This window comes from Gymnodraco acuticeps, unplaced genomic scaffold, assembly GCF_902827175.1.
Source record: "Gymnodraco acuticeps unplaced genomic scaffold, fGymAcu1.1, whole genome shotgun sequence".
Taxonomy (NCBI): Eukaryota; Metazoa; Chordata; class Actinopteri; order Perciformes; family Bathydraconidae; genus Gymnodraco; species Gymnodraco acuticeps.
The window spans coordinates 1,790,875-1,917,805 of record NW_022990966.1 but is presented as its reverse complement, the minus strand read 5'-3'; the positions used below and the strand labels follow the sequence as shown (position 1 = coordinate 1,917,805).

Sequence of the window (126,931 nt, the reverse complement as noted above, 5' to 3'; positions counted from 1 at the left end):
AAGAAGACATACAAACATAAACAGAACAACAAAAGGACATCATACAGCAAAATGTACAGGGATTACAATTTACATATTTAACCACATGTACAGGTACCAACAGCATCTGATTTTGTAGCATCCAACCGAGCTTTAAAAACATGTAGTGGTACTAGCTTGGTAATTTCCCATTATTTTTGCAGACTGTTCCATGTTAGTGGAGCTGCACATCTAAAAGCTTTCTTCCCTAAAACAGTCCTAGCACTTGGCACATTTAATAAAACCACAGCATGCGATCTCAGGCAATAAGTACTTTCAATTCGCAGAGAGATCAGGGAGCAGATATAAGATGGTAGTTCATCCAACATGGCTTTGTAAATGAAAAAGTACCAGTGACTGAGCCTCCGTACAGTAAGTGATGGCATAACCGCCTTGGTATACAGGGTACAGTGATGCGTAAGTTCTTTACAATTTGTCAAAAATCTCAGTGCACTGTGATACGCAGCATCTAACTTGCTCAGGTAATTGGCAGGTGCATTCATATATAACAAATCACCATAATCCAGCACAGGTAAAAAGATCACAGTGACCAGCCTTTTCCTGGCCTCAAGCGAGAAACAGGATTTATTTCTGTAAAAGAAACCTAGCCTAACCCTCAGCTTTTTAAGCAGGTTATTGACATGAAGTTTAAAAGTGAGACAGTCATCAAGCCAGATACCCAAGTATTTGTAACAGGTAACCACTTCAAGTTGTATTCCTTGCGTATTTACAATATCCAAAGCAGTCTCTGGTGTATTTTTAGCTTTAGCTTTCGAAAAGTGCATTACCTTGGTTTTATCCACATTTAAAAGAAGCTTAAGCTCAGAGAGCTGAGCCTGAATAATGTTAAAAACAGCCTGTAATTTAACAACAGCCTCGTTAATCGAGGGACCTGCACAGTACATAACGGTATCGTCCGCATAAAAATGTAAGGTTGCTCCTTCGACATTTTCACCTAAACTATTAATATAGATAGAGAATAATAGCGGACCTCAAACTGAACCTTGTGGTACACCATTAGTGATGTTTAACCACTCAGAAGACAGCCCATCAAACTGAACACATTGGGACCTTTCAGAGAGGTAGTTTACAAACCACCCTACTGCATGGTTGGACATGCCTATACTGACCAGCCTTTGCTTCAAAATGCGATGATCGACAGTATCAAAAGCTTTGGATAGGTCAACAAATAGAACTGCACAACTCTGCTTATGATCTAAAACACTACTTTTTACTGATAAAAAAAGTAAAGTTTACTTACCTGAATAACCTGGATACAGCGTGGGAGGCGGGGCCTCATTCATTCCTATGAGAGTTGCTCATTGGCGCATGATGATAAAATGGCCCAATTTTTGAGAGAGCGAAACGTCACAGATTACCCGGCATGCCTGAGAAGTACCCGTATGTGCGCTCATAGCGCATGCGCAACTTTAACCAAAATGCTCGTTCACATCAAGTACGTCAATTTGCGTACACGTAAGTTACAGAACCGCGCGTTCATGACAGCATGGTAATGATTTGTTATTATGATGGATTTGATATTAACGAGGCGGCAGTTAGCAGCTAGCTAGTAATTATGCTAATGTACATCAATCGTTATGTACTTATATTACGCTGTAACAGGATCTAGTGATATCCAAGCAACAGCTAGAGCTTCATTTAGCATGAAAGAATTATTGCACTGTATATATATATATATATATATATATATATATATATATATATATATATATATATATATTAGGGCTGTCAAACGATTAAAATGTTTAATCAGATTAATCACAGTTTAAAAATTAATTAATCATGATTAATCACCATTCGAACTATTTTCCAAAATATGCCATTTATTTATGTATATTGTTGTGGGAATGGAAAGAAGGCGGATATATCCATTTAACATACAGTATCTATGTTTATTATAACATTTTCTGCGTGTCAAAATGAAAGACAACCCACACACCTATCAATCATCAAACCGTGGGGTCTTAATTCATTACGTGTTGATTTCTATCAACGGGGGAGTACTTCAGGAAAGTCGGGGGAGTCTCCCTCCGCAGCCGGTTGGCGTAGTTTTGGCACAATTCCGTTGTACAGACCGACGTTAACAGCAGCCCTGTCTGTGCACACGGAGACCGACTCTGTCGTCCGGTGATCTAACCGCCTTCTGGAAAAGCTTCACAAGTATGTCGGTACGCAAATGCGCTTTGTGACACAAGTGACGGTACGCATTTCAGCAGTGGCGAGCCGTCAGGGCCCTCTAGGCCCTCTGTGAGGGCCTAAGATATTCTAAAAACTAATATTTGAAAAAAAAAAATCTTAAAAACGTTTTTTTTAAATATTTTTTGGAATATTTTTTTGTTGTTACATTTTTTATTAGTTTTACCAAAATAACTTGATTTAATTGTATTTTAAATAATATTTCTAAAGAAATAAATCCTTCGAATCTGCCTGTTCAGTTTCTGTTGGAATGTGAATGGTTAAATGCCGTCTCTGCGAGTTATGTGAAGACGGGAGAGCTTGTTGGTCCCTCTCTACATTCACAGAGGGCCCGCTATAGTAACTCAACGAGAGAGTAATGTCAAATGACAGTACAATTGACCAATCATATCTTCCCTCTAAATGGGCGGGCTTTATTTTCGCGGACTTTATGACAAGTTCCGCCCGCTGTGAGGTCTATGCAAGTGGTGCAGTGACGCGTCCTAAAACCCGGAAGTAAGCTTCGCTCGGATTCCCTCGACAGAAAGCAACGGGATTTCTCCAGAGGATTTTGGAAAATAGCTCGAAATAAGGTCTGTGGAAAACGAACCTGTTAGATAAATTCACGTTTTGTTCAGCCGGATAATATCCACTTGTCTACCCTACTTTTATTATTTTCGATAGATCGATAGATTTATGATCGATAGATTTATAATTAGCATAAGTTCGTTCATGATGGCTCACTTCAGTGATAGTGAGGACATCGTTGCGAAATTATTAACCGAGTCATTTTCAAGATTGAATTACAATGATAAACTGGAGTGGCAAAGGATCAGCTCAGCTGAATGACCCGCAAGTGCTTCATCCGAAAGGACAGGAGGATGGACTTTGTGTTTAAGTGATTTGATCATCAAAGGTAGGCCTAAGTCATTTTCAATGTGGGCCGCCGTGCCGACTTAATTCATTTGTAATTGTTACTTGTCTGTGGGTGCCCTGTCATGATAGGTGTTTATATAAATGGTGTTGTTTTGTGTGGTAGAGGCTCGCTGTCATTGATGCGTTTTGCACCCCGGGCCGCTGTTTTGATATTCCGCTGAAGTATACGCTGTGACGTAATATCTCTTCTTTTTTTTCTCGAGGGAGGGGGGGTCAGAGGGCCTAGGTATAAAAGTCACGGCTCGCCACTGCATTTCAGATTACGCACATAACCTGCGTACCAGTTATGTGCACCCCTGTACTACAGCAAAAGTATTCTCAGTCGGGACTTCCTGCAACAACACCACGCCGTTATCAAAGATGTTCTATTGAGAAGACGATCACTACGTGACAAAAGTTTTCAAAACCGTGGCTACTGAAATCAATCTTACTAAAGCTGTCTGTACAATTTACTCCGCGCGAGTTGGCAGACTTTATTTTGCTTACTTTAACATCATTTTTCATGGTGGGGCTAAGCCATTTCTTGGTATGGGTGTAGCCTACCCCAGCCATACCCTGGCGCTGCCACTGGTGGCACGTATGGGGCGGGCGATTCTGCACATGCGTTAAATGCGTTAAATATTTTAACGCAATTAATTCAAAAAATTAATTACCGCCGTTAACGCGATAATTTTGACAGCACTAATATATATATATATATTTATATACAGTGCAATAAGCTTCTTAGTGCAATAATAAGCTACAGGGACGTTAATAACGTCGGTAATATTAACTTGATTTAATACAACATTTACGGTACAAGATTTAATCATACAGCCCATGTAGTATAATAATGAATTACAGCAAACATGTGCAATATATCCATGATTACAGCTCCGTGGGATGGCAGTAAGACGATATGGGTCCGTTCTTATTGTGCATCCATGGGTAAAGATAAACGCAACTCACATTGGTTTCTCAAACAGCATCTCTGTAAACTACGTGTATTCACTGAATTTCACTCTCTGCCTTTAACGGCTCCTTGTAGCTCCAATAGCTCCAGCCCCCACCCTCCCTGTGAGCACAGTGTGCTCTGATTGGTCGGGACCTGCTGAACACGTAACATGAACGTGCCGGGCGGGGCGTTCCCGTGGGTTAGATGCGCGTTCATAATGCAGAGGGAAATAACTGTCAGAATAACGTTATAAGCACATTTTTACAACTTGAGGAACGAATGTTTTTAATAAGGTGTACAAGTGTTCATACAAGTGTTCATACTGGGTAGTTTATTTAGTTTACAAAAAATTATCCAACAATTTACAGACCACTCTTTCCCCATGTAAGTCAATGGGGAAAAGTGTTTCCGGGCCTGGCAACCAAACGGAAAGGTAGTACCGCCGTTTGGCCACCACGAATATTTTCATCTGAGTCCGGCGCACTTCCTGGGGGCTTGGAATAACCTTATTCGCTTGCTAGCATGTTGAATAGTTAGCATCAGTGACTTTAGACGCCAACACAAATGTCATTGTCTAGCAATACTTTACAACTTAAACGGCAACGCCCAACATGTTAAAAACATCCCATGTCGTAACGACAAGCTCACAAGTTACATTTAAGAAATCAGACATTATGCTGTATAACTGTTAGCATTGTAACTGTTAGCAGGCTAGGAGCTGATATTAGCATTAGCTAAAAGCACTGCATATTGCCTCTTTGTATTGTTGTCTTTGCAATGCAGAAAGTGCTTCACAAATAGAGTGTGATAGTATATAAATATATATTGTATAATGATTAGGGACTCTGCAGGGGGTCGAAGGGAAATCAGCAAATTCTCTTTTCCACTGTGTTAGAGGTAGGGTGGGTATGGTAAGAATGGAGAAACCAGCTCGAGCGCACTAGAATTTGAAAGTACGCAGCCGAACAAAATCTGCCCCTTCCTTCAGACTTCCTTACAGAGCCCCTCCTCCAACACACACGAACGCGCACATGACCAATAAGGGCACGAGATAAATTTGTGCACAGATGGAAGGCTAACAGGCAGGTAGGCCATCCAGTTATTTTAGCCGGCTGGTGAAAATAATTGGTCTAGCTTTTTACAGCGCCACCGCTTCCACAGATTAATTGCTATCGGGATGTTAAGAGCATTCCATGGAATATAACAAAAAGTGTTTCTGAAGTGAATTACATACCCCACCTTTAAGTTTACCACATCTCAGATATATATTTGGCACATCCTGTTAGTGTTTCCACATGATCATTTCGTTATGTTAAATGATGGGAACAGACATTGTGACAGCAGATTTTTGCATATTGTAAATCCCCTAAACAGATGCTACAATTACACTGTATATTAAGTTTTTTTTTTTTATTCATCCGAAAAACAAAAAAAGTTTAATTCATACACACAAAGATGAACCAAATTAGTAGAAGCGGGAGGGCTGAAGCTAATACAGCGGCATTATTGCGTAAAACATTTATAGAAATGAAGGAGTACACAAAAATAAAGAAAACAGGAGAAAAAATTAAATAAAAGTTAGGGCAGGAAAAAACAATAAAAGCATATATGAAAACTAGATATAGGCAGGGTCATTTTCTGCACATGTCAATAGCAGTTTCAACTATCTTTTTTTGGAAATTAAAATACTATATATAGGCTACATAGGTACACATTCACTTGGCAAATGAATAATAATAATAATAATAATAATATATACATAATTGTATATAAACATTGTGAACACTTATTTCCAAGTGAGTTTTTTTACATTCATATGTTCACGCTGTGGTTTGGAACTGCTTTTGAATGTTATTAGGCATTTTGTTATGGAAAATGTTGTGCATAATCAGTACTGTTTTAAGCTGTACTATCTCAACACATTTTAATAGATTGAGTTTTTTTTAAATATGGGAGTTGTGTGTTCATATTTACCAACACCACAGACTATTCGTCATACTTTTTTTTGGGATGTTATTATTTTTTGTAGATTTGTTGGGTACGTGTTTCCCCATATTTTGGAACAGTATTAAAGGTAAGGGAGAAATAAACTGTTATAAGGAGTATATTTTCTTCAAGAATGTTCTTAGTATGATACAAAATACCTTTTGTTTTTGACAGTTTTCTGTACATAATTTATATAGTGCTTACAATTGAGTTTTTCGTCAACAAGCAGTCAATGTACATGCACCAACTTTTTCTATCTCTGTATTGTAAATCCGTATAATGCAGTCATTTCTACTCTCAGACTTTGTATTGAATAACATGTAATTTGTTTTGGCCACATTAAGGGATAATTTATTAACTGCAAACCAGTTATATAGTATTTTTAATTCTGCATTCACAATTTTAACAAGATCGCCAAGATTATGATGGGAGCAGAGAATTCAAAGTTCAGGTTCAGCCTCAATATATTTGGGGAGAATTAAAATGAGCCGTCTTTATTTGCAGACAGCCAAGCCCCCTCCTGTGAGTGTTCGGTGAAGCATTATATGCTTACAAATCCAATGTAGGATATAAACACGACTAAACTGCAATGATAGCAAAGCTGTGGCTTGGGTTTTTGTGGTAATAAAGTCCAAATCATCGTTGGGCTGACAGCTGAGAAAATGCTGCATCTCTATTGACATAGAGGAACCTTATTGTTTACCTTTTTAATATCATTTTTTGTCATTTTCAATTGCTTGGTTTTCGTGAAATTAGCCTGTTTTCCTATTAAAGTGTAACAGATTGATGCATCTCCACAGATCATCTTAAAGGCTTCGGAATCCCCCCCATTGTAGTTAAAAAAATGTCAAAACTAGGGCCCCCAAACAGCATCTTGCATAGGGCCCCCAAAAAGCTAGAAACGGCCCTGAGCGTGAGAGTCACGCAATTAACCCAAATCTCACGCACTCACGCCACACTTGCCTTTCCTCACGCTAAGTTTTCGTCCAAAATAAATGTAGGCCTATATAAATATAAAAATAAAGTGAAGGAACAGCAAACCGAGCGGTCTACGAAATGAGACGGTCTTCTGGCTTAGTTCAGTAAAGTTGGAACGATATTGGGAGATTCTGATTTCACGGATCAATAACTCATGAACAAAACGTATTCAGACACAAATTACGTCTCCTAAGGACCGTGGTAAGGTTGACAACGAACTACAATCACATTTTGATTTAAAAAAAAAAAAGCCAATACGCGCCGTCCTCCGAGCTGGACACATTACATTGGTCTCTATCCGCAGCCGGAGAAGAAACGAGTGCTCAGGGACCGTCTGCAAAGTGCAACTCCGAAAAAAGAGAATACAATCATGTTCAATCACTATTATACAGCTTATTACTACCAAACTCACTACACACATCAATAGTCTCCTGTGTGTCATACTACAGCAAGGAGTTTGGAAGAATATGCTTTTGAATAATTTTGGGGAATATTTATAATGTAAAATCTTCAATAAATATGGCATCATCTTAAATAACTTTACTAAATAGTAGGCTATATTTCTACCAAACTCACTATTTGCATTGTTGTTGTTAGCATCTGGTTAGCTTAACGGATATTAGAAGCTGTTTCTAAAACAATGAGAGGGAGAGCTCTGTCCTGTCAGACTGAGAGAGAACTACAGCTCAGTGAGGTAAGGGACTCTGTTAGTTAACTTTAGTCTAGTTATCTCAGTGGGTCTCAAACGTTTTGGTCACCATTTATGAGAATAAATGAAAAACAGTTATGAAATAGGCCTACTATATGACAGTAAAACAAGAATACAGTTTAAAAGGTGAGTGATTTGTAAAATATCCATAAAGAAAAAGAAAATCTGTTTACCATAAATTCATTTTGCTCTCAGGTTGATGCATTTAACTTCAATATTTAAAAAAAAATCTTCCCGGGGGAGTTAAAGTATCATTGTGGTTGCTAGTGTTCATTCATTAAGCTGTTTTACTCACAATCAGAATCAGTTTCAAAAATATGAAAAAATACAAGTTTGTCACAAGTTATTATGACATAATATGTCACACAATATTTGAGTTAAAAGTAAAAAGAGCTGTGCAATTTGTTTTTGAAAAGGCTTGAAACATGAGCAAAATAGTCATGGTAAAAGCATACATTAATAAATATAAATTGTGCATGTCTGCAGGGGGGGGGAGGGGGGGTCTGCCTGCAAGTTACTGATGGCAGGACTTGGTAATGTTGCTGCTGATGTTGGTGTTGTAGTGCAAGAAAATCAATAAATGAAGTGAAGAATTTGTCGCTGAATGTGGACAACCTTCCCTCTTGGTCATATCTAGACACACTAGTGTAAGGGATCATTACTTCAGGTTAGAAGTACTTAATTGGTTAATTTACTCATAGTAATGGCATTCCAGTCTGCCTGTAGCTGTCAACACCTCAGCGGTGTTGTGAGGCACTAAATATATGTTAGATTTCTACACACATTTTGGATATCTAGTCTCTTAAAGCTCATATCAAGCTAAGCATCAATAAATTATGATATGGACAATTACTGGATTGATAAGTCTGTTGACTTGAATACATTTTGGTAGAAATACTGTCATGATCTGGGTTTATGTTTTTTTGTGTTTCCTTTTTTATTTTGTAGAAAACAATCTCCCTGTGTAATGTCTGGTTTCACTTCCTGTCTTTGGGTTTTCATGCTTCCTGTGATTGTTTGGCACCATTTTGAATTTATCCACCTGTGTCTAATCACAATGCATCCCCTTGTGTTTTACTCGGATTATGTCAGTTGGACCCAAACGTAGAACATGTATAAAAAACAAAAGGCAATTTTGAAGAAATCGGAAGCTGGTTACAAGTAAACTCCAAACTGAGGGAGGAGGCTATAATGCAAAAACAGAGGAAAAGCAACTTGAGACTAAATAAGGAATATACCGGGATGGCATGAGGAACAAACACGACAAATCTTGAGGAAAGACGAAAAATTATCCAGGTACGAACACAGACAGACTGACATGTATACTCTGAACTAATCACATAAACACAAGGCAGCAGGGTTATGTTGTTAGTGGGGAACTAATTAGTCCTGAATCCCAGAAATAACCTTTCTGACAGGGAACTGAAGGCTTTACCTGTGCTTTATCTGATCTATTGTGTGTATTGGGTGTTTTAAAGCTATGGTTCGGATTCACTAAAGTCACACAATAAACAAACCAATCGAGGCAGAAGCAGAATAATAACTTTGGTTTTCTGTGAGGTACAATCAGTCTTTTTGTCATTAGAGTCATGGTGGCTTTAAAGGTCCCATGTCATGGCCATTTCTACTGATCATATTTCCATTGTTGAGGTCTACTAGAATAGATTTATATCGTGCAATTTTCCAAAATCACATTGGTTTCTCATACAGCATCTCTGTATAGTATGTGTATTCACCAGGTATTCACTCTCTGTCCTAAATGGCTTGTTGGAGCTCCTGCCCCCCCCTCCCTCCTCCCTGTGTGCTCTGATTGGTCGGGACGTTGTGAGGCTCTTTGCTGCTCGCCGCTGCTGCGAGGAGCGGACAGGTTTCCGGGTCGGCGATACAGCGAGAACAAGCGAAACTCATCCTGAGCACATACAAACACTCACATCCGAAGTAAAAACAATAAGTGTGGCTTGATATTGAGCAAGAAAAAGGTTTATTATAATGCTGTGAGAATGGGTCTGCGGAGAGCATTTCTCCGCGATCCCATCTCGTCTATTACCAGCGTTCAGGGAGCTCTATGCAAGTCAATGGGGACTCCCTGTTAGTTAGCCAAGGGATCCTGGTGTGTGAGGTGCTCCGCGGATTGGTCCATTTAGGCAAATCCGGTCATTTGTTGTTGATGTGGGTGTTCACACGTCACAGAACTCAGGAAGCAAACAATGGAAAATGAAAAATCTCCAATGAGGCGTTCTGGGGCAGCATAGATAGACAGGTCTTTTCTGTGTTAGAGTTGTACTCGCTACAGGGTGTACTTTGAGGGTTTGTGACTCTGCAGACCGTTTACATGCATAAAAACCTTCATAACACACAAGGGGACGGGTAATAACTGGAAAAGCATGACATGGGACCTTTAATACATTTAGGTAGAAATACTGTCATGATCTTAGTTAATGGTTTTTCCTGTTTCCTGTTTTATTTTTGTAAAAAACAACCCCTTTGTGTAATGTCTGGTTTCACTTCCTGTCTTTGGGTTTTCCTGCATGTGTTTTTGTGATTGCTGGCTCCATTTTGATTTGTTATCCACCTGTGTCTAATCACAATGCTTCCCTTGTGTTTTACTCTCAGGCATTATGCTGGCAGTTGGACCCAAACACAGAACAAACCAGCAGGTATAAAAAACAAAAGAAAAAAGTTTTAAGAAATGGAAAGCTGGTTACAAGTAAACTCAAAACAGAGGAAAAGGAATCTACCAGGATGGCACGAGGAACACATGCAACACATCTAAGAGGAAACACGAGGAATGATCCAGGTAAGAACACACAGACTGACAGGTACACACTCTTCATACAAACAAATAGGAAGGCAAAAACACAAGGCCAGTCTTATGTTGTGAGTGGGGCAGGGATGAGGCCTAAATCCCAGATATTACCTTTCTGACACGGAACTGAAGCCGTTGCTCTTCTTTATGATGTATTGTGTGTTTTGAAACTATGGTTCATATTCACTAAAGTCACACAATAAACAAACCAATCGAGGCAGCAGGATCAGTCTTTTTGTTAATGGAGTCTGTTTGGTTTGAAAAAGGGATCGACGAATTGTTTTAGGTTGAAAAAAAAAAATATTTATATATAACTAAAAAGGAAAGAAAGAAAGTCCTAAACATGAAAAATGTGTAACCTAACTTTACTCGTCTAAAACAGTAGCTACTTGATGCCACAATATAACAAAACAAAACAATATAAAATAATTATATATTAATATATTATATTAGCCATTTTTCTTTAGAATGATTATTTTAACTTTTAATTCATCGAGTACACTTAGATGACAATGCTTCTGTACTTAATTTAAGGAAAATGTGTAAAGTAGAACTTTTACTTGTATTGCAGTACTTTAACAAAAAAGTATTGGTACTTGTACTTAAGTAAAGGATCTGTTCATACCCCAATCTTCTTGAGACTTGCATGCACAGAAACACACATTTTACTGCCGCCCACATGAGAAATATTACTTTATGGAGCAGTTTGTGCACACAGTACGGGGATTTTCTTTCTTTTTAAGGGTATTTTGACAGCAGCACTTGAGATTTTCCACTCAGGTAAAGACAGAGTAAACACTTCTCTGAAGTGACGTCCAAGAAGAGGGAGGCACTTTACAAATGTGAGTGTCCATGAAGTGTTAAGTGCAGGGAGTTTTTTTTTTTTTTACTGAAATGTGGGGGACAAAGCAGCCACAGTTGAAAATTGCTGCCTCTCACTCCTTTCTCTTCTTTTCATTGACAAACCTCAACTAATATGTATCCTGTTGTGTCCTCTCGTTGGCTTATTTGACCTCCGAGAAGTATTTAATATAGGCTCCTCATATAGAGAGAGATTGCAAATAAGAACACATTTTTAACCAAATTATGTCAACAAGAAAACATCATAAACAAAAAAATGTTTAGTTTCACAAAGCATTTATTGGCAGGCACGAAAGAAGACAGTATTTATAACTTGGAAATAGCAATAACGTTCGGTATGAGTAAAAGTTCTGCATTCAAAAAAAGCACTGTAATTATTAACAGTTATATTTTTCTATGAGAGAGAACTTTATGGAGTACAATATAAATGATGTTTAAGTCACACACATCCAATATATAATTTAAATTCTCCAATGTATTCACAGTAATCAGATATTGGGAATCTGTCCATGATGTTAAAGGTCCCATGTCATGCTTTTCCGGTTATTACCCGTCCCCTTGTGTGTTATGAAGGTTTTTATGCATGTAAACGGTCTGCAGAGTCACAAACCCTTAAAGTACACCCTGTAGCGAGTAAAACTCTAACACAGAAAATACCTGTCTATGCTGCCCCAGAACGCCTCGTTGGAGATTTTTCCATTGTGTTCTTTATGGTGACGTGACCATACCCAAATGGATCCATTGGTCATTGGCTCAAATCTGTGGAGCTCCTCACACACACACACACACACACACACACACACACACACACACACACACACACACTCTCTCAGTGGCGAAACTGTGACACACGCTGGGGGGGCGGGGGTGCTAGTGGAGCCTCGCAGCGGCAAAAACTGTGGCGCGCTACACTGTAGGTGCGCCGCATTTGGGGGTGCGGGGTGTGGTGGACTCATCAGAACAGAGTGGGCGAGCTGACCAATCAGAGCACAGTGGGCTCACAGGGAGGAGGGGGGGCAGGAGCTCCAACAAGCCGTGTAGGACAGAGAGTGAGACATTCAGAGATACTAGAAACCAATGTGAGTTTGGGAAATTGCACAATGTAAATATATTCTAGTAGACCTCAACAATGGAATTATGATCAGTAGAAATGGCCATGTCATGGGAACTTTAATTTCAGTGGAAGCAGTAATGAGCTTTGAGAGTAAATTAGTTTTGTGTGTGTGCAGGTGTCAAAGGTTGTGATTTCCCTGGACTGAAAAAGAAAAAACCCTTTTCACTTCTTATAAATCATAATGTTTAAGGAGCTTTTCTCTGATAAATGTTCCTGTCTGAGTTCTGGAGAATTCATACGAGTTGGAAGATAGACAGGAATATTTAAGCGCTGCCAAGATGAAGTTTTGGATGCGAAAACATGTTACTTTGGCAGAACGATGAAGAAGGTGTTGTTGGTGGAAGTCCAGATCTCATGGTTGTCTCAAGTCCAAACTTGCATCAAAGAGCATAAGTAAATACATCTTAATGTTGTGCTTGGTGGTGAGGAACATTGGTACATTTTAAAGAGACCTTTTTAAGGGAATTGTGTTTGTGTGTACACTTTGAAAAGAAACACTGACCTCGGTGTGATCTCTGTGCTTTATCCATGCAAATCAAAACACAGTGATTGTGCAGGAATGGCTGACACGCCTTGCATGAATTATGACGGCCGCTCAGGTTTTACCTGCAGGTAAGATAATTGATGGTTACTTGGAAGAGAACAAAAGTGTTTCTGTTTTTTTCTCTTCATCATTTTCTCCAGAGGCATTCTCAGGTTTACATGTATGATACATTGCAGCTACAAGACCATTTGAGCTTCACATAAGGCATACAAAGCATTGTAGTGTATATTGTTTTTTATTATATTTAACTACACTGCACATGTGAAAGCCTTAATATGGATAAGAGTTGTAAGTAGCTATAAACCAGTATCAGTGTTATGCTCTGTGTGAAGTAGATTAAATTATCTATCAAGTAAGACATTCATTTAAATCAAGAGATGGTGCAAAAGAGCGGTTATTAAACAAAAGATATTCAAATATAATATACAGACAGAATGAAATATACAGTGCCGGTTAGGAAATTCATAATATTTTGATTTAATAGTATGTGAGAAGAGGCAAACTGAAAATTCTCCAGCCTTGATTTAAAAGAAGGGACTACAGACTCTTCCAGGTATTTGGAGCATAACAACTAGAAGCTCAGTATTTTGGTCTTGGTGTCTCATAATGCAGCAATACTCAGGAATGTTTTTCTTTCCACTAAACCATTGAGGCCTTTACGGACCAGCAGCAGTTTCTGTAAACACAGCTCACCAGTCAGATATGTTCACAGACTCCAGCTGAGGCCTACAGCGCCCTCTGTTGGGCAGAACAGACAGCAACAGCTTGACTCAAAACACACACATTGTACACATGGTTTTAGACTATAAAGCACTTAAGCTGAAAAAATAGGTTGACTTCAACAGGATTTTAATCGTATATAAAGAAAAATAGTTTGTATGCAATCTATTTTTACACGGTCACATTTTTTTTGTAATATATATATCCTATATTTATATTTTAATAAAGATACACATTAAGTGCTATTAATTAATCATGTTTTTCTTGTGTAAATTGTTATCATGAATGAAACCACTGCCACGTATGCCTTTCTCTTACTCTTGTATGGTTTCAATTACAATTTATATTCCTATTTGTGTTTTATATATTACCTCTGATTATTTGTTTCAGCATTTGTTCAATTCTTATTTTTTCTTGTTTTAACGTCTACAAATGTAGAGCCATATTTCCTATTATTTTCTAATGCACGGCAGACCAACATGAGGTCACTTAACATCCCTCGACGTCCTCTAATCACACAAGAGACAAAACCGATTTGAGAGCCATAAAAGCATCTAACAGGCTCTAAATGAGGGCCTGAAATGTTTTTTTTACAAACTAATCTGTCTAATTAAGATAGTATCCCCGCCAATCATGCAGACGAGAGGCAGATTTCTATAGAAAGCTCGGGGCCTCTTCAAAGAGAGATTCCTCATCTATTTCCAGAGCCGAGCTGCCAATCATCCCCTCATCAGGCTCTCAGATTCATATCAGAACAGCTGTTACATAACCACATAATCCTCATGTAAGATGAATATACACACACACTTATAAACACACACTCTGCTAGACAATGAAGGGCCAGCAGCTGCCACACACACACACTTTCTGTGGAGCCAAGAGAAACAGAGAGACGAGGCTCTGAGATGCACCACAGTGCAAATGGCCTACTTAGAGTTTAAACTGGGCAATTAGAAACCTAATCAGGGCTCACTTTCTCACCCTGATGAACTTAATGAAATGCTCCTGTACTCGTATTCGTGGCACTCACACCGACTCTGATTCACGGGGCCCAACAAACAGCTGTGGCTGCCTGTAAACACCGCACATCACAATATGTCAACAGATGTGTTTAAAACTTAATTCAGCGAGAAGCCATTCAAACTCAAAAGACTAAAGTATTTATTATTTGCATCAGTTTACATTGGCTTTTTGGTGGAATAAGTTCTGGTAAAGGTGCTTTTCTTCACCACTGTGGACCTGAAGGGAGAGGGTGAACAATTATTAAGGACACCAGCTGCACTCCATGGTGCACATCAAAAAGAGTTTTCCAGCATGTAGGGTTGCATTAATGGCACTACATCATGTCTTTCAACTTTAAGGCAATTCCCAGAAAAGATGTTAAAACACTTTAACAGGTTCTCTCCACTGGACACGGACCCTACATTAAAAGCAATTAAGTGCCTGCAGGATATTAGTTTCAGAAAGGTAGAATAATAAAAATGTTCCCTTGTTGAATGTTAAAATCAGTGTTTTTTGCTGCATCTTGGCTGTCGCATACATTAGCTTGTTTCTCTGATCACTTAAAAATCCTTCATTCAATTCAAAATGTAGGTTAAATGTTTGACAGCTTCTGGCAGACGACACACTCTGAAAAATGTGAGATTGATGAAGTACACAACTCTACAAAATATGTAGATTAGTTTTATTCTTTTTAGACTTCTAGAAATGTTACAGATGGGTTAAAACGAAAAGTGTGTATATTACATGACAGTATTTCAAGTTCCCCTCCCTGAAACTAATTAAAATCCTCCCTTTATGAAGGTCATAATCACTTTCCCCCTCATGGGGTGGTCAGTATAACGCAGTGTGAACACAGACCCTCCTGTCCGTCACACCACTGCACCAGCAGCTGTTCCTGAAGGGAGTACTGGTGATACTGGTGTCACTGGGCTTTATGTAAATCCAAATATTTAGACTGTGTGGAGAAGATCCGATGTCTGAAGGACCTTAATGAGTTTTTATCTGGACAGGCAACTCATAAAGAACAGCTGTAAATTATACAAAAGTTTTGCAAAAGCTTCTTAATAAGACGTCTCAATGAAACATGCAGTAATAGCTCAGAGTGCTTTATTTCAGGTGTTTAAAATTGTTTTCCTAGCACTTTCACTTAAGAGAAGAGAAGATCAGATTAGTGTTTCACTGAATGTATGTAAGAGTTATTCTTCTTTAACAGCACAGGAGAAGATGCATTCAGTGCCCAAAGCAAATGCAGCTCCTCAGAGCAGCAGTCTGCCTTGCATGCTGCATTCAGGTGCAGTTAGACCATTTTTAAAAGCTTCAACTTCCAAGATGAGGTTGGATGCAGTCAGGGAAATTAGTTTTAAGTTGATCTCAAAAGCAGTTTAAGCAACAGAGTACAACCAGAATAAACGTAACCAAGTTGCAGGATAGTTTAATTTTGTATTTTTCAAATATCGCCTTACATTCAATGTAAGCTTTAAAAGAATACTGGTCAGTGCACATTGTTGGATATACATTAACAGGCAAACTTCACTCTCAAAGAAGAAACTCTGCATTACACAGCTGCCTGTATTGCATTACAACTATTTTGTCAGCATTTTGTCAAAAATATCTAATTAAATGTATGTCAAAAATGACAATACTTGCAATTAAATAGAAAAGAGACCTTGTTCGGCCTTTGAAGTGTGTGATGATGAATATGTGCAAGTTGCGAGGGAACTGATTTCTGTAGTATTATTGTCAATTATCTATTTAGGCCTAATCTTATTTTGGATCTTATTTTACAGAAATGTCTATCTTCCTGTAAATTCTTCTGTGTGTAAATACACCACAAACTCGAGTGAAACTGCTTGTAAGTATCCACTTGACCAATAAATCTCATGTGCAGTAAACTGCAGGATTCCCTTACCTCCCACGGCCCCTGAACGCAGCGTGTCTCCCGCGGTCTGTAGCGCGTCTCGCGGCCCCTGCACGCACCAACACTTGCGAGTAACAGCTGGCAGGAGACCGCGGCGTGTTTTTCTTCTGCGGTTCAATAATACGGTGTAGGTTTACCAGCTCTGGGGATGTGGGCTCTCCCTTTGTAACCCTTAAGCAGCGTCTTAGTGGTCTTTGTCTGATTTATATTTTAATTATCTGCTAAACTGCGGCTGAGGGCCATGTGGGAAAGAGCCGCGCGCTGACCCTGGCAGCTGTCAATCATCCAGCAACGAGCTGCACTTCATATTCATACACACAAAAAATATATCTAATATAGAGACCATTCAGAAATACTGCACAGCTTTTTTTTTATTGTAGTTGATTTGTTGTATTTTTATAGTTCTTGTAAACATTTTGTGTACAATTTTATTAGGCTATATATTATCTCCTATTTAACATTTGAGTGTATCTTACTGTTTTCATATGCACCCTACACCAATGCAAAATGTGTAAATACAATACTTGCAAGTTAAGTTACCTGATTGTGTTTCTCAAAAATACAATGTTAAAACAAGGATTTTATTTCATTTCAAAACCAGGTGATGCAGCAGTTGTTCTACATTAATTCCAAGAAGCAAAAAAAAGTCCTGCATTTAATGCAATCTTACTCGCACAACACTTTAACGTCGCAGCTGAGGTGGTTTTGATTTTGATGACTATATAAACTGCCAGCTTAATCTACAACAATAAATTCTACGAATCATCTGAATATGCAAAGTGACTAAAGCTGGCATAAGCGTAAAAAGTTCCCTTTCAAATAAAGTGCAATAAGGGTATAAAGTAGCAATTAGTTCAAACTTGTACAAATTACTTTAGTAAATATTCTTATTTACTGTCTTTTACTGAATAATACTGAGATTACATCAAAATGAGTGTTTAAAGTTGTGATATAACATGAATATAAAGTAGAGAAACGCTCAGTTCAATCTAAAAAAAGATTGTATTTGACGCCATCTGTTGGTCAGAAATCCACCTCTGAGGAAAGGAGACTCATGACGAGTGTCTGCATGTAATCACATTTCATCACAAATTCATTCATATTTTAGGGAATTCCAAAAGATATATGTTAATTTGTTCAATTAATTTATTTCATACAAGATTGACAAAATGTTTAGTCCAGTTCTAGATCAAAATTCCTTACAAAGAAATACATAAATAAATGGATCCTCAATATCCTTTGGGTAATCTTTCAGTGATAAATTGTTTAAGAATACATTTTCTCCATCATCATCATCATCATGAAGTAATTCAACAAAAATATCCCAAAACAATTAACTGCAGCTACTCCATAAATAATCTATAAGTGCAAAATGGTGGAAACATTAACCGCTAGGGTCAAATCCAAACATGTAAAAATGTGCCTTTTCTGTTATTTTGGTCAGTGTGATTACAGCCTCCAGACATATTGTGAGGCATTTGGAAAATAATTAAAGCTCAAGATCTGAAAGATTGGGTAAATGATGTAAACAGCTCCTTTTTTACATATGAAGTGGCCGGTTTAGATAAATGATTTTATTTTTCTATTTTTGTATCTTTTTGTTGGCTGATTCTCTCACTTCTATGTGTGCTTCCTAATTTTACTTTCATATTTATAATAATATACCAATGGCATTACATGTGTGTGTTTGGCTTATTCTTTGCAGCCTCTAATTAAAACCGATATCTTTTATTTTACTGTGAATCCATATGCATGATTCTTGACTTGTGTGGTCCCCTTTTATATTTTACTTTTTTATTCTATACCAAAAGTCCAATACCTTGTGCTGTACGTGAAAACCTTCTTGACAATATAAACATATATTTTCATTTTCCAACAATGTGTATTATAAGATTTTTCTGCCATATAAAATCATAAAACCTTAAATGAAAAACTTATGAATAAACAATTAGATTATTGTGCACCAAAAGTCAATTTCCTTATTCACACATTTTGTATTTTTGAATTTCTTTCAACAAATTCTACTCTCCTCAGATTTAGTTGAAATAAATAAAACCTAAAAAGAAAATACTGCTGAATATGAAATGCGACCACATCTCTATTTCCTTCCCTCCTTTGCTGTTACTTAAAACATTCCTTTCTCCACAGACGACCAACAGTCATCTCAGTAGCAGCTAATAGAGATCAAAATGTGGGGAAACAAAGAGTAGCAGAAACGTAGCTCAGAGGAAGCCCTCTCCTGCTGTCTGCTTGTCTGTGCTGAATATTAAGTGACGGCCGGATGATTTGTCCTTGTGTTTGTCCTCCTCTGATACTTCCTCTCTGGGCGTCACATCCCCCATGAAGAGGCTAATCTTCTCCCAGCGGGGATCCTCCCGATGAAGAGCTGAGAAAAAACACTCAGACATACGAGCCATTGTCCCGAGTCAATACAGACCTGCAGTCTGCAGCCTCAGACCTCCATTTAACATTTAGGCGGTTTTCTTTTTAATTCTGCCTTTTAAAGTCAGATTGTTATTTATAATATGCTGCAGCTTTTTCAGCATTCATATTGTTTACACTACAACAATATTCTAGGCTTCCACTTATGGAAGTATAACTTAAAAAACAAAACATATTTGCTTCTCATTTAGTGTATACATTATTTCTGAAACATGTTTTCCATTTTAAAATTGTTATATAGGAACAATGGACTTGTTTTTTGTATATATTATACATATGTTTTTTGTATTTGAAACAAATAACAGGTCAAATGTACTAAAGTAGGCAGGACAAATAACCAGTCATAGCAAGATGAGTAAAGGAAGTCATGCAACACATGGGAATATGTTTCAATGCTCAAATAAACTAAAGTTCATACATATTCTTAAAAGTTGAGAAAGGTCAAAGTTCAACTACAGATTTTTATACTTTATATGTTGTACCAGCTTTTTTGAAGAAACTAACTAACTAACTAAATAACTATCTAAAACCAGCGTCAATTGACCCCAAAATTGTCTGGACTTAAAAATTGTCAGCATCACCACAAATACCCAAAACTAAATGCAAGATGTTTATATTTGAAATGTAATAAATTATGAAATAGTGCATTACAGAAGATGAGGTAGAAAGGGCACACTTCATCACGAAATAGCATAAAGAATCTCCCAATTTGGGATTAATAAAGCATCCATCTATCCATCTATCCATCTATCCATCTATCCATCCATCTATCCATCTATCCATCTATCCGTCTATCCGTCTATCCATCTATCCGTCTATCCGTCTATCCGTCTATTTGTCTATCCATCTATCCATCTATCCATCTATCCATCTATCCATCTATCCATCTATCTATCTATCCGTCTATCCGTCTATCCGTCTATCCGTCTATTTGTCTATCCATCTATCCATCTATCCATCTATCTAATAGCGTATATAACACGTTCTGAACCTAATAGGATCTGCAGGTATTCTGGATTGTCTTTTCCCCTAAAATGTTAGTTTTTTTTAGCCACATTAACAACAACAAAATACTTTGTTCCCTTGATACCTAAATGTGTGTAACACTTGATCCACCAACAAGCTTAAGTAGATGTCATTTTTAACACATCTCCGTGCACACAGAGAGAGAGACAGCGTGCAGAGAGTGATCAGCTCCCTGCAGCCTGGAAGGGATTGAACTAATACAGTGGAACAAAAGAGAGGAGCAGATCTAAAGTGGAGCGAGCAGGGCGAGTTTAACGGAGTCCCTCTGACTGTTTGATGTCCCCGGGGAACGCAGGAATCATGTAAGCCCCCTGTAATTTACTGTTTGGGGTTGCCTGGGTAGGGGTAATTCCCATGAGGACCTTCACCCAGTGTTTTTATAGAGTCTGGATTTGTAAAGCTGCTCTCGTTGAACCCCTGCAGGTCATGAGGTTAGAGGATCAGCGTGACCCTCCTCAGGACTGGGTGTGTGTGTGTCCTAAAGAAGGGAAAAAAATACATTTTCATGTAAGAAAATGTATTTTTTTTTATTAAAAAAAAGAACATGGATCACGTTGCTGTGTAAAGGACATGATCTAGTGGCATCTATTGGTTAGGTTATAGATTGCAGCCAACTGTATTCCCGTCCAATGGGGCAATTAGGTAGCATAAAGAACATGAAAGGTTCCTTAAAGAGCCGGAGTTATGTTCGTCCGTTGATGGCCTCTGTAGAAAGATGGCACTGCATAGCCTGCTCTTAGTACACGAGAAGAAGTTTTCTTCTCGTGTACTAAACCCCATTGTCAGTTATGTGTCAAGAAAATTAATACCACGTCACTGGAACTTTCATTTATTCGTAATCACCACCGTGGCTAGAGATTACCAGCTTCTTGTAGTTTTATTAGCGAGCAACCTTTCTGAATAGATAACAGCCTTCTAAACCATACCGTACCCCTTTTCCACTCAAATGAGTCAGTTTCTCTTCTTCAATAACGTTTTACTATTTAATGACCACTTTCTACTCTTCTACAAGAACTTTCTACTTTATAACGACAACTTTCTACTCTTTTGCTGCCCTTGGCTCTTGGTGCCTGCCAGGCAAATAGTCGGTGTCTGACTTTAACCAGATTTCAGGTCAAGGAGCATTAACAGCAGAAACATGAAAAACATGTTTGTAATCGGGCCCTGCTCCGAGTCCGAACCCCACCCCCCAGAACTTCCTTGGTGGAAAAGCAATATTTTAGCTTTAGCATGCCCCTTCCAACCCATATCTGTGATGGTGATAACTGCTGATAACAGCCATTTAATGGGCTGATATTATTTCAGGAGGATCAATATTTAGACATGATCTGTCACGCTCAGTAACCCTGAATAATACACCGCTGCATTCGCTTCTACCAGTGCCTCCATCCCTTTATATATTACAATTCTGCTAAACTAATCAGCATTGTACATGATGTGTTAAGAGGAATGCTAACTACGTCAACGAACTAACTAAATTGTCTTCCATAGCAAAGACCGAGGTCACAAAATAGCTGCTTTCTTTTATTTCTATTGGTAAGCAACCGTGTCAATAGAGGTAAACAGCTTTCTGAACCCACTATAGGTTTAGCAGGCCCCTTTTAATCCATATCTTTGAGACTGATACAAGCCACTTAATGGACCGATGCCAATGCATGGGCTGAATGCATTTACAGCTGCATTCAATGTTCTTTGAGCTGTACATCAGCTACACATATCTGCACGTTAGTTCCTTCCTGTTGATTACCCCTGACTATAAGCACAGTCCTGTTGCCCTGCACATTTCCCATGATGCTTCAGGGCAGGCCCGTCTGTCTCTGTCCCGTCCTCTCGACTTTGAGCGGCGTCCAGACGTGCCCGAAGAGTCCCGGCGGTTCTTAGCCGTCACGGTCAACTCGCGGCTGCAGAAGGAGAAGGTCAGGATTACCAGGGTCTGTTTGCTCTCTGAGGCCCGGCGTGACCTTCAACCTGCCCTCCAAACTGACACTCTGACCACTGCCACTCGGGTCAAACCCCCTGTATGTCCTCCGTGAGAGTGTTGTGATCTCACTCTATTTATCGCTTCAGGAGTAGATGGGTTTATTTGAAACATTAGCATCAGCAAACAGCAGCATTTGGTCGAATTAATCCTCATCTGTTGCATTTTTTCACAACAAAAACGTGGAGGTTTGTGGTGTATTTGCAGATTCCTGTGATGTTGATAATCATGAATACAATGAAGCAGCGTGCATTATTTGATCCACATTGCCTTAACATGCTGCTCTTTGAAACCTTTTTAGGATTAAGAATTCACTGACAAGTTTATGCAATTATGTGACAAAGTATTTGTAGCGTTTTCACGTCTAGTCGGTGTGATGTTTTGCTGTGAAACATACAGTAGCAGAAATGTTGTGAAATGGATACGAATGCAAATTAAGATGTCCAGTATATTTTTATAAATTTTTCACTTTGTGTCAACGATACCACGACAAGCAGGAGAGAATATATCATATTGTATAAAATAAAATAAACATATTTCATTATCAATAGCTACCATGTTAATTCTTAATCCTTGTATATTTTATAGCTTCTCCTCTTAAAACTCAGCAGATTTAATATTATGGTTGGTTGAATTGAGGACATTTCTTATCACCTGATTAAACAATAACATTTGACAGAGTAACATGTATTTTCAGGTCTTTTGAAAGCTTTTAGATTCCATAAAACATGTAAGAATGTGCCTTTGTACCTGCGTATTAGATTTATTTAAGGCTAATTATTTACTTCTTCCACCATCTGCATTAATTACAGCAGCCAAGAATAATCCTTCATTAATTAAGTCATTCACCGATTGTTTTAATTGATTGCAGACAATTTATAATTCCTGCCGCACAGTGTATTGTCTTAGTATAACTGCAGCTCATTATTTGTGTTTCTAGTCCATGAAAACACACATGTTCTCAACAATGAATCTATGTTTTCTGAGTCAAATTGTTTTCTTTATGCCGATGCAATTACAACATTATTAGAAATGTGCAAAGTGGTTCTGTGTGAGAGTATATTTCCAAAAGCAATGTGATTTGTTGACAAAGAGAAAGTAACCTTTAAGCTAACAAGGACATAATTGTCCGTGCCGGAGCTTAATGCGGCTGAAATGAGGACAGAAACGACGCAGCAGACATAAACAGCACTAATCTTCTGAGGAGATGGACTCTAATCTGAATTTCAGCAGTGGCCAGTGTCAAAGCCAAAGGCGTTTGTCCGTGTGCATTCATTGACAGGATCTGTGAGGTTATTTGTCAACACGCCTCGTATAGCTGTGGTAATCTCGCCTATACACTGATTGATAATTGATCCTTGTACAAACACTCTTTTGAGACACAGTTGCCTTTGAATGCCAAACAAGTCATTCTGTCTTTTTCCTCTCACAGCGGCTTAATCCGATAAACGAATGGGAATGAGTGTCGTCCTCTGCGGATTTCAACCTTTCACTCTGCCATTTGTCTCATATTGTTTACTGATGAGGCCTGAAGAATAGACGGGGTCACTTTAAGAGACGCCTGCTGCTTCGTTCACAAACCAAAAGTCGTACTTAGATAAAGACAAAGACTACTACGGATAGTATGGAAGCAGTTCTTATATCCTGAGCCTCAGTAAAAGTACTATTTCCAAAATGTTAAACACAAAGCCCCAATAATGTTAAAAGTTAAAGTCCTGACATTCAAATAATACTTATGTTAAAACGGCAAAGCTTCAGGAAACTGTACATCAAGTACCAAAAGTTAAAGTATTTGACTTTCAGTGGAGGAAGCAATACTCAGATGCTTTATCCAAGTAAAACTAAAACTACCAGGGACTCAAAATACTATAATAATAATAATAATAATAAAAGTTAAAAGCCTGAATTCAATGTGACTTTGAGGAAAAGTACAAAATATTTTCAGCAAAATGTAGGTAAAGTACTCCATGAGTGGTAAATAAGGATTTACTCTTTCCTTTAGTGTTTTATTAGTGTAGTTCTATGGAATTTAATTTGTATTTTCCAAACCTTTCCAGTTATTTTTGTGTTTTTTTCTTTTGTTTAGCAGGATGTCTAAAACTCAGCTTGACTTGGAACCTGCTGACGTGTTGTTATATTATCCTTACACTGAATACCCAAAGATAAAAAGGTGGCACACAAACTCAGATCTCCAGTTGACTGATCTCACTTTTACCATGTTGTCAGAGCATGCTCTGATGAAGGCCAACAGGGCTTAGTGTAAGCATGCTTCTTTTAACATGGCAAGCATTTCATTGATGTAAGTCAACTTAGTCTTGAAGATCTCTCTGTGTGCCAATGAAGCATTTTACCTGTTGTTATTCAACATAAAACATTCAATGTGTAGCACTACAAATAAACACTAGGTCCATTAAGTAGCTGCTGTGGAGCTCTCAATAATCTTGCCTTTTTCTTTGAGGATTTGTAACCCTAACCAACTTTTAATTGTCATACGTACACAGTGAAATGTAGACTCTGCATTCAATTAGTATATTATATATCTTCTATATATACATGACCCAGAGCAGCGTGAGGGTCCAGTTAATTGCTCAAGGGCACCTCGGCAGTGCTCAAAAGGTGAACTGGCACCTCTCAAAGTGCCAGTCCTTAATCAAAATGTGCTCATTTCAAGGACTTGAACCAAGGACCCTTTGTTTCCCAGAGCCAAGTTCCTTCAAATACGTGCCCTAAAATCAACATATAAGGTTACATGTAGAAAGGAATTGGAGGCAAACAATGCCTTAGAAATGATAAAACTCCCCACACAGTGAGTGTAGCAGAAGAGGAAGAATAAAACGTGTTATAGCTCATATTACATGTATATTTACGCGCTGCAGAGGCCTTAATGTTTCACCCTGCTGAGGTACATTTCTCTTCCACCTCCGCAGTGAAGAGGACGGGTCAGCCGGTGATCAGCCCTGAGCAACACCATTCATTTTTGTTTTTATTGTAATGTGCGACACAGGGAATGACATTTAACTTGTTATTATTTCCCAGAGAAGATTAATGATAAATTGTCCATTATTTTTCCTTAAAAGTGAAAGATAAGACCGCAGTCATTTGCCCTAAAGCCAGAGTGCCACCACTATGCAAAATGACAGCCAATTATCGGAGCCTAGTTTGGGATAATGACTTTACAATGAATCTTTTGATTGAAATGTAACTCGCTTGGCCTTGGGCAAAGTGCAGAAAAGTTACAGAAACAATGAGCACTATATAACTGTGTTGCTCTCTTTCTCTAGGTCTCCCTCCCTCTCTCTCCACTCCTCTTTAGAAATAGCTATAGGTGAAAGCCAGAGATATGCAGGGGGAAATTATTAAGTCGCACAGGGCTTGCAGCAAACATAAATTAGCATATTCAGGGTAAATATGCAGACTATTTACGATAATAGGACCGGATTATTCAATTCAATGAATGTTAAATAGATGAGAAAATGGTATGTGTCTTATCTAGTCAAAGCTTCTATTCATTTTAATCGCTTCCCAATTGAACTCTTCATTTTTATTCTCTCTCAGTTATTGTTCCCATTCCAGGCAGCGATGGCACCTATGGGTCCTGGGAGATTTCCCGCCGGTCACATGGTTTAAGTGGCGTTCACCTTATTTTCAGCGGAAATGGAGAAAGTCGACGTCACCCCGAGGCCAGCATCATGATAAGCTCCTTTTCATTATGCACAGGGGCCGATGCAGAACAAGATTAGCGGGGCCCTGTGTGCATATAAAGGTGGGAACATACAAGTCATCTAGATTAAATAAAAGAGCAGCACAGGCCCATAAACAAAACACATTTGCTTTCTTATTGTGCGCATTAAAACTTTAACTTGAATCAGTTTGACCGTGCATGTGTGTCTTTGAGTGTGTGAGTGTGTGTGCACCTATAATACAGCATTTCTGAGACTGCTGTAGGCTTTTCGTGTCCTTCACACATGTCATAAAAGCATCATTAAAGACAGAGTAATTATGAATCCTTATGTGGAACAGATTGAATATAATCCCTTTTAGGTATCAGAGGTTTTAAGGGGGTTATTTTGTCCCATAATGAATTGAATCAATGTCATTTGGTTGTCATTTCGCACTCACTGCACACAAAAGTGATTTCAGTAATGCATAGATGGATAAATTAACATGCATTGTCCTTAAAGCACATAAAAAGCCGTGTATCTTTCAACACTTTCTACCCGTCATTTGTTCCTGCTGAAGGCATTAACCTTTCAAGAAAACATCCTGAAATGTTATATCAAAAAGGCTCAATAATTAGCTAAAACAGCAGGTTACTGTATTTAAGTGCGTACGTAACTCAAAAAGATAGCAATAGTACATTTGTTTGGGAATATTTTAAGCATTGGATTAACCCACACTATGTATAGACACTAGCGTGCCATTGGGAAACAATTTCATTAATCCACAAAAGCTATTTGATTTTGGTCATAATTAAAACAGAGAGGAAAACACACATACGAAAGAGAAGCAGAAGACCTGTTTGGGACGTTTAGCTGAATGTGCAGTTGTAGTTCATGGAAACATCAACTGTATATATAATAGTTAGGGAAATAGTGCACAAGATGCTGATTCATTGAATGCAATAACGCAACTTTAAAATGAATTTAAAAGTAGAAACAATGCAGTCTCAATGTGAGGATTTTTTACAACGTATAGAAACAGCTCCAACATCAATACCCATTCTTTAGACATTTATTTTCAAAAAGTGAAACTGAGCGTTATTACTTAATTTAATGTGTTACATTTTGTGTTCTTATATTCAATTAAAATAATAAATCTAAGTGTCAATTGTCAATTCATTTTTGTCCATTTTTGTGTGTAACTTAAAAAGAAAGTAACTAGAATGATAGACTGATTCAGATTTTCTCCATCATCGACTCACATGTCAAAGTCTCCATCTAGTGGCTCGAAGGACGTCGTTTTCATTCAAACAAACTATCATCTGCTGCCACCTGCTGTTGGTGTCATGAGGAAAACAAATGTTGTTTTCATGTTAATGTTTTACAAAGATAAATGTAAACAAACTAAAGTGGTGAATGGGAAATACCTTATTTTTTTTAAATGCCTTATATCAGGGGTGTCAAACTCAAATACACAGTGAGCCAAAATAAAAAAAATGGGTTCTAGTCGAGGGCCGGACTAGTTCAATGATTATTGCAAAACGTATTGAAATGAACTTATTGCACATATTAAACCTGGAACTAACAAAACTTAAATTATTGCCTATAAAAACAACATTAAACATGAAATAATCAGTTGCATTAATTTCTTATGGCTCTATCTGCAGTCATTTCTTAGGATTACATTTTTCCACAGGCCAGCAACAGCTTCAAAAAAACAATTTCCCTCAAAGAAAAAACCAAACATGCCCTGTTGTCGCAAGAAAGAAAGTGCAGAAGGAAACATCCATTGAAACTCAGTGTGCTGCTCTGTGATGCACACTAAGCCAGATACTTGGCATCTCATCTTGGGTGCAAGGTCATCAATGTTTGGGGTCAGGCTCTGAGCTGAGGAAACCTTCAGGATGGAGTGAATGTGTGTGCAATATACCGGCGGGCCAGATCTAATAGTAATTAGAAATTATCCTGCGGGCCGAAATTAAATCCACCAAGGGCCTGATTTGGGCCCCGGGCCTTGAGTTTGACACATGTGCCTTATAAGGTGAATTACTATTATTAGATTGTGAATGGAAATCATTTCATTTCCTGGAATCTCTTCACATTCATTGCTTTGGTGAATAATATAAACTCAGTAGGAAAACTAACAAATATATTTTTGCATTTCTGTTCTGCTGTACAAATGTATATTCTTAGTGTTTCCTGCCTGTGTCACATGGTGGCACTCTGGCATCAGTTATTCTGCAGCTCACACAAATCACATTATTGTTGACAGGACTCCGACCTTAAACATCTTGTTGATAGGCAGTGTGACTGACAGTTGTTTTATCCTGTGTCGAAGATGCTTTATTGTATCAACGAATCGCCCCCGTTATGATTTCAATATAATGACCCAAGTCTTTATTCACATAAATCTAACCTTTGTTATGTTTGTTATAGTCTGAATCCTAATGTAATGTGCCCCTGCTGTCTTCGCCTGACACCTATGTGTAGAGGAAACTTCTGTGTAGCTATGCACCCGGGAGTCACCGACTCAGGAAGGAGACACGGTAGGAGCAGTAGCTTTGATGTCAAACACTGATGGTTTATTACGAGTTACGGCCGGAGGATTCACATCACAAGTCCAAGAGCCAGAGGTTCTGACTTCACGGTAGAGTTGCCACGTCAATTCTGGAGAGCCTCTCTCTTGCCAGCCCATTTAACTGGTTCCACAGAGAGTCATCAACATGTTTTGATAAGATAGCTTTAGATAGTTTGGGCACACTAAGTTACCAGTTTCCGCCACTTATGGCCTTGGATATGTCATGCCCTGGAGTCCTCAGACAACAGAGAAGGAAGTGTCCCAGTGTACCCACAATACAGACCATCTGTGACCCAGTATTGACCGGTCACAGAATGGGAACAATAACATTATTGGCTGAAACAGCCTGTGTCCTTAAAGGAGGTAAACAGACGTCAAGGTTTGTCCTGTATGTCACATCTTGGCGTCTATGATAATTATTTCCATAACACTATGGAGTGTTTCCATTTACTCTATCTGCATAAGGCTTCTCCAGGTTGATTACATTTAGAACTAATTAAAATGTTTAAGTAAAACACATAAATTCCTTGTCAAATCCTCAGTATTTCAATGCTGCAGCTGGTTGTGAAGAATATAACTATAGGTTGCTTAAAGTATGACCAGCCTAATAGTTTATAAAGTAATTATAGGTTTTATATATAAGTACAATATTATACTGCAAAGTGACTCCATGAATGTAGTGAAGTACAAATACCTTTAACATTAAACACTCACACTGTACAAGTCATAAATATAGCAGAGTAGCCTTCCCTTCCCTGTTAAAACACTAAATACTGTTATTTTGACAGGTCGTTTTGATCATGCCATGATCTGGGATGACATGAGGCAGCAGGAAGTCTCAGCAGGTAGCAGCTTTCATCTGCATACAAACAGAGGATAATTAAATAATGACTCAATTAAAAGCCTGCAATGGAAGCAGTTAACAGTAAACAACCAGCATATACAGTATCTGCGGATTATTCTTTTAATTTGCATTTGTTATGGGTTTTTATGTATTCATGATTAAGGGGGAACACAGCAGGATCCGCTCCCCCTCCCACACGCACTATTAAAAAAAAAAGCCCTGACATTAATTATTTGCTATTTTGCAGGCGGGGAGTCTGCCCTTTGAGCTAAAGGGAGTCATTTATCTCTTTGCATGATGCCTGAAATAAACCCACAGCACAATAATGAAGATGTGTGCTGCAGCTCATCTCAAACACACATTAATATCACAGGAGTAGTTTAAAAGAGCACCACATTTATTATAAGGGCTCAATAGCAGCTCTGCAAGTCGAGTGGTTTCCATCCACAGGTTGTCTTGGTAACTGTCAATCTTTAGCACCTATAGGAGCAACTTGATGTTAGCAGCCATCCTTCTCTTCTGCTGCGTTAAAAAGCAGCAGGAAAAGTCTAAATGCCGTATCGTGGGCCTATATAAATGTTTTCTTCCTTTTTTTCATGCAGAAATGTTGGAAAATGCTGTTTCCAGCATCTCAACAATGGAGATTTCCTTCCTTTCTTTATTCTATATCATATGTAGAGTGAATGACTTGGGGTTTTGTAGTGACACAACTATATGTTTTTTTTTTTATCAACTTGGGAGACAGACATTTCTCACTATTTTCTGACATTGTATTTACAAAAAGAGAATTCATTATTCCAGAAAAATAAATAGCATAGCAATCAGTAATTAACATCATCATTGGATGCAGCCATTTTTAGAGTAGAGTCACATTTTTACACATTCATTTAAACCCTGCACTTACTAAAGGAAGAAGTGCTTGTAATTACTTTCAGTGCATTCTTGTGATTGGACAACCGCCCAGAGATGTCCCGCTCTTTTTACAATGTGTTGGAGCGCTAGCCAACAGGAATGCAAGTGTTAGTGATGTCACTATGTCACAGAAGTAAACAAAGGAGTCCAATGGAGGCGTTTCAGGAAGGGGGGGAGTGCATGGGAGAGAAACTCCCTCTTGCAGACCATTTACATCAGGGGTGTCCACACTTTTTTCACCGAGGGCCACATACAGAAGAATATACGAAGGGCTGGGCCGCTCACTAGGTGAGGTATATTGCCTCATACAGTAAGTTAAATTAGAAGTTGGCAAAATCAATCAAATATAGGTAAGTTATTCTTGATACTTGAATATGCTTTAAGAAACACAACAGCCTACATCACAGCTCTCCATAGGGTTTCATTTATTTTGTTGGCAGCTCCTTAAAACAGAAGCTTTAGATTGTTTATAATAAGAGGAAATATGAAGGGTAGATTTCAATAATTAATATAATTAAGTTAGTGGGCTTTTGTTTATCAACTAAGATTTGTTTGAAAATGTTTCCAATTGTAATTGACTGAACTTGTTTAAAAAGTGGGCTTACATAAAAAGTGCAATACGACAAGCTCAAGTTTAATTTGCCGTATTACATTATACTTTTTGAATTTGCCGAGGGCCGTTTCAAAATGGCCGCATTTGGCCCCCGGGCCGTAGTTTGGACACCCCTGATTTACATGAACAAAACCTACACACAGGAAAGGGAAAACACCAAAAAGCATTGAGATACCAGGCTGCGGTCTTCTAAACATGTCATTTTACTCTCAACTGCATGTTGTTTGTTCCATTACTGTCCCTTGTCATATGTTTATTTCATCGTACATATTTCAAACCATATTTAGACTAATGAAATAAACGGGTTTTTTTGGGACCATTTAGTAGGATTAGTGAGTTGTAGGGTATTTGGTTATTGTAAGGTGTTTTGTAGCTTCTACACTTTTCTATATATTAAATCTACTCTTTCCAATGTGAGTAAGAGTTGGTGAGATATTTTAAATACTTTCTGTTTTAGTATTCCTATTCTCAAACTTTGGAGATCTTATCCGGTTTTCCTAATTTCACATATCTCCATTCTGTGTTGTGATCTTGTGTTTTCCAACTGTCTGCGAATACATTGAATTCAACTTGAAAGCAGTCATGTAAAAGAGGGTCGCAACATCAACACCAAATTGCTAATTCCCCATGTCAATAACAATGTGGTTCATGTCTGCGGTTACCTGGGGAGACCTTTTACCTTTGATCTCCCATCTGAATGACGCTGCATTTATTTTCTTTGATATTTTGTAAAGCTTTTCTGCATCAAGGGATTTGGGATAGAAATGTATGACAGCAAGGTTTTTCTAACCCTTTTTAGGACAGACCCCTGTGGTCCTAAAAGTACTTCATCTTTGTTTCTACAAAGGGAACATTACTGCAGTTCATGCTCTCAGCGCTGGATTTTTGTTCACTTCCTCCCTCTGCTTTTTATCATTTTATTTTTTTGTTTGTTATTTTGTCCTTCTCCGGCTCTGTGAAAGCCTTAGGGGGAAGTGACGAATCCAACTCTCACACAATACTGATTCAGTCTAGGCTGGAGTGGTCGAGGCTAAAATAAAGTCATGGGCAATTTCTCCTGTTTTTCAGTTAGTTTCTCACAAAAGAAAAGCCACACAATTAAAGTCTAAGTACCAGACAGTAAATGCAGTCGCATGCACGATTCAAAATTACTTTCATCTTTTCAGGTCGCTGCCCAGAAAGTATTTTTGTTCCATGACTATACTGCCGCCATTTACAGACTAACTTACTTTTTTTAAATAGACAAATGGTAGAAACATTATTGCACCTTATGATGGAAAATCGAAATCATGATTGACAGAATCTCCTCGGCTTCTTCAAGCTATTTATTCCCTCTCAAGTCAACACACTCTCACTCCATAATCGTCCAGGAGCGACGTTTGGTCAGGGTCCCGTGGCGTGTAGTTGTGACCAGTGGCGGCGCTAGGGGGTGGCTACTTGGGCTCAAGCCCCGGATGTTTTCTGAAAAGCCCCGGATGTTTCACTTAAAAAATTAAAAAATAATAATTTTTTTTTAAAAAAACGTCTCGGGAGTAATGTGCAGTACCGGAGTCCACCAGAGAGGCAGCCACTGTGGGACATTAGCCTGCGTACTGCGTAGCCTGCCCTGAAGAAGAAGTGATCCTTCCTAGTGCCTGACGAGTTTTAAGCTAATAGCATATACAGTTATGGATATTAGAAAGTTATTGTCATCGAAGCAGGCGCCACAAGCTGCAGCAGCAGCAGTATCAGCAGCTGACAACAATGTCATCACCAGCAGTGAAGAAATGGATGATGTTTCAGGTTTGTGAATCTAATGGTGATATCTGCACTCTGGCTGACTGAGTAAGAAGTGAAAAAGAGTGATGTAACGTTAATGTTATAGCTAGTAAACATGGAGTAACCACACTAAGTATACCCTTATTAGTATGTATACAGAACATGACTAAAAATTATTCTAAGATGTAACGTTAACCCTTCATACCTCAGTCTACTTTTAAGACACTAAAATAACGTATTCCAATTTTTATTTTGTTTTCACGCGTGGAATTATACCGGCTCTCGTTTCAGTACACATAACAACAGAACTGACAGGCAACCCTCTGAATCAGACTCCGATTGGCTGTGACTGCATCCACTCTGAGTGCCCGATTCAGAAACGTGACTCTCAAGGAGCCTACACACGGCGGCGTGCGTTGCCGCTTCAACGATTCTGCCCATTCACTTTGAATGGGGTGACGTCACGATTCGCCGAACTGCATTGTGGGAGCAAAGCGTAGCTTCTCTCGCGGTGCTCGCTGCAAAAGTAGAGCAATGTTCTACTTTTGCCGCCTCGACGGAGGCGTCAGCCAATCAAATCCCGCATATGCAAATCTGACATTACAAGCGCTAGCCAATCAAACCGCGTGTATGTTGGGAGAGCCAGACCGCAGTTATTTCCCATATGTCAAAAAATGGAAGAGAAAATGATCGTGGCGGTACTATATGACCAGTCCCTCTTTACATACAGGGATACAAACCGGAGGAGCCAGGCATGGGGGGAGGTGGCAGAGACAGTGGGTGAAACTGGTAGGTGTTCGCCTGTTTGGGGAGTTTATATCCAGTGTACTTCGTTTGAATGGACAGCTAGCAAGCATAGACAGTATATTTAGCCAGCATGGATGTAGCATGAATGCTTTGCTTTGTATGTCCGGGGCGGGACATTCATGTGATTGGTTGTTGGTCGCGTTGTTCGTAAAAAATCCCCAAGCTTCAGACACGCCCACCGCCAAGCGGTAACGCATGCCGCCGTGTGTAGGGGCCGTTACGGCCCGTCCACACAGCTGCGTGCGTTGAAGCTTCCAACGCTTCTGCCCATTCACTTTGAATGGGGTGACGTCACTTTTAGCCGAACTGTATCGTGGGAAGCGACGCGGAGCGTCGCTGGCGTTGCTCGCTGCAAAAGTTGAGCAATGCTCAACTTTTGACGCCTCGGCAGAAGCGTCAGCCAATCGAATCATATGCCAGTACAAGCTCTAGCCAATCAAACCGCTGCTTGTGTGTCAGGGGCGGGAGATTCATGTGATTGGTTGTTGGTCGAGTGTCAGACACGCCCGCCGGCAAGCGTCAACGCACGCCGCTGTGTGGACGGGCCGTTACACTCTTTACGTCACAAACAAAGATGGTGGATGAGAATAGATCTATAAAACGATAAGCAATGCGCCAGAATCAAGGTGAGACTATCCGCATCCTTTAAAACTCATGCCCCCGGACCCCCCGAGAGGAGGCGACGACCCCCCTAAAGGATGTTCGGTCCACCCCCCACTTATAAAAAATAGCACTGTTTTTATTAACTAGACCGCTGGGTCATGTTAAGACCATCTTCTCTGTGTTGCTGTGGGTTTTTTACACCCCTTTTCCGTTACAAATATCAAAACAATAACTAAATATATCCGTCGTAAACTAAACCAGAAACAGCAGTATATTTTATTTTGTTAACACTGTAAACTTGACAGCTTTTTAACCCAAACCACCTACTGGTTAAAGCACGTTATTACACGTTTAGAGTAATGCAATGCAGGTAGATTGTGTTGCTTTTTAATGACTGTTTAAAATGCCTTTTTCTTAATGTATTTTATTATTATTAACTACTTGTTGCTAGGGACGCTGTTATCGATATTATTTCTGTTGTGTAAATGTTTAATGGTGTTATCTTTATTGCTACCCCCTTCCCCGTCAATGTATAGTGTTGGTCCACAGCGCAAACATATTAGTTTAACAAAATCCGCATCTAAAATTGTGGCATAGATCTACGTTATTTTCCCCTGTGCAATTCTCCATTTACTCAACAATAACACATAATTATCCTTGTGTTTATTTATTTGTTTGATTAATAAACACAAGTTGGAGTCCGTCAGGACCGAGGGTCGGAGCAGCTAATTTGCTTTAGAGAATATTACACCGGGAAGTAAGTATTCTCTCCGCTTCGCTTGACAAACCCCGTGATAGTCCTCAAGCTCTGTGATTGGAGAGTGTGATCAGAGGGTTACGCCGAGCGTCGAACAGCACTTGAAATGGGATGGAACCACGGCAGACTGTCCAAAACTGGATTTGAACGGGTCCACCGCGTCCCCCCCTCCCCCACCCCGGTTAGGGTTAGGGTTATATATATTTATATTTTGTATAGATGTTGCAACTATACAGAGCTTTGGCAATACTATATGTAACTGAGGTCATGCTAATAAAGCTATTGAATTGAGTATACCTTTAAGTGAGCGCTTCTGTCAGGAGGAAACAAAGGTTCACCAACACATTACTCTACTGCTGAGAAAGGCTGTGAAACGATGTGCTGCAATGTCTGGGTGTTTTTGAAGAAAATAATAACTCGCACTGAGTCTTAATACTTTACTTTATTTCAGTATTTTTCCCCTTCATTTGAGAAACACTATCCAATGATTTATTATGTTTGTGTTACACACACACCATTACTGAATTAATTCTAAAAACAAGAATAACCTACATACAACAATAGGGAGCCCTGGCTCAAGGACGGACAAAACAAGGACACCACACATGATTCTTTTCCATCCATCCATCCATCTTCTCCCGCTTATCCGTGGTCGGGTCGTGGGGGTAGTAGTTCCAGCAGAGAGCCCCAAACTTTCTTTTCCCTGGCGACATCAACCAGCTCTGACTGGGGGATCCCAAGGCGCTCCCAGGCCAGCGAAGAGATATAATCCCTCCACCTGGTCCTAGGTCTACCCCTTGGTCTCTTCCCAGCTGGACGTGCCTGGAACACCTCCCTAGGGAGGCGCCCAGGTGGCATCCAGGTGGCATCCTAACTAGGTGCCCGAACCACCTCAACTGGCTCCTTTCGACGCGAAGGAGGAGCGGCTCAACTCCGAGTCCCTCCCTGATGACCGAACTTCTCACCTTATCCCTAAGGGAGACACCAGCCACCCTGCGGAGAAAACCCATCTCGGCCGCTTGTATCCGCGATCTCGTTCTTTCGGTCATGACCCATCTTTCATGACCATAGGTGAGGGTAGGAACGAAAATGGCCCGGTAGACAGAGAGCTTTGCCTTCTGGCTCAGCTCCCTTTTCGTCACAACGGTGCGGTAAAGCGACTGCAGTACCGCTCCCGCTGCTCCGATTCTCCGGCCCATCTCACGCTCCATTGTTCCCTCACTCGAGAACAAGACCCCGAGATACTTGAACTCCTTCACTTGGGGTAAGGACTCATTCCCTACTTGAAGTGGACAGTCCATCGGTTTCCTGCTGAGAACCATGGCCTCAGATTTGGAGGTGCTGATCCTCATCCCAGCCGCTTCACACTCGGTTGCGAACCGATCCAGTGAGTGCTGAAGGTCGCAGACCGATGAAGCCATCATCTGCAAAAAGCAGTGGTGCAATCCTTAGTCCACCGAACTGCAGACCCCCTCCCCCATGACTACGCCTCGAAATCCGATCCATTTATATTACAAACAGGATTGGTGACAAAGCGCAGCCCTGGCGGAGGCCAACCCTCACCAGAAATGGGTCCGACTTACTGCCGAGGACCCGGACACAGCTCTCGCTTTGGGAGTACAGAGATTGGATGGCCCTGAGTAGAGACCCCCTCACCCCATACTCCCGCAGCACCTCCCACAGTAACTCCCTGGGAACTCGGTCATACGCCTTCTCCAAGTCTACAAAACACATGTAGACCGGATAAGCGTACTCCCAGGCCCCCTCCAGGATCCTTGCGAGAGTAAAATGCTGATCCGTCGTTCCACGACCAGGACGGAATCCGCATTGTTCCTCCTCAATCTGAGGTTCGACAATCGGCCTGACCCTCCTTTCGAGTACCTTAGAGTAAACTTTCCCGGGGAGGCTGAGTAGTGTGATGCCTCTGTAATTGGCACACACCCTCTGATCCCCCTTTTTAAAAAGGGGAACCACCACCCCGGTCTGCCACTCCTTCGGTACTGTTTCCGACTTCCACGCAACGTTGATGAGACGTGTCAACCATGACAGTCCCTCAACACCCAGAGCCTTCAGCATTTCCGGGCGGATCTCATCCACCCCCGGGGCTTTGCCACTGTGGAGTTGTTTGACGACCTCAGTGACCTCCCCCCGGGAGATTGGTGTTGATCCCCCGTCATACTCCAGCTCTGCCTCTAACATAGAGGGCGGAGTTGTCGGGTTCAGGAGTTCCTCAAAGTGTTCCTTCCAACGCCCTAACACTCCATCAGTTGAGTTCAACAACGTCCCATCCTTACTGTACACAGCTTGAATGGTTCCCTGCTTCCCCCTCCTGAGGTGTCGGACAGTTTTCCAGAACAACTTTGGTGCCGCCCGAAAGTCCTTCTCCATGTCTTCTCCGAACTTCTCCCACACCCGCTGCTTTGCCTCGGCCACGGATGAGGCTGCTGCCCTTCGGGTCTGTCGGTACCTTGCAACTGCCTCGGGAGTCCCCCGGGATAACAAATCCCTGAAGGCCTCCTTCTTCAGTCGGACGGCTTCCCTGACCACCGGTGTCCACCAGGGGGTTCGAGGGTTACCGCCCCTTGAGGCACCTAGGACCTTGAGACCACAGCTCCCCGCCGCGGCTTCGGCAATAGAGGCTTTGAACACCGACCACTCTGGTTCAATGTCCCCAACCTCCATAGGAATGCCCGAAAAGCTCCGCCGGAGGTGTGAGTTGAAGGCCTCCTGAACTTGGGCCTCCTCCAGACGTTCCCAGTTCACCCGAACTACACGTTTGGGCTTACCAGGTCTATCCAGAGGCTTCCCCCGCCACTCGACCCAACTCACCACCAGATGGTGATCAGTTGACAACTCCGCCCCTCTCTTTACCCGAGTGTCCAAAACATACGGCCTCAGGTCCGATGATACGATAACGAAATCGATCATGGACCTTCTGCCTAGGGTGCTCTGGTACCACGTACACTTATGAGCATCCTTATGTTCGAACATGGTGTTTGTTATGGCCAATCCATGACTAGCACAGAAGTCCAGTAACAAACCACCACTCCGGTTCAGATCAGGGGGGGGTGATTCTCACGAAACCACCTTTGGTCATGTCTGTGAGGAATTGACGGACAAAATTACAAAAATAATCAAAATAATCAATTCTATATCAAACTGCATTGTGTATTGTATGTGGTACTATTGCTATTTTTGTAGTTGAGGTAGTAATTCATATTTTTTTCATCATTTTTCCATGTAGAAATTCATTACTGTAATGCGTCCAGAGTTTATTTTTTTACATTTAACCCCAAAATATCACAATAAATCTGCACAATTTAACACATACATAAATACAAAAAATTGTTGAAATGGTACATTCTTACTGGTAATATAATTATTTTGGGTCTAAGATTTATGAATTAAAATATTTTTGGATTAATATGTGTGTCCGGAGCATGTGAAGTTCATTACCGATGCACTGCCTATTTGGCCCCATTACAATTTCTGTTTGTTTAAATTAGTTTTTTTTTTACCCATGATGCATTGCATGGAAGAGAAGATGCAAGATGGCTACAAGGTAAGATGTCCTTTCAAGGTCAAGCTATAGATATGTTAAAGATTCCATTTACTGACACCCCAGTGTACACTACTAACTGTCATTACCGTAATGGGGTATTATATAATGGTTTTTTAAAAGTTATTGATTCCAAAATCAATAGAAAAGTAGCTTTTATAGAGCCAGAATGATAGTGCAAATATTTCTTTTGTAGCATCATGGCTATGCTAACTATTATGCTAGCTAGTGTTATGGTCATTCATTACCGTAATGCTCTGCATTCATTACCATGTCATATAGGAGGCTGTTACGGTAATGAATAAAATTGTTGCGGTAATGAAAGAAATGTGTGCAGCTATGTATGGTGAGCTTTAACTATAAATAAATAATTTATATATATTATTTGAATCTAATTTATTTAATGAATACTGAATCCCTCTTGAAATTAAGTTCAGAAAAGGTGGAAAGGAAAAGGGCAGCTTCCAAGGTGAGGGTGGTGAAGCACAGAGAGAAAGTGTACAGCAACCCAGAGCTGCTGGAAGAGTACAGAAGGAAGGAAAGAGAGAGGTTAGAACAGGATATCTTCACATTGTGTGTGAGAGAGAGAGTGAGTGAGAAAGAGGGAGAAACAGAGAAAGAGAGAGACTGAGAAAGAGAGAGACAGAGAGAGAGAGACTGAGCCAGTGTTTCCGCCAGGGGGCCGTCTTGCCGTCATTGGATGCCCTTTTTCAGCTCGGAGCGCCCTCAACTCGAGCCGAGGCGGCCCAAAAAAAAGATTTATCCGAGAGAAGCTCGACAATTTTTATCGTTTAAATCAGGGGTTCCCAAAGTGTGAGGCGCGCCTCCCCTGGGGGGCGCCAGAGAGCTTCAAGGGAGGCGCAGCCGCCAGAAAAAAATAAAGAGAAACAGTGAAATCTAGCTAGTTAACTTCAGCTAACTTTATGCAAGCTGCAAAATATGGATAGATTTTTAGTGAAGTTACCTAAAGTGAGAGAGGAGACAGCGTCTGTCAGAAAACGAAGGAAGTATGACAATGATTATTTGAAGCTAGGATGTTCATGGACCGGTCCTGATGACACTCCACTGCCACAGTGTGTTATCTGCAACGAGGTGCTAGCTAATGACAGTATGAGACCATGTAAACTCCGGCGTCATATTGAGACGAAACACCCATGTTTGGTGACCAAGCCACAGGAGTTTTTTGACCGGAAGCTCAAGGAATTGCAGTCACAGAAACATTTCATTGACACATTTAGCACTGTGAATACAAAGGCAACCGAAGCATCATACCGAGTGGTGTTACGGATAGCTAAGGCAGGTAAACCTCACAACATTGGTGAAACGTTACTCCTCCTCCCTGCTGCTAAAGACATCTCCGTCTCAACTATTTCTCTCCGAGTGCAACGTATGAGGAAGCTGCCATCCTTAACCTCAACATGTTTAAAACATAAAGATAAAGAGGTTTTAAAAAGCTATTGTTTAATGTTTTAAGGAGGTGACGCTCAGCCAATCAAAAAATAGGAAGGTAGCGAAAACAGCATTTTATGACATTTTCTCACCTTACAATTTCTCTTTGAAATGCAATTGAATACCCCTGCATTATAGCAACAACAACAATAATAATAGCAATAATAATTGGGAGGGGGGGCGCGGCTGTGATTATGTTCTCTGAGGGGAGGCTCACCTTCCCACACTTTGGGAACCCCTGGTTTAAATGACAAAAAGGAAAATGACATCCCTCTGTTGGAGGGGCAAAGGAGGCTGGTGGGATTTTTTTCGCCGCCAGCAAAGCCGGTTCCTGTGACGGAAAAAAAGTGTACTGCCAGCGAGCCTTGCCGTTGGCTCTCAGCCCGAGCCTGAGTTGCCGCCATCCTAGTCTCCGCCAGCATCCCCCGCCCGTGCAGGTGCCCCGGGGCCGGAGTTGTCGTCATCTAGCCTCCCACCCCATCCAGAGCCTACGCCATCTGACAATGTCACTTCTACACCCGTAAGCCACGAAGAGAAACCGGTCAGCCACAACAAAAGGAAGTTTGTCGGAACCTGGAAAATGAAGTTCCCGTGGTTGTGCTATAACAAACAAAGTCATAAAATGTATTGCACACTATGTGTAAGGGAAAAAAAGCACAACGTGTTCACCGCGGGGACGTCCAACTTCAGGATGATAACAAGATGCCCTCACGATGGCCTTAGGGAAAAAAAGCACAATGTGTTCACCGTGGGGACGTCCAACTTCAGGGTGAAGACTATAGAGATGCACATAAAGGGGGTGGATCACAAAGCAGTGCTAGATGCACAGCATTTACGAAGAAACAACGTTCAAGTTGCCGTTAATCGAATGGTCTATGCCAGATCAAAGGCGGTAATTGCGGCCAAGAGGAACGTGTATTACCTGGCAAAAGAACTGTTGCTGACACACAAAAACAAAAGCTTGAATGAACTGTGCATTCTGCAGGGATGTGAAACCTTGGCAGAACTGCGAGTTTCAGAGAACGCCCTCACAACGACATAGTGCAGGACATGCAGTGCGCCGTAATGTGCTGAAGGAGGATTTCATTGCAAAGTTAAATAACTCAACATTCAAGGGGCTCATGACTGACGAGTCCACGGACATTTCGGTGGAAAAGCTTCTTTGCACATATGTTAACCTAATAAATGACGGTGACTTAGAAACCCACTACTTGTGCAACACAAAGATACTGCATGCGACGCTGCTACCGTAACGCAAACCATTCAGGAGCAGTTGCAAAATTACAACATCGACCTGAACGACATAACTGGCATCCGTACAGATGGGGCAGCGGTTATGACTGGAAGAGAAAATGGGTTCGTGGCGCGTTTTAAAAAGGGAAAACCCAGCCATCGGTGGCACACACTGCGCTGCACATAAGCTAAACTTGTGTGCCCAGCAGGCTGCTGTGGCGATACCATCCCTCCAGCGCTACCAGAGGACGGTGGGCAGCATCTATGGATACTTCTCCAACAGCAGCTCTCGGCAAGCACGGCTTAAAGAAATGCATATCATCCTGGACACTGATGGCGTTCAGCCTGCTGTAACCTCAACGATCAATGCGCTGTGAGCCATGCAGATTGGAGATGAAGGCGGCCTAAAATTCCAAGAATTCTTGGCCAACATTGCGGAGAAAAACGGCGAGATGTATTTTAAGGGAGAAAAGATAAAGGCCACCAGGGCGATGCGGCAGGCCGTGGATGGTGTAAGGCAGCGCTTCCTCGACACCCTCATCCAGAATATTGAAGATCGTTTCCCCGACATCGGCCTCTTTTCCGCTTTTCGCATATTTGACCCATGGTGTCTGCCACGGGACAACACTGAACGTGCGCGATTTGGACGCGATGAGCTGCAGACCATCCTGGATCACTTGTGCCCAGCGGGACGGGAACCTATCGTTGACACGGACACCTGCAGCGCAGAGTGGTCACCTTTTAAGGAGCTGGTCCATGCAAACTACAGCAAAAATTCCTTCCAGGAGTTGGTGAAGATCATGGCTACACAACATGCTGGCTTCCTACCTGAAACCACAAAGCTCCTGGCTGCAATCACGGTCATTCCAATGAGCACGGTGCAGTGCGGACGTGGATTCAGCATTCAAAATCGCATAAAGACCAAGGGCAGGGCAAGAATAAAAGCAGAAAATCTCGACTGAATCTGCATTGAAGGACCACCCATTGAACAGTTTGACTTCTACAGAGCCCTGGAAAAGTTTAGAGTGTAAAAACACTGCCGCATTTTCCAAGGACCATGCAAGGAACGGTGTCCCTGCCGGCAGCGGTGATTTTATACAGGTACATTATGTATCATGTAACAAACGTTACGTTACTATTGTCTATTGTGTGTGTAAAGAGACAGTATATAAAAGTAACAGTGCAATTCAAAATGGTGTGTGAATATATACGTAAAGCAAAAGTATTTATAAAGCAATAGTATATCTCTTCTCCATGTATGGTCATTACCATAACAAAAGCTTTTCATTACCGACATGCTCTGTTCATTACCATAACACTTCCTTAATAAGTTAATATTTTGATAGGAATATCGAAAACCTTCAAATTTTCATTTTGTACAGGAAATGTGTGGTATGTCTGTTCATATTTTAAAATTGTCTTTTTTCAATCAATTGTACAATTTACACCACAGTAAAAGTCAATGTGTGGAACATAAAATTGTGTTACGGTAATGAAGTTAATAACTAAAATTATTATATTATTATATATTTACCTGAATTATTACACTATGTGACTACTTGTGACTATTGACAGCAGCATACGTTAAAAAATAAAATGCCAAACATTTACTAAAATATTTAGTTATCATCAATTGAAAATGTGTTACGGTAATTAATTAATTTGGTCAATGACTCGTTAAAACTCTCCAAAAATGTGTTTTAAAACATATACAGAACTTTTATTTTACTAGGGCTAGTTCATTTAGAACCTGGTTGATACTAATGAGAACAATTATTTTCAAAATCTGCATCGAACTGTTTTGGCTCATGTTACACCAAGGTAAAGGTCTGAGTCCGACCCTTGTCAATTAACTACGGGGGTCCCTCAGGGCTCTGTTCTTGGTCCCCTCCTCTTCTCCTTGTACACAAACTCGCTCGGATCAGTCATTAGCCCGCATGGTTTTTCTTACCACTGCTACGCTGACGACACCCAATTAATTCTGTCCTTTCCCCGCTCAGAGACCCAGGTCGTCGCACGCATCTCTGCTTGTCTAGCTGACATCTCTCAGTGTATGTCTGCTCACCACCTCAAGCTCAACCTTGACAAGACTGAGCTGCTCTTCCTCCCGGGAAAAGATTGTCCAACTCTTGACCTGACAATCAACATCGGCACCTCAGTTGTTTCCCCGACTCAGACTGCAAGGAATCTGGGTGTGACTCTAGATAACAACCTGTCCTTCACTGCAAACATCGCTGCTACAACCCGTTGCTGCAGATACACGCTTTACAACATCAGGAAGATACGTCCCCAGCTGACTCAGAAAGCGACTCAGGTTCTGGTCCAGGCTCTCGTCATCTCACGCCTAGACTACTGCAACTCCCTCCTGGCTGGTCTACCTGCATGTGCCATCCGACCTCTGCAGCTCATCCAGAATGCAGCGGCTCGTCTGGTTTTCAATCTTCCTAAATTCTCCCACACCACTCCGCTCCTCCGCTCCCTTCACTGGCTTCCGGTAACTGCTAGAATCCACTTCAAGACACTGGTACTTGCTTACCGTGCTGCGAATGGATCTGGCCCTTCCTACATCCAGGACATGGTTAAACCGTACACCCCAGCGCGTGCACTACGCTCTGCATCAGCCAAACGACTCGTTGCGCCCTCGCTGCGAGGGGGACCCAAGTTCCCATCGGCGAAAACACGTGGGTTTGCTGTCCTGGCTCCAAGATGGTGGAATGAGCTCCCCATTGACATCAGGACGGCAGATAGCTTGCACATCTTCCGGCGCAAACTGAAAACTCATCTCTTTCGACTCCACTTCGAGCGTTAGAACGATTAACGAAGCACTTTTATACTAATAAAGGACTGGATTACCTAAAGCCAGTTGAGTAGCACTTGAAATGTTTGGCTCTATGAAACCTGATATACTTATATGATTCTGTTTTCTTCAAGGTTGTGTCTTCCTGGTCGAATGTACTTATTGTAAGTCGCTTTGGATAAAAGCGTCAGCTAAATGCAATGTAATGTAATGTAATGTAATGTAAACTCCAACAACGAAGCACCTAAATGGGGACTTGTGAGTATCCCCATACCCGCCCGGCGCCTCACACCTTGAGCAACTCCGGAGAAGAATAGAGTCCAACCGCTATCCAGAAGTAAGGTTCCAGAGCCGACGCTGTGCGTAGAGGTGAGCCCAACCAGATCCAACTGGTAACGCTCCACCTCCCGCACAAGCTCCGGCTCCTTCCCCCCCAGAGAGGTGACGTTCCACGTCCCCAAAGCCAGCTTCCGTCGCCCGGGTCTGGTCCGTCGAGACCCTCCGCTTTCACTGCCACCCTTCTGGCAGCGCACCCGACCCCATCGATGTTTCCCGTAGGTGGTGGGCCCGTGGGACGGAGAAGCGGAGGTGTTGCCCACGTTGCCTTTTCGGGCTGGGCCCGGCCGGGCTCCGTGGCAAGCCCGGCCACCAGACGCTCGCCGACGAGTCCTCCTTCTGGGCCTGGCTCCAGAAGGGGACCCCGGGCTTCCTCCGGGCCGGGTATCCTCATTTCTTGTGTCGTCTTTCACGAGGTCTTTTGAACCAATCTTAGTCTGGCCCCCTGCCTGAGACCAATTTGCCATGGGAGACCCTACCAGGAACACAAGGTTCCAGACAACACAGCCCCCAGGTTCATCAGGGCACACAAACCTCTCTACCACGGTAAGGTGCTGGTTCTTCTTTTCCAATTACAGTATATTTATTTAAAGAGAGTAACTCAATTGTGATATCAGTTAATCAGTAATGTGTGTGTAGTGTATGGGTGTGTGATGTGTCAGCAGGGCCGGACTGGGACCATAGGTCAGGTCGTGAATTATACACCCAGCCAGGCCATACCAGTTTGTTTTGGGGGCGTTTTGCTGGATGTATCGTCAATATTTACATCGTTGCTGCCCTACTCAGTTGCAATTTCCCTTGTGCTGGACCCTGAATCTTGACTTGTCTTGTCAACCTCCTCAGCATCTGCTGGTACTGAATAAGAACCAGCATTGGGATGGATTAAACTCTGATCAATAACTAATGTATTGAGAGAACATGAACATAGCTTGCTTATACTGTTGTCATTACATTTCCTTTGGTTTTGTTCAGTGTCAGTCATAGCCTATTGAAACAGTTTCCTCTCTCCCTGCCAGTTCTGTCCACTGAGCTCTGCCTGCATCTCTCCCTCAGGGCCATCGCCATCAGCATCATCTGATAGTGGAACTGAATAAGGAGAACATGTAATCATTAACAACTATTTATGAAATAACATTATTCAAGAACATATATTATGCAACACTTATTTTATCCCTAAGTTGACCCTGTATTTGCATGGCCTAATACCATAATGATTGTCTCCCCTTTAGACAACATAACCACCTCAAGTTATTAACTCACAGTATGAGGGGTGTGTAGCCCCACAGTTAGCTGCAGTCTAACGGTTATATTACATATATTTGCCTTGAGTAACATTAAGGACATGTTTGGGTTTTGAGTTGCCTTATAGTCTCCAGTCACACAGGGCCTGCCACTAACTTAGCATTGGACTGAGAAACTGTTTTGTTGACAGTCGATGTGCACATCAGGCTACAATATAGAAAGAAAAGTGGCTCATAATAGTGGCACTGACACTAGAAAAGTGGATTACATCACTCCGGTTCTGAGATCATTACACTGGCTTCCAGTCTGCCAAATAATTGATTTTAAAATACTACTGCTAGTTTTTAAATCACTAAATGGCTTAGGACCGAGGTATATAGACAACCTCCTCCATCACTATAAAGCATCCAGGAGTCTCAGGTCTTCTGTGTCGGGTCTGCTCTCTGTTCCGAGAATAACCACTAAACATGGAAAAGCAGCTTTTAGTTATTATGCCCCAACAATTTGGAACAAACTGCCTAAATCATGCACGTCCGCCGAAACACTTCCTATTTTTAAAACTAAAAACGCACCTATTTGCCGCTGCTTTTAATTGAGCTGCCCATACTCCCACTACAGTATGCCTTTTCAGTCATGTATTCTGTATCTGCTGTGTTTATTTATTTATTTAATTTCATTACCGTTGCTTATTATGCCTGTTTTTAAATGCCTTTTTAATAATGTATTTGTTCTTAAATGTCTTTTGCTTTTAATCTGTAGAGCACTTTGAATCGCCACGTGCTGAAAAGTGCTATATTGTCAAGATCTGTCTTTATTGTATTTTGTCTTGTCTTTTTCTGTCTTTTGTTTCATGTTTTATTTTGAAAGGTCTTCACCTCCTGTCTTGCCTGTTTCTGTCTGTGTTTTTGGTTTTCTGTCTGCGTTGTGTCTTGTCTAGATCTGTCTTTGGTTTTCTGTCTGCATTGTGTTTTGTCTTTAGATCTGTCTGTGGTTCCCTGTCGTTAGTTTCCCTGGTGTGTCTTATTACCCGATTGTGTGCACCTGGTGTCCCTGTGTTTTCTCCTCCCTCCTCTCCTGTGTCTTGTTTGTATAATTAGTCTTGTGTGTATTTAAGTTCTGGTTTTTCTGTCTGTCTTTGTCGGTTCGTCTTGTGTTATGACCTGGTCTTCGGTGAGTGTTCTGTTCTGTCTTTGTTTATAGTATAGCCTTGAAATAAAGGAGATATTTTTGACACTTTAATCTGCATTTGGGTCCTGCTTCCTGCACACACCGTAACATTACGAACCGACCTGAGATATGGGCCCAGCAGATCCGTTTGAGCAGGAACTATTGGATTATACCTTTTCTTTGTCTGACTGCGCTCATCGATGGATAGGAGCGGTCAGGGTTCAACAGCGAGATGCTGCTCTGGCAGAAGCATTCAACCTTACAATGAAGAATCAAGATTTGGTTAAATTCGTACCTGCCTGGCTTTTGGATTACCTCACGGTTTGTTTTCACGATCCTGATAGACCCAGGTCTCCCAATTCCCTTTTTGATACCACACGCATCGGTGTGGTCCGTCTGGCGTCAGCCCCTGCTTCTCAACCAGTGTTTGCTACAGTCCAGGAGCCATTCGCTGGTACTCGTCTGGCTTTTGGAGGTCCACGGAGCCTCCAAACGGCTCCTAAAAGAAGGAGTCGCAAGGCCAGGTTATCAGCAAGAGCCCAAAGTGCCATGGTTCCAGCCCCAGTTCTGGCCCTAGCAGCCATGATTCCATCCCCAGTTCTGGCCCCAGCAGCTATGGTTCCGGCCCCAGTTCTGGCCCCAGTAGCCATGGTTCCAGCCCCAGTTCTGGCCCCAGCAGCCATGGTTCCAGCCCCCGTTCTGGCTCCAGCAGCCATGGTTCCGGCCCCAGTTCTGGCCCCAGCAGCTATGGTTCCGGCCCCTGTTCTGGCCCGAGCAGCCATGGTTCCGGCCCCTGTTCTGGCCCCAGCAGCCATGGTTCCAGACCCAGTTCTGGCCCCAGCAGCCATGGTTGCGGCCCCAGTTCTGGCCCCAGCAGCCATGGTTCCGGCCCCAGTGCTGCCCCCAGCAGCCATGGTTCCGGCCCCAGTGCTGCCCCCAGTAGCCATGGTTCCAGCCCCAGTTCTGGCCCCGGCTGATCCAGGCTTCAGCTCCGGACCTTACAGCCATGTTTCCGGCTCCAGAACTGGATCTTACAGCCATGTTTCAGACTCCAGAACCGGCCCATGCAGCCATGATTCCAGCTCAAGTACTGGGCCCAGCAGCCATGGTTCCTGCCCCAGTTCCAGCCATGGTTCCGGCTCAAGTACCGGCCCCAGCAGTCATGGTCCCGACTCCGGCTCCTCGTCACATGTTGACTCATCGGCCGACGCCAGATCCCCGAGTCCTGTCGGCATACCGGCCGACTCCAGCACCTCGTCTCCTGCTGGCTCTCCAGCCGACGCCAGCTCCCCGTGTCCTGTCGGCGTACCAGCCGACTCCAGCACCTCGTCTCCTGTTGGCTCTGCAGCCAACACCAGCTCCCGAGTCCTGTCGGCGTACCGGCCGACTCCAGTACCTCGTCTCTTGTTGGCTCTCCAGCCAACGCCAGCACCCCGTGTCCTGTCGGCGTACCGACCGACACAAGTCCCCTCTCTAGTCCCCTCTCAAGTCCCCTCTCAAGTTCCTACCCGAGTCCCCTCTCAAGTTCCTACCCGAGTCCCCTCTCAAGTTCCTACCCGAGTCCCCTCTCAAGTTCCTACCCGAGTCCCCTCTCAAGTTTCCTCTCAAATCCCCTCTCGAGTCCCCTCTCAAGTTCCCTGTCGAGTCTCCTCTCGAGTTCCCTCTCAATTCCCTCTCGAGTCTCCTCTCGAGTTCCCTCTCAAATTTCCTCTCGGGTCCTCTCTCGAGTTCCCTCTCAAGTCCCCTCTCGAGTTCCCTCTCAAGTCTCCTCTCCAGTTCCTTCTCAAGTCCCCTCTCGAGTCTCCTCTCGAGTTCCCTCTCAAGTCACCTCTCGAGTCTCCTCTCGAGTTCCCTCTCGAGTCCCCTCTCAAGTCACCTCTCGAGTCACTTCTCAAGTCTCCTCTCGAGTTCCCTCTCAAGCCCGCTCTCTCGAGTCCCCTATCAAGTCACCTCTCGAGTCTCCGTTCAAGTTCCCTCTCGAGATCCCTCTCAAGCCCTCTCTCGAGTTCCCACTCAAGTCCCTACTCATGTGCCGTTGGAGGTCCCGCAGACTACACTTCTGCCGGGGGTCCTGCCAACCCTAAGTCCTGTGCCGTTGGAGGCCCCGCCGACTACTCTCCTGCCTGGGGTCCTGCCAACCCTGTGTCTTGTCCCGTTGGAGGCCCCGCCGACTACTCTCCTGCCGGGGGTCCTGCCAACCCTATGTCCTGTCCCGTTGGGGGTCCCGCCGACTACTCTTCTGCCGGGGGTCCTGCCAACCCTATGTCCAGTGCCATTGGAGGTCCCGCCGACTACTCTTCTGCCGGGGGTCCTACCAACCCTATGTCCAGTGCCGTTGGAGGCCCCGCCGACTACTCTTCTGCCGGGGGTCCTGCCAACCCTAAGTCCTGTGCCGTTGGAGGCCCCGCCGACTACTCTCCTACCGGGGGTCCTGCCAACCCTGTGTCCTGTCCCGTTGGAGGCCCCGCCGACTACTCTTCTGCCGGGGGTCCTGCCAATCCCTTGTCCTGTTCCGTTGGAGGTCCCGCCGACTACTCTTCTATCGGGGGGTCCTGCCAACTCTATGTCCCGTGCCTTTGGAGGTTCCGCTAGGGATCCTGCCAGCTCTATGTCCAGTCCAGTTGGAGGCCCCGCCATCTCCTGTCCTGCCAGGGGTACTGCCAACCCCTTGTCCAGTTCCGTTGGAGGCTCCGCCATCATCTGTCTCGCCGGGGGTGCTGCCAACTCCTGGTCCTCTTCCGTGGAGGATCCTGCCGAAGCCTGTTCCACCGGCTCCGGTTCCTGTTCGGCCGACACCGGGTCCTGCCCGGCCTCCGGAGCTGTTTGGCCTTCGCCCCACCCTGAACTCTGCCTTGCCCCCGGGCCGTCCGCCCGAGTCCCCCTTTTTTTAACTCTGCCTTGCCCCCGGGCCGTCCGCCCGAGACCCCTTCCTTGAACTCTGCTTTGCCCCCGGGCCGTCCGCCCGAGTTCCCCTTTTTTAACTCTGCCTTGCCCCCGGGCCGTCCGCCCGAGTCCCCATCCTTGATCTCTGCCTTGCCCCTGGGCCGTCCGCCCGAGACCCCTTCCGGGTCTTCCGCTGTCAGCCCAAGCCCGTCCTCCAGACCCCCTCCACCCACCCTGTTGGCCTTAGTTTTGTGGCAGGATGGGGGTCCATCCTTCTACAATAATTAACCTTGCCGTCAGTTTCAGTCGGTCCAGTCCACACTAATGTAAACAGCAGCGCGCTGGTCTCGTGAGAAACGGAGAGTGGAACAACCAATCACATCTTCAATATTCTCCTGAAATTGAAATGTGCCCATTCGCTAGTCTGACAGGTGCGTGGTTCTCACTGCGCCTCATACCGGTGCAACTTCACAAATATATGCCGCATTAATGGGTTTGGCCTGCAGTCACCGCATCTGGGCTGAATTACACACGTATTATTTTAGTCCTGTGTGTTTATTAGAGGCCATGTCAGCAGGCCACATCATATTATGCCAGCGTTGCGTTCACAAGACATACAAGCCACAAACTGGCAATCGAAACATGCTACAACCTGAGGGACAGTGAATGAGACACACCATCAGCTGATCGCCGTGCAGCAATCAGCTGTTCCCGAGCAGAGAGAGAGAGCTGCTAGACACAACTCTTATTAATCCCTGTATCAGTTACTATACAATGCTGACGGAGGCGAGACGTACGTTATTCACACGCTTATTCACACGTAAGTCATTCACGCGCTAATGCACACGCACGTCGTTCACGCGCATATTCACACGCACGTTATCAACACGCATATCTAAAGATAGCACTTTCAAAGCTACGCCGCCGCCACGTGAGCGCGTACTTTGAGCGCACCTATGATACGTCGCCCTGACGTCTGACAACGTCGTGACGTCGCCTGTATTGTACGTCAACCCATTCAAAATTGATGGAGGCGTTGGCGCACGTTGACACGTTAGCTCTCCGCTCAGTTAGCTTAGTTATATGTTCTTTGGCACAAATCACACCTCATATGTTTGAGACAAGCGAGACCTTCACAGACCTGATCAACGTCTTGCTAGTACGTTGCATGATGGTTAGTCATTTTGTCCGACTTGCTCTGGAGGCTCGCCTACATGAGACGTTGAAATCTCGCGGGACAAAGACGCCCGCAGACTTGAGAGCGAGGCGCGGCGAGGCGGCGCAGTTCCTCTCCACGGGCTGCGGAAGCGAAATGCTTGATGGGAAACGTCTCGCTGGTATCTCGAGCTGAGCGCTCATTGGTGGTTTTTACCACGTGCTGCTGATGAAACTCTCCAATTGGCTCGGCAAAAGTTTGTTGTTGTTTTGTGTCCGTTTTACGTCGCCACTTCCATTCACATTTTTCATCATTGTTCCACAATGTTTATCATCATGAAATTAATATCTATATACTGCTTACCGTTTTCATACTTTATATATCTTAGCATATTCATACACACTGTTCATACTGCTCACAGGCTGCTGTGTATATCTAGTGTATTCATACCAGGTTCATACACACTGTTCATACTGCTCACAGGCTGCTGTGTATATCTATTCATACCCCTCACTGTTTATTCATCATTCAATTCATTCTATATTTTATTCTGTAGATTGTGAACATTACTTTTCACACTCCTGGTTAGAAGCTAAACTGCATTTCGTTGTCTCAGTACCTGTAATATGTGCAATAACAATAAAGTTGAATCTAATCTTGAGTACATATCTGACATTAACGATTAAACACGTGTGCATTCTTTATAAATGCAAACCGAGTCAAGCCGACTCCGGAGGTGGCGGTATGCACCTTCAAGCTGTTTGCAATCCGCCAAAAACCCGAGAGAAGAAGAAGAAGACGAAGCCGACTCCGAGCTGTCCGACTTCAAGCGAGCCTTTTGAGACCTCCCCCGGCTGCGATCGGCTATTCTCGTCTACTTTCGAGGCGAGCCGCAACGCGTCTCAAACAAGCCTACTTGCAATTATTTGCCCTGGACTTCTGCTTTCAGACGTAGTTAATTACTAAGTTATTATCCTATCCAATAATAATCCAATTCAGAGGCAATAATATAATATAAAAATACATTATTTTATATATATTTATATAGTTACAACCGGCCCTTTGAGTGCAACCTTTATGCGAATGTGGCCCGCGATGAAATTGAGTTTGGCACCACTGCCATAGAGTATACAAGAGGACACTTTTTTCAGTCCATCATTGGCACCAAACATAAAAAGCTGTGGCTGAGGCTAAAGGTAATTTCCATGATGATGCGCTACTTCAAATGTCAAGGGGTCACCAACGTTTTTCAGTTTATCCTGATGAGATTGTACCACATTTAATTTCAATCCTTGCAATAGCTGAGACTATAATGTCTTGCAAATTCTTAAAAAAACGAATTAGTCACATTTAATTTAGCTTAAGGAGGATATATTATATTCATTTTCAGGTTCATATTTGTATTTTGCGCCTCTATTGTGACATGTTTATTTTTCTCATACTGCCTGTGCTGCAGCACCTCTTTTCACCCTCTGTCTGAAACCAGAGCCCAGTCTGCTCTGATTGGTTAGCCGGTCGGCTCTGTTGTGATTGGTCAACCGCTTAGAGATGACCCGCCTATCACGTACAATGTGTTGGAGCGCTAACGTGACTGTTACGCAGTGATGTCACAATGTCATGGAAGTAAACTACAACTACAACTGAGGCGTTTCAGGCGGGGTGAGCGTGTTTGGGAGAGTTGACTCTTTGGGATTTTAGCCTTTGCAGACCCTTTACATGCACACAACCTATAACACACTACAGGAGAGGGAAAACCCAAAAGAGCACAACAGGGCTTCTTTAACTTTGCTTTTAATCTTGCTCAGTGACGCTGAATCTCATGAGAAGTTATTTACAAATGTTATATTATGAATTATATATCCAGAAATATGTTGTGATCATTTGCATGTTGGATCCTGTATATTACATGATCTTTTCTACATGAAGAAACACAGATATAAATGTCACATTTGTGTATTTCACACTGATTCGAAATCAGTGGGTGCTGAAAGCTGTTCTTATTCTTAGCCTTGCACACAACATATCATTCATCCCTGATTACTGCACGCCCGCAGGCAGAATCCCTGCTTGTGCTTTTATATCCCACCTCTAGATATCACCGGAGCCTTTCCCCTCTGAAATCACACCACTGTGACAATTCACTCATTGCATCTGAAGCCCCAGAGCCGCTTTAAAGCCTCCCTCAGTACCCGTCCGTTTCTCTCACTACTTCATGAAACCTCACATCTTCCTAACCCCATACTGTGATGGTGGCTCCCGTCTCCTAGCAACCAGCCCTCTTAGAGGAGGTGACAGAATTTGAGTGGGCACCCTCACCTCTCCGCATACAACCCCTTCCCCCTCACCCTCACCCTCCCTCCCCGGATGCTCTTCAAGTCAAGTAAACACGTCTCGCTCTGTGGTGCAGTCGGCTTCGTGCACTTACGCATTGGGGTCACTGTATTTAAATGGTAATGAGCCTGACGTTCGTTGAACTTCATGCATAAATATTTGAATCACAGTGTGAGTAGCTTCTAGTAAAACCGGTCATAGTATGACCCCGAAATGACTTTTTCGTGCAGGGTATTGGCCATGAAGTGAAGCAATCAACATTTAGTTTTAACATCTTCGTCAATGTCATTTAAAAAATGATGTATGTCCACCATCAGTTACAGTCATTAGGTCATAGGCGGCCATTCAGTTTCTCAGTGCAGCCATGAGTCCTAAAATAAAGGTAAATGTGTTTTGCATACTTCTGGTTTACTAATGTGCAAGTCCATTTTCTTTCTGAAATAAGGTCTGTGGTTATTTAAGCTGGATAGATTTAGAAACGTGATGTTCCACAACATAAATTACATCAGTAAAGAGCCGAATTGAGAATGTCTAAATCTTGTATATGTGCCATAAAAACAGTGTTTGCTACCAAGATGCTAAGTGAGATTTCTAAACTTCATTCCGCCAAATATTAGCTGCTTTTAGCTAAGCGACAGTGATGAAGTCATGTGACCGTGCTGTAGTTAGTTTATAGCCCATTCCTAGCTTTTTACTTATGGAGATTGCATTGACGCTTTAAAAATCATAAAAGTGGTGTGAATATGTGGAGATTATTCTGCTGAAAAAGACATGTAAGTATCATAAATGTGTGTTTGCCACGGAGCCTTTTTTAATGCAATATGGAAGTATCCAATGGAAAAATCTCATTGTCTTTTTTTCAAGGGAACCATCATCCAGCATGCTCGTATATCAAAAACGAAGCTTTCCAACAGCTCATTGGAGAGTAATATTCTGTATCGAGAAGCCACTTTGGTTGTGGAAAGGAACATTTTTGAGGATTTCATTGCGTTTCGATCAAGGTGTTGAAGAAAATGTTCATCGTGGCCAAACGGTGGAAATACAACTTGCAGTCAAGTGAACCCACACTCTAAAAACGAATTCAGGCGACCTTTCACCTCCACTTAATTAAATGCATGGTTGCAAGATAAAAATGTGAGTTAATTGATTTAGATAAACATTTTAAGTTGCAAACATTAATTTATAAGTTGTGTTGACGTAATAATGTTGGTAATTACATCAACTTAATATTGTGTGTCATTTGAACTCTGATTTCTGCGTTAATTGACTTCAAACTAAATTCAAGTTGTAGTAAGTAATGCAATTGGCTTGATAACTTAATTGTTCTACACCTTGAGTTAAGGATTTCAAGTCCACTCCCACTTAACATGCCTGGACAAGTTCCGACAGTTAAGACAAATAGAAATATACAAAGGACATTTTAAGGTGAGTGTCATCTTTTGTCATTCAAATACAGTAGATAGCCTTGTAGTTGCACTGTATAGGCAAATTGCTGTGTGCCCATTTCCCATGGTAATATGGCTAATGTGTTTATTTATTATTTGTGGGGCAATTTAAATTTGTGTTATTTATCTTTTTTCTCAAGATTGAAATGAAGCTCAGCGCAAGTTCTTTCAGGAAGACTGGGTGTATACATTCGCTCCGCAGCTGCATATAATCAGCTCATCACAGGCGTTCTCTTAACCTATTACATTTCACCTCATTCTCCAGCAGCCAATCAACGTGCTGCAGCCAAACTATAAAATGGTTTTCCTCTCTCCTGCAGTCAGCTGTGATTTCAGGTGTTCATGCACCTTATCATATGGCATGTGTCAATAAATGTTCAAACAAAATGAATTCTCTCCTGATTGAAACATCATGTGTTGAAATAAACAACTGCAGTTCAAAATAAAAAGTGAATTGCCTAATATTTTTGTTGCGGAATCAATTCATTTCTTTCTTTAAAGGCAAAAACATGAAAAAGTTAAGAAAAAAAACTATTGAATACAATATATTTGGAGCAACTTAATTTATAAATGGTTGTCAACTTAAAAACGTGTGTTCACAATGATGGTAATTAAGTACATCCAATTTAAGATTACATTTAAATCATACGGTAAAACAAGTTGGAACAACTAAATGTTTTGAGTAATCAACTTAAAAACTTGTGTTTATGCTACCAATTATTAAGTAAGTGGTGATTAAAAACACCTCTGATTGTAGGGGAAAAGCCTTCTCCCCTAACTCAAATAACTTTGTTGCTTTAAGACAATTTCATTAGAAGTTGTCTTAACTCAATAAACATCGATGCAAACTGTTGCCTTGATTTTCTTTGTTGAGCCAAGGCATTTGTTTTTAGAGTGCATTAGACTTTTTATGTTGACTTACATTAGGATAGAGGCATCTGGAAATCAGTGTAATGTCTTTTTTGTTTAGGTAACGTTGCACCAATGTAGGAGAAATGTTTCTAAAATACACCCGCCCTAGCTTTAACTTATAAACGTGATAAGTTATTATTTAGATTCAGAATAAGTTACCAGGAAATCCCAATAACATTTGTTTTAAAATGTCTTGCATATTTTTCAGAGACGTATGCGCTTGGCGGTTGCAAAGTGATGTACAAAATATGCATAACAGCTGTTGCTTTTTCTGTAACTAAAGTGGCAAAAAAGGTGCTTATTAGCAAGTTGTACTGTAATCTTTTTTTGGTAAAACTCTTAATCAAGTAACTAAATAAAACAATAAGTTAAAGGGAGCTATCTAACTTTTGAAAAAAACACAAGTTGACAATGTTAGCTACCTTAAGCTAATGGTCATTATGGTCCATGCTGTGTTTAATTTAGTCATTTGGGAGCCATACAAAAAGTATTCTTCCTTCCGAAGTTACTTTAAAGCACCTTTTAAATGTGTTATGGAGCGTCCTTTAAAGGACCTCAAACACTTAATGTTATCTAGGTAGCCCTAACATGTATGGCTGATATGTTGGTGTACAACAACAACATCAAATTCAGTTTGCAAGTAAGAGACATTTTAGCAATTAAGTCAGTAATTTAAGAGAACACTTTTGGTACTGTGCACACATTAAGACAACATTAAGAAATATTAAAAGGTTTTGTCTTTATTGAGTATTTGCCTCTTATTGCCTGATATAAATGTGTATATTTCATATGGCTGCACATATACCAATTATTCGTCAGGGATTCAAGTAAAGGTCAGAGACTTTAATCTAGATTTTAATTATGAGCGATAACTCAACCCTCTGACGTTTTTGAATGTAAATCCCATCCGGCTGCGCTCACATTTGTACTGGCTGCAGCCAGGAGCTGCACACTGGTGAAATATGACGTGAGTGGTTGCTAAATGGCAGCACTTGAAATAGCCTACCTGCCATCCTGCTCTTCCACTTGCTGATACGATCACGACCGCATCGGAAGCATTTCAGTACCAACACGCTTTGGACAGCTTCTCTGTTTTCTCTTTTCCTCCAGGACGTACAAATCTGCAGGATAAAGTGGAACTTGAAAGACACAACATTTCATTTAAGTTGCATTTTTTATTATTTAGGAGATGGATATTAATCGACCAGCAAATGTGTCCTTTTTTGATTTCGTTGGAGGAGTTCAACTTCTCCAGGGGGAGGAGACCAGGACAGCCATGCCTGTTGTCCTCATCGGGATCTGCGTGTCCGGAGCAGTTGGGAATTTTCTCGTTTTGCTGATTTTGATCCGTGACTTTAGAAACAAAAGGGGCTCCGAGGTGAAAGTCCTCCTCTCATCTCTGGCCTCCTTGGACTTGGCGATCCTGCTGCTGTGCGCTCCTGTGCGCGCGATCACTTACTACAAGCAGACCTGGACCCTTGGCAGCTTCGTGTGCAGCACCACGGACTGGTTCCAGCACTCGTGTGTGGTTGCAAAAACGTTACTCCTTGCAGTCACAACAAGAGCCAAACACACTTTGGTCCCCAGTCCCAACATGGGGCCCCCGAACATCCCGACGTGGATCCATGGAGCCGTGGCGTTTATCTGCGTCGTGTCCATGATGTTTCCAATTCCCCAGATGCTTTTCGCCTCTCTGGTGCCTCATGCCCGAGACACTATTTGCGTCTCCAAAATGCCAGCGTGTGCAGCCGACTTCATGAGTTTGTTCTACAAGATTTATCCAACTGCATGCTATGTGGTGCCGGTCATCTTCACCATTGCCTACTACACCAAAGCTCTGCACACCGCGGTGAACCACGCACCCAGCCCGCAGCACCAGAGCAAAGTCACTCTTGTTTTGTTGTGTCTGAGTGGAGCTTTGGGGCTCATGCTGCTGCCGGAGTGGGGCACGTTCACCTGGATCAGGCTAGGGTACAACAAGCCTCCCGTGGGTTTGATCATCTTTGCGCAAGTCATGGTCTACGCTTGCAGCTCCTTCTCTCCGGTGATCCTAATGACCATGTACGACGACGTGCGCCAAGGACTGATCCAGATCTGGTTCATCGCGTCCTGCAGAGGGTCGAAGCAGCTTCCCAGCATCAAGTGTCAAAAAACGGAGGGAAACGGAGCAGAAGTGGGGGCCAACTCCGTGGAAAACGCAATCGCACAGGAGGGGGAGAAGACTATCCCAGATGTGGAGCACTTTTGGACAGGGCGCAGGAATACGCACGTCGAGGTTGAGCAGGATCCGGTTCCATGGGAGAGAGAAGAGAAAATGTTATAGAGAATCAGATGTGAAAAGTGTTTTGTACTCGGCTTGTTTCTAGTGTGTTGACCCACAGTGCATACCCTCGTTGAACAGCTGTGTGTGTGTTGTTATTAGATGTGAAATAAAGTATTTCAGTGTGTTTCTCTTTTGAATATCTGTTATTGCCTGCAGTTTAAAACAACTGTATTAGAGGATCTTTGTACAAACCAATGTAAACATTCAGGACATTATGTCAGATTTTGTTGTGATTGTGTTCATGGATAATAAAACATTCTCAAATATGGACTGCTCTGTTTTTTTTTTTATCAAAGCTACAATCACTCAGCCTACTTTAATCACGGATACAATACAACTCGACCATCAAATCTCTCCATGTAATTGTTATGAGATGACATGCAGAAATCATTTCTCCATATTAAAAATCAGTACTAATCCAGCTGCATGTTTTAGGTCATCAGCATTTTGGCAGATTTGGTAAGCAGTGAACACTGGTCAATGTGTTTATTTATTTTTCCTCATTTAGCATGAAGAATAGGCATAAAAGTGCATTCTGCAGTATTTATTTCAAAGTCATACATTTTAAAACATATTCACGATGCATAATGGGGAAAGAAGTACTCAGAACTCTAGTACAGTGTATAATTTTCTTAAAGTTAAAGCAATGCATTTAATCAACATAATATACCAAAAGTGATCAACTTCAAGTGACTAGTAAACAGTTGTTTAACACATTTTATGGAGTAAAACATACAAAATGTGTCTTTAAATAGACTTTTTTAGTAGTATTAATAAATATTGACAGATACTGTACATAAAATATTAATTTAGTGCTAAGTAAAATGTTTCTTCTGAGGGTAAACATGCACTATTAAAAACTTTAAAATGCCCTTATCTGCTTATAACGTATAATGTGCAATAAACACTTTTTTATTTTATGGATTAATGTATAGGTAAAATCAGTTAAATGTTTATGGGTGAAAATACATTAAGAAACACTTTAAAGGTGCTCATATCTGCTTATAACAGTTTTGTAATGTGTTGTGTACATTGTTTACATAGTGCTTATAGATATTAGAACGATTGTAGTAAAATGTTCCTATATTGTCACATTGCTTATATTCAACTATTAAGGATAGATAAGTACACATTAAGTGATAACGTTCTCTGAGGCATCATTACAGCATTTATGTGACAACTCAAACGTGTAGTTTGAGTTATCTCTGCAGTAAATTCACATTTTATACATTTGAGACAAGAATCCAGACACCGTTACTTGAATCTTAATGTTTGTGATGCTACAGTACAGAGGATGGTCAGCTGCCCATCCCCCCCTCACATGACCTGCGTTAACAGACTAACCTTTCAGCATTGGTTAAAAATAGAAAAGGAAGGGAAAACATGCTTTTAATCATCTGTGTGTATCCAGTAAAAGCATCGGCCGCCCGTGGCTCCGGCTCCGCAGCAGATTTGACATTTTAGTCTGCCTGAGTGAAAAGAAAGGTTACAGGTCGAGTAAAAAATGAAAACCCCTCTTCTTGTGCTCCGGCATATCATTTATTCACGACTGTGTCTCCAAAAGTCTGCCCTTGGGTCACTTGTTTTTTTTAATTTTTTTATTATTCACAGTTTTTTTAGAGCTTTATATAAAACTACACTGAATACCAGACATCACAGAGTCACAGCAGCATTGAAGTACAAAAAGTAGATGATTCGTTTTTGTACCAGACTTTGTAGATTGGTTTTAAGAGCAAATATATAGCAAAGTCTTTATTTTATGTTGACCTTAATATTTATAAAATTCAGTTTACAATGTCTGTATTATATGTAAAAACAGTGTCATGTGTTCAAGTGAACACTCACATATGATATTTAAAGATGTGGTGGTCTGCTTTGTCTTTACGTTTTCATTTTTAAAATATTTGTATCCTTATTGTTGTTCTATTTTAATTTTTTCAATTTTTTTATTCTCTTAATTTTAAAATGTATTTTCTTTCTGGAAGGTTTGTGTAAAGACAAAATCAACATGGAGTTTGACATGTTTACATGCTTTAGTGTTCAAAAAGTGCTTTATTTTTAAACGAGAGCCCATCTGCTCTGATTGGTTAAGTGTTATGATTGATCAACCGCTTACAGATGTCCCACCCTTAAGCCTGTTACGCACGGAGCACTAGCCAACAGAGGCGTGATTGTTGCGCAGTCATGTCACTATGTTACAGAAGTAAACAACTGAGGCGTTTCAGGCAGGGGGGGGGAGTGTGTGGGAGAGAAACTCCCTCTGGAGGGAACTTCTGGATTTTAGCATTTGCAGACCATTTATATGCATAAAAGCCTATATAACACACAAACAGCATAGGGCCCCTTTAATATAAGCCTCAATATGCACATTCTATGCCTACCAATGCGCATGAACGTGGTTGTGCAATGAGCATGATTTAACTTCATGATAACATTGGTGAGATTTAAATAAGAATGCAGGCCCTTTGCTATAAATAGTCAATTCTATGATGAAAGAATGAAATGAATTGGTGTTTACTGATGTTCTCCCCATTCTGTTTGCTGCCTTAATTGGGTTAGAACCCCAATGGTGATTTGACCTTTGACTCTATGGTGTTAGTTCATGTGTGAGTAATACACGACTCAGATCAAAGACACAGCACTTTACGGACAACCGCCATGCACTCAGCAGAGAGTCAGGGTCGAGGTCAGGGCACTTTGTCATAACCCACAGCGATATGACACAAGTATCATCAATTTTCCCTCCTTCATGTTACCATCACATGAAGAGATACTATTTGCAACAATCTCATTAGAAGTTAAATGTTCTCAGAGATACAGTAAGTGGTAATGTCCATCATCAAAGAAGCCATAATGAATCCTGGTATGTAATGCTACAGTATGTAAGCAGCAACAATGCGTGGTTCACTTGGCTACTTAAACATAATAGAAATTGAACTGCCTTCAGGGGATGAGGTCCATACAGTCCCATTTCTGCTTTACATAGCTCCCTTAAGTGTGCATGTAAAAAAGATACCAATGAAAGCCATCTCATGCATCATTCATGCAGACAGTGAGCTCCTTCATATGTGGGTCAAAGGTCATCCATCTCTGCTGAAGGCTGAACTCATCAACTTCAACCAAAAGCTGAACTCATATTAAATGAAGACGCAGTCAGGTTTGATCAGCAAAAGGAAGAGAAGAACAAGAAGGTAGGATTAAGTAGCAGATGTCACTTTATGCATACTTCAAAAGGAAATATTGTACATTTTTGCACAGTTTGTTGACAACCTTAGCTACATTAAAAATAACCTATATTGAAAATCCTATTTAAAGGACCCTATTATGATTTTTGGGGTTTCACTTTATTATATAGGGTTAGGGTTTTTGTTCATGTAAATCATTCTTAAAGGCTAAAAAGTTCCCTCCAGAGGTATAGTGTCTCTTCCACACACTCCCCCACTGCCCGAAACGCCTCCATTGGACTCCTTTGTTCACTTCCATGACATGATGACATGTGAAGAGGTTCAGCTTTTCTTTTTCACAACTTTCATGGTTTTGATTCCTTTGATAATTGTGTACTGTAAGGGAAACTAGCAATGGAGAGTCAGGACTCAGAGAGACACAAGGAGAGTTGGAGCTTTGATGTCAAACTCTGATGGTGTGTTACAAGTATCGGCCGGAGGATTCACATCACAAGTCACAGCAGCCAGAGGTTCTGGCTGCACGGGAGAGTTGCCACGTCAATTCTGAAGAGCCTCTCTCTCTCGATAGACCTTTTAACTAGTTTACAGAGAGTTAATCAACATATTGGGGGAGATAACGTAAACATCTGGGAACACTGGAGATAGCCCCAACATCTGGAGACACTGAATCACCTGTCTGACCCTTATGCTGCGTTCAGACCGGACGCAATGCGATGTTTGGGTGCGGCGCGATTACATGTAAAGTCATGCAGAGACGCAGACAGACGCGAATTCGCTCAAACGGCGAGCATGAAGCGGTGGACGCGGCGCGAATCACGCGATTGAACTGTGCCGCGTCAAATGCGAGAGTTCCATTTTTTCAACTCGAGCGTCAAATTCACGTGACGCGTTCTCGCGGAAGCCAATCAGCGGTGAGGATCTCAGCCTGCCGTTACTGACGTTCAACCAGAAACATCAGCCATTAGCAGTTAGCACACAGAGATCACAGCTCCTCATATCTGTTCAGAAACTGTACAGAAGTTAAACAAGTACAAACCACAGACTGTCTGTGTCATGGCGAATACAGTCGCTGGTTTATTTATGTCTGTAGGCCGTTTTATGAGTGTGGAGTGAACATATACAACGTTAGCTTAGCCTGGTCAACCCAATCTCCATTCAGAAAACAAGCATTTAAAAAGGTTTTTCGCCTGCCGTCTGTCTGCAGACTTGTCAAGCATTAATTCATGGTTTTTACTAACCGGTATCAGTATGTTGTTACGTTGGCATCATTTAGAAACGTGTATTACAATTTAATCACGGTAAAATATGTTCATTTTGTTGTAGTTAGCTTCCGAGCCAGCGCGTCTTGTTTGAATGATGCGAGTAAACACAGCTGGCAGCCGCAGTGAAACTCGAGCGATTAGAGCGAAGCGAATATTCGCATCGCGTCTGGTGTGAACGGACAATTAGACTAGAGTGATGCGATAGGAGTGATTAGAGCGAAGCGAATATTCGCATCGCGTCTGGTGTGAACGTAGCATTAGGCTCGAAGCCAGCGTTCTCGCAATCATAAACCATTTGTGACCATTTGCCCAGTCATAAATTGGGAATATCAACATATAGCTGCAGCAACACATTCCTTAAGGGAGAAAACAGAGTCAGGGTTGGTCGTAAACGTCAACAGGCAAAAAGGTTAAATATTTTAGGAGTAAAGGAAAATTATTCTCTAACATGTACTTTTGGTCGGGAAAAAACAACATTGTTAAGGTGTGACTTTGGGTAATTGTGACAGCATTTCTTACTGTTTTCTGAATTATTACAAACCACATCTAAATCCATATCATATAGTTAATACATCAAAATGAGCTTTTACACTAATACATGAGCAAAAATAATGTAATGATAAAAGATGTAATAGCTTAAAAGTCACAGAGAACCCTTTTCTGCATTCATAATTTAATTTCTAATACTTGAAATACCACTAAAGCTGAGTGGAAAAATCTGTGCAGTCCTGTGCAGCATTACATTCTTGTTATGAACACATTTGTGAGCAGAGCGCTGTAGTTTTAAAGCTAAAGTCTTCTGACAAGAAACCAGTCCTGCTCTTTTATTGAGACGTACAGTATGATGTTATTGTTCCCCACTCAACCGTGATGGATGGTTGATGTTGCCCTCAGGCTCTCGCTGTGGCTTTATCCGAGTGCTTCATCTTGCAAAAGAAGCAATGCCCTGCAAGATGGGATGAAAGGTTTGACTTGATTCAAAACAAGACTCACTAGTTTTAGCTTTCTCTGAGCTGCATGTAGAGTTACAGGGCTGAGGTAAAGATGGTTTGTTGTCTACATTTGTTCATCTCTTGATATTTTGCACCAGATTGAGTGTACTATGTGATTCAGCTACACTTCTTCTATGTTTTTAATCCCTTACAGGAAAAAAACACTCCGATGTATAGACTGCAGTGCTTTGATCAAATATCTTTAGAATTGTTTTCATAAAAAAAAGTCCTGTGGCACTGAGATGCTTTACACAGTTTAGTTGGTCATATGTCATTGAAGACAATACAGTTACTTTTAAAAGACAAAAAATAAATAACAAGTGGTCATTCAGGCATTACGTATTAAGGGTTATTATCTTGTTTTGACATGCAGCAATCTTTATTTGGCAAAAATGGAAAATAACCATCATTTAAAGTTCAATATTAAAATGCATCCCAAATTGTTTAAATCTTTTACTCGTATGGATTTATTGTTTTGGTGCTTGAAATTGGTTATCTGTTTGACTGTTTCTATACACCGATTGAATGTGTATAGGTGTGTATTCATGGACACATGTATGTGTGTATGTGTATATATGTATGTTGATATGTGCATATGTACATGTGTAGACATTTACCATTTCAAACAACCCCTGTGTACTTTATTTTATTTTATTTTGACTAATTTTGTTTGCTATTTCATTTGTCATTTTCGGGTCTCTAAAAATATGATTTGAAAAACTGTACTTTTAATATAATGTGACCCCAAATAAAGAAAGAATACAACAACAACAAAATGTGTTATCTAAGGTCAGGTTCATGAGAGTAGTGTATTTATATATTAGAAAGGGGAAAAGAAATGTAAAATGTCATTCGGTTTTTTAATTAAAAGTGGTATCTGTAACTCTACTCATACACAAATGGGACTCATTTATAACTTCGCTCTAGATACATCCAGCTTCTATGCGTAATACAGATATGGTTTAAATGTCTGAGTTGCAGTGAGTACACATACTCTATACTCTAGGAAGAAATTGAGCGGTAAAGTAGGAAAGAGCACCACCTACATGCAGTGACCAACAAATGCATGACAGTTTGTCAAAGGCAAATTCCACCCACAATATTTGATTGACAGGTGCAGTGCAAAGCAACCACAATAATCCAATTTAAAAATGGCAATTTTTTACGAGACACTTTGGCTGATGTGGCTTTACTTTCACATGAATAATGCAAAATAATATTAAATCTTTACAGACATTAAAAGAGCATTTAATCATGAAAAACCTCTACATTCGAGCAGTGCACTTACATGTATTCAATCCCTGTAATTTGATAGATAGATCTTTATTTGTCATTGTACAGGTACAACGAAATATTTACCTGCTATATAATGAACGAACATCCGTCCTTGTGTCATTATCCCTGCCATAATCCTTCAGTAATTCAGATTACTGGGATCCTGTTCATGTTAACTCACTTCTGGCATTACCACGTTAAGAAACCTTAAGCATAAGACGGCAATTAAAACTAATTATGTGTTTCTTCTGGACCAATGATATAATAGTTTGGATTTTTTAAACAATATATTTATGTTTGTAGTTTACTTGTTTTTTCTTCCATAAATTGTAGGATTATTGTCATACAAAAGACAAATCTTCTTTTAATATCATTGAAGGTATTTTTTTTGTATTCAGCAGATCTGACAGGGGAAGGCAGATAGACCTGTATGTTGCCTCACATATTGTTTTAGGGAGAGATATACATAAATAATGTATTTGGAGCCTAAAAGTGTACAGACCTTCTTTGGGTAATAAAAAGGGGGTTAATAATAATGATAATATTTGTTTAAAAAAAGGTCTTTAAAGAAATTAATTATGGATAAATGGTGAGAGTAGGTATACTTAAAAATAAATAATAAATGTATAAACAAATAAATATTGCCACTGCAATGCTCATCGTTGTCTGTATAGATTAGTAATGATTAAGTGTGAATTACTTAAATTCTGTGCTGCGTACTAAAATACATCTGTATAAATCTGTATTTATTATCAGTAGTGGGGCGAAATAACTACGTACATTTACTGAAGTACTGTACTAAAGTATACATTTGAGGTCCTTTATGTATTTAAATGTCAAATTACAATTTGCAATATTACAATAACATGTTAACATATCCATTTATTTGACATTGATGTAGTCCTCACCTGGTGCTCCTCTTAATGTAGTTTATTGTGTATCATGTTTTATGTAGATGTGGTTACTGTATCAATTTAATAGCAGATATAGCACAAGACGTATTTCAACATTTTGTGTGTGTGTGTGTGTGTGTGTGTGTGTGTGTGTGTGTGTGTGTGTGTGTGTGTGTGTGTGTGTGTGTGTGTGTGTGTGTGTGTGTGTGTCAAGATTAAGCACGCCCCGCCTTCTTTACAGTTTGACCTCAATCCTATTGGTCCATTCTTTGATCGACGGTGCTCTTGTCCAATAGGAATCGAGAACGGGGAGTTCAAGGGTAACCTCTGCGCAGATGTGTGTGAAGGATACAACAACGCAGCTTTTAGTGTGAGAGCAGGAATAGCTTTTGCGAGGGAGTCACATACTACCGAGGCACCACAACTCGAAAGGTGAGCACTTTATTACGATTAATTAAACTGAATGTAATGTGGTTCGGTTCCCCCCTACCATTGTCTCATCCGCTGCGCCCCGCCTACGGAGCCTCGCACCAAATTGCAACTAATCTATCTAGGCTACTGTCACTTTTAACATTGAACATTTGCTCTTTTATTAAATAAATGAATACTTTTAAGTTATGAGTTTAGTGTTTTTTACCCTAAGAAACACCGATGCATCGATCAATAACAATAATACACAGCTCCTCTCTCTGCTCCAGGATTTAAAACATTTTAAAAAATATCCCTCGATCTTGCATAGTCATTTAGTCTACTCCAAAACTTGCTCGATGGGTTATTTCCTCATGCCAATATGTAGATCTAAATATATCTGCTCTCACTTCTTGTCACTCTTGTTTGCTTGCCCCTACTTGCAAACTTTCTCAGACTGCTTCAAATACAACTTGAAGCAGTAAATGGGACTTTACTGCTATGCATGATATTTTACCCACCGTCTTGGGAAGGCAAAGATACTGCCAAGTAAAGTGACTGTCATGTCCTGCCAGTATGGTTAGGGGCCTGTGCAACTTCTTACAGTTGTAGGCTACTGCAAACAGCTGCAACCTTGACAATAGGGAGCGCTGTCCTCCCATTGAAACGAAACACGAAAGGAAGCAGAGTTTTTATTTTGTATGTTTCCCGTAAACTGTAATGTTGCAGGGTGGCTGATCTCCACTTTCACTTTCGGTTTCATCGAGTAAAAACCGGTACAACCCTGTAAGTGTGGTTGTAATCATTGCAGACAAAAAATATTTCCTAAGACTTTTTTTGGATACTTTCACATGTCATAAATATGCCTTGCCAACTGAAGAAGTGCAATTTAGCGAAATTGCAAAGGACGTGGGAATTTAGAGCAGGAACACATATGGAAGTTGAAGTCTTTACTATCTCTTTGTCTTTTTTCTATTTTCTAATTTCACAGATGTCATTTGCCAGTGACAAGCTGTACAATGGGTATCTGCGGCGGAATATGCCGACCATAGTGCGCAGGGTGAAAGTGAGAGAAGTAATGATCCACCTGCATTGCTTGACTTCTCACGACAGGGTAAGTTTTAACAGGAAGAAGGGCCTGACGCTAGAGCTGGGGGGATCAAATCTCCCAAAATGGTTGTCAAATGTTTTTGACAAAACCCTCTAATTAGCATTGACAAGGATGTTTACATTTGTTTATTGGAGGTTGGGAGATTGACAGTTTAACAATACAGTTAATTATCATTGATGACAGAAACAGTTGTTTGTGAATAATAAATTCCACTAAAAATCATCAGCAAGTCACCAACAAGAAGCTGAGGAATTGATATATGTGTTTTTTTTATATCATCTCAATTATAGGAAAACATTGAGGCAAAAAGAGAGGTTTGTGGGAACGAGGACGGCATGGTGCTTCTGCTGGACTGTCTGAAGAGAAGAGAAAAGTGGCCCGAGCAGTTAATCGAAGCGCTCGAGGCGTGTGAGCATCCATTTTTAGCAGCTGGGCTTAGAACAGAATACGACACTCTGCGAGGCACCAACAGTAAGTCTTTAAGTCAAGTACCTAGAACTGTGTATTAATGCGTGGAGTTATGCAATTATCGACGAGAAGTTGTGAGTTCAAAAGATATTACTACAGCCAAGGGGCATCGTTAAGCATGAGATGTACTGTATAAGATTCAGTGAATCTTACCCTGAGAATTCAAGAGGTTTATTTCAGTCCTACACAACTTTCTCACAACACAGTCATCTCTGATCAGTGGTTGCGTTAGACTTTTTTGTTGTCCGTCATTTCGACGGACAAGATCGTAACATTTCCGTCATAATCCATTATTACCCCTCATTTTATTTTTCATGTTTTAATGATGAGATGAGACATATTTAATATTTGGGTACTGAGCATTCATAAACATTTTTTTAATGATTCATACAGAACTTTTAAGGGCATGGAAAAAAAAAAGATGAACAGAGACACCGACCGTGTGGTCACTTTTCATGTCAACACGAACATGAATGATTTATTTTTTCCTGCACTGACAGCACAGCAGAGGGGGGCAGAGGCCGCTAAAAACACCACGACCATTGTGCCTAAACAGGCAAATATGAACAATGCCATCATTTTAAATGAGACAATTACAATCTAAATATGAACAAAACATTTACAAGAACAACTCAATTGACTGCTGTAGCCTGAACGCTGATTTCTGCATCGTCGTGCACCCTCGGACAAATCCGTTACTCATCTTAGCTTTTCTACAGATGTCGCAGAATATTTTGCCATCTTCCCTCCTCAGCCACTTAAACTCTTGCTCCCACTGAACCCGGTACTCCCGCTTGAACTCCTTGCCACTGGCTTGCCCCTCTGCCGCTGGCTGAACGTTGTCAGTTTTAGTCTTACTGGCTTGTCCTTCATCCTCCACCGCATCAATCCCTCTTGTTTCACCTCGTTTATCACAACTACTGGGCTTATTAAAAAAGCTTCGGACGATCAGCTGCCGTGACATTTTGCGATTGCTAAAGCCGGTTAAACAACGAGGTAATCAACGAGGTCAAAAACAAGACTAGACAATAGCTACTTAATAATATACACACACTCGCCACCAACTGGACAGGGGTGTGAATGACTAAATAATAGTTACAGACTACAGTAGAGTAGATCGCCCTCAGTCGACCTGGCCACTAAGGATGTAATATAATGTGGGCCGCTGGTGGACATTTTGACGCTGTTCCGAGTTGTGTTCTAATCTGTCAAAATGACGGACTGCTTTCAGATTTTTCCGTCATTGTTAGAAAAAATCCGTCATTGACGGAAAATATTCGGTTAACGCGACCTCTGTCTCTGATGGTCGCTGTTTTGCTTCAACTGTAAAAAGAGTGTATAAAGCTGTGAACTGTTCATGCAGGGGCCAGAAATGTGCAGAATAGATGTGTATTAATGCAACACACAGTGTATATAATAAGAGTCTGTCATTGAGTGTCAAGGGCTATGATATTGTGTATTTGAAAAAGGATTCAAAATGGATTTGATGATGTCATCATTTGCTTTAGCACCAGCTCCTGCAGAGCCACTTGCCCAGGCCTCATCGCCTCCGGAAATCCCTGTGCAGCCACAAGCCCCCCCGAGTGCAGAAGCCAAAGTTCCTGAGGTGGTTTCCCCTCCACAGCCAACTCAGGGTGAAGTGGAACCCCCTCCATCAACCCCTCCTCCTGAGAGCAACTCTCACCAGGAGCCGGTGGAAAACTGTGAATCCGACATCGAGGATGTCTCCGGTGATGATGCTGCGATCCCCGATCAGGTGAGCGCAGGAAACAGCGAGGTATTGATCGACACTGTGGCCCCTCCGCAACCACCTGCTGAGGAGCTGGAAACAGAAACTCCATCCATGCAAGATCCTGTCGAAACAAGAACAACAACCTCCACGGAGATCAGTCCTCCACAGAGTCCCTCTCCATCTCAGATGAACTCGGATGTGACCGATGGATCCTCTTTCCTCACTTTAACCCCAGAGAGGCCTCCGGTCCAGGACACCACCCCCCCTGTGGACATGAAACCTGCTCCTGTCCTGCTGCCTGAAGAGACGTCTGAGCCGCCTGCGACACAGGTGAATACCAAAATAAATGAATTTTGAAAGATTTTTTCAAGTCATAAATACCTTTCACAGAACGTAAATATTATGCAGGGTAAAGTTGCATTCTTTGAGCTTTACTACAAAGGCATCGACCAATCATGTTGTGTGCTACAGATGTCATGTCAAAACATACACTATGAGTATCTTTATGAGGATTATAAAACCACAACATAAAGTCTCCATAGTCTATAACAAGGCTGCAAACGTTATTGTTCCTTTCAACATTGAAAAAGGCAGCACATACCAGATCCTTCTGTCCATACCTTTCACAATAAAAGCCCAATACATATACAGTACACTGCGTAACTGTTTACAAGAGGGGACTTCAGAGCATTTTGCTAAAGGGAATTACATTTTCTGCAGATTTATGTGAACCTTTTATTGAATAAGTGTTGCAATTGTTGCTATTTCCCATTCCTGCCGTAATAAATAGCTGTTATGTTAAATGTTTGCAGAAAAGTATTCATAATGTAAAAGTGATACATGAAAAGCTACTTTTTGTCGGCAGCATTTTGTCGGCAGCATTTTAATACAAATGAGAGGAATTGTATACAAGGCATTCAATCATTTCTTACCTCTGTGGAGCTTATGATGTTGAGTTTTTGTTTAACAGTGAATCAGAGATGGATACATTCATTTAAACTTTGAACATATTGTCTACACAGATTTTTAAAAACAACAACTAAATTGACATGTAACATGATTGTCTCCTGCAGGTTATTGAAAGCAGCCCGCAGACAGAAACTGAAGCTGCCACCTCCCCCCTGCCGGTTGCTGCAGAGACGGACTCCTCTATCTGTGATGACAGCTCTGTGTGTCTGAGCAAACCTGGCCCACTCCTCAGCATCCACCCGCAACAAGATGCTATCCCTGCTATCCCTGAACAAAGAGAGCCGGTGCAGCTCTATTCAGGGAATAGTGAGCGTCTGGAAATCAGCAATGCTGCACCAGAAGCTGTGACCTCTTCCCTCCTCCCCGCATGCTCCACCACTGTGAATACCGCACTGCCATGCCAGGAGAACGGCATCGCTCCTAACCACAGCGAACCGGAGGAAAACCACTACGAGTCTCCCTGTGAGAGTTTGGATATGCAAGTGCTGGAGAATGTCGTGCATATATCCGAGGAGCCGTCTATCCTTGACCTCGACGGCCAAAGCTCAATACCACGAGCTCAAATCATGAATGGTGACGCAGCCAAAGCGATCACCCCTGCGTCACCAGTATCCACCAACACTGGTGATACTGTATTGAGTGTAAACACCCCCTCTGGTGAGAACTGCCTCTCTTCTGAGCCCACACCTGCTGATATCTCCCCAGAGCTGAAGACGCTGCAGAATCCAGAGAAGAAATCGAATAATACTAAGTACATTCTGATGGCTTTAGGAGTGGGCGTCTGTGCCCTGGTGATGGCGTGGAGGTTTAAGAATTAAGTGGATTTAATACATTACATGTTACTTGTTAGATAATTTTATCCAAAGCGACTTACATACTCAATACTGTGGGCAATCCCCACAGGATAGGGTGTCTTGTCCAGGGACACAACGACATGCTGACTGCAGTGGGGTTAGAACCTGTTCTCCCCTGATCAGAACACCAACGCACTAGACCACTGCACCACACGTCTCCTTGTATATGTATGTAATAATAATTGTTTTTAAAGGAGGAGAAGATTAGGCTTTAAAGCGGACCTATCATGCAAAATGCACTTTTTTTTATGTCTTTTATACATACATATGTGTGTCCGGTGTGTCAGGGAACTCACGCAGCATCAGAAAATAAAACCCTCTCTCTTTTCCTCCGTACCCAAATCTCTAAAAACGGGAGTACAACGGAGCTGATCCAGATTTGCGGACCCACAGCACTATCAGAAACGTTGCTATCAGAAACATTGCCCGACTGTTTTGGACGTAATATGGTCAGTGTTTACATTAGCATCGCTAACACTCAGAGCTAACCTGTACTGGAGAGCATGTGTGTGAAGAAGCAGGAAATAAAAAGGAACTCACCTTGTGGTATGACCGGCAAGAGAGAAAGCCTTTGAGCTCCATACTGTTTCAGAAATAATCCTTGATAATCCATGATATGGCGTTTCATCACGGCAGTATTTAGTTTAGACAGTAGCTGCCGGGTCCCGCATGAGCTCAGCGATTAAAATACGATTAATTGAGCAGCCCTCTAGGGCTGCTCAATTAATCGTATTTTAATCTCAATTACGATTTTGGCCTGCAACGATTATGAAAACAACATAATCGAAATAAAACGATTATTTATTTTATTTATTTATTTTTTAATTGGTTTTTCAGTTGAAATATACTTACAGTTCAGGGTAATCAACTGTTAAAAACATACTGTTCACATTTTTTTTTCAATAAATGGATGTTTTCAAAGTAAATTATCAATTATTAACCCAAATAATCGAGATTATGATTTGCCATAATCGAGCAGCCCTACTCAGCCCCCTCCTTTTTTTTTTAAATAATTTTTTTATACCCAAAATCAGCACTTTTGAAACAGGAAGTGAAATAGAGGGATATGAGGCATGGCTAGAATGGGTGATCTGTTTGGTATTTTGAGCAAAACACTTCATAGACATGTTTTTTATATATCTGAGACCTATGCTATTGCCTAAAAATAGCATGGGCTTTTTAAAAGAGGATCTTAAGGTGATGGTGCCTTATTGTAGTCAGTGAACTTGAAGGGTTCTAGGCTAGCCATTTTATGGGTGTTGTTGGTGTCTCAGTTTACTTTATTTATATTTATACTGCAACATTATTTTGGACACTTGATGGCGGGGGTTAGCTGCATTGGGTATATAAAAAGGGTGACAGGAAAGGACGAGGACACAGGAGGAAGAGAGCATACCGATTTCACCAGCCCGGCAGATGCTCATCACCACAACTATTGACTGTATGATAAACCTTGGTATGTAAAACGCTAAATAAAACATCATTCTAAACTGCAGCAAAAGACCGGAAAATCATCTGTTTGTGTATGCGTCTGGATCACTCTACAGCCCTCCTGTGAAGTAATGGCAAAGAATAGGACATTGGAACATTAAAATTGCCATTACCTTTAGTAATAATAGCTGACTTGCCAGACCTTTGATCATGTCAGGGACAGGGAAGATAGACAGACAGGGAAGATAGACGAACTAACATCTCTGTTAACCGCCTTTGCTTTCTCACGGTCTCCATCCCCACCGACTCATAAAGCTGGCAATGTCCTTGATCTCATATTCTCAAGGAACTGCGCTACTTCTAACCTCTCTGTAAACCCGCTCCACACATCCGATCACTTCTTCATTTCATTCTCTCTACCCCTTTCCAAACATAACACACTAATCTCTTCTCATCCTGCATCTGTCCGCCGTAACCTTCGTTCCCTCTCCCCCTCTACCTTTGTCTCATCGGTGCTCTCAGCCCTCCCTTCCTCGGACTCGTTCCAACTACTACCTCCAAACTCTGCTGCAGAAACTCTCCTCTCTACTCTCTCATCCACTCTGGACTCTCTCTGTCCTCTCACATCTCGGCAGGCTCGTCAGTCCCCTCCTGCTCCCTGGCTAAATGATGCACTGCGTGCTAATAGAACCGTCCTTAGGGCAGCAGAGCGGAAACGGTGGAAATCCAAACACCGTGACGACCTCCTAACCTATCAGGCTCTCCTCTCCTCTTTCTCTGCTTCGATCTCTCAGGCAAAAAGCACTTTCTTTCAAGATAAGATCCAATCTTCCTATTCCAATCCCAAACAACTATTTTCCATCTTCTCCACCCTCTTGGACCCTCCAAAAGCCCCTCCCCCTCCTCACTTCTGTCAAGCGACTTTGTTACCCACTTTGAAAAAAAGGTTGATGATATTCGCTCTTCTTTTTCTGACTCACCTTTACTCACCGCTGGGTCACCAGACCCTCCTTCCACCCACACACTAACCTCCTTTTCCCCTCTCTCTCCAAGTGAGGTTCTTACCCTCATTACCTCTGCCCGCCCTACCACCTGTCCTCTGGACCCCATCCCTTCAAACCTCCTTCAGACTATCGCTCCTGATATTCTACCGTTTCTCACCCATTTCATCAACACTTCTGGTCACTTTCCAAACAGTCTCAAGGAGGCAAGAGTAAACCCTCTCCTAAAGAAACCCACTCTCAACCCGTCAGATGTTATAAACTACAGGCCTGTCTCTCTCCTCCCTCCTTCCTGTCTAAATCACTTGAACGCGCTGTCTTTAAACAACTCTCCTGTTATCTCCATCAGAACATCCTTCTGGATCCGCACCAGTCTGGTTTCAAGGCAGGTCACTCCACAGAAACTGCTCTCATTGCTGTCACTGAGGAACTGCACACTGCCAAAACTGCATCCCTCTCCTCTGTCATCATCCTGTTGGACCTGTCTGCTGCATTTGACACGGTGAATCATCAGATCCTCCTTCGCACTCTCCAAAAACTTGGAGTTTCAGGCTCTGCACTTTCCCTCCTCACCTCATACCTCAAAGACCGTACCTACAGGGTGACTTGGAGAGGGTCTGAGTCCGACCCTTGTCAATTAACTACAGGGGTCCCTCAGGGCTCTGTTCTTGGTCCCCTCCTCTTCTCCCTGTACACAAACTCGCTCGGATCAGTCATTAGCCCGCATGGTTTTTCATACCACTGCTACGCTGACGACACCCAATTAATTCTGTCCTTTCCCCGCTCAGAGACCCAGGTCGTCACACGCATCTCTGCTTGTCTAGCTGACATCTCTCAGTGGATGTCTGCTCATCACCTCAAGCTCAACCTTGACAAGACTGAGCTGCTCTTCCTTCCGGGAAAAGATTGTCCCACTCTTGACCTAACAATCAACATCGGCACCTCAGTTGTTTCCCCGACTCAGACTGCAAGGAATCTGGGTGTGACCCTAGATAACAACCTGTCCTTTACTGCAAACATCGCTGCTACAACCCGTTGCTGCAGATACACGCTTTACAACATCAGGAAGATACGTCCCCAGCTGACACAGAAAGCGACGCAGGTTCTGGTCCAGGCTCTCGTCATCTCACGCCTAGACTACTGCAACTCCCTCCTGGCTGGTCTACCTGCATGTGCCATCCGACCTCTGCAACCTTCCTAAATTTTCCCACACCACTCCGCTCCTCCGCTCCCTTCACTGGCTTCCGGTAACTGCTAGAATCCACTTCAAGACACTGGTACTTGCTTACCATGCTGCGAAGGGATCTGGCCCTTCGTACATCCAGGACATGGTTAAACCGTACACCCCAGCGCGTGCACTACGCTCTGCATCAGCCAAACGACTCGCTGCACCCTCGCTGCGAGGGGGACCCAAGTTCCCATCAGCAAAAACACGTGGGTTTGCTATCCTGGCTCCAAGATGGTGGAATGAGCTCCCCATTGACATCAGGACAGCAGATAGCTTGCACATCTTCCGGCGCAAACTGAAAACTCATCTCTTTCGACTCCACTTCGAGCGATAGATTTATTAACAAAGCACTTATATACTAATAAAGGACTGGCTTATCTAAAGCCAGTTGAGTAGCACTTGAAATGTTTGGCTCTATGAAACCTGATGTACTTATATGATTCTGTTTTCTTCAAGGTTGTGTCTTCCTGGTCGAATGTACTTATTGTAAGTCGCTTTGGATAAAAGCGTCAGCTAAATGCAATGTAATGTAATGTAATGTCATTAATTACAAGTATGTTGTTAAGTTGGGCCGTGTATTATTATTTTACCGTTGAATGAAGTTTGCCCTAGTAAACAAAAAACAAACATATCCATTTATTTTACATTGATGTAGTCCTCACCATCAAGTAACTGGTGCTCCTTTTAATGTAGTTTATTGTGTATCAAGTTTTATGTAGATGTGGTTACTTTATCAATTTAATAGCAGATATAGCACAAGACATATTTCAACATTTTGAACGCAAAAAGGTAGGCACAGCATTTTCTGTGCTAGACTAACATTTCACCACTGCCTGCTTTAATGCACTGGATTGCCTGTTGTTGAATACCAGCTTTATTACAATTTTGAAATACAAATGAACTAATCCTATTTTTGTGAAATGTATGTATTTAACAGTTGATTACCCTGAATTTTAAGTATAATTCAACTGAAAAACCAATATAAAAAAATAATCGTTTTATTTCGATTAGCCTATGTTGTTTTCATAATCGTTGCAAGCCAAAATCGTAATTGCGATTAAAATACGATTAATTGAGCTGTGTGTGTGTGTGTGTGTGTGTGTGTGTGTGTGTGTGTGTGTGTGTGTGTGTGTGTGTGTGTGTGTGTGTGTGTGTGTGTGTGTGTGTGTGTGTGTGTGTGTGTGTGTGTGTGTGTGTGTGTGTGTGTGTGTGTGTGTGTGTGTGTGTGTGTGTGTGTGTGTGTGTGTGTGTGTGTGTGTGTGTGTGTGTGTGTGTGTGTGTGTGTGTGTGTGTGTGTGTGTGTGTGTGTGTGTGTGTGTGTGTGTGAGAGAGTGTGAGGATTAGGATCAGGATCAGGGATTAAAGACAGATGTCAACCAGAAATCCAATCCAATTCTGCGGTCATCCCCGCACATCACGGTCAAGATTAAGCACGCCCCGCCTTCTCTACAGTTTGACCTCAATCCTATTGGTCCATTCTTTGATCGACGGTGCTCTTGTCCAATAGGAATCGATAACGGGGAGTTCGAGGGTAACCTCTGCGCAGATGTGTGTGAAGGAGACAACGCAGTTTTTAGTGTGAGAGCAGGAATAGTTTTTGCGAGGGAGTCACATACTGCCGAGCACCACAACTAGAAAGGTGAGCACTTTATTACGATTAATTAAACTGAATGTAATGTTTAATTCCGTGTAAATGTTGTTTAATTAATGTCAATAAAGTTAACTCAGGAAACATCAGTGACATCAGTTTGGTTGTGTCGTATTAATCAGCTGCCAACTTTTAAATGCTACCGTTAATTCATGTTGCTATCTTAATTGCACGATATTTTATGTATTACAGGCAAACATTTGTCCCTAATGGTCATTTTTGTTGTTGTTCAGGCAGGTTCTTTGTCTATCTAATCTTTTTAGTTAACTGTTTTATCCATAAAAAGGTTAAAAGAGTATATTTCACGACATATTTCAGTAATAAACAGGCAGGAATCTGTCTCTAATCGTTCCTGTTTGAGCAAAGGCTCTTTATTTTTATTTGTAATCTTCTTAGTCCTTTGTTTTACCACTAAATACCGCTGATAAAGTATATTTCACGAAATATATCAATATTTTACAGGCATATTTTAGTCTTTAACGTCCTGCCAGTTTTATGCACAGTCTATATATTTCCTCTCCAATTGTTAAGTCACGTGCTTTAATCCAAATACATGCCTGACAAAGTATATATTACACTATATTGTAGTTATTTAAAGGCAGATATCAGTCACTTCATCCTTTTGGTTTGTGTACAGGCTCTTTTAATTATTTCTAATCTTCTTAGTCAATTGTCTCACCCATAAATAGGCGTTAAAATATATCTGTCGCAATACATCTCAATATTTTACAGGCAGATATAAGTCACTGTCTTCCTCGTTGTTTTTGTAAAGGCGCTTTTAATTCTTAGCAATATTGTTAATCAGATTCCATATTAAAAAAAGGCTTGATAAAACATTTTCACCATATATTTGTCATTTTATAAACCAGATATAAGTCACAACCATCCTTGTTTCATGTTAGCTGCCCTTTTAATCACTCTCAATCTTCTTATGTAGACATTTAACAAAACAAATGTTCATGATGTTTCAGTTATAACCGGCATACCACTATGTCACTATGGTCATTGTTGTAAGTGTGCAGCTTTTTAATCCCTTGATCTTGCATAGTCATTTGTTCCTCATGCCAATATGTAGATCTAATATATCTGCTCTCACTTTTTGTCACTCTTGTTAGTTTTTCCCTACTTGCAAGCTTTGTCAGACTCAAATAAAACGTTCTATAATAATAACTTGGATTTCTATAGCGCCTTTCATGATACCCAAGGTCGCTTAATGCATGAAATGTGACCCACCGTCTTGGGAAGGCAAAGATACTGCCAAGTAAAGTGCCTGTCATGTCCTGCCAGTATGGTTAGAGGTCATTCATTGGGCTCAGCTTAGCATAACTCACCCTCCTGTCAAGGTGCTTTCTTTTCTTCTCTCACACCACCTTCCTTGTTAATCTGCAATCTCTCATCAGTTTACACTTAGATGCCTGTAATATTCCATTTACAGTAAGGCCTGAACACAACGGTAATGGCATTTAAAGACAGTCAACTGTGTGTTTGTGTGTGTGTCAGGTAAACCCTGGCCTATGAGGGCTAATGATACAGGGAGAAAGACTTTGCTCTTTGGTTCCTTCCTGTGACATTTATTCCAGACTGCTGCTGCTCTCCCACGTTTACACTAAACTTGAACGTACTGCTCTGTTTGACCTGGCCAGAGATGAACAGATAATCCTGTGAAAACGTTCCCCATGACTTGAACCTGTCAACAGATTAGTTCAGCTGACTGTTTATATACCAACAAAGTGAAGGTTTTATGGTGTATCGGACACAGACAGCTTGATTTGACCCTGAAAAGGACATGGTGACTTTTGAGAAGACTACGCTGCACATTTGAAGTTTGATATTTGGACCAAGGGTGATTAATCAGTGACTAGTCAGGGCCTGTGCAACTTCTTACAGTAGTACTGCAGACAGCTGCAACCTTGAGAATAGGGACTGCTGTCCTCCCACTGAAACGAAAGGAAGCAGAGTTTTTATGTTTCCCGTGAACTGTAAGGGAATTTTTCTTTTTACCACTAATGCTGCAGGGTGGCTGATCTCCACTTTCACTTTCGGTTTCATCGAGTAAAAACCCTGTACTGTAAGTGTGCATGAAATCATTGCAGACAAAAAAGATTTCCTAAGACTTTTTTTGGGTACTTTCACATGTCATACATATGCCTTGCCAACTGAAGTACAACCTTGCAAAATTGCAATGTAAAGAAAAGGCGTGGGACTTTAGAGGGGGAAAAAGATGGAAATTGAAGTCTTTACTATCTCTTTGTCTTTTTTCTATTTTCTAATTTCACAGATGTCATTTGCCAGTGACAAGCTGTACAATGGGTATCTGCGGCGGAATATGCCGACCATTGTGAGCAGGGTGAAAGTGAGAGAAGTAATGATCCACCTGCCTTGCTTGACTTCTCACGACAGGGTAAGTTTGAACTGACGCTAGAGCTGTGAGGGATCAAATCTCCAAAATATGGTCGTCAAATGTTTTTAATTGGCATTGAAAAGGATGTTTACATTTGTTTATTGTAGGATGGGATATTGACAGGGATATTGATAGATTTTAATATCATTAATGACAGGAATATTTCTTTGTGAATAATAAACTTCTCAGAATATTATCAGCAAGTCACCAACAAGAAGCTGATTAATTGATGTATGTGTTTTTTTTTTATGTAATCTAAATTTTAGGAAAACATTGAGGCAAAAAGAGAGGTTCGTGGGAACTATGACGGCATGGTGCTTCTGCTGGACTGTCTGAAGAGAAGAGAAAACTGGCCCGAGCAGTTAATCGAAGCACTCGAGGCGTGTGAGCAGCCAATTTTAGCAGCTGGGATTAGAACAGAATACGACACTCTGCGAGGCACCAGCAGTAAGTCTTTAAGTCAAGTACCTAGAACTGTGTATTAGTAGTAGTAGTAGTATTCGTTTATTAGTCTCCAAGGGGAAAATGGGTTGCAGCACATCACAGAGGCATTTAAAAAAGTTAAGACAATACATCACTGACAACAACATAGACACAGATAAAACAAACAGACATAAGAAAACCAGATATCGGCAGACATGACAAGGGGCCTAGGCCCTCATTTGCAAAATAGGGGGACAGGGCCAGACCAGCTGGGTAAACAGTGCGTCCTAGCCATCATTTATTCAGGAGTTTGATGGCTTGTGGGACGAAAGACAGCCTAGATCTGTTCTTTTTGAAATAAGGGGCACGATATCTCTGCCCGGATGGCAACAGTTCAAAGTAAGAGGCAAGAGGGTGCCTCAGGTCACTCACAATATTGTGTGCCAGTTTTAAAACTCTGTCCTTATATAAGCATTCTATATTAGCAAATGAGATTCCTGTCAATTTACTGGACAATGTTATGGCCCTCCTGACCGACTTTTTCTGTGCCTCAGTTGCGTTGCCGAACCAGCATATAATGCCGAAGGAGAGCACACTTTCGATAAAAGCATGATAAAACATCTTCACCATTCTGTTGCCGACATTAAAAGACAATAATTTACGTAAAAAAAACATTCTTTGTTGAGCACGACACCAAGATACTTGTACTCAGTGACACATTGAATGGGCTCACTATTTAATAAAAGAGTAGGGTTGGGCGATTGTGCTATTCTAAAATCAATTTCCATCTCCTTTGTTTTAATGTGTGGAGTTATGCAATTATCGACGAGAAGTTGTGAGTTCAAAAGATATTACTACAGCCAAGGGGCATCTTTAAGCATTAGATGTACCGTATATCTTATACAGCCAATACAGTAAATCTTACCCTGAGAATTTAAGAGGTTTATTTCAGTCCTACACAACTACAGAGTTATCTTTGATGGTCGCTGTTTTGCTTCAACTGTAAAAATAGTGTATAAAGCTGTGAACTGTTCATGCAGGGGCCAGAAATGTGCAGGATAGATGTGTATCATCAAATGCAACACACAGTGTCTATAAGAGATAATACGAGTCTGTCATTGAGTGTCCTGGGCTATGATATTGTGTATTTGAAAAAGGATTCAAAATGGATTTGATTACGTCATAATTTTCTTTGGCCTAGATTCCAACCCCAGCCCTCCTCCAACAGCTGTCGTCAGGGCACACGTGCATCCAGCACCATCTGCCAGTCATCTGTCCACCACAGAGAGCGGTGCAAACAGTCAGGCTGCTGCTGCTGCTGCTCTGCCAGCTGAAGCACCAGCTCCTGCAGAGCCACTTGCCCAGGCCTCACCCTCTCTGGAAATCCCTGTGCAGCCACAAGCCCCCCCGAGTGCAGAAGCCAAAGTTCCTGAGGTGGTTTCCCCTCCACAGCCAACTCAGGGTGAAGTGGAACCCCCTCCATCAACCCCTCCTCCTGAGAGCAACTCTCACCAGGAGCCGGTGGAAAACTGTGAATCCGACATCGAGGATGTCTCCGGTGATGATGCTGCTATCCCCGATCAGGTGAGCGCAGGAAACAGCGAGGTATTGATCGACACTGTGGCCCCTCCGCAACCACCTGCTGAGGAGCTGGAAACAGAAACTCCATCCATGCAAGATCCTGTCGAAACAAGAACAACAACCTCCACGGAGATCAGTCCTCCACAGAGTCCCTCTCCATCTCAGATGAACTCGGATGTGACCGATGGATCCTCTTTCCTCACTTTAACCCCAGAGAGGCCTCCGGTCCAGGACACCACCCCCCCTGTGGACATGAAACCTGCTCCTGTCCTGCTGCCTGAAGAGACGTCTGAGCCGCCTGCGACACAGGTGAATACCAAAATAAATGATTTTTTTTTTAAAAAGTATGTAGGTAAAGTATGACGTAATTTGTTTATGGAACAAGGTTGCATTATTTGAGCTTTACTATAAAGGCATCGACCAATCACGTTGTGTGTTACAGATTACAAGGCTGCAAACTTTATTGTTCCTTTCAACATTGAAAAAGGCAGCACATACCAGATCCTTCACAATAAAAGCCCAAGACATATACAGTACACTGCGTAACTGTTTACAAGAGGGGACTTCAGAGCATTTTGCTAAAGGGAATTCAATATAATTTTCTGCAGATTTATGTGAACCTTTTATTGAATAAGTGTTGCAATTGTTGCTATTTCCCATTCCTGCCGTAATAAATAGGTGTTATGTTAAATGTTTGCAGAAAAGTATTCATAATGTAAAAGTGATACGTGAAAAGCTACATTTTGTCGGCAGCATTTTAATACAAATGAGAGGAATTGTATACAAGGCCTTCAATCATTTCTTACCTCTGTGGAGCTTATGATGTTGAGTTTTTGTTTAACAGTGAATCAGAGATGGATACATTCATTTAAACTTTGAACATATTGTCTACACAGATTTTAAAAAACAACAACTAAATTGACATGTAACATGATTGTCTCCTGCAGGTTATTGAAAGCAGCCCGCAGACAGAAACTGAAGCTGCCACCTCCCCCCTGCCGGTTGCTGCAGAGACGGACTCCTCTATCTGTGATGACAGCTCTGTGTGTCTGAGCAAACCTGGCCCACTCCTCAGCATCCACCCGCAACAAGATGCTATCCCTGCTATCCCTGAACAAAGAGAGCCGGTGCAGCTCTATTCGGGGAATAGTGAGCGTCTGGAAATCAGCAATGCTGCACCAGAAGCTGTGACCTCTTCCCTCCTCCCCGCATGCTCCACCACTGTGAATACCGCACTGCCATGCCAGGAGAACGGCATCGCTCCTAACCACAGCGAACCGGAGGAAAACCACTACGAGTCTCCCTGTGAGAGTTTGGATATGCAAGTGCTGGAGAATGTCGTGCATATATCCGAGGAGCCGTCTATCCTTGACCTAGACGGCCAAAGCTCAATACCACGAGCTCAAATCATGAATGGTGACGCAGCCAAAGAGATCACCCCTGCGCCACCAGTATCCACCAACACTGGTGATACTGTATTGAGTGTAAACACCCCCTCTGGTGAGAACTGCCTCCCTTCTGAGCCCACACCTGCTGATATCTCCCCAGAGCCGAAGACGCTGCAGAATCCAGAGAAGAAATCGAATAATACTAAGTACATTCTGACAGCTGCAGGAGTGGGCGCCTGTGCCCTGGTGATGGCGTGGAGGTTTAAGAATTAAGTGGATTGAATACCTTTTTAAAGGAGGGGAAGCTTAGGCTTTAAGGCTTTTTAAAAGAGGATCTCAAGGTTATGGTGCCTTATTGTAGTCAGTGAACTGAAAGGGTGCTAGGCAGCTGTGTCATAATTACCTTTAGTAATAATAGCTGACTTGCCAGACCTTTGATCATGTCATTAATTACAAGTATGTTGTTAAGTTGGGCCATGTATTATTATTTTACTGTTGAATGAAGTTTGCCCTAGTAAACAAAAACCAAATCTACCCTTTTTATTCTAGTTTGGGAACTTCATGGAAATGGGTTCTTAGATTATTTATTCATGTGCCGCAAAGTTTGTAAAGAGACACTTGTGCTGTGTATTAATTATATACATATTTGTGTGTCTGATGCACTTTTAAGATAAGACTGTTGGCTATCATCCAGGGAAGATAAGTGTACCAAGGACCTTAAACTACTGGATCTTGACTGTGGAAAAAAGAGTGCTCTGTAAACGATGGCTAGTGCACTGTGTATTTATTTGTACATATATAGAGATTATAAAGGTATCCAATTATGTATCTGAGGAAAATGTGATGTCAAAAACATTCCAAAGCAATGTCTGCTTAAAAACGATGGCACTGCTTCAAAGTGAGTTTTCTTTAATGGCCCCGTCCTGTTTCTTTTTGAGCCAGGGATTAAGACGACTTGATGTTCCCCAAAACGCACATTCATTTCCAGCTTTACCCAGTCCAATCACACAACTTCGTGAGAGCCAACACATCATTAGATGGAAGGTATTAACCTTGAGCTATCATGTTGTTAGCTGCATATTTAACTGGGTTTTAAATGTTCACTTTTGTGGTTAGGGTAATTTCTTCTGTTATCGGACCCCTTTTTATGGCTTATGTCAAGGTTGTAGTTCTGGACAATCAATGACGAACGCATAAGGCGTTGATTGTGATTGTACATCCTTGCAAGAAAAACTAGGGGATTGTGATCAGTGTATACCTAAATAGGTTTTACACTGGAGCCAAGATACACCTCAAAGTGCTGCAAGGCAAACAATAGAGCTAAAGCTTCTTTTTCAATCGTAGAGTACTTCAACTGATGTTTGTTACTGTAAAATGTCGGGAGAAGTAACTCACGGGGTGATCAATGGCCTGTGCATCTTCTTGTAGAAGAACAGCCCCTGCCCCAACTCCACTGGCATCGACCTTGAGCTTGAATGGCTTCGAAAAGTCTGGTGCAGAAAGAACAGGAGTGCAACACAGATTACTTTTAAGGCTCTCAAATGACTGTTGACACTCACCGGACCAAACGAAAGGTTTTGAGGGACTGGTCAACGTAGTGAGTGGGGCCACCACCGAGGATACGTTCCTGCAGAAACGGCGATAGTACCCTGCCATTCCTAGGAAGCGGCGAAGTTCCCTCCTGGTGGATGGCACTGGGAGGGAGGCAATTGCCCTGATCTTTGAATCAGCAGGGCACACCTGCCCTCGACCAACCTGCTGACCAAGGTAGAGAACGGTACCTTTTCCAAACTCACATTTGGCAAGGTTAAGCAATATGCAGCCGACAAGCATTTCAAAACTTCTCTTAAGGTAGACATGTGGCTAGCCCAGTCATTAGAATAGACAACAATGTCGTCCAGATATGCCTTATAGTTTGGAACATGTCCCAATACACGATTTACAAGCCTCTGAAAGAAGAAATTCTTCAGAAGAAATTAGCATAACCACAAAAATGTTTTAAACAAAGTTGTAAGCTTCATGGCCATCATCTGGTGTAAATGTTTGAGATGAGAATTTATTTTTCCAAAGTTGTTCCTCTATTTTAAAAATAAAGTTTGAGAAGAGATTTTATTGTAAATAGCATTGTTAATATAAGAAATGTTAGGGGGAAAATAAATCATGTTTTTGCACATTTTATCAGGGTATTTGAGCTGCAAAGATGCTTAAATGTATTCACTATGGAAAACATGTCAATTGTAATCTCAGTTTACGGTTTATCAAAACAATGTAAAGACTGTCTCTGGATTCCCACTTGGCAATTATACCAATAAACCTGAAATAAAACAAATATTTGTTGAGTGTGCATGTTGATTTCACAGAAAAAATAGCACAGATTTATTTTAAGTCCACAATAACTTTTTGGGACTAATGTCACATAGAACAGTTATTATTATACATAAATAATAAACTACCAACATTAAGAGAGCTTCTATATAAATAAAATATAAAAAATAAAATATAGCTATACATATGGTGCTTGTTTTGATTTTCATGCATTCTGAAAAACAACAAAATCTGTTTTTTTAATGTGAAAAACTAAAGACAAATGTGACACCAGCCTCCTTTTGCGAACTGACTTGCTAACTCGCATTCTGATTGGTTCTGGCGTCTTTCAATCAAACGTCCGACCCCGCCCACCCCCGGCTTGACAGCGAGAATAAAAAAGGACATGTACACACGGCCGTTATAACGACACAGCTACTTAGCTAGCTAATTAGCTAGGGCCTAGACTTCATTGTCCACATAAATCATTGACATTTAATCGTTTTATTTATCATCAGTATGTATGTAGTGATTTAGTCATTTTGATGGCGTCCAATGGCCACCAAGGCGACGATGAAAGTATCGACGAAGGCGAAACGCCCACGAAGCAGCCGCGGTCCGACAGGGAGATGCCCGGGTGTTTCAGAAATGAGCCCGACAATGAGGCAGCATCGCCCGCAGGAAGAGCCACATCCCAGCGGCAGACCTCCAACTCGACGGCGAGGCTTCGGAGCGACTCGGTGAAGAAAACAAGGCCGCGTAGGTGTTACCGTTACTAGCATGGGCTTAGTGTATTTACTGGGGATTGCATCGTATTCATTAAAAGGCGTAGCCCACAAAAGACAGTCAATAATAATTGAGATTTAAAATGAAGACGTATATACATAAAGCGTATTTAAAATGTATTGTAAATGTGTTGATATTGGTGAGAAGATTTTAGAACTGACAACAGTCTTTGTAGTACAATGTAATATCTGAGGTGTAGTGGCAGTGAATAGCCAGGGTCTATTTTGCAACAAGATGGCGTTCACGGTACACACTGTACTTCTGCCTCTATGGATGAAGCTGCTTTTCCTTATGTCGTTCAACAATCATACATCACCTCTATTTGTGACTACTGTCAATAAGCATTTAAATATGAAAGATATTATATTATGCAATGTTAAATAAAATGAATATTGTGAGTGATTTTTTTTGTTGTTGCATTGATTATCTCACATAATGCAGCATTTCCCTGGTTTGGGATGGACATTGGAGGCACTCTGGTGAAGCTGGTCTACTTTGAGCCCAAAGACATCACAGCAGAGGAGGAGCAGGAAGAGGTGGAGAACCTGAAGAGCATCAGGCGCTACCTCACCTCTAACATTGCCTATGGTAAAACTGGCATTAGGGACGTGCACCTGGAGCTGCAGGACCTGACGCTGTGCGGCAGGAAAGGCAACCTGCACTTCATCCGTTTCCCCACGCATGACCTGCCGGCCTTCCTGCAGATGGCCCGCAGCAAGCACTTCTCCAGCCTCCACACCACCCTCTGCGCCACGGGAGGGGGGGCGTACAAGTTTGAGGCGGATTTCCGCACGGTGGGTCCATGCAGGTGTTCTCCCCTGTTTGCTTTTACAGGCTGAATTGTGGAGATTGACAGGAAGGAAAGAGGAGAGAAAATAGTGAAGTCATATTGAACATATTTATAGCATGTGATGGGAATGCGTGTGATTCTTACTGAACAGAATTTGATGAAGAGCACCTAAATACAACTTTTAAAGATATAATGCAATTTTGGCACTAATAACAAGGACAAAGACAGCATGCATATCCTCATGAATTTAGCATTAGGCTACCATTGTTTTCCCGTAAGTACTGTGATAAACATCAATTCTCTAATAAGGACAAATTAAACTGTGATAACACTAAGATTAATCAGAATTGTGGCACTAAAGGTTCCTTCAAGTATTTTTATAAAAATGGTGAGGCATATTTCAATTGAATTTTAGTGAAGGTTCCTGCTTTCCCTCCTCCCTGCGTCAAACCTTCCTCTGTGTTCTCCAGACCACCTCCCCCTCAGTGATGTTATCTATGTTCTTTTACCCTCTCAAATAAAAGATGGCGGACCTGCAGCTTCACAAGCTGGATGAGCTGGACTGTTTGATCCGGGGGGTTTTGTACATCGACTCGGTGGTGTCCAGCGGACCCTCGGAGTGCTACTACTTTGAAAACCCCACTGACCCAGAACGCTGCATCCAGAAGCCCTACACACTGGAGAACCCCTATCCTCTGCTGCTGGTCAACATAGGCTCCGGGGTCAGCATCCTGGCCGTCTACTCTGAGACCAACTACAAACGAGTTACAGGGACCAGGTAATTATCAGCCATGAAGATGTAAGACCTTTAAACATCAGGGGGGTAATGATCAAAAGTCATAAAAATACAAAAAATGAACTATTCCTAGAGGGTGTACAGGGTCTGCAGGGGTATGCTAATATAAATACATATAATAATTATGTGAAATTTAGTCAAATACCACATTTATTTTTGTATTCACACATATTACCCAAATCTATAACAGACAGCCAAAAACAACTGTTAGTTGGAGTAATAATGTACAACTATTATATCAATAAGAAAATAGTGAAAAATGTCTTAAAATATAAGTAATAACAATAAAAAGAAGTAAGGTAAGACAACAATAAAGAGAGAAAAATTGCATGGATTAAAAGATGGGAGAAGGAAAAATTAATTACAAAAACACCATACAATTCCTGATGAGTGCAACTCATTAAAGATGACATTGAGACACTAGATGGCGCACTCCCCCTCCCCTTGCTTCATGTCAAAGTACTGTGGCTGCTAGTTCAATGCAAAACTTGAATATTACGTGTCTGTGTAGATTCCCAGTAGGATAACTCGGAAACCTTAGTTTTGGCTTACCGGCCCAGTAGAAATGTGTCTTCCTCAAAGTTACTTTTTCAGTCCTCAAAGCGCCTTTAGCTCACTCCAACGATAATGTCTTCAAAGAAAAACCTAACTTATAATTCCAAGTGTAGTTGCAGCATTTTTTTAGACATCTGCCACCCAACAACTTCCCTTCACTTAACTGTTTGCTTGTGAGTTGAAACAAAATAGTTCTGTGTTAGTTGGATTTTGTGTGAGAAATGTCCCTTTTCCCCTACATTTTAGACTAAAATTGAGACCTTACAATCCCTAGACAATCCAGACTGGTGTATTTTACATTTATAGAATATACACATTTACAATTTGATTCTCCCCCTGTTAATCTGTATGGTGTCACAGCCTCGGTGGTGGGACCTTCCTGGGTCTGTGTTGCCTGCTGACTGGCTGCTCATCTTTCGAGGAAGCTCTAGCAATGGCCTCTGAAGGGGAGAGCACCAAAGTGGACAAGCTGGTCCGAGACATCTACGGAGGAGACTATGAGAGGTTTGGGCTGCCGGGCTGGGCTGTAGCCTCAAGGTGCGGTTTACAGCAGCTTTTTACTCTAGGTCAAAAGCCTATTTTTGGTGAAATCAATCAAAAGCACAGTCTCTGCTTTAATAAAACAGAAACCAGTAAAGTGCTACATTTACTATACTTTCTATCGCAATTAATTGACCAAAAAATGGACAGAACGCACAAAAAACACAAATGTAAAGACACATTTCACTCACACAGACATCTTGATATCATTGTCTTTTGGCCACAATATGAAATTGTGATGGTCCTACTCCCAAAAAAAAAAATATATATATTTGCTCTGAATCTTGTTTTCGGGATTCACTGTTTGATGTATAACTTTGTTAAAGTTTGAACAGACTTTAGCATTTTTATTTATCTAAAATAATGCTTGTCTTTTGATTTGATAGTTTTGGTAACATGGTGTCCAAAGAGAAGAGGGAGACGGTGTCCAAAGAGGACCTGGCCAGAGCAACACTAGTCAGCATCACCAATAACATCGGCTCCATCACCAGGATGTGTGCTCTCAATGAGGTTAGTAGCTAATTCACTGTATATGCTGCAGAGTATTTCATTTGCATCTGAGTTTTGAATGGCAAAATAGTTCAGGTCGGATGGACGAATGTCAAGATACAATGGAGAGGGGAAAGATTTACTTTCGATGAACATGTCTGAAAACATCAGTTCTCCTCCAGTGTCCCTGCTGGGCTTTCCTCTTTGCGTTCAGCCTCTTTACGGTGCTGCCTTGTGACGTCTTGATCAAGCAGCATTGTACAGGGCTATGAAGGCGTAGAGGACGTACGCTGCATTATCAACATGTATTTAAAACACAAACAATAATTAATCAGATGTGTCTATTGTTCCAGTTGTTTTGCTATCAAAGTAGCATGTCTCACATACACCCCCTTCATCTGGAGTAAAATAAATTGCTTTACAAATGAGATAAAAATGCTTTAAGTTAATATAAAATGAGGAGAGAGTGTGTGGGCTTCTGATTACAGAGCAGAAATGGTAACTTCCTCAACAGAGAAACAAAGCCAGAGATTGTCATGTAGATAACATAACAGTGTTCATAAAATAAGCTTGCCTATTAACCAAGATATTTTATCCCCATTCTCTTGCCTAATTAAGAACATAGAGAGAGTGGTGTTTGTGGGAAACTTCCTGAGAGTGAACACCCTCTCTATGAAGCTGCTGGCCTACGCCATGGACTACTGGTCTAAAGGACAACTGAAGGCGCTCTTCCTGCAGCATGAGGTAAATAACTCAACCCTTTATTTCACTATAAATGTACTTTTTTGCTTTATGGGCGTAATGATTTCTGAATCAATGTTCTTTTTTGTGTATTTCAGGGTTACTTCGGAGCAGTTGGAGCCCTGTTGGAGCTTCTGCATCCGTCCTAATCCGTCCGAATTATATCCAAAGAAGCACTTGTCAGTCTGCTGGTAGAACATTAGCACTTTAAACCGTCCAGAATTGATCACACAGTGGGATGTTATGCCAGCCAGCAGCCAGTTACTGGTACATTTTGGTTGTGAAAGGCAAAGGTCCTATTTTGTTCCCATAAATCAAGCTGGTTTTGTAAAATGCTAAAACAACTCAGGATAAAAGCACCACGGTTGCCTGAAATTCTTCGATTAAAACCTAAGCGTCACATAGTATAGTCTTGTTGGCTGCACTTACCCCTCGGTGGGTTACTGGCCAGGTTTATTTTACCCTACTTTGGTACCAGGTGCATGGTTGAACGATTGTGTATACGTTTATATAATGGGTGGTAGAACCGAAATCACAGGGGAAAAAAGCACAATTAATTGTTTATATCCTAAATGTGTTGTTTAATTGATCAGTCTAAAAAGGTAGAAAGATACCTACGTCTCCTAAATAAAATATGACGTCTTTCAAATACTTTATTAGATATTTGGTTTATTATCATATAAGACCAAAAAGTGCTAAAAAATATTCATATTTCAGAAACTGGAACTAGGATTATTTTTGTGACCATCATGTTGCAGATTATTATTGACTAACCCTTTCAGCTCTTCATACCAGTAGTTATAAATACCAAAATATAGGTAGTCAAACAAAGACTGGGACAATATCTTGGTTTTGTGATGATTGAACTATAGTCAAACACTAACTACCACTAACTTAGTCAACTGATATGTTTTGTGTGCTGTAACATGTCTGTCACGCAAAATATTGTCTTGATAATACTCCCATTAACTTGCTATTCTTTTAGTAAAGATGAAGAAAAGCACTGAAAATAATTTACAACCATTTATTATTAGTCCTTTATGTTTTGGAGTATTTACTTATCTCACCAATAGGACTTTAAATGCGGTTGTGTATGAACAATTATTGTTTTTCTCGTTGGATAATTTACTAAATAATTGATGAAAAAACACAATTTCATCAGATGTACTCTTGAATGGAGATGTTAACTGTTACCGTTATAGAAATGATGAGTCCTTTGAACATATTTCCTGAATTAGATTTCAATACAGTTTTCTAAAGTTTGTTTACCTAGTTCTTTTACTTTGAGCTTTGTTTTGCAAAGAAATCTGGACAATCATTTTTGGGGTTAGAAAGACTGGACCCTATGGTATAGATTTAAGTCTCATTCTTACCCCAAACAACTCCCCTGCTGAAGTGCCCTTGAGCCACTGCATCCTGCTCTTTGTAGAGAGAGAAATCAAAGCAATTGAAAATATATTGATACTGAGGTAAAATCAGGGCATTTTATTCCTGTGTAATCCTTAGATTTAATTTTAAAAAAGAGGTTATTTTAATGCAGAAACGTAAAGCATCCCTCCAATGGAGGATTTAGGTCCTGTAACCCTAAACAATGTTTTTCTTGGTTTAGTACGTATGTGCTTAAATATTCATGTTTTGACTTATATGTATGTTTTGGGAAGGCTTCCCAAAGCTTTTGTTTTTCAAGAGGTATTTAAAGGTTGATCTTAACATGTTCAAGATTTAGTCTCTGATTGTCCTATTATTTCATGTAATGCTTTCCGTCCAATTTTGATGTCATCTGTTTGTTATATTGGTCTATTGCTGGATAACAGGGATTACGTTGAATCATAATCTACCTAAAGAGAGTTTTTCAGCTGTAAGTTTTCTAGGTATGAACGTTGTGACAGTTTATATAGTAAATGAATGTTAATTTAAGTGCCTTTAATGTTTTAGTATCATGCATAAAATATTTTTAGCAGCAGGATTTAAACAATGCAAACTGGGTCGTTGTTCTCTAGGTTTTCCTATTTGATTGCTTTACATTCGTACTATTACATTGAAAAGAAAACGTACTATTTTTGTAACGAGTCATAATACATTTCTTACTGGGTTGTCTCTATTAAAAACAAACTTTTCTAATCTTTGTGAGAACTGATGGTGTTTTTCTTGAAGAACATACATTATTAGAAGCAAAATATTCTTAAAATCAGAAAAATAAAAGGACAATATGTGCTGCTGGTAAAAAAAAATACATTATAAATGAATTATATTTGCTATTAATCTGAATCTGCTAAATCAGGGGTGGGGAACCTCCGGCCCCCGGGCCGTATACGGCCCGCGAGACCATTTGGTTTGGCCCTCGAGGTAATTTATAAACACACGCAAAAAAATTAAAGAAATCTAGACCGCTAAATAATTAAACAAGTGAGTGCCTGTTTTTCCTGGCAACGGTCATGGTCCTTGAACACAACACGAGCCTAACGTGTCATCACGTGGTATATGTCTCGTCTGACAGGGGTGCAGTGCTGACGGAGAGCACCAGAACGCCGCTCCGGGACTTCAAAAAAATTGCAGTACCCATAAGTCCGTACACATACTGCAGTTTTTGCGTGGCTGTGTCTTAGTTGTAAGCCCAGTGGCGATCTGTCATTCTGATCATACAGTCAATAACTTTGTTGTTATTAGCATCTGGTTAGCTAGCTATGCTAACGAATATAAGAAGCTTTTTCTCCAACCAGTGAGGTAAAGGCACATCTTTATATGATCATTATAGTTATCATAAAACAAGATAATAAAGTAAACAGGTATAAAATACTATATGACAGTAAAAAAAAGTTGTTATTAATAAACAAGAATACAGTTTAAAAGGAGAGTGTTTTGTAATATATCTATAAAGAAAAAGTAAATCTGCTTACAGTTCTGTTTCATATGGGTGTTGAGAGATGTTTCCATAGATCTCTTCATTTTTGCTCCCAAAGTGCACCAGATTGATGCTTTCAACTTCAATATTTTAAAAAAAATCTTCCCGGGGGAGCAAGCCCCCGGACCCCCCTAGAGGAGGTTAGGTCCCCCCCACTTAAATCATGTCCATGGATAGGAAACTAAATACATTTGCACACATCTTGTGTCCATATCTTTCTGTTTGGTGGTCATGCCACAACCGTGCACGTGCCTGCATGCGCGAGTCATGGCAAGATATCTGGATTAAGAGGTTGCTTTTTCTTTGCACAGCATGAAAGAAAGGCCAAATGAATGTGCTGTGATTTTTAAGCAGAGGTCAATCATTTATACGGCCCTCGGAGGATGTTGAAAAAATTGAAATGGCCCTTGAGAGGAAAAAGGTTCTCCACCCCTGTGCTAAGTAAATGAATGTAGTGGACTATAGAAGTACAATATTTGCCTTGAAATGTAGTTGAGTATAAGTGTAAACTAGCAGAACATTTAAATTCTTAAAGTACCTCAAACATTTTTATTTAAGTACAGTAGCCTACCTTAGTGAAGTTACTTTACTTGCCACCACTATGTTTACCCGCGACATTAGAGCAGAGTCTAGTACAGACAACTGAAGCCGAAGTTCGCCCCCATTTATAATTGGAGTTGAGCGAATCGTAACAAGGGCAGGGAAATGTTACATTTATGCAAATGAGGAAGACGTTAGTTCGCTTGGACCCCTGTTGTTTCTCTTCTTTTTTTTTTAAACCGTTGATATTTTTTTTTTAAACTGACTAAAGTCTCAGTTTGAAATGACGTTAAGTAGGTACTCTACCTGCTGTGAAGACGTTTATATTATCTTTAAACATTACACACACAAACGAATTGTTGTTGTTTGGCCAAACGTCACGTTAATTATGGGAGAAAGTGCTGTTGGCATACTTAAAATGTTTGCTAATGAGCAAGCTAACTCACTTGCTAGCTTGTGACCGTTAACGGCTACAAGCGTCAGGGACGATATTTCGATTTGTGTTTCTTCCTGTGGGACATTCGGTAAGAATATTAAAAGTTATTTTATTTTCACAAAAAATCGAATTATTTAACTTTGGGTTTATTGGGGCAACCTGCGTTTTGGTTAATCGGTCCCTTATAGTAATAATAGGTTCCCAAACAACCTGTATCAAAATCATGAGGCCATAAATGACCATTTCAACTTTAGCACAAAGCCATAAACATGACTATTATACAATATAAGCTGTGGGCCAATGTGAGGACATTTAATGGATTTTGCAGTCAATATTCTCTTTTCCCAAGAAGCTATTTGCAGCTTTTTTCCGATAGTAAATCTGCGATTTGTCAGGCACGTAGCCTGCGTGTGACATAAGTGAAATGCACGTCTTTTTTATGCAAGAGACGACCGCCCGCCTGTTACAGAACCATTCATGAAAGAGTTAGTGTCTTTCCAGGGAATAAATCCAGCCCACTTCGGTCTCGCAGCCTCTTCCTCCTCCTCTTCCTCGGTGAGGGCTGCACAGCTGGCAATTTACAGAGAGTAACTAACGCTGGAAGGAGTAATTGGCTGCTTGGTGGACCACTGCCCCGCAAATTGGACCCTTGTTTGGTGGAGGAGATGAATTAGCTCAAGTTCTGGGATATTTATTCACCTTTCGTCCTTTAGGAACTTCTAGATCAGAAAGATTCAAGACCAAGCTCCCCCTCCTTTTCCACTGGAACCGTTATAACCTCCTCATACTGGAAACGTAAGGTATGGCTATACTTGTTTAGTTGTAGTTTGAAAGGAAGAGAATAGTGATTTTCCTGCAAAATTTACATTTTTTACAAAGTTATCATGCTGTGTTTCTATAGTTGAAAGAACAAGGTACACTATCTGAGTATTAACTTCTACCTGATATATTGTATTTAAAGTATGTACTACTTTGATAACTCTGTTAGGCATCAAAGTGCTTTAAAGCCCCATTTATAGTATGTATATTAGTAAAACAAACCTTCACTTTTAGGAAGCTGAATATTGAAGAAAAATGTGAGGAATGTTGCAACAGGAAACTAAATGTGTTTCAAAGCCAAATATTGACTTGGGAAAATATTCTGAAGTGTTTTCACAGAAATCACTGCTGCTAGATGTCTTGTTTGGTGTACTCAAATGTGTTGATAGAACTTTGCAATAATCATGTATCATTGGGGTAAATATGTTTAGTTAGGATCGAAAATGAACTCCTCACACTCACAATATATGGGTTTTGGCCTGGATGCTCTGTAGCATCTGTTTTCCAGAAAATAAGTGGTGAAAGGGTGCAGTGGTTGGGTTTTTCTGATTCTTTAACAATCGGAAAGGATTACCCTATTATTATGGTGATATTGTTTAATGTTTGTGTTTACATCCCAATGCTACAGTTGGAGATTTGGATGTGGACAAAACAGTAAAGTGGATCAGAAAAAACAACAAAGCATTGCACTTTCTCTTTCTAGGAAATGTTTGACCACCACGTGTTTCCATTTCGATTTGTTCCCCTTCTTTATAGTGTCTTATCCCTTATCTATAATTCAGGTTCTTACATCATCCATTGTATTCCTGTTAATGTGGATCATGCACATATCTGCTTTTTCATATAAAGTTCCTATGAGGTCAAATACATGTTGTGACAAGGCAGTTACATTTTTTCTTTGCATTAGTCGTAGTTTGACAAAAGTTGTATGTTTGTTTTGGTGGGAATGTGTGCATTCAGTGTCTCATTAAAAGACTTTGTGATGACCGAAGTGTTCTGTATGTTGTGCTGGAGAACTGCTGCTGCTGCTTGTTGATTTGAGACTTTCACAAAACCTGATCCATGAGCTCATTGGTATGGAGAGTCCCTGCTTCAAAGTGTGTGTGTGTGTGTGTGTGTGTGTGTGTGTGTGTGTGTGTGTGTGTGTGTGTGTGTGTGTGTGTGTGTGTGTGTGTGTGTGTGTGTGTGTGTGTGTGTGTGTGTGTGTGTGTGTGTGTGTGTGTGACAAAGCAAAGGCTACAAAAGCAATAATGAAATGTTTTAAATGGTGGCGTGGCTCAGAAGACAGACTGTGTCGGCGTTGCAAACTTGACCACTTTTTTTCTAATTTAGCAACTATTTGAGCTAGTGCTGCTATCTTCTTTCATTGGGAAAGGGTTGGCCAAACTCGGCTGGGGTTTTACATTTCAAAATCCACCATACTCTTCATATATTTTCAAGGATTACCAACACATTGTGGCTCAGCCTTAAAAGCCCCTGCAGACTAAAGCTTAGTGTGAACGCGTGTGTCCTTCCATACTCTGTGAAATTGGACTCAGACTGCGCAGTCAGTCTCAGACATGTTTTGGAAAGGGCACCTTAAGTTTGTGGTTTCTGTACAAACACATCACACTACTGTATGTGTGTCTCTGAAGGAACAACCCCCTACAACAGTGCCCTACAGGAAGGTTTAAGAGAGCAGGGTGAACATTTTGTGGGAAAAAGGTAGCTTGTTGTATCAGAAAATATGATGACTAACCAATAGGAAAAAGAAATCCTGAAACTAGCACGACAACCATGAATAAAACTGAACAACAAAGCTGCTTAAAAGAGGAAAAGTTTCCAGTCAAAGTGCAGCTGTTGATATCAATAATATAAACATTCATGTAACTTTTGTGGTCAGCATGATTGTGCCTAAGCATTTTTGGAATCTTCCCTGTTATTCTCCCCCATATCTGAGTCAAGTTAACACTAACCAGATGGTTTGAATCACATTTCATCAATCTTACTTTACTATGTACTGAGTGTTTTTCAGCCCCTCTTTCAGAACACTCCCGGTTTTAACTATAAGCTATTTGTATAAACGTTTCATTTAGGGGGCACCAGGGCTGTGGGACCCAAAAGGGTATTTAGGCAAACCGGAGGGTCATTTGAAGGGCAACTAGATGGGAACTTCAGCTGTTTCCCATCTGGTATGATCAAAACTGTACATAAAAGTTTTCAAAGATTGAGCAGATTTCTCCAGGTTAAACATACATTTGAAATAGGGGTGCGTTTAGACATTAAGAGCAGAAAGGGGAGACTTACCGGTCTGTATAAATGTTTTTATTGTCGACTTACTCTTTTCCTTTTTTTTATTTGCAGTTGTAACAATGGAGAAGTCAAGACGCAGGGAAAAGTTAGCAGTCTCTCTTTTGTTTGGGTTGTTGTTACCTTGCTGTTTGGCCCAGACCACACCATCAAACACAGCCACTCGGACCCCCACGCGGACCCCCACACCGTCTCCATCCCCGCAGACCGAACGGCTAAGGGTTAGATTGTCTGGATACCCCAGGAAACACAACGAGGGTCGGGTGGAGCTTTTTTACAAGGGAGAGTGGGGAACCATCTGTGATGACGACTTTGCGATAGCCAACGCCAATGTGCTCTGTCGCCAACTGGGCTTCGTGGAAGCCACAGGATGGACCCACAGCGCCAAATATGGCAAAGGCCAAGGTAAGAGTGACCTCAAACACTTCCTGATGTCAAGATTCTGACTTAATACACTGTGTGCTCTGTCATATGGTTATTTGGTGTTCAAAATGACAGGTTTGGATATACACAGAGGACCTTTAGATAATCCACTCATATCATTTTCTGTTAGTTATATTGTACTGTGAAGAACTGTCTGCCATGAGTGCCCAGAGCACCAACATTTCAAGCAACCAAGTGTCACTTCCAGGCCTGGAATGATTACTTTCCGCAGGCCTGGGAGTGTGCTGCAGTCTCACTGACAGTCTCCTGCCTGTCCAGGGAAAATCTGGCTGGACAACGTGCAGTGTAACGGGGGAGAGAGGAGCATCGACTCCTGCAAGTCTCGCGGCTGGGGAAACAGTGACTGCACTCACGATGAGGACGCCGGAGTGGTGTGCAAAGACGAGAGGATCCCCGGATTTGTGGAATCAAATGTTATTGATGTAAGTTGCTGAATTACATTTTTTTTGAAATCGTAATTTTGTTACAATACTGTTTTTGTGGTTTATTTGGTTAAGAATAAGATGCATTATTTTGTTTTGGTGTGACGTTATTGTTGTCTTTTATGCCAGTGCCAAAGACAACAATATACATTTTGTGACCACAAGCCTAATTTTGCTGCTGTAAAAATGAGGTTCATCATACAGGCTTATAATCTAATCTCCCACAGTTTATATACTGTCAGATTTAACCAGCATGGAAGTAGTTCAATGCCTCTTTGCCACCTGTAGCTGCTACACACATTCTGTTGATTAGCTCAGCTCTTTATGTGTCTGAGCCTGGCAAACGTACAAAATGTCCTTTTTAGCCCTCAATAAAAACATTTATAAAGGAGCAGTTTGGTGGTGTCTTGAAGTAGCATTGTTCCATCATTGCAGTCAGTTTTAAAACTCCATTAATATGGCTGACTGGTCCAAGGTGAACAAGGTTGGACCGGGGACTTGTTTTCAGACTCCTGGAAACAGCTTGAATGACTGGATATATGTGTCTCTGTTACATAGAAGGGTCTTATGAAAAAAGGTTTCATAAGAGTTAAGTGGGCAGACTTCCAGATGCAGAACCACTCTCACTCTATCCTGCCAGTTGCAGGCCCAGTGAAATGTGGCGTCCAGACTTTAATCTGTGACCACGAGCCAGTTTTGTTTCCAAATAAACCACAGCGGAAGTGACTCATTGCAAGGCTGAATCACGTTTACCACTTATGAGCTGTTTAGACCTAGAATTGTAGTCTGTAATGGCTGTGGCCCACTGTTTAGTCTGCTGCTCTCATTAAAGAGTCCTATAGAGACATGCTTCTGTGTGCATGCATGTGTCAGTATAATCTTTATGATCCATTAAGGACAATGTGATTTTCTAAGCATCCTTACCTCATTTAACTATCAATCATCAGTGTCCTTTTTTAACGAATTTACCTGCTTTGATTTTGAAGCAAATTTGAATCTGGAATTATTTATTATTATAAAAAAACATCTGATTGTTCTCCACTTTCTCCAAACAGGCTCAGGTGGATGAGAAACAGATAGAGGAGGTGCGGCTGCGGCCTGTAGTCACCACTGCCAGAAAGAAGCTGCCCATCACGGAGGGTGTGGTGGAAGTGAAATATAAAGACGGCTGGGCGCAGATCTGCGACCTGAGATGGACGATCAAAAACACTCATGTGATCTGCGGCATGCTGGGATTCCCGCATGAGAGGAAAGTCAACAAGAACTTCTACAAGTAAGATAATAGCTCGACTTCCACCAATAATATCTGATTCTGGTTCATGAGGTTAAAGCTGTGACTTTTTACACAGACAGCAAAGTAGGAATGGACTATTAGGTCTTCAAAATTGTAAAAGGATTGATCTAACCCTATATTTTGTAAATTTAGTGGAAATAGGCTGTTGCTCATCTACATGGTAACTTAAAGGTATAATTTGATATTTTGGAAATTTGAAATACACTCACTTGCTTTCTTGTTAAGATAAATAAGAAGATTTGAACAACTCTTGTGTATTTACAGTCAATTAGAAGCTACAGCTAGCAGCTTGTTAGTTTGCCATTAAGATAAGAAATGCCTATAACGCGAGTAAAACAGGTAAGGTGTGCTAACCAGCATGATAGGTGCTTCCTGTTTTACTGTCAATGCCAAGCAAAGCTAAACTGGCTTGCCGCTGGTGATGGCCTCATATTTAAAAAAAAAAAAAGGATATGACAGTGGTTAAGATGCATAATTGTCATGTGCAGTTTGCCTTATGCAAGTGCCCAAAACAAGTTTCCAGTTTATGCAAATCTAAGAGACAATAAAGTATTCTAAATCGGGGTTAGACTCAGATGTGCATAACCCAAAATGTGGAATTACGTCATCTCAAACAAAGGGGCAGTCTAATCGTTTTGTGTACGCAGCTACATTAAACTATTAGATCTTTCTTTGCTTCCATGAACCAGCAGAGGGAATTAGGCCACTTTGCTCTGACGATGTAACTTTCTCCTTCACTCGGGATGATTCCAGCCTGTTTGACATTCCTGGGTTTTAGTCTGTAAAACAAAGTGGCAACAATGTAACCGAACCACAAGCAGGATTTGTAGACATTGTTCCCTAAAGAGTGGACATTATAGGAACTTCTGTTTACTGAAACCTTTTCTACCATCTGCCAGAACTGCAGCTGAACAACAAAGCACATGATGATTGTTCTCTTCCATGTGCCTCTTGATATACAAAAAAACACAACCTTTTTTTGTATGTCTTGGTCAGGTCACATATTTCATATTCTTGGTTTGTTTTATCACTTTAACAGGACGTGCCTGCAGAGATGGAAAAGTGCAACCAAAGTGTGTTTTGTCCATCATGTTTTTCATCTGCAGGGCTTTCTTTGGCACTGATAGTTAAGAAAAGACTATTAACAGACAACACACTTATATATATATATATATATTTGTTTTTATATTGGGAGGGATGAAACCCTCTTTAATGGTCACACATGCAGAGCACACACAGTGAAATGTGTTCTCTGCTTTTAACCCATCCTAGTACCAGGAGTCTAGTACTAGTAGGAGCAATGGGAGTGAAGGGGGAAGGGGGGTGTCCGGTGCCTTGCTCAAGGGCACCACAGCAGGGCAGGAGGTGAACTGGGACCTCTCCAAGTAGCAGTCCACACTCCATTTTTAGGTCTAGTCGGGGACTTGAACCGGCGACCCTACGGCTCACAGTCCAATCCCCTACTGACTGAGCCACTGCTGCACTTTATTATCAATGAGGGATTGATACTTTTTGCATCATCATTCTCTTCATTTCACTGATAAACATTATAATATACTAGTTCATATTGCCATTTTAATACAATTGTAGTTATTCACCTTGTGATTATATTAGAAAGAAAAATGTTTTCTCTCTCGATCTACTAATCCTAAAATCAGCAAATTGTTTCAGCCATGAATGAAAATAATTGTTAGTTGTTGCCCTAAAATCAGGATCTATATTAGGTACGTCTTATATGTTATGTGTAATATTGCACACTTGGGCAGAAACCAAACATTAAAAGGTCAGGTTACAACAATGTACGAAACTATATTGACTTTAGACAAACCAGTGATATTTTAGGTGCACTTGCAGACCTCCACTTTTTTTACCGAGTTTGTTCTTCCAGTATGACTGCACACATTCCTGGCTGCCCTCCAGCTGAAGCAGTTTTATTCAGATGGTTCACAGTAGTCTGAGGGGAAATGTGTGTTTTCTCTCAAATGTGTGTGAAGGCTGAGGCTCAGGGGAATGATCCGGGTTTGGGGCGAGAGGTCACATAATGAACAGACAACAACGACTGGAAAGAAGCCAACATACATTAACCAACAGTCAATCTGTTCTGTGTTGTCTGTCCTTATTTAGTCTTTTTGGGTTACATAGTCTAACAGGGGCTGAAGATGGAAAACCGACTTTTCACAATTGTTTTAAAGTTGAATCCAGGTTTACATTTTACTGTATTCCTTGAAATGTACATACAGAGACAATAATCTTTAGATACTGCATTTTGTAGGTGTAAAATACCATCTGTGTTATTCAGGTCATCCAGTTTCTTTACTTCGTTAAGGCATGCTTAAAGTTTAGTAATTTGCTTGGTTGATCTGGCTTGATCAGTAGATATATAATTGGGTATCATCTGCATAAAAATGAAAGTTTATGGAGTCATTTCTTATATTGTTTACGAAGCATATGTACTGTATATATATTTATAGTGACTAAATACGAGACCTTTTTCTAATCGGTCTAAGTTCTATGAGCAACTTTGGCTTGCGTGGAAGATTCATCGTTAACACACACAAAACTAAGACCCTTCAGATAAAAAGGACTTAAACCATACCCAATTTCTGTCTGCATTAAAATAAGTATTCTGAAACCAGTACCAAGTTTAATGAAAAGGAGGATTTTCATGAGTCTTAATAGATTTTGAGGAATATTTAAGGGATTATCTTTGCCAAGAATGCACGAAGCAAGAGAGCTGGTCATATTTCTTCTCAAATACAATGAGGTAGAGAGCGCCAGCCATTAACACGTAGATACTGTATTTATTAATCAGTTGTAACGGCATGAGACTCAAGACAGCCTCCGTAGTTCTGAATAGTTGAAATGGTTCTGTAATTGTGATCATACCTCGTTGACCTGAAGTCTGTAACATGATATACTGGAGAACTTGTGGAATGTCAAAAATGTTATTCACCGCGGCGCTGACCCTCCAGTACTTCTTACCTTAAAGACATGTGTTTGGAGCCCAGAGACAGTATGTGTGTGTGTGTGTATATATTTGCAGACTGTGTATATGTGTGTGTTTGCATGTAGTCTCACTCCTCTATGTGATGAATTTGGATGTCTCACTGTTGCAGACGTCTGAAAAAGCGAGCAGCTGAGAAGGTCTCCAGGCCAAAGGTTAATGTTTCAGCCGGTGGAAGGTACACTGTCACCGGAAAACCCACCGTCTGCAAACTGTAGTTTAGACAGTGGGTTTCCTGTAGGTAGTAGACAATAACCATTTAGCGCCTCTCTTTAGCTAGTTGTCCTTTCTTTTTAATATCATAGTATCATGATGTGCAGCATGTGAATAGGTTCTAGATTTTAGTTATCTTGCTTAAAGTACCGTTTGCCTTGCTTGGATGTTGAGTTTTCTCATTATTTCTACAAAAAAACTCTTCTATTCTAACAACTGTATTGGATAAAAGTGAATAACCCACTAACATAGACTGTTTGTTGTTCATGATATTACCATTTAATATCATGCTTTAACTATTACACCTACCTCTAAAATCTAAAAGCAATGCCATACGCCAAACTAAATCAATGTGGTAACTTGAGGTTCACATTGGAACGATAGAAAAACTACAATCATGGTAGCCTATTTTTTTTACTAACAAACATAATGTTAATGATCATGCTTTACATGTCATACACTACATGGCCAAAGGTATATGGACAGCTAAACAGTAAAACCATTTGGTCTACTTCCAGTTCCTCGAGGTACATAGTCAGTGAGTTACAATAGATGGCGGTTTTGAAAAACAGACAGGAATACCAGCACGGAAAGCAAAACATAAAGCGATACATTATTTAGCTTTCTGCTGGTACTCCTGTCTGTTTCTCCAAACATCTACCTCTGCCTCTACTGTACTACTATAAGTGTAATTCACTGACTTTAGAAAAGCTCCGGTTACAACACCACTTAAAAAAATCTGAACTATTCCTTTAATAATTTTCCAAAACTACACCAGAGTATGTCGAAGATTGTCCACATACTTTGACCATGCAGTGTATATGGGTCTGTCATGATGAAACGTATCAAAATAACTTTTTATTCCCATTTGTGTTTATATACATATCTTTTTTGAATGGATGTGTCACCTACAACAAATCTGTGTGACTTTTAAGTATAACATACAATTTAAAAGTATACTGAAATGTGTTAAAGACTGTATTGTAAATGTTGAAGAGGGCACATCCTTTTGAAGAGTGTCATTACATTTAACATAATTGTGCATCATGTAACCTTTTGTTACTATGATTTTTTTCACTTTGTCACCTCATTTGTCTCTTCCTAACTGTGCGGTCTAACCCGTGTTTACCTTGCAGGCAGACACCCAAAGCTAAAGCTAACTCTAAGACTAAACAGAGCAGTCCTGGCAAAAGGTAATCTTAGGATAAACAGTTTGGTCGGTAAATAACCAAAACACTTCCAGAAGTCTCACAAACAAATGTCCTTTAGACTTCCCCAAAACAAGTGTAGACCCAACACCTCCAGTGCGAGCACCTGCCCTGAAATTGTGGTTGGTTTCAGAACAAAATAACAAAAAGCTTTATCCACCAAACTGTGACTACATATTAAGCTTTTGTTTTTCCTTTTGTTCAAAGTATTCATATTAATTTAGACAATATCTTTGGTAATTTGTGTGAGGATGATGTTATTCTTACTATAACATGAGCAGGTGGTGGGTGTGCATGTTTGTTCCTTTGTAGATCAGGAGCTACGTCATTCATTTATTTGTGTGGTCTTTTTAGTTATATATCTGTTTTAGTTTTTTCAGATTGTCATATTGTTAATTGTCACTGTCTACTTTTAATGCTAGTAACGCATCATTTCATTTATTTAATCATTTGCATTGTCCCAAATCTAAAACATATACTAATTCGATGAATGTTTTGAGTTTGTAGTGTGGTAAAACCAAGAGACAACAATTAGTAATGTTATTTGCTGTTAATGGAGATGCTGCTCACAGCTGAACAGAAATGATAATACATTTTGATTGGTGCTGAACATCTTAAAAAAAAGTTACAAAACTGAAAAAATTACTATTTTAGTGTCTCTTGCCAAAGTTTATTTAGATATTGATATTTTAGTTTATACAGCATACTATAGTGATAAGTATATAATACACATTTGGTATGGATTTTGGACACAGTACATTTTTTCAGACTTCACAGTCCCTGTCTCTGCTTCCTCCAGGTTGTATTTGGAGCGTCAGAAGAATCACTTCCACGTCCACTCGGTAGCGTGTGCAGGCACAGAGATCCACCTGGCAGCCTGTCCTCTGGAGTTCAGCAAGCCCAACGCAACGTCCAGCTGCGAGGGTGGCATGCCGGCCGTTGTCAGCTGCATGCCGGGGCCGCTGTTCATTCAAAACAACGGCTTGAAAAAGAAACCTAAAATATCGGTAAGGCAGCTCGTTTTTCACATTTTGACTTGTCATTGTAGGAATAAAACACAGCTGTAACATATAACATGTGTCCCAATAAGCCATGACAGTGAGCTAGCATGCCAGTATGAGAAACCTGAAGCACCTTTGAGCCTGTAGCCAATATTTATTTATTATTTGCACCTGTGCTTTTTCCGTCAAAATGTACTCTGGAAGTTAACGGCAACAAATATCTTCAGGTTTTCATTTGTTTTATCAGAATCAGAATTATTACCTATTTATTACCAGGTAGGTTGACACGTAAGAGGAATTTGACTTGTTGTCATGGTGCATACATAAAAGTAAAACAAAAATTAAAAAACACAGATAGAGAAGCATTTTAAGAAAACTATAATAACATTATAAAATATTAAAAATAATAAAAGATATTGCTGCACGATGTCCCCTTTCTTTACCTTTCCAGTCTTATCTGTCCTGTCTCCACATATTGGGCAAAATTGCAAATAAAATCCTCTGTATATATATCTCCATTACCCAGTTATTAATATTATTACCCAATAATAGCCAAAGAGCCAAATGATTGCCAATGTTGGCCAGTCTGCTCATACTAACTTTAACGTGTGTACTGGTTTTCCAGAACAACGTGAGGCTGAAGGGAGGTGCCAAGCTGGGTGAGGGTCGGGTGGAGGTGCTGAAGGGCAACGAGTGGGGCACGGTGTGTGACGATCGCTGGAGCCTGCAGTCGGCCAGCGTCGTCTGCAGGGAGCTCGGCTTCGGCAGCGCCAAGGAGGCTCTCACCGGAGCCCGCATGGGACAAGGTAAGGAAAAACACTGTATGACTTCATGACAACATCTAAACTCTCACTTAAAGGTCACCTATTATGCGAAATCCACTTTTTCATGTCTTTTCTTCATCAACATGTTTCCCCTCTGTGTAAAGAGATTCGGAAAGTTTCCGAATAAAAAGATTTGCTCTCTTTTTGTCCTGATCCATTTCTATAAAAACCTGTCTGAAAATGAGCTGATCAGATTTTGGCCACTTTATGATGTCATAACGATTTTTTGGCTTGTGTAACCATTAGCCAATCAGCAACCAAGGTAATATTCTCAAACAAAACTAAAACGTTTGGGAACCACTGATGGTTGGAGTTAAAGACGTTGTAGCTTCAGACAAAAGTCCAGTGATAAGTGGAAAGGAAGTAGTCAACCTGTGTTTGAGATGAGGCTCAAAAAATATTGGGAAATTCAACCAAAGTGTGATTTGGCACGCCTTCTGAAGAGGCAGCGCTCCATCCTGTACAAAGGTCCAAAGGTTTGCCCTGCATTCATAGATACGTTTCCATGTCAGCTAACCTCTCAGCTCTACTAACTGAGGTTTTACTTGTCCAGTGATGGTTTATAATTTAAAGTGATGCAACCATGATGAGATGCTATGGACTTCAATACAAATATAACAGACACGCTTGAATATGACAAAATGGTTCAATTGTAATTGACACATTTCCGCAAGCAAAGCCAATTCTGCGATTTGCATTCAATCCCTCTTAACTGCTGAAGTGTATAACTGTCCTCAGGTCAGTCATCAGCTGTCCATCTACAGTCTGTCTTTTCTCTCAGGTCATCTCTGACAATCTGTTCTCAAAAGGAGGGCACATTCCTGAACTGATTCCTCATTTGGAGCTTATTTTAATAAGTAAAGGAATGTTGTGCATGAAGAAAGACAAGAAACAAAGGCATGAAAGAGGATTTGGAACATTTCATGAATTTTATAAATCCATCTTGTGTCTGGATAAAATTGTATTAAACGCATTATGATAAGTATTACAATATTTGTCTTAGTGTGTGTGTTTGTCTTGAGAACATGGAGGTATGTGTAGTTTTATGTAAACTGCCCGGAGATTCCACTAAAGAAGAAACAAACGGTCTTTTGAAGGGCATTTCTCGGGACCGCTGGGTGGGGATGTCTTCTTTCGTGTGTGTACATCAGGATTTCTACCACAGAGGAAGTTGGGGGAAGAGACTCTTTCAACCTTCTCTATGCTCAGAGACCACCTGGTTGAATTAATCTGGGAAACTTTCCTTAACGTCACCTCAGAAATGTCAGAATACAATCAGCTCATGGTGCAGTGATGGAGTGAGTTTAGTGGGTGAATGTAAACCAGGGTGTCGCTGACGGGGAACATGCATGCTCAGCAAACATGCCTCAGGCTAAAAAGTGTTGTATGTAGTTTGAAAGGCATTCAAGACTGGATCCCCCATAACTTGTAGTTCTTTGTGGAAACATATACAAATTAAACATTACAGCAATACAAATTTGAAAAACCTCAATTTAAAAATGCCTTTTTGTGGCTTTTTATGGTCTTTACTAAAATGCATTTAATTTTGTATCCATGAAATTGTACATATTAAAGATGAAAGAAAATTGCTACAATGGAGTTTTTGAATCAAACTCATCTGTTGCCTGTGACATTTTGATTTAGTTTGGCGGTTAAATTAAACAGTGAATTCACCTGCACCCAATTTTTCATAAAGCTTTGAAATGTGCATGATTTGTACTTTTCCCAGTTGTACCCCATTACAACTTACTTTATTTTGAAACACCTATTTGTTATTAATTAATATAATAGATTTTTAAATGACCTAATTCAATTAATCTTCATCTGATAGAAGTAGAATCTTAGTATACACATATCTTATATCTGAAAGTCAGGTTTTGTCAGCTTTATATGTATTGTTTACTCAAGGAGCTGTAAATATAAAAGTGGAGAGAATGGATCCAGACCATCGCTTCGCTTTGAACTTAAAACTAAATCCATAAAAAAGTTGACCATCTTTCACTTTAAAGCTCATTTCTGTCTTTCTGTACAGGAATTGGTCCGATCTACATGAACGAGGTGAAGTGTGTCGGCCAGGAGAGATCCATCTGGAACTGCCCCTTTAAAAACATCACATCGGAGGACTGTCAGCACGTGGAGGACGCGGCTGTCCGCTGCAACGTGCCCTACATGGGCGTGGAGCACTCGGTCAGAGCTGAACCTCTTTACTACAACGTTCATCTTTAAACTGTGCTTCAAATTTGAGGAAGAGTTCGAAAACTGATTGAATGGTTTATACTGTTATTACACTATGTATTGCATTAGACAGTACAAGAAATTATATAGATTACTTGTGAATTTCTTTTTTACTTTCTTACGCTTTCATGAATGTAGCATAGGCAAACACATTATAATGTCTTGTCTTGTATTTCCTTTTTTTCTTGCTCTAAAATTCCTTTTGGTTTTCCCTAACTTGAGATTTAGACCAGAGAAATCTCAAATGTTTCTCACAACCAATGCTTTTTCACTGCTTTCACAAAAAAACATGACATTTTGTTCAATATATTCTAAACCAGGTCCGTAGCTTGAAACCCGCTCAGCTCCGAATTAATTTATGGTTTAGAAATTAATGAACACAAAGTATTTTTTTGGGACAGCAGCAATTTCCTTTTAACACAGAGTATTTCTGGTTGTGCAGTTTGTATTTACCCAAATCATACTCTATTCCATGTTTCCTTTGGATACACATTCAGGCTGGATTTAGTGGAATGAAAAGTCTTCCCTTTTATCTTTATGATAGTTTTCAATTCGACTTACATGCATTTAAACCATGTTACATTTCAAATGTAAAATAACAAACCTTCCAGAGATAAAGGTAGACTTTCTATCCAGCCTGGCCCTTGTGTATCTATGCTCTGCTTCCTGGTCTCTAACCCTCGGCCCCGCACAGATCCGGCTCGCAGGAGGACGGACCCGTTACGAAGGCCGTCTGGAGGTGCTGAGCTTGGACTCTAACGGGACGCTGAGCTGGGGTCTGATCTGTGGAGAGACCTGGAACACCAGGGAGGCCATGGTGGCCTGCAGGCAGCTGGGCCTGGGCTACGCTAACCAGGGCGTGCAAGTAGGTTACTAACAGCACTAAAGCAAACCTCCTGCAGCAGAGCACAGCTGCCTTTTGGTATATTTGACATGTGCAAATATACCCAACTGAATACAGTTAGTGCTTTGCATATGTGTTCAAATATATCCAATACTTCTGTGTTCAGTCACATATTACCTTATATGTGTAGCATACTAAAACCTGTTATTAGAACTGGTAACACATTCAAACATAGTTCTTAAACTATCGTGCTACATTTTGGTTCACATGGTTTGAACTATCCCTTTAATGTCTGACAGTAGATTATACGTTTCATATTGGGGTAGAAGCTACTTTTCCTACATGGAAGAACACGATACTGTTGTGGTCTTTTTTATGTGGGCTGTCAAACCAGACTCACATGAAGTTTCTAATCAAACTCAAAGCTACTCACCACTCGAGCTGAAGTGGTGACCTCAACTGGAAAACACTCTCCCGCCTAGAAAATCTAACCAAAACTGCTGCTTCAATAAACATTGTCCACTTCTGGAGGACTGTATATGATGTTAGCTTGAGCCCAGACAGTTCAGAGACAGGACAGGAAGTGTGTCCCGTCACTGACTCCCAGCAGGGCCTTTCTGCAGATCCGGATAGTGGGCGGCCGGACCACGTATGAGGGCCGGGTGGAGGTTCAGGTGGGCTCCAAGTGGGGCACAGTGTGCAGCGCAGGCTGGACCACAAAGGAAGCCATGGTGGTGTGCAGGCAGCTAGGGCTCGGATACTCCATGCATGCCATCACTGTAAGTAGGACAAACAAAGAATGAAGAGATTTGTTCTTCTGTGAGAAGTGGAACAAATGTATTCGTAACAGGATGAGATGCTGTGGTGAAAGAAGTTTCCAGATCTTTACTAAAGTCAAAGTAGCAATCCAACAGTTTAAAAACAATCGTTATACAAAAGTTTCCATCCAAAATCCTAAGAAAAAGAACTAAATCACTTCAATGTTGCATTTGTTGAAGGTGGGGTTTATTCTTAATACTTCATACACTGCTGGGTATAAGGACTGTTTTTAATATTTCAATATCTGCAGAACTTTTTCCTCCTGCAGTGATCATAAACTGATTGTTACACTGTCATCATCCTGCAGCCATAAACGAGTCCTGAACATCTACTGTTTTCAACATCTAACTGAACTCTCTGAAAGGCTCTTTCCTGATCGATGCACCGTGTTTCTCTCTGTTTGCACGTTTGTCTATCCCCATCTAAGGAGACCTGGTACTGGGACAGCAGCAATGTGACGGAGATGATAATGAGCGGCGTGAAGTGCACAGGAAACGAGATGTCTCTGAGTCAGTGTCAGCACCACAAAACAGTCAGTTGCCAGAAAGCAGCGGCAAAGTTTGCAGCAGGAGTCATCTGCTCTGACAGTGAGTGACAGAAACTAAAGGAAAAATATATATAATATACATATTATATAATTGATTATCATACTTGATTCCAGATCTAAAGATTCAAAGGCTTTATTGTCATATGCACAAAAGGTACAACGTAGTTTTGGTAATGAAAATCCGAAGTCCCAGGCTTCTTTCACAATGCAACATACTATACTTAAGACACAGAAAGAATACAATTGTGACATAATGATTCACATAATAAACAGGAATAAGAAAAACAAGATAAAACAGAAATAAAAGTAAATAAGGTACAGTCAAATAAATACTGTATACTGAGTAAATGCAATCCATTATAATATGAATACTCCTCCTGTGTGCAGCGGCCTCTGATCTGGTTCTGAACGCGTCGCTGGTCCAGCAGACGGTCTACATCGAGGACCGTCCTCTGCACATGCTCTACTGCGCTGCGGAGGAGGACTGCCTCTCAAAGACGGCAGCGCAGGCCAACTGGCCGTACGGTCACCGCCGCCTGCTGCGCTTCTCCTCCCAGATACACAACATCGGCCGAGCTGACTTCAAGCCCAAAGCTGGGCGACACTCCTGGGTCTGGCACGCCTGTCATGGGTAATGTTGTCTTCATTTAACAGGTCTTAGAATACACACCCATTATTGCTCTTCATCTTTTTTCATCCAGAAATACATCAGATTTCATGGGATATTGCCGTTTCTAGCTTTTTGGGGGCCCTATGCAAGATGCTGTTTGGAGGCCCTATTTTTTCCAAACTACAATGGGGGGATTCCGAAGCCTTTAAGATGATCTGTGGAGATGCATCAATCTGTTATACTTTAAGAGGAAAACAGGCTAAATTTACGAAAACCAAGCAATGTTTAATTTACATTTTTCATCTTCCTCAGACGCCATTCATTGGGTGACAGCCCAACGATGATTTTGACTTTATTATTCCACAAATACAAGCCGCAGCTTTGCTATCATTGCAGTTTAGTTGTGTTTATATCCTACATTTGATTTTTAAGCTTAATCCTTCACTGTCTACAAATACAGACGGCTAATTTTAATTCTCCCCAAATGTATTGAGGCTGGACCTGAACTTTCAGCTTGGGGGCCCCCTAGTGGCCGCGGGGGCCCTATGCATCCACATAGTCCGCCAATAGGAAGAAACGGCCCTGGGATATTTGGTTCTCTACTTTAAGTGTAAACATTGTTTTTGAAGGGCGTGGAATAAAATTGTTTAGGAGATGCTAGTTTACAGATTTGAAATGAAGATTTTTTTTATTTTGAAATTGTCTCTGTATTTTACAGCCACTACCACAGCATGGACATTTTCACCCACTATGATCTGCTGAGCGGAAACGGTACCAAAGTGGCCGAGGGACACAAAGCCAGCTTCTGTCTGGAGGACACAGACTGTCAGGAGGGTGAGTCTGATCAAAACAAATTCAATTTTATGTTAATAGCACAATATTACAAACTACAAATGTGCCTCAATCTATGCAACAAAACACTCCCTTTGTCCTTAGACGGCTTAATTCAAAACTAAGTTAATCATTTTGCCCCTCAGGTGTTTCTAAGCGCTACGAGTGCGCCAACTTTGGGAATCAGGGCATCACTGTGGGCTGCTGGGATTTGTACCGTCACGACATCGACTGCCAGTGGATCGACATCACAGACGTCAAACCTGGAAACTACATCCTGCAGGTGATCACGTTCACAAAGCAAATACCACAATAATGTTTGTGTAATGTACTGTTGTGTTTTAATCTCTGTGATTGTCTACCCTGTTACAAAAATGTTTTTTTATGTTTCTACACAGATTGTGATTAACCCAAATTACGAAGTGGCTGAGAGCGACTTCACCAACAACTGCATGAAATGTAACTGCAAATATGACGGACATCGAATCTGGCTACATAACTGCCACATTGGTAAGCAGTCAAAAAAAACGACCAAATTAGTAAATGTTGTAAGTGGTGCTCGTTTTCGGATTATTGTTTGTTATTTTATCAATATTTCTATCGTTTATACAACTTTAATGGGCCCAGATACTTGTGATTGTATTAGTATTCAAGTAAATACATATTATTGTTGCTTTCTTCATCCCTACAGGTGATGCATTCAGCGAGGAGGCAGAGAGGAGGTTTGAGAAATACCCCGGGCAGCTCAATAACCAGATTCCTTCAATAAATCAACAATAACTTCCCGACATATGCGCCCCAGAGTCGGGGAATAAAAACACACTTTACAGGTTTAAAAACAAAAGACAAACATTTGTATTTTCAGGTTAAAAACTGGATTTCCTCACATATCATTCGGAGTTATGGAAGAAGCCAACAGTATTTTCCTGGGGTGAATGTCTTTTTATATTATACTTGAATATTCAAGTTTTTTTTGTTTTTTTCTCAGTCTAATGTGAGCTATATTTTTTATTACAAAAAATTAAGAATGTTATGAATGTTCAGAGTTATGGGTGAAGCATCTTTATGAAGATATATTTGTCTAAATGTTATACAAGTTAGCAGATCAACAAATAGATAGTACTATTCAAACAATTTTATAATACCAGTAACAAACCGTAACACACCTGCCTCCACACTATTTATTGCTTAAATCGGTGCTCAAGAACACTTAGCATTGTTGTCAGTTTTCCATCTGCTTTAGTCTTGATGTAGTGTATTATTATTAATAAAAGTAATCTAGGGTTTGAATGTAGATGTTATCGGGCAAAAAAAAAAAAAGTACACTTACCCTCAACAATGTCTGAATGTAAGCTGATGTTCACAACTGCTGCACCGAATAAAGAGGAGAGGAATACACATTGTGCTGCACCCTTTTTGTTCAACTTATTTAAAAAATAAAATGTTGGTGGGTTCCTGGAGGTTTAGGGTTTCCGTTTTCAACACTTTTGGCCATGTTTTCTACTTTGGGGTCATGACAGTTCAAACCCCAGATTATAATCAGGTTTCTCGATAAATAGGTTTTTCACAGAGGAAATGGGTTTAGTTCATAAAAACATCATAAGAAAAAATGAAAGAAATATGTTATTGAAGTGTTTTCAGTAAAACTGTCTTTTAAACAAAAATATATAAAATAAGGTTCTGTACATGCATTACCTCACAAGAAGTACAACACCAAGAGGAAAGTATTACATTATTATTACATTACATTACATTGCATTTAGCTGACGCTTTTATCCAAAGCGACTTACAATAAGTGCGTTCAACCAATAAGATACAAACTTGAAGAAAACAGAATCATATAAGTACATCAGGTTTCATAGAGCTAAAACATTTCAAGTGCTACTCAACTGGCTTTAGATAAGCCAGTCCTTTATTAGTACATAAGTGCTTTGTTAGTAATTCTATCGCTTGAAGTGGAGTCGAAAGAGATGAGTTTTCAGTCTGCGCTGGAAGATGTGTAAGCTATCTGCTGTCCTGATTTCAATGGGGAGCTCATTCCACCATTTTGGAGCCAGGATAGCAAACCCACGTGTTTTTGCTGATGGGAACTTGGGTCCCCCTCGCAGTGCGGGTGCAGCGAGCCGTTTGGATGATGCAGAGCGGAGCGCACGTGCTGGGGTGTACGGTTTAACCATGTCCTGGATGTAGGAAGGGCCAGATCCATTCGCAGCATGGTAAGCAAGTACCATTGTCTTGAAGTGGATTCTAGCAGTTACCGGAAGCCAGTGAAGTGAGCGGAGGAGCGGCGTGGTGTGGGAAAATGTAGGAAGGTTGAAGACCAGACGAGCCGCTGCATTCTGGATGAGCTGCAGAGGTCGGATGGCACATGCAGGTAGACCAGCCAGGAGGGAGTTGCAGTAGTCTAGGCGTGAGATGACGAGAGCCTGGGCCAGAACCTGCGTCGCTTTCTGGGTCAGGTGGGGACGTATCCTCCTGATTGATTGATTGATTGATTGAAAAGTTTATTAACAGCTTGTATATTGGGTACAGTACAGTACAGCTCAAAACATACAATTGTTAAGGGGATGCAGACCAGAGAAAGACTTTCGTCTTGTTTACATCAGGGTCCCCCATTTCCAATTCATCCTGATGTTGTAAAGCGTGTATCTGCAGCAGCGGGTTGTAGCAGCGATGTTTGTAGTGAAGGACAGTTTGTTATCTAGGGTCACACCCAGATTACTGCGGTCAAGCCAGCCTCCACTCGGGGAAACCTAGTCAAGCCAGCCCGCACGTGATATTGCGGTGCTGGAATATCCTATGCATTACGGTCAGCGGCGCCGGATTCATTTCAGAAGTGGGGGGGGGCAAAAAGTGCGTGTGTATGTGACATAGCCTACTTGCCAACCCTCACGATTTTCGCGGGAGACTCCCGTTTTCCTCCCGGGGTCATATTTATCCCGTATTTCTCCCGATTTCTGACTAAATCTGATTTGTTTCATTCTAACATAACGCACCAAATGTTACTGTTTCCACTCGGACTTCAATACAGCTACACCATTGTTTGGTTTCCATGGTAACGTGTCTCTTTAGTAGCGCGACAAATGAAAGTCTGAGAGGGTCTTCAGGAGGAAGATAGTCAGAGAAAACAGAACAAGAATGGACAACTCAACCCTCTGCTCACTCCTTTCCTGTACATGAAACTATACAGACCAGCCCACATATGACAGCGCAGTTGCTCATTCCATCTCTTCTTTTTTCCTGCTACGCTCTTGTTTGACAAGCTGAATGTTGACTGGTGTTTGACTGAAGTAAGCTCTGTGAAAAGTTCCAGTTATTAACTCGGTATTTACAAAGCTGTCATCTCCACATTTGGAGAAAGTTACAAGCCGTTTGACAGCATCACATCTGCATATTTCACAGAAGGCTCGTTTAGTGGTTTTGCAAATAATTAACCACTCTCTGTTTTTGTACCATTCTGCATTGAAGTACCTTCTCTTTGCCCAAATAAGCTTTTATTGGCCCGTCACAATGTCCCGACAACAAACCTCCATGCAGTCGGAACCAGCCTGTTTCGGTTCAACGATGCCGGCGGCGGCGGTTTTGACAGCCTCTGCGGCCGCAGAGCTGCTGCTGAGGTTCATCTGGCTGCGCTGGTTCTATGGTTGAAGGACCAGGCTCCGGAGCTGGTTCTGTGGTTGAAGGACCAGGCTCCGGAGGTGTGGATGTCAGGGATGTGACATTCAATTTGTTTAATTTCAGCTTAGTTTGACTGTATTTTGTTTTCTTATGCGCCGGTTCTTCTGACATGTTTGCAAGTTTATCTATCTAGGCTAACGGCTGACACACACTGAACAACGTAACGTAAACAACGTAACAAATAAACACATCTAAGCTTTGTTTTTGGTTGTAATGTACATGGATACATTTGAATGGTGTGACAATGTCCTATTTGATTGGATTAAAATGTACATATTCTTCCTGTTATGTCTGCCTGCTGTATTTTACCTAATGCAAAGTGACCTGCTCCATCGAAATCAGTCGCATTGATCCGAAGACACATTTTGAGTTGTATACACTGTTGGAAAGAGGAGATTCCTAGCTTTCTAATGATATCAGGATTGTTTTTGTACTATATTAAGCAAAATATGTCACATTATATAATGACTGTCACCGAGTCATCATTTTGAGAAAAAGGCCTTAAAGTTTCCTCTTCTCTGGATCGATCTGATTGATTATTAGCGGAGCAAATGATCAAAGTAGTACGGAGGGAAGATATTTTCGTTTGGATTACTGGTCTGGGGGGAGCTCGCGAGTGTGTGTGTGTGTGTGTGTGTGTGTGTGTGTGTGTGTGTGTGTGTGTGTGTATACGTGTGTGTGTTTGTGTATTTTTGCGTTTGTTTCCCGGGGAAAACTCTCAGGAGAAACACCGGCTGTTGTTATGCTTGCTGTGACGTCAAGTTACTCCGTTCTCTGCTTGTAATTATGCCGTTAAAAGCTTCAAAGCTGTATTTATCATCTGAATTTGCCGAAACAAGTTTAATATTCTGAAAGCCAAGACTTTGTTTATTTGAAATCAGATGAAAACAAACTGTAACGGACCCTGCGGTGTTATCTATGATTACTATATGCCTTACATTCATAATGTCAGCGGAGGGAGGGGAAGCGGCGCTGTAGAAGAGCAGAGTGGCGAGTGAGAGGCGAGCTGTGTTCTTCCCTTTACATGCTTCAAAAATGCCTGTAGCTAATGAGATTGAATATAACAATCAACAAAAACAAAATATACAGAGCTAGATCAGATGGCGTTCTTTTTAGATGCGACTTTAGAGTAGAGGGGAATTATTGAAACGGGATGTGTACATGGTTCCGCGGCATCCGCTGCTGCGAAAATGTGGGGCAGGGCCGTAAAGTGGGGGGGCCAATGCCCCCCCCGCTTCCGGCGCCCTTGATTACGGTAGAGTCCTGGAAACACTGCCTCTGTGTTTAGATGAGAATAAAACAAAACTGTCCAGTATCAAAGACTCATCTCACACCAGGGTGATAGCAGGACACCCCATCTAGTCACTCAGAAAAAATCATGACATTCTGATGTACAGTTTCAAAATAAAAGACCTTTGAAGTCTCATATATGAGCTATCATCACTGTTTTTAGATGAGAATAAAACAAAAACTGTCCAGTATCAAAGACTCATTTCACTTCAGGGTGATAGCAGGACACCCCATCTAGTCACTTAGAAAAAATCAGGATCTGACAAAAAAAAAATCTGACAGCAGACTGCACACAGCGCTCCCTACAGGCCCAACGCTGCAACCGCAGAAACAAAGGATTCAATTGTGATGGGAAAAACACATTTGTCACCAAAATAAATAAATTAGATAAAGCACAGTCTATATAAAATAGTATAAAATTAACTTTAAGTTATTTACAAGAATATGTGTTACATTAACACACAGGGCTAATACTACTATAACTGCACAATTCCTCTATTTATAATTCAATTCATGTTTTTTTTCTCAGTCATTTTCCATTTTTTGTATATGTATCCCTTTTACACATTTTTAATTGTTTAATATATTTTCATCATTCATTTTTTTATGTATTCACCAATACGCCAAAGCAAATTCATTGTATGTGAAAACGTAGTATATGGTGAAAAATATGGAAAAGTATTAGTGTTCTGCAGAAAATTGTAATTGTTGAGAAAAAGAAAAAGAAAAAAGGGTTCTATTTTTTTATCCTATTCTGTTGAAAAAAAAAGTCTATTAAAGTGGAAACCAAGAAAACATGTATTTAATTTACAGACATTACATATCATGAGCAGACAGATATGATTAAAACAACATGTAAAGGTGAATGTACAGCATTCAAAAAAGGAAGAATATAACGCAAAAAAGGCAAGAAATCACTTTGATGTTTCTTAGTTTTACATGTCTCTCTGGCTGAATACTTTTTTGAATACTGAATACTTTTCTTGTGTTTAGTTAAAGAACATTTACTTCCAGGATGTTGGATATTTCTTTGCAGTTTCCTCAGATGTTTGTCTTTCATTGCAGCATTGTTTGTTTAACAACTTTCCCCTGTTTGTCGATGGCAAAGTTGTAATTCTTTGGATTGTCCAGAGCTTCTTCTATACGCTGATCCAAGTTTTCCAAGGTGATGAAGTTCTTTGCATCCTCCTGTAAGAAATTGTAATTGAAAAAAAGTCAGATTCGTAAGGTCATAGTTTGGGAATACTGATGTTTCTCGTGTTGCTGCGTGTTCACAGTGGAATCACAATGATCCTGCTGAACAAAACCTCTAAGTATCAGAAACCTTTGAAGGCCACAGATCTTATTTTCTGCAATCATTTTAAAAAGCCAATGGAGAAATCCCATTGGCTTTTTGTTGGGGGAACCAGTGAAATACTATCATCCAAACGACCTACAACAATTACTCATCCCTGTAACTCTATAAAGTCAAATCCCCATGAAATGCTCACGATGAACACTTTAAAAAAGGACATTCACAGCTAGATAAAATACAACTATAAAATAACATTTAAACAACAAATCAGAGGGAAAAGGGACTGACCTGCAACTTCAATATTTCTTTCTCTTTTTCTTTGACAATTTCTTGCTGCTCTTGTTCGCGCTGAAGGATAACTTTGAACTTCTTGCGATCAGCTTCCTCTTTTTCCATCTGGACCCTCACAATTCTGGAAAAATACAGAGGAGACAGTGAGCTCAAACTTAAAGAAAATGAAATCACATAAACGGAAACAAGACCCCAAACCACAAGTGGCTTGCATCTTTATAATAGTTTTATATTGTTCATCTTTTAAATGTCTTCTCACCTGAGTTTGAGCATGCGTTGGTTCTCCAGGTGGTTCAAGTCCATGAGGACGCGATGCTCCTGCGCCTCCTGCCTCGCCCTTTCCTCTGCCAGAGAGCCTGTGTCCTCCTCGTACCTTTTCCGAAGCATCTCCTCCTTAAACTCCAGACTGACACACAGAACATAATGGCATAACAGTAATTAGGTTAGTTAAAGCTAAAAAATATTTTTTTTAATGTAGTGTTTTACTTCTATTCTTGTTTAAGTTTATATACATCTTATACCAGCTTTTGCTATTTAGTTATAATCTTTTGGATTGTAAACATGAGATTATAAACCTATTTATTTGTGCACATTTAAAATTAAGTGTTTATTATTCTTAAAGGTATAATACCAGTTTAGACAGAGCAATACTTTGATCAAGTCAAGGAAAGATTTTGGCAAAATACTTGAACTTTTTGCCACCTGCAAGCAAATGTGGCACATTAAAAGAAGTGGGTTGAAACAAATGTTATATTTGTAGCTCTTTTTACGTATAGGGAACACTTTCCGGCCTAACAGGGACACAGCTTTGTTTGAACACTTTGTAAAAAATGCTTTGGCAATACAACATTTTTTATATGGTCATGCCAATGAAGCTCCTTTGAATTTCAGTTTGATTTAACGTCTGGTCAACGGCTGTTTATTACCGTTATAGTGATTTTAAATCCAGGTTAGTCTGTTAAATAAACGCTACAAACGTACCGGAGCGCCCTCATGATCATCTGGTACTCCCCATATCTCTCCTTCAGGACCACCATCTCCACCGGATCCACCGGGGGAGGCATTTTGATTCGCCCCACTTTGGACTTAGCCACCGGGTCGGTGCGGGACTTTCTGCCCCGGACAGCCTCCACGAGCACGGCGCTCCTCGGTGCAAGGACCCGGGCCGCCTGGACGCTTCTCCCACCGATAACCTGGAACATGTCGGAGTGGAAAGTGTGGCTTCAGGTGCGGTTTGTTAGAGGAAAGGTGTAACGGTTAGTTAAAGGAAAGTTAACATTGAGATTGAAATGTTATCGACAGAAGGAGGCGGCCATGTTGGTGTCCTCTGACCGGAGGAAGTAATTAGCAACGCAGCTAACCGACGTCGTTTAGCCTCTACCGCCATCTAAAGGTAGGAGAAAATGCTTTGAAAATAAATAATAGTATGTGCCTTTTCAAACTAGTTTTAGTGCTTAATAACTCTACTTCGCCGGTGTTTAAACGTAATGCCTAATTACTAACTAAGCTATCTATAGTGGCAGCTAACTAGCTACGACACTATGTAGCTAGTTAGCTAAATAGCTCGTTAGCTTAACAGTTTTTTAGCAGCCAGGTACTTTCAAACATTGAAAGGATAGAGGTCAAATTCACAAAATAGCCACTGCGTGTTTTTAAGAAATTAAACTCTTAAATCCCAAACTGATTCAATAGTGCAACATAGAATATACTTAAGACATACAAATACATTAAAAAAATTGCAATTGAGACCATGCAAGTAAATACATGTGCATAATGTATTCAAATATCTATTAAAAAATGTTATTATAATAATAGCCTACATGTTATTTGTATAGCACCTTTCATACACGAAATGTATAAGGTGCTTAACTAATAGTACAATAAATACCTCTGAAGTCTATTTAAATACAAGTATAAAGAAGCATAACATGGAAAAAGTAGCTGAACATTGTATTTAAATACAGTTATTGAGTAAATGTAAAATAAGTATCTAAAAAGAATATTACTTTTGAGTTAGAGAATACTTATGGTAAGAATAACATATTTTGTAGTTGAATATTCACAACAGCAGAGACCAACTGGCTCTTAAAATTAGACGTACACATATTGTTTTGTGTGCTGCTGAGCTTCAGTTTTACACTCACTATATGTAGTAAATATAAATGTCCATTTTCTTTGTGTGGTTCTTCATGGTTCAGTGAGATGCTGGGTGTCAGCCTGATGACTGATGATCCTGCTGAGGCGAGGCCAACACATCACAGCTAGTGTCAGCGTGCCAGGAGCAGGGAATTATGGGAAATGGTGCAGTGCTGCTGTGTGCCGTACATTGTGACATTGAGAGCTGTAAGTAAGGTGAAGTTTAAGAAGGGTGAAATTATCTCTTCTTCTATTATCATACAGTATTTCAGAAGGAAAACCTTGAAACTCAGATACCTAACCAATCAAGAATATACCATGATTGAATATACAATGTTATGTTTGTTTATTGTTCTGAAACTTAAAAACGAATATTTTGTTGTACAAGAAAGAGACATATCATCCTTTTAAAGTATCAATAAAAACAGGAGATGTGAACAGGTTTGCAGGTCAGTTATATGTTTATTCAGCTTGTTGCCGGCTGTTACATAGAGCTTAATGGTGGGTACTTAGTTTTAGTTTCACAGATGTAAAGCACCATTTAGATATAACACTGTCAGACGAACAACAAGGAGCTCCTGCACTTATCTTTCAGTTTCATTGTTTAGCTTTGAATGAACTCACAGAACAGAAAATCTAATGCAGATAAGCTGTGAGACACACTGCATGAATATAAGAAGAAACCAGTAACAATTAGTCTTCCACAGCATTTACATGTCCAGAACCTATGCACAAAATTACAGTTTTAATTTAAATTAGACATTTAATTAACTGGCCAAATAGAAAAACCCAAACATATTCTGGTTTAAAACCAACCAAACGAGTAGTATCAGTGTAAATGCAGAGGACGACTAACTTAAAAGGACAACACTTTGTCTTTAATATAGTGAAAAAAAATGTATTTAAGGTTACAGGTTCACTGACTATAGAGAACCAGGTTTGCAGGACAATGCATGATGGATTGGTAGAGTTCCCCGTTAATAACGCTGCATGTTTCTTGCATCATTTCAAACGCAGATAAAGTCCAAGCATCCAGAGATAAAAGGGACATCCTTCACAAACAATTGGTCAAATGTTTGCACAACAGAAGAGTCAAATAGTAACTCTGCTGTTTGGACCTTAATGCGTAAAACAGAAAGAGGAACTCAGCCAAAACATTACTGCTGCCCGACTTAGCTTTATGTTGCTTATGCAGTGCAGCCACTCTGCATTTTTACAGTCTGCCATCTTCGTGATGTGCGATGTCAGAACGTGTGTAGAAGAAGGGGGACTTCTGGTGGACCTCTTGTTTAGCACAAGGGCGCATCTTTCTTGAGAACGATGAGCTTTGGTTTGCGATTTTTTTAGTTTTTGGGAAGAGTAAAGGATGGAAGGGCTATTTTTGGGGGGGGGGGGGGCAAAGGTGGTAGAGGGGAGAACACAACAAAAAGGGGTGAAGTATTCAGGTGGATGCCAGGCTGGTGGCATTTAGTTTAGGGCGGAAAGGGAAGGGTAAGTCAGACGAAACTCCTCCCCCTCAAGAAGTTTCCTGAAAAGACAAAAACAAATCCTTCAGTATACTGTCTATTTATTTGCATATTTACACATTAAAAATGTGTGATAAACATCTGGCCTCATGCAGTCAAATTATATACGTGCAAAAACTGCAAATTGCCTCTTTTTTTGTTTTCTCAACAGAAAAATAGGAAAAACTTGAAGAATGTTGCAGTCAACTAATATTATAAATAAGACATACATGGTCTTTAACTCTCACCTGTATGCAGCTATTTCGATGTCAAGGGCCATCTTCACATTGAGAAGGTCCTGGTAATCTCTCAGGTAGCACACCATCTCCTGCTTGGCGTCGGTGATATCCCGCTCCAACTTACTTATCCTCGTCTATGAATACAAAAACACACAGTCATTAATCATCAAATATCACAGTTAGTGATGCTAGACACAGTTACCTGTTTGCCTTAAGAGCTTGTGTGTGTGTGCTTGTACTGAATTAACATATACAGTTTCTGGAAATCCTTGATCTCTTTTTTTTGTGAAGCTACATTTCCTTTTGTTCAGACAGTAACCTTGCGGATTTTCACCTCTGCTGCAAGTCTGCTATCAACTCCTGCTGAGCTCTAAAGTATGGGGAGGATGACGCTGCTGCAGAGAATAATGTACACCTTTTGGCAAAAGGATAGCTCCTTTGATGTTTCTCTACTTTCTGAACATGAAGTGTTCTCTTGTATTCTGAGTCTATTTATATTACTCTATCTCATCTCTGCGTCCGACCTTGATGCCAAGACATCTGAAGGCACTTCTGAAGACTTTCTTGACACAAACTGGCAGAATACCTGACCAGGTACCACATATTAGTGCACATTCCCCTGTTAGGTGAATATTCATGCAGATCAGGAATCCTGTTTTCCATCATTCACCTGGTACTTTGACACCTCTTTGGTCTGCGTGTCGTCCAGATCCTCCAGTTGTTTATGTTGGGATTCGATGAAGGTACGCAGAGATTCAATCTCAGAGGAGTGGGACTGCAGCAGCCTCCGGTACTCCATGGTCTCCTCCCGGATGGCGTGCACGGCCTCGTTGTTTTTGCTTGCCATCTCCGCCACGCTGGCGAACTTGCTCCTGTACCAGTCCTCGGCCGCCTGCATGTTCTTGTTGGCCAGCCGCTCGTACTGCCCCCGGATGTCTCGCAGGGCGGTGGAGAGGTCAGGCCGGGACACCTCCACATCCACGCTGATGTTAGCCACCTGCAGCTGGGCCTGCAGCTCCTCGTGCTCCTCTGCAAACACTTTCTTCAGGAACACGATCTCATCACACAGGGAGACCACAGTGGCCTCGGCGTCACAGTTGGTGAGCACGGCCCTGCTGGCGTCCTCCTTGGCCCTCTGCAGGGCCTCCTCAGCATCCATGCGCCGCTTCGCCTCCTCTTCAAATCGTTCCTTCATCTGCTCGTGCACGTCACGCAGGTAGTCTCTCTCCGCCTCCATCCGCATCTTCTCCCCGTTCTCCGAGTCTATCGTAGCCCTCAAGCTCCGCGCCTGCCCCTCATATAGCGTCTGAAGACGGGACGGGCCATTCTGCTGCCGCCTCAGCGCCTCCAGCTCGGCCAGCAGGGCTCGGTTCTGCTGCTCGAGGTGCCTCACCTTGTCGATGTAGGTGGCAAAGCGGTCATTTAAGTCCCCTAGCTGCTCCCTCTCCTGGGACCGCAGGCCCAGCAGCTCTGAGTTGAGGGAGCTAGCCTGAGCCATGTCCATCCGTTCAGAAGCGTCTGGCAGGGAAGAGGAGGCCAGCCTCAGGATCCTCTTCCCAGGCGCAGGAGCTCCAGGAGAGGAGTAGAGAGAGGAAGACATGGAGGATTTGGTGGTGTATTGGGAGCCTCTGTAGCTGTCCCAAGGGCGGCGGTAGGAGAAGAAGGTATCGTAGCTCATGATGAATTTTTTGTTGTTGGTTTTTTAAGAAAAAGGATATGGATGTTTTTAGTTTCAGAAGGTTTTTTTATGTCCCCCTTGTTCTGCACACCATCAGTGAGGATGAGCAGGCGTTTTGCTCTGCACCAGCTCAGTGATGCTGCAGATCCCTGCCTTTTTATAGAGTGAGGCTGCCCCCCCCCCCTCCACTACAGAGAAACATCAGCGCTGTCAGCATCCACCAGGCCAATAGCAGGCTGCTGCAGTGAGGAGAGAACAGGTTGGTTTTCAGAATCACTCTCAGCCTCAGCCGGCAGAGTTTATGTGGTAGAGCAGAGTCGCTTTCAATCTGCCCTAAAAATGACATTCTTACACTCTGCATTTCTATAGGCATATTTCACTCAACTTTATTCCCTCAATGCATTCTCAATCGCTTTTGTAAAGCAATGAATGCATCCACATCGAAAAGTGAAAAAAAACAGGGGCAAAACTAAAATAATTACTTGAAACAAAATATTTTCCACAACCCTTTTAGAAAAAATCGGTGCGTAAAGGGGCATACAATTTAACAGACAGGCACTTAAGGGTTTTAATGTCATAGAAAACAATCAATGAACTACCACACTGTTACTTAAATAGATGGATGTGGTTGATAAGAGCCCACTGCTTCTTCTGAACGATGGTAATGAATTATCCCACATACAAAAATATGAAAAACAATTTCCGATAAATTACATATTAAACAGACGGTGCTCTATTTTGTTACTTAATTAACAAATATTTTGAAAATAAATATTTTCTGCTAAAATTTTAATCACCTCCTCTCATCATATTTTCTGCATTAATTGTATAAAATCTTAGAAAAAATGGGGAAAATGCTATTTAAAAACCCCCAAAATATTCACTTTAATATGACACAAAACTGAGCAAAGCAGGAAATCTCCCTATTTTTGGACTGAAAACAGTATTTTCTGACATTTATAGCATGAAAATCACAATGTTTCCTACATTGGTCGACTTATTGATGCAGATCTAATGTAGTAAACAGTCACTTCTTTGCAAACCTCCTTACTGATGTTGTTCCCAGACTATCTTTAGACATTTCCGTTTGATCTATTTAAAATGCAGTCACTGGTATCTTGACTCTGACAGTGAGAGTGGGAAGAATCTGGACCTGCTGATACAGAGAAACTGTCCTCCTGACTGACATCTCCAGATGAGTCAGAAGCTGCCTTGAAATCATCCTTAGTAAGAGGTACGGCAAGCTGATTTTGTTAAACACAAATTGATTCAGATTCCTGCTCAATGACACATTCCTGCTCTCTTTAAAGCCAATATTTGTAGAACATTATCTATAGGACTTGTCACCACTGACAGCTAGAGAAAATAATTAAACATTTCTGGCGGGAAATGGCCTAGTTTAAAATGTTAATTTAGAACTGTTACCACCCTGGGAAAGGGAAGATGGCTTAAAACATTTGGGGTGCTTTCATTTGCTCCTCTGATGATTCCTTTTTCTGAAGTTGGGAAGTTATTTAGCTGACTTTGGTGTGTCAATGTGCTTATAGTCATATAAACAACACCTTGATGTTGAAGATGTGTTGTTTTGAAGTTTCTTTAGTAGGCAATCGGGTAAATAGTCCCAGTCAGCAACTCATGTTTCAGATTATTCCTAAAGCACATGTATGGAGCACCAATGCCTGATCTAGCAATGTTATTGAAAGTCATTTAGATCCACTTCAAAACATAATGGGTTTCGTCCATGCTAGGCCCTTCCACTAGTTTAACACATATTGGACCACAGTTGTTCTATTACTCCTGCTGAAGACAACAACTTTTTTGATTGAAATAATAATTTTGTGAAATAAAATATGATATGTTTGAGACTTAAGAAGAATGTCCTTGCATCCCCTGGAGCGTACCAGCCTCAAAACAAAACAAAAATAAGTATACCAGTAGGTGAGACCACTTAGCCAGGTCATATCTTCCATCAGTAATTGATACCAAACTGAAACCTTAACACCTGCCACACTAAGATATGACACATTTATTTACATATTTTATCTCATTGTCAAACTTACTCCTTTATTGATTTTGTTTGTTTTGACATCCAAAGGCTTTTGTAGAGAGACATGCTTTAACATGTACATTGTTGCAGTTCTTTAAATAGAGGTAAATGTGATTTAAGGTTTCAACACTAGGTGGAGCTGTTGCACCAAATGTGTATGTCAGTGTGACTATTTCATCAGATACAATACAGCTGGGTCTGCTTATTCAGTCATGTTTGACAACATAATTGTAACTCAAAATAACATTCATTCATGCCGCTGCACCTACATGATGAAAAGCATGATCTGTTGCAAATTGAAATCGCAAATAGTCCAAGAAAAATGCAAATGACATGTTTATTCAGAATCATTTACAGTGAATATATTTCCCAATGGTACATAAGGTAAAAATAAGTACATAAAAGATTTCTATTGACAGATAAAGACTTTGGAATGTCAGGTTTCTAATTGCTCAAATTGGTCACCCCCTTTAAAAATGTTTACAAGAATTAAAGGAATATTTTTCCGCATAAAAAAACATTTATTTTTTGAACAGTAAACTCAAGCTACTGTTGGTGAACCAGCAATCTACCTTTCACTTGTTTTTACATTCAATTGTAATCTGCAAAATACTATCCACATAAAAACACATGACATCCAACATATAAACAATGACGACCTTTCAATACAAAAGTGTATTCCTTTGGTAGAAAACATTGATCTCAGGAAATAAACTGCTCGATATAAAGAAGTATATCTCGCATGTCCATATGGGACTGAACATTCATCTCATATCGGGAGTGCTGCATATTCATCATTAATGTTGGCATCATAAACCCAGAGCAGCCTGCTGACATGCACAGGACAGTTTTCTCTGGCACTGTGCTTCTTTATAAACACAGCAACTTCTGAATACAGCATGAAGGCGGGCATTCACACGTCGATCTGTACAGTGCTTTGGTTCATTTTTGATCACAAAGTCCTTAAGAGTGCTGGGAGGGGAGGAAACATATTGCGCGGAATGCATCCAAATATAAACTGTGCCCAAGAGAAACATAACAGAGAAGAGAAGCATTGACACATAGAAAAAAACTATCATTATTTTACTCCAGACTTGTCGTGTGCATGGAATGGGGGTAACACAACTGCCATACACACAATGTACAGTGCAAACTCTCATTCATCTCCTCGCTTAGAAGATCTTCAGCCGTTTCCCCAGCGGTCTGCCTCCCTTCGCCACTCTCTGGCTCGTCTGGTCTCTGGACAGCGGGCAGTACTTGATGGTGTGTGCATTGTCGCCGTTGGCACTGCAGAGCGGGCATGTGTACGCCCGGAGGATTGGGCACAGCACTCTCCCGTCCGCTGTCTTCAGGATATGGGTGCCGTAAACCTCCTCCGGCGCGCCGTTATTCCGACAGAAGACGCACACTTTCGGCTCTGGCTTGCACCTCTGAGTCTGTTTGCGCCTCCTTTCCATGGAGAGAAGGTCTAAGCCGGCGAAGCTCCCTCTGTAAGGGGAAGAATCTCTGTCTCCCAGCGGGGAATCAGCAGAAAGCTGCTCGTAGGGCCTGAGCAGCGAGATGCGCTCCTTCAGATCGTAGATGGAGATCGGCGGGGAGCCCGGGGCCGCGCAGCAGCACTCCGAGTGTCCATCACCGTCCCTGCCGTGCCCAATTACGCAGGAGCACACCGGGGAATCATCCTCCAAGCCCAGGGTCGCTTTAAGAGACTCGGTAATAGAGTTGGGTCTGAAGGACGGGAGCTTATTTTTGGCCACGAGTGTCGACAGACCGAGGTAGTCGTTCCAGAAATTGAAGGTGTTATCATAGGGAGAGCGCGCGTCCAGGTAGCCACTGTCTAAAAAATCCATCGTGTCAGAGCTGCAGAGTTTAACGTCCGCAGAGGTGAATATGTGTGTTTGTCAGCATGGGTAATCTGTGGAGGAGATCTTCTGTGTTCTCTCTCTGGGTCCAGTATGCAGAGCAGGCAACATGTAGGCACTGATAAAGCCTCCAGAATAAAACAGGTGGGCGGGGTTTGGTTCAAGTTGATTATCTCTCCAGTCCCATAGGAGGGTCCTCAGAGCAGGGAGGTACTGAGCTGAGGAAAAAACTGTTTCCTTTCCAGGATGTAACTATTACCACAAAAGAGTATCTCTTTGTGTAGCAAGAGAATGATCCCTGTTTGTGTTTCTTTTCAGAACGATTTATTAGATTGTTGGTTTATGGCTTTTTTACATTTAAGGAAAATACTAGAAAGAAATTGACCAACATGTTTTTTTTTTGTATTATTCCTGTTGTGTGTTAGTTAACTCGTAACTGTGTTGACACATTGATTTTTAGTGCTTAAGAAAACAGCCGTCTTTTTATTTATTAGATTTCATTTGATACATTTGTTCTTATTTAAAGAGGCCCTTCACTTGTGTTGTGTACAACTCCATAACACTTCCTTAGATGTTCTCGAACTAAAACTAAACAACATGCAAACGGCACACATACATATGTAAGATAACATTATTATCAGAGTTCTAGTTGTTTGGTCAATTGTTTAGTATTATTGCCCTGCTGTTAGTAGTTGTTGTTTTTGGACCCAGTAGTAAATGAGCAATGCTGCCCCCTATTTCTTTGGACATTACATCTTGAGCCTTTAAACTAAATGTTTCCTACACCCTAAAAAAAAACATATTTTAGCATAAACCTGTAATTACGTACAGTTTTTAAATAAAATA

The 126,931-nt window shown here is 41.1% G+C and overlaps 8 protein-coding genes across 14 annotated transcripts; 5 read left to right on the top strand and 3 right to left on the bottom strand.

Annotated features, from left to right (window-relative positions):
• Positions 1–10,502: 10,502 nt before the first annotated feature.
• On the top strand, positions 10,503–71,075 carry LOC117558877 (cell surface glycoprotein 1-like). The gene is made up of 6 exons (XM_034235349.1): positions 10,503–10,554; positions 65,436–65,571; positions 66,539–66,661; positions 66,949–67,129; positions 68,635–69,188; positions 69,932–71,075. The coding sequence occupies exons 3-6, from the start codon at positions 66,539–66,541 to the stop codon at positions 70,643–70,645; spliced, it is 1,572 nt and encodes a 523-aa protein (XP_034091240.1). The 5' UTR covers positions 10,503–10,554; positions 65,436–65,571; the 3' UTR covers positions 70,646–71,075.
• Positions 56,218–57,802, top strand: LOC117558878 (G-protein coupled receptor 151). Its single transcript, XM_034235350.1, has one exon. The coding sequence runs from the start codon at positions 56,399–56,401 to the stop codon at positions 57,530–57,532; it is 1,134 nt and encodes a 377-aa protein (XP_034091241.1). The 5' UTR covers positions 56,218–56,398; the 3' UTR covers positions 57,533–57,802.
• Positions 71,076–75,641: 4,566 nt separating the features above from the next.
• Positions 75,642–84,121, top strand: LOC117558876 (cell surface glycoprotein 1-like). The gene is made up of 5 exons (XM_034235348.1): positions 75,642–75,980; positions 78,268–78,390; positions 78,657–78,837; positions 80,015–80,703; positions 81,342–84,121. The coding sequence occupies exons 2-5, from the start codon at positions 78,268–78,270 to the stop codon at positions 82,053–82,055; spliced, it is 1,707 nt and encodes a 568-aa protein (XP_034091239.1). The 5' UTR covers positions 75,642–75,980; the 3' UTR covers positions 82,056–84,121.
• A 338-nt stretch (positions 84,122–84,459) lies between these two features.
• pank2 (pantothenate kinase 2) lies at positions 84,460–90,908 on the top strand. Of its 2 annotated transcripts, none has more exons than XM_034235470.1 (7): positions 84,460–84,845; positions 85,314–85,666; positions 86,187–86,440; positions 87,374–87,517; positions 87,940–88,063; positions 88,661–88,786; positions 88,882–90,908. In XM_034235470.1, exons 1-7 carry the CDS (start codon positions 84,632–84,634, stop codon positions 88,930–88,932), a joined length of 1,266 nt encoding a protein of 421 aa, XP_034091361.1. In that variant the 5' UTR covers positions 84,460–84,631; the 3' UTR covers positions 88,933–90,908. The 2 variants fall into 2 exon arrangements, with proteins under 2 accessions (XP_034091361.1, XP_034091360.1); XM_034235469.1 differs by having other exon boundaries at positions 87,374–87,550.
• A 2,297-nt stretch (positions 90,909–93,205) lies between these two features.
• On the top strand, positions 93,206–111,165 carry loxl3b (lysyl oxidase-like 3b). 6 transcript variants are annotated; one of them, XM_034235487.1, is made up of 17 exons: positions 93,206–93,461; positions 95,824–96,174; positions 96,472–96,635; positions 97,691–97,908; positions 101,046–101,111; positions 102,283–102,339; positions 103,154–103,361; positions 103,981–104,161; positions 106,212–106,366; positions 107,109–107,279; positions 107,882–108,037; positions 108,505–108,664; positions 109,012–109,255; positions 109,953–110,068; positions 110,212–110,348; positions 110,464–110,575; positions 110,757–111,165. In XM_034235487.1, the coding sequence occupies exons 2-17, from the start codon at positions 95,832–95,834 to the stop codon at positions 110,843–110,845; spliced, it is 2,577 nt and encodes an 858-aa protein (XP_034091378.1). In that variant the 5' UTR covers positions 93,206–93,461; positions 95,824–95,831; the 3' UTR covers positions 110,846–111,165. The 6 variants fall into 6 exon arrangements, with proteins under 6 accessions (XP_034091378.1, XP_034091375.1, XP_034091374.1 ...); XM_034235484.1 differs by lacking the exon at positions 107,109–107,279; XM_034235483.1 differs by lacking the exon at positions 107,882–108,037 and having other exon boundaries at positions 93,207–93,456.
• Positions 111,166–115,805: 4,640 nt separating this feature from the next.
• On the bottom strand, positions 115,806–117,889 carry mrps26 (mitochondrial ribosomal protein S26). The gene is made up of 4 exons (XM_034235481.1): positions 117,600–117,889; positions 116,878–117,024; positions 116,616–116,739; positions 115,806–116,221 (listed from the first exon to the last, which is right to left on the bottom strand). Exons 1-4 carry the CDS (start codon positions 117,818–117,820, stop codon positions 116,090–116,092), a joined length of 624 nt encoding a protein of 207 aa, XP_034091372.1. The 5' UTR covers positions 117,821–117,889; the 3' UTR covers positions 115,806–116,089.
• A 1,307-nt stretch (positions 117,890–119,196) lies between these two features.
• si:dkey-33c12.3 (uncharacterized protein LOC335380 homolog) lies at positions 119,197–122,324 on the bottom strand. Its single transcript, XM_034235480.1, has 3 exons — positions 121,169–122,324; positions 120,508–120,632; positions 119,197–120,282 (listed from the first exon to the last, which is right to left on the bottom strand). Exons 1-3 carry the CDS (start codon positions 122,174–122,176, stop codon positions 120,222–120,224), a joined length of 1,194 nt encoding a protein of 397 aa, XP_034091371.1. The 5' UTR covers positions 122,177–122,324; the 3' UTR covers positions 119,197–120,221.
• A 2,217-nt stretch (positions 122,325–124,541) lies between these two features.
• LOC117558835 (nanos homolog 1-like) lies at positions 124,542–126,195 on the bottom strand. Its single transcript, XM_034235267.1, has one exon. It carries the CDS (start codon positions 126,071–126,073, stop codon positions 125,396–125,398), a length of 678 nt encoding a protein of 225 aa, XP_034091158.1. The 5' UTR covers positions 126,074–126,195; the 3' UTR covers positions 124,542–125,395.
• Between the last annotated feature and the right edge of the window lie 736 nt (positions 126,196–126,931).

Excerpts from the sequence above, each read along its gene's own strand:
- LOC117558878 (XM_034235350.1), top strand. The coding sequence starts at position 56,399 with ATGGATATTAATCGACCAGCAAATGTGTCCTTTTTTGATTTCGTTGGA.
- LOC117558877 (XM_034235349.1), top strand. The coding sequence starts at position 66,539 with ATGTCATTTGCCAGTGACAAGCTGTACAATGGGTATCTGCGGCGGAAT. Across the intron at positions 66,662-66,948 it reads GCTTGACTTCTCACGACAGG|GAAAACATTGAGGCAAAAAG; the intron begins GTAAGTTTTAAC and ends TCTCAATTATAG. Across the intron at positions 67,130-68,634 it reads CACTCTGCGAGGCACCAACA|CACCAGCTCCTGCAGAGCCA; the intron begins GTAAGTCTTTAA and ends CATTTGCTTTAG.
- LOC117558876 (XM_034235348.1), top strand. The coding sequence starts at position 78,268 with ATGTCATTTGCCAGTGACAAGCTGTACAATGGGTATCTGCGGCGGAAT. Across the intron at positions 78,391-78,656 it reads GCTTGACTTCTCACGACAGG|GAAAACATTGAGGCAAAAAG; the intron begins GTAAGTTTGAAC and ends TCTAAATTTTAG. Across the intron at positions 80,704-81,341 it reads CTGAGCCGCCTGCGACACAG|GTTATTGAAAGCAGCCCGCA; the intron begins GTGAATACCAAA and ends TGTCTCCTGCAG.
- pank2 (XM_034235469.1), top strand. The coding sequence starts at position 84,632 with ATGGCGTCCAATGGCCACCAAGGCGACGATGAAAGTATCGACGAAGGC. Across the intron at positions 86,441-87,373 it reads AAACGAGTTACAGGGACCAG|CCTCGGTGGTGGGACCTTCC; the intron begins GTAATTATCAGC and ends ATGGTGTCACAG. Across the intron at positions 88,787-88,881 it reads CGCTCTTCCTGCAGCATGAG|GGTTACTTCGGAGCAGTTGG; the intron begins GTAAATAACTCA and ends TGTGTATTTCAG.
- loxl3b (XM_034235487.1), top strand. The coding sequence starts at position 95,832 with ATGGAGAAGTCAAGACGCAGGGAAAAGTTAGCAGTCTCTCTTTTGTTT. Across the intron at positions 97,909-101,045 it reads GTCAACAAGAACTTCTACAA|ACGTCTGAAAAAGCGAGCAG; the intron begins GTAAGATAATAG and ends TCACTGTTGCAG. Across the intron at positions 107,280-107,881 it reads ACGCTAACCAGGGCGTGCAA|ATCCGGATAGTGGGCGGCCG; the intron begins GTAGGTTACTAA and ends GCCTTTCTGCAG.
- mrps26 (XM_034235481.1), bottom strand. The coding sequence starts at position 117,820 with ATGTTCCAGGTTATCGGTGGGAGAAGCGTCCAGGCGGCCCGGGTCCTT. Across the intron at positions 117,025-117,599 it reads ATGATCATGAGGGCGCTCCG|TCTGGAGTTTAAGGAGGAGA; the intron begins GTACGTTTGTAG and ends TCTGTGTGTCAG. Across the intron at positions 116,740-116,877 it reads CAACGCATGCTCAAACTCAG|AATTGTGAGGGTCCAGATGG; the intron begins GTGAGAAGACAT and ends GTATTTTTCCAG.
- si:dkey-33c12.3 (XM_034235480.1), bottom strand. The coding sequence starts at position 122,176 with ATGAGCTACGATACCTTCTTCTCCTACCGCCGCCCTTGGGACAGCTAC. Across the intron at positions 120,633-121,168 it reads AAGAGGTGTCAAAGTACCAG|ACGAGGATAAGTAAGTTGGA; the intron begins GTGAATGATGGA and ends TTGTATTCATAG. Across the intron at positions 120,283-120,507 it reads ATCGAAATAGCTGCATACAG|GAAACTTCTTGAGGGGGAGG; the intron begins GTGAGAGTTAAA and ends TTGTCTTTTCAG.
- LOC117558835 (XM_034235267.1), bottom strand. The coding sequence starts at position 126,073 with ATGGATTTTTTAGACAGTGGCTACCTGGACGCGCGCTCTCCCTATGAT.